Below are 140,190 nucleotides of genomic sequence, written 5' to 3' on the forward strand. Positions count from 1 at the left end.
TGCACATTTCATTAGTCTGGTCACGCTTTTACAGTGTTGACGGTTTATACAGTTCAATAGTTGTTTGACATTTCTTTTAATGTGACATTTTTGTGAGACACTATTAGGTGTTCTTTAAGATGGGAATCATAAGAGCAATTCTTATGAGTTAAAGTCTGAGAGGTTCAGGATAACAACCTCAGATGTTTTAAATCAGGTATACTGTTGTTGAAGAAAAGTGGAGTCAGATGTCATCCATCTAAAAACGAGTTGTTTTGCGGAACAAGAAACAGAAATACTATTTGTGTTGGTGTATGAGATCTACAGTTGAAAGGCTCAGAAACCAAAAATCCAAACACCACAAACCAATAATCTGAAGTAAATGAGTATAAGGGTCACGTAAAGGTTATAAACATTAACATTGACCTTTATCTGTTTGTGCTAAGAGATGTTTTGTAACCACAATATCATGACTCAGACTGTCTATCTTTCTAATTAAAGCTCTGACTCAACATGTAGAGAATACCTGTTATAAAATAATCATCACTTTTTAATGATTGACTAAAAATATGACAATGAATCAGCATCATACCATTACATTACAATCATAAAAAAAATGAATCCAGAATCTATGTCTAAAAATAAGTGTTTCCTGTAGAGGAAAGCATGCAGTGACTCATCTCAAACTGCTGGTTTATGGTGCTTGTTAACTTCATTTAGCTTGTTGTTTTTATGACTAGCAAATTCTGTTCTTCAGCAGGCAGCTGAAGAACTCAGTGAAAAAGCTCTGATAAACCCACTGTACACTATCTGCTCCACATCAAACAGCAGGTAGACACAGTTAGAGACTAGCTGGTAAACATTATTAGTAGTATATAGCAGTTAGAGACAGATATTCCTCAGGAGGTGATGGAGACCAAAAACAAAGCTGATAAATGGACTGTACTTATAAAGAGCTTTTCTAGTCCTTTCACCACTCAAAGTGCTTTTACACTACATGTCACATTCACCCATTCACACACATGCCTACACCACTGGTGCAAAGAATCAAATTATCATGAATTATATCATACTGCTAATAAGAAAACACAGATATAAAAGTCAATTGCACACAAATACACAAATAGAGCAACACACGGGGCGGCTGTTGATCAGGAGGTAGAGCGGTCGTCCACCAATTGGAAGATTGGCAGTTCAATTCCAGTCCATGGGTCCTTGGGTAAGACACTTAATCCCAAATTGCTCCCGTTGCTATGCCAACTGTGTATGAATGGTTAGTTTCCTCTTGATGAGCAGTCTGGTACCCTGTGTGGTAGCTCCTGTCATCCATGTATAAATGTGTGTGAATGAGTGAATGTGACATGTAGTGTAAAAGTGCTTTGAGTCGTCATAACGACTAGAAAAGTGCTATATAAGTACATTCTATTTACACTTGTAAATTGTGTTTTAATTTGGTAGTGTGACTAATTTAATTTTTTTGCATTATTGGGCTACCATTAGTGTGCTAGATTCCCCTGCTCCTCCTACCTCAGGTTTTCAGTAGAGAGACCTGAGATAAACCTACCGCTGCTCCTCTCTACGTCTCCTACTGCACCCACTACAACAAGGTTAATGATCCACACGGTGACATTATAAAAAGAAGAAGTGACGTGTAAATGAGCAATAGAAAACGTCATTTTTTTAAATTTTTTTTTTGGTGTGCGCGCCTCGTGCCGCCCCCGGCATGATACCCATATTTGCCCACACCTCTACTAATTAGTTCAGTTTGTACAGCTTTAGTTGAACAAGTTGGGAAAATGTGCTTGTTTGTGTTTCTGAACGTAAGATGAGAGAAACACCTATAACTTACCCAATAACTTTGGACAGGCCCTAATCAACATGGTTTACCTTGTTAGTTTAATCCATACACAAACAGAAATGTTACAAACAGCTTATCCATAAACCCAACACTGCAGCATCTCCAGCTATAGCACAGGTTTCCAGTTCCAGTCAGTGAGCACAGGGTCTGGTTGTGGTCTCTGTATAGACGTGGTGGTACCAAACCTGACAAGCTGATGACAAGACTTTGGAAAGCAGCACAGTCCCTGAACCTGGCTAGAAAAATAAGTCCATTATTTAACTTCCTTTAAAAAACACACATCATCGTTTTTAGAGATAAAACACATGACTGACATGTTAATTACAGGTTAGAGGTGTTAGCTGGTGTATTTTTGATCTTTATACAATGCTAGCTAAGCTAACAATATCTTTACCACAAGCCTTTATATACTCTTCCACCCTCTGACCTACATAGGTTTCCTTTACACTGCCTTATATGAACGTCACACTGTTCCCTGCATACACACTGTATGTTCCCAGTAAATGAAAATCTCTACTGCAAATGAATTATGTGTAAATGTACATTTATTTCTGGCTGGGGTCAGCAGCAGAACATATTAAAGACGTTCATGCTCTCTGATCTTTGTGCAAGAAAAACAAGAACTCCCCTCCGTCACGCTATGCTGGTGCTGACTGCTCCAAGAATGGATGTTATTTCAGTGGACACAGCTGACACAAACATGCCAAACAGTGTATGAGTAAGTGCTTTTAAATGCGGGAAAAAGGCTGACCTGAAGTTCTACATGAATCCGTGAAGTGAACTGATTCTTTGCATTTACTCATATCCAGCAACTTGGTATCACACTTGCATAAAGTTGTGGCACAGATTAAAATAAAGTTAAAATAAGGAATGGGCAAATTCAGTTGAATTTTATTTATATATTGATTTGTCTCTTATTTTATGTTTTAGCCTGTTTTACTACTTGGACTATTGTGTTTATTCTATTTTATTGTTTCTTCTTCATAACCCACCTTTTGTCTGTTTTACTTCATTACTTTTACTCTTTTACTCCTAACATTTCCACTTTTACCCACTTTATTCTATAGTGACTTTATTGTATTCTTTCCTTTTTATATATTCTGAATCTTTAATTAATCTTTTATTACCTTTTTATTTATTTTTACATTGTTATCCTACCTCTGGTGTTTCCTCATTGCAGATTCTTGAGGGTTATGATAGTTTCCTGAGTTCCTATTTTTAATGATTTTTTTCCTGTCTGTTTGTTCTGACTATGTAAAGCACTTTGTTTTACATCACGGTGTATGAAAAGTGCTATATAAATAAAGTTTGAGTGATTAATTGATTGAAAAAATCAAAGCAAAAGAGGCTGAGATATCCTAATTTTTAGCCTCTGGAATTTATTCAGCTCCGAAAATGCTGGATCCTACATTTCCCATAGTTCAATCAATAGCATATTGTCTTCAAAAGACAAAAAACTAGACTCAATGGGACTCATGCAAGAAGTCATTTTGACCCTTTCTTTGGCTTTCTCAGGACCTTTAATTCCACCACTAAATGGTAAATGGACTGTACTTATATAGCTCTTTTCTAGTCTTTCTGACCACTCAAAGCACTTTTACACTACATGTCACATTCACCCATTAACACACATTCATACACTGATGACAGGAGCTACCACACAGGGTGCCAACCTGCTCATCAGGAGGAAACTAACATTCATACACATTCATACATCATTGGAGCAGCCATTGGGAGCATTTTGGGGTTCAGTATCTTGCCCAAGGACACATCAACACATGGACTGGAGGAGCTGGGATCAAACCACCGGACTTCTGATTAGCTCGCTCTGCCTCCTGAGCCAAAGGCACCCTACATATTACTCAGTCACATGATACATCTTGCGGTGCAACCTGGACACATTGTCAGTGATGGACCCGGGGTCATCGGGTGTTTCGGGTCTTATCATCAGACATCCTCACCTGGGTGACCCAGTTGGGGTGGATCAGGCCCCGACTTGTGTCCAGGTAGTGATGACTTCATCACTCATCACCCCTCTTAATCCAGAGCCAGCAGTTTCCAAGATGTTCTTAGTGGCTCTTTGTCTCTGCAGCCCACAGATCCCTGAGAGTCCCAGGACCTGGTGTAGAGATAGCCCTGCAAAGCCCCTGCAGCCCACTTTGATACGTTCACATGTTCACACGTTCTCTACAACTGAGCCAAACGCCTGACCTTACATGGTATTTTGAGGGCGTCAATTATGCTAATTTACTATTCTCGGGACACTGTTTCCTGGCGATACAAGTGTTTGGTGAATCTGACGCGGCACACTCGTACAGGTCCACCTCGTGAAAAAAGTGAGAAAAATTTAAGATAAGAATATGAAAATGTTCTTGCATGAGGCCCACTGTCTTTAGTTTTTGTAGTTTTTGCATGCATTTGATCAAAAATACAAACCATGTTGCTGTAAAGATTTCTCTCTTATCTGCCTTCGACAGGTTTACAAAGTACAGCTGTAGTTTTAAGCCATCTGCTCTGATGGCATTCTTGACATCAGACAGCAGGTAGAGGTGGGGGGTGGGTGAGCTCTCAAGAGACAGAACGTAGTAGGAATTCTGATGTCAGGTGTTTAGGAAAGAAAGGCCTGTATCCCACTGTGTGTTCTTCCACCTGCTCTGATGGTTAAAGTAGAGATTCATCTCCCTTCAGCTGTTGCTCACCAGGAGTGAAGGCAAGGAAGCTCTATTGCAACACTTGACTGCTTAACCCCCACCACCACCTCTTTACCCTCTACCCCCCCCAGCAGCACTCCCCCTAGAGAGAGACACTTCAACTAGGTCAGACTTGTATACACACATGCTTCATTTGTGCTTTAAAACCACTGGAGATTTCCTCTGACAGAAAGTGCTATTTAGCATTTTACGCATGTTAACACTGTTAAATAATTGATGTTGGTACACAGATGAGACTCTTGAGGAATCCATCGCTGCTTGTGATTCTAAAAAAAAAAAAGAGACCACAAGTCCAATGATCACTGCTGCTTTGTGATATCTTCCTGGCATTTCCAAATGTATGTTCCCGACACGTTTATCCTTAACAAGGAGACTGTCAAGTTGGATGCTTAGTGCGTTTAAAGCATACTGAAACCTTTAGTGTAAAGCAGGGGACGGGGACACAGGGTTGATCATGTTGCCTTTCAGGTAATTACCTCTGGATAGCTAAATACAATACATTTGAATCTAAGAGTCATTGAATAAAGTCATTTGTAATTACAGGCAGCTTTTACTATGTTTAATGGTCAATGATGGTATATTTGTGTCCATGTGGTGTAGTAAAATTTAAAATGTGAAAATAAACGTATGAATAACTTGCACACATTCTTTTTTTGTGTGGACCTAGCATCAAATTACTGCTTTTAATCGATTTTGAGGGAATATATTATTATTATGTCTAAGTGGTGTAACCATAAAAACTTTGTACCAAATAATTCAACTTGCTTAAAAACAGTAAATTGTCAATAAAACACCATATCAACTAGTTTGGCATGATCTTACATTATAACTTTATATTAAATAAAGGTAATGGAATACAATTGTTCTAAATATTACATTTACTCTGGGGAAGCATGGAGATCAGGAATATCTTTTAAAATGAAGTCATTATTAGTATAAGTCCACTTAAATACACTGTAGGTGATAAAATATGTGATATCTATCATTCTTTTGTGGTTACACCATTTGACATTTCCATTTTTACTTTTGGTTAAAAATGGTGCAAATGTCATTTTAAATGATATAAAACCAACAAAAATACTAAATGTACATTTTAACAAACCTGATGCTGCTTTTAAAACTAGTTTTAACAGATTTTTGAATTGCTCATCTTGCCAACACTTAGTTTTAGTGAAGTAAAAGTGTGTATGCTGAACAAGTAATGTTTCAGAAACTTCAATCAATTAAAGTGAACTGAAGTGTTCATATTTCATACTTCAACCTCTTTCAATGCAGAGTTTCCATTAGACTACTGACATCTCTGCACACTCACAACAACATTTCTTGATATACTAAGTTATGTGACTAAAATCCAACCAAAACTTTTTGGGTCACCCTCGTTCCTTCACTCGACTTATTTCACTTGGATTTTGAAGTCTTGCCTCCTCAGCGAGCTTCATTCCACATTTCTTAGGCATGATGAGAGGTACTGTCATCACTTTGAAGATCTCAGGCTGTGTTGCCTGTGGGTAGCACAGCAGCCGTGGAGTGAATAGAGATCTGGATTTGGATAGTGGGATGCAATGGGGGGGGGGGCACACGAGGCAAAGAGACAAATCTCTCACATCTCAGGAAGATGGAGTGTTATAAGGAGGGGGAGAGTTCTAAACTGATGTTCAGCGGCAAAGTCAATCCAAAGTTTTATAAAGTTATTTTTTGCTTTGTGTATTGTACTTTCTGTGACCTGAGGCTATGTCTGATCTTTAAACCAATTTGGTATTTTCTGTTAGTACTGCACTCAAAGTCACTCAGTTTCTAGTATTGGCTTTGTCTTTTGCTTTTTTGGCATGTGTGAATGTGTGGATTCATCACAGGAGAGGTAGAAGAATGTTTGCAGGTTTTATATCCTACCGTGGTCCATGTGAAGTATTGTATTACAGTGTAAAAGCATATAGTTTAGTGTTCAGCATATCATAGAAAATGGCATAAAAGGCTCTGCTCTAAGGCCCCATGTATACCTGGCATTAACATGCGTCTCAGGGGATCGGTTCACAAGTGGACAACCAAGATACATTAGTGTCTATACCTGTCTTTATTATGCGCCTCAAGCTAAGAGCTAATAAAAATGTTTCAAGAATAAAATACGAGTGTAAAGTACGAGTTGTTCCAAGTGTTCAGATTACTCCAACCATGTACATCTGTGCAGCTGTTCATTCATTCAACCAAATTTACCAAAACACCACCATGACGTATTTCAATCAGGAGAGACAAGTGAATAGAAAAAGATTTATGGTAAATATGTAATGAACAAAATCTTAGTAATGACAAAGTCCTCCATGAGGAATCATCTCTGAACGGCTGCATATATATGTAGATCCCCCATGAAGTCCAGACACTGGTGGTGGTGATTGCTGATGAGACTGAAGAGGAGATGGAAGATGGGGATAGACTGTAGATCCTGTATAGAATGGCGGAGATGTGGAGGTGGTGGGGCGCAGGAACAGCTGTATGATAGGACTGAAGCAAAGGGAGAGAGGCACATTTAAACGGACCGCTACAGGATGATAGGCTAAGGCTGAAGTGTGGCGATTTGCTATTGGTTGCTGATATTGACAGGTGACTGGGAACAATTGAGATAACGCCCTAGACATAGAAATCTAGGTAATAGATGAGCATGCTTGAAGGAGGCAGAAGTTACCAGTTATGTCTGTATGTTTTAGAGTCTTCTGACTGAACTTTCACTAAGCTTCATTTCCCTGTCACGTCCTGGCTGGGGACACATTGGTGTTTACACTACAAAAGATATGTGGTCAAATGTGTCCCAGACCACCTCTGCAAATGGTTTGAGTGATGGGATCAGGATGGGTCTCAGAGGTCATTTAAAGTTGTATTTAGCACCCGAGACGCATGTTATTGCCAGGTGTAAACGGCCTAATAGACTCTGCACAGCAACAGAGAGACCACATGGAGCCCTAATGGACTGTATGAAAATGATGATTTAATGTGATAAAATGCCAAGCTTCCCAGTGTCATTATATGGATCCTGCATTATCTTTACAAAAGAATGAGGTCCAAATCAGCATGTTGTAGACTCAAAGGGGAATGTTTCCTGTAAGTTGCTGTGCTAAACGTTGTGTTGGGTCACTAATGACTACAGAGATCTACGTCTATTGTGTTTCTCAAAGCTGATATTAGCTTCAGGAACTAGCTGATACTGATGAGGAAAATAAGGCACTGATACAGAGACACCTTATATGAATAAATAACAATAAGAATGACATAAAATACACATCTGGGATGAGAAGAATGTTAAGAGATAGTCCCCTGTGCAACCCCCCCCCTCCTCCAGTTATACAGTCTCTACTCCCACCTTAACAAACACAAAATTGAACATGTAATTTCGTTAAGTATCACAAAGGCAGAGACATCAGAGTCAGATATCTCAATACTTGGACAAATTAAACCAAAACTATGTGCATAGATATCAGTAGTGTTACCTGTGAAAACATTGTTCTGTACTTTAACTGAACCAACTCACACATTTTCAGGGTTTTTTCTATTATCTTTTTGGTGAAGAGGAGTTTTTATCACTTTTATCATAGTAGGCTTAAGTTTTACTGACATCAAGCCAAAGATTCCTCAAACTTCCAGTCCATAACTGAGAGCAGTTTTGGTTTGCGGTTATCTAAACTCCTCTACCCTAATCCGATCTGATTATGGTCTGAAGGACGGTCAGTGGGTCTTTTATCACTTAAAACACATTCTGGTTTAAATCACAAACTATTTAAACCCGTAAACCAAAGGCAGCTGTGTTTATGTCCCTAAACTGGGATCTGTCTTCCCCACAGCAGTTAACTCCTGACATTATTACAGTTGGTCAGTGTGTAGTACTGGGACTGAGGCCAGGTTAAAGGTCAGGCTGTGGGTCTAAGGTCTGTGGTCAAAGAACATTTTTGGCTTTGTTGCTATGTAAAGTCTGATCAACAGTTTACATTTTATTACTAGGAACATTAACTCGCTCAGATCTTCATACTTAAAGGATGAATCTAGTGATATTATATATTTTTGTATTATTATTACTGTCATCAAACCTCATGTGTAGACCAAAACCAATGCTGAATTGACTACTGCTAGCAATTGTGTATGTATTCCACACACACACACACACACACACACACACACACACACACACACACACACACACACACACACACACACACACACACACACACACACACACACACAGAGAGAGAGAGAGAGAGATGGGATGAAACAGGAGGGTTGTGTTTTCTTTAAGTTTTTTTTTTAGCTAAAGGGAGATGGTCTGACCTTTTTTGGGAGAGCAGAGGAAGGTCTCTCATTTTTGTTTCCTGACTGATTTTAGTGTAGTGTGTCAATGTTGACAGATGCAAACTACACTCATATACAGTATTTATGGATAAGTAATTGAACTTAGTCTCTACCAACAGTCATTCTAACACAAAATATTCTATTCAAAATATTGACTAGACAAACAAATTACTAATTCAATTTTGAATATATATTGGCTAGATGTGAAAATCATTGTTCAGTTATGATTATGGTTTTTATTATGGTACTCATTTCATTATTATGCTGGAAAACATCCCCACAGCATGATGCTGCCACCACCATGCTTCACAGTGGGGATGGTGTGTTTGTGGTGATGTGTAGTGTTTGGTGTCTGCCAAACATAACATCTAGTCTGATGGCCAAAAAAACTCAATTTTGGTCTCATCAGACCAAAGAACCTCTCCCAAGAGTCTCTCCCATCTCAGCTGCTGAAGCTTTTAACTCTTTCAGAGTAGTCATAGGTGTGTTGGTGGCCTCCCTCACCAGTCTCCTTCTTGCATGGTCACTCAGTTTGTGAGGACGGCCTGCTCTCAGATTTACACATGTGCCATACTCCTTCCATTTCTTAATGATGGATTTAACTCAACTCCAGGTGATGTTCTGTGACTTGGAAATGTTTTTGTATCCATCCCCTCACTTCTACTTTTCAATAACCTTTTCTTGGAGTTTCTTAGAGGTTTGTTTTGTCTTCATGGTGTAATCATAGTAGTCAGAGTACTGATTAACCAGTGACTGGACCTTCCAGACACAGGTGTCTTTATACTACAATCACTTGAGACACATTCACTGCACTCAGGTGATCTCCATTTCACTCTTTGTGAGAATACTAGCAAGAATTGGCTGGAAATCTATTGAATTAGGTCAGTCATTTTAAAGGGGGTGAATATTTATGCAATCAGTTATTTTACATTATACATTTTTAATTAATTGACATTAATTTGTAGAAATCTGTTTTCACTTTGACATTAAAGAGTTGTTTTTTGTAAATTATCTTTTATAAAAGCCAAATTATATTAACCATGATTCACTTTATAAAAGCAATAAAAGGGAAAAACGTCCAAGGCATTGCATAAGGCACTGACATTTCTGGGTTAATCTTACTTAGAAAGCCATTCAACACAAGGGTTTCTTTTGACCCAGTTTTAGTGTTATTGATTTTTTCACTGTTGAGTTATTTACATGAACTAAAACTTGCTATAATCTACTCTTTTTAAACTTACATGTCATGGCTTGTTATTGATTGTTAATAAGTTATATATGCAGCACTGTGTACAAGAAACAAGACATATCTGACAGTCTCAAGCTTGTTGTGTGAACACTGGCTCAAAATAAGAGATTACAACTAGATACATTTAACCCAATACTGTATTGAAGCTATAGTGACCCAAATTGGGTAGAATTTGAATACAGTATTTTTTAGTGTGTACTGTGCCCTGCTGTTAAAAAAAAATTAAAAAAGAAAGAAAACTACATTACTTTCATACAATTTGTTAACAATGAGAAAATGATAGAATACTGCCAGCGTAACCTTTTTTCTTTACAGTTGATAATTTGCTGTCAGAGTCTCTATATTAAACAATATGCAGCATGTACTTTAGTTTGAGTCCATTTTGTCCAACATAAAGAGCTCTAACAGCTCTTTCTTTAGAGTGCTGTTATGTTGGTTTGTGTTTGGCTGCCAGTCAGAGCTCATCTGTCTAGAATAAAAGAACTATCCACTTCACAGAGCTGCACTGATATGTGTGGGCTGAAGCCAACAGCAGGGCCAAGGACACAGTGTGGTATACCATCTTCTTTCAAGCTGCCCTGATTCTGGATGTGGGATGACATCACCAAAAGCATATCGGTGTGTGCTCTTTGACACTTTCATCAAAGGATGTTGTTCATAGTAATAGAGATTGCGTTTTTTCTCAAATCGAAATTGAAGCTTCATTCACTAATCCAAAATCAGGCAAACCATATGTGATGTGATTCAGCCGCGCTATAAACCTTCCCCACTTAACCCAGAGCGTAAACACATTCTGTCCTTCTCCACAAAGCCACAGCCCAGTATTCACTTGCAACACTTCCACAGAAACTTTGTGTTTTTCGAGGCCACCCAGACTGTGCTGCACTCAACAAATGATGACACATCTGGAGCCACATGTATAAAGACTGTGTAGATTCATGACTCAAACTGTGTGTATACACTAAGCCCGAAATATACATACGTGTTCTGTTGGTCAGATTTGTGCATATATGGTTCTGTTTGATACATCTTACTTGTTCAAACAGGAAATAAGAAGTGCTGTTTCACCAATTGTGTTGCACGACAGCAGAACAGCTGTCATAACACACTACCATTACCATCTATATCATTCATTTATCATCTATAAACCTCTGTCAGCAGTGATATCTCAGAAATGTAATCAATGATTAGTTTGTAGTGCTCATATCTAAACTGACTTCACAATGTGTGGCTCTAAGGATAAAATAAGAATGTTAACAGCAAATTAAGACTCTTATGTAAATTAAAAGAATGATAAAAAATGAATTGCAAAAGTAATTTTTACAGCATTTCAGCAACAACCCAAGAAATCACCTTAAAGAATAAGTGAAGTGTTCACACTCTCATTGCACATTAAGTGTTTATGAATACCAGTTTATGTGTAGGAAATGGTGTAGGCATGTTTTTTGTGCGTACACATCATTTTTGCATGTGGCCTCTGATGTTTTCCAATCAGTGTGAACTAACAAACACTGCTTGAACTCAATGCTAGTAACAGTGTTCAGAGCACGGTGATATTCCACAGTGCAGGCACTGCAGGATGGATTGTGATTAAATGTTGTACAGTGATCAGTGAACACTGCACTAAAGGCATCATAGACAGTCCCGTACAATAAAGTGTAACATTCTTATTTATTTATTTACATTTGCAATATCTCCCAGTATCTCTCACTCCCACTAATGTATGTTTATTGTTTATTGTATATAGCATTTAGAGATTTTTTTTTTTTTTTAATATTATTATTTTTTTTTATCACTTAAGAATACTGTTGTGTCAATTTAGAATTTACCCCTAGGGGGATCAATAAAGTTCCTACCTACCTATACAAGTGCAATACAAGCAGCATTCCCCGTTCCAGCAGCATACATGAAATAACGTTCAATAATTACATATATAGATAAATATAAGAGTGTAACAGTAGTGCTATATACAGTATATTGTGCTTAGTCCCAGGGCGTATGTGTGTGTTAAATTAAATTTTTTTAAAGTCTCTTTCTATTTGAGCTCCACTCAAGCAGTGCAGCAGAAATGTCGTTGTATACCTGTACAATGACAGTAAACTGTTCTATTCACTGAGGCTAAACCCTTGTGATTTTTCCCCTAATGCCACCAGCAGGTTGACATTTTTGGATAAATTGCCATTAAATTTAACACGACGTTCATGTTCCCCTCAGGATGAACTGTAATAACTTTATTGATCTAGCACCATCATTAGGTCAAACACTAAAGACATTCTCATTGGCCTTGGCTGCATTTTTGGTTTAAGCTAATCTAAGCCATCACTATGCTAATGATTGGTGCATTTAAGAAACGTCTGAAAATTCAGCTCTTCTCTGAAAAGCTCAATACTTCAGCACTTTAAACATTTTAGCACTTTGTTGACTTTAGTACTTCTTTCTTGTTATCTACCGGATTTCTTTTGCACTCATCCACTTTCAGTTGCTTTTTAGTTTAAATAAATAAATACATTTAAACAATCTGACTTGCACTCTTTCTCATGACCTTATACTTGGTCAGTTACTTGGATTAAAGTGTCTGCTTAATGACAAAATGTAAATGTAAACTAAGATGGTGAATTTTACCTGTTAACCATCATGTTAGCATGACAACCACAACACCAGTCACTACCATGGTCTGGGTGAATAGTTGATTCTGATTGGCTACAGGATGTACATTGATTTCTGATCCAGCATGTCAAAGTGGGTCCCACATCAATCATGGCAACAGCGACGTAGTCAAAACTTCCATTTACACCTCGACAAATAGAAAAATGCACACAAGCTGCCCCTCTGAACTCACTGATACTTCAAAGCATCTCACATCCCATTCCCTGTTCTAGTCACCCACTTCAAACTGCAGACAACAGTACACACAGCCTATCATTTCCCTCACACACCTCTAGTGTCGATATAAATACTGTATGAAGGCTTGATATTTTTACCCTTGATACACTCTCAGTAGCACAGTACCTGAATAGATCCCCAGCGTGGCTTTACACCTTCTTTTAGAATTGAAGTGGCATCAGCTGAACACTTCAAAATAAATGTTTTAAAAAATCGCTGCCAGATATGTTTCATTTCCTGCCTCAGGAAACATAAAACCACAGAGGTTTAGTTCAGGTAAATTAATGATTTCTTTGGTGTTATTTTGACTTGAGTTAACAGGATGAGCTCACTTCCATCCTCATCCATTCTATAACAAAATATGATGTAATGAGTTCCCTGTTCTGCTCAGCTGCAGATAAGATGCATTTCTCTCTCATCCCTCTTTTTCTTGTACAACATAGTGAAAATACATTGTTGCTGCTGATAAAGTCAATTAAACATGATTTTGTCATTTCAGTAGCAGTAAACTAATTAGTGTTCATCTGATTACCTTGATAAGTCATAAAATGTTCAAAGACGGTTTTTCAAGGCTACTCAAGGCATTTGTTTCAACATGATGAAATCCTGCTCCTACTGGTGTATCTTCTTTTATTGTGTTGAGTTCCTCCTCCTCTGTCAATACTGAATATCTTTTGTGAAGGTATAATCTTACATTTCCATCCTCTCTTCCTCTCACATTTCTCATTTCTCACCGGTTGTGCCTTTGTATCCCCAGATTAATGTAAAGTGGTGATTATGATGGTGTCTGTGCTTGTCATGCCAGCTATAGTAATGAGTTTTAAGCTGAAGTTAAAATAAAAGCAAGTATGGAAACTTTTTAAAAGAATTATATGAACAGAAGACAGAGTTGTTATGAGTCAGCATTATGTCACCTTCATGTGTGAATAATGTGTTCATATGTGCAGCATGGATCAGCAGGTTGGTGTTTACAGCCTGAGGTGGAGGTCAGGTCAAAGTTTCATAAGGTGTAATGTGTGTCACTCCACTGTGCATGAGGCTCTTAACAATTAAGCTGTGTGTGTGTGTGTGTGTGTGTGTGTGTGTGTGTGTGTGTGTGTGTGTGTGTGTGTGTGTGTGTGTGTGTGTGTGTGTGTGTGTGTGTGTGTGTGTGTGTGTGTGAAAATGAAAGCAGGCTGAATAGGAGTCGGCTCATAATCCCGAGCATACGGTACCAGGGTGGGCCGGGACGGGTCGGATATCTTGAGAAGCAAACTGTGTCAGAAGACAATAAACATACTGTTGGAGAATGCAGAGCAGAGTGACCTTAATTCCTGAGCTTGTGTAATAAATATCCTCAGAATTGCTCCTCACAGGGTCTGGTGTTGCTCCATTTGGATGTAGGCAAATGGAACAACCATGACGTAAAACAGCAGCAGGAATTTCCCACAAGTACAGTATAGAAGAAAAAGTGTGTCTAGTTCTGACCCCTGTGTGCTCCTCGTACAAGAACTATGTGTTCATGAGGCGGCTGTGGCTCAGGAGGTAGAGCGGGTCGTCCACCAATTGGAAGATTGGCGGTTTGATTCCTGGCTCCTCCAGTCTACATGGTGATGTGTCATTGGGCAAGATACTTAACCCCAAATTGCTCCGGTTGCTGTGCCAGTGAATGTGTGTGAATGTTAGTCTCCTCCTGATGAGCAGGTTGGCACACTGTGTGGTAGCTCCTGTCATCAGTGTATGAATGTGTGTGAATGGGTGAATGTGACATGTAGTGTAAAAGTGCTTTGAGTGTTCATAATGACTAGAAAAGAGCTATATAAGTACAGTCTATTTACCATTCATGTCACCAGACTGTACAACACCACAGCTCCCAGAACCTCCCACTCCCACTAATGTTTTGTATGTTGTTTTTATTCTATGTTTTATTTTTATTTATTTATTTTTTTTATCACTTTTAAAGAATACTGTTGTGTCAGTTTTGAATTTCCCCCTAGGGGGAATCAATAAAGTGACCCTACCCTACCTACCCTAATACCTGTATTGAACTCATTTTTCAAAGGTGCATTCTAATAGTGGTACTACTAATATCGTGGTCTAATATTGACAGTCAGTAGCTGTTCTTATGATAAAATGAGTATCCCAATTGACCACTGCTACTCTTCCTGGGTTCCACAATTCACACAGAACAAACCCAATACAGTACAATACATAAATACAATACAACAAAAAAGATGAAAGAAAAAAGAATAGCAATATATGTTCAAATGATACAGGAAAAACACACTAGAAAGAGGAAAAAGAAATATAAAACCACACAAATTTAGACATGATTGTAAAAGAAAAGTAAAGAAAAGAAAAGAATGTCATCGGTGCTCACTCTGCTGTGCTAATCCAAGTCTGAGCATTTAATGAAGTTGCATAATCTGCTGTGTGCATTGGGAGTTTGGGGACAAACACAATACACAAAGGATTTGGGGGGTTGGGGGGTCAATTAAGATCCAACAACAAAAATTCTGCCCCTGAGCCCTAACACGTCCCTGTCCACTACCTCATCTCTAACTATTGGTCTGTCCCTCTCTCTCACACACACATACACACATTCAGTGTGTGGTGGTCCAACAAGCAACACAGTAATCACCATAGATTCTTGTGTCTGTTACCTCTGGGCACAGACAGTCAGCTCTGCTCACCAGATTATGTAATTGTTTGTCTTATAAGCTTCTGTGTGTACACAAACTCTCTCTTTCTCTCTCTCTCTCTCTCTCTCTCTTTCTCTGTCTCTCTCTCTCTCTCTATCTCTCTCTCTCTCTCTCTCTCTCTCTCTCTCTCTCTCTCTCTCTCTCTCTATCTCTCTCTCTCTCTCCCTCTCTCTCTATCTATCTCTGTCTCTCTCTGTGTCTCTCTCTCTCTCTCTCTCTCTATCTATCTCTCTCTCTCTCTCTGTCTCTCTCTATCTCTCTCGCTCTCTCTCTGTCTCTCTCTCTCTCTCTCTCTCTCTCTCTCTCTCTCTCTCTCTCTCTCTCTCTCTCTCTCTCTCTCTCTCTCTCACACACACACACACACACACACACACAAGTGATGCCTCCATCTCCCTAAAAGGCCACGGCTGCTGTTGTGACAGATTTGGCAGTGCCGGCTGCTGTCACTGGCCAAGCTGTTAGTGTCAAACACAAACACATGAGGGTGACTTTATAACCACAGATCAACTGAGTATACACACTTTAATATTAACAATTGGAGTATTAATCAGCTTGCATAAATGTATAGATACATTTTAGTATGCAGATATAATAGTAATGTTGATCATATGTTACAGCTTTGTGACAATCTACTATATAACTGGTGCATGTAGGATGAAAGGTTGCTGTGCTTGTTATCTTTTTAAAAACCTAGTCCAATAAATAATGCTGTAATTAAAAGAAATGAGGCCATGGTCTCACGCTGCTTATGCTATAAATCCCCTCTACTTTAGTAGGATTGGTGGATTCTAACCCCCAAACCAAGGTCACAGACATTAAACCTGCTTTAGGTTGTAGCCATGAAATGATGAGACTATGTTAACTAGTGAGAGAGAAAGAGGGCATAACACAATGAATGCATAACTAATAAAACTTAATTCTAGTGCACTTAGTGATGAGTGTACTACAGCCTTACTGGATTAAACTTTGCTAAAATAGGCCAACACAGTGTTATAAGCAAATATGTTACAAGAGTCAAAGTAAAATCCACCTGAAAAAAAAAGAATCCAATGGAGGACTAGATAGATGAGCAACCGGCTGAACTTGCCAGCATCAAAGGTATCATGTGAGAATCGCAGCAATGTTAGCAATACAATTAGTACAATGGCGTATTAGGGCCTACTCCTTCAAAATAAAAGCACCACATCGTTACTGTGTGAATGCCTAACCGGAAGAAACCTAAATTGATTCTAAGCCACCTGTTACAGGTTACACTTAGCCCAGAATCACCATATCATCCTCAGCATCTGGACTTTGAAAAGACATTGTAAGAAACTGAGCTTGTTTTGGAGGGGGAAAAAATGTAAGGAGTAGAACAGAAGTGAATGTATGTAGTACATTTTTCTTTAAAATGAACTATCTTACCGTGCAATGCATTACTGAAATATAATGAAGCTGTATTCAACTTATGTGCTTAGATGATTAATAAAGGAAGTGTCTCTTTTTATTTTACGCTAATGCTGTGGTGGAAATGAGTGAAGAGATTCTGGATGTGTTCAACAGATGTGTTTGTTGCTCACTAGTAATCATACATTACGTACAGCATGGGGTTTTAAAGTGTTACAAATAACACAGGTTTTTGGGAGACATATCCAATGTAGTCAGCCCACAGCTGGTAAACTACTGACAGTTACAAACAATTTAGTGACAATGAAATACACTAGATCAGCCTCACTTCAGTTTGTAAGCCTGTGTGTATTTGCATTCCCTCCAAAACACTTTTTAAAAAACCAAATAATCACCTAATTGATTTCATATTGGCTGAGCTACTCCACAAATTCAGTAAAATATCATATCTGTGAAGAAAGAACATTTACATCAAAGTGTGGAATTGTAAGACTAAATGTAAAATATTGATAAGTGACCATAAAATCTATGAACATATGCAAAACACACGCTATCTGTAGTAATTATGATGGTGTCACAAAAGTTTATGAAAAAAAAAATACAACAAAAAATATATAAATGAATGTTTTGTCTTATATTTGATAGTAATGTACAGTGGAGGCTGTTTGTATGCTGGTCACATGACTGTTTACTGTACATCAGTGTTTACAGAGCTAGAGGAGATCAAACATGTTATGTTATGAGGGTAGTGTGCTAAGCAGCTCATATCTCATCTCACTGTGGATGTTCCTGTGGTGGCAACTAAGACTTTGATCCGGGTCAGGTCTCCAGGGGACAACAGATTATGAGAGACCTGGCAGAGTGTCTGGCATGTGATCTGCACAACCTACGTCACTATTGTCCGTACTGCAGTGACTCACTTCCTGTTTGGCGGCGTTGCTTCTCCCTTGGCTGCCACTATGGACCCCACGTGGACTTATGCACTTCTACACAACTCTGACTCATGAGGAGAAGCCTTGACCTCTGACCCCTGGGAGGATGCCCACCTGATGGCCTCTGTCAGGACAGTGTAAACAACAGGCCTGGTGACGATGATTTTATCTTCAGGACAGGAGCTTTCTGCCCCCTCAGCAGCTGTGAGCTTTTATTCTTACCGCACATTCTTATCTTTATGAGACTTTTCACAATACAGCTCCCTGGTCTGCAATGTAGCTCTTATTTATGACACTATGCATGTGTGGGTGTGAATATATGAGTGTGTATAACACTATCCACTTGATATGACTAAGAAAGCTGAAGCCTCATATAAACTTCACACTTTTACCTACATTTTTACACAGAAGGAGGACTGTGGATTTTGTCCTCCATCACTTCCATTGTTAGTGCATTATGAAGAGATCTTCTAATGGTCAGTATGAACAGGAGGAATAATTACAGCAAGAAAAACAGAACAGGTTTATATATTCATTTGGTTTCCTTTATCCCTTACATACTGTTCATATTCTACACCCTTACAGTATGTTCCGGGTCAGTTTTTGTTGACCCCGTCTAAGAATCTCCTCATAAAAAGTGTCTATACCACATTTTGAACCAAAGATGTGTTTAGAAAGCATCAATAGTGGATCTGACTGATCAATAAATGTGTGATTAAATGATTCATGTTTCAGAGAGCAGAGAGAGAAGAAAAAACAGCTACTATCACACAATATCATCATGTCCTATTTGACCTAAGACATGAAAATATAACATAGCAATAATGATGTAAATGTATTTTATGTAAAGTGAAAATGACAAGAACTTTATGGAACTGTGGGGTTTATTGTATAACCATTAGAGCCATCAGTCTTCACTGCTACATCATAAAAAGAATGATTAAAACTATGAACTATTCATTTAACATAAACACATGTCAATAGATAGTACGGCTCAAATTTGACCCAGAACAGACTCAATGGACAAACATTTGTATCATCTTTACAAAAGTGTAATATTTTAAAATATTTTCATTTTCGGGCATTTTGGGCCACTTTAGGAAAAGTCATCACATTTCAGAGTAAAATACATTTGGGATGTTTTTACAGCTGTCACATGTCAAAACGGGTCAAATTTGACCTGAACAGTATGTAAGAGTAAAGATATGAGCTTTAATACAAATAAATAGACTAATAACTTAAAATACAAAAAATCTAAAGTTTAGCTTGTCTGAGAACTGTTGGGAACTATGTCCTGACACATATGTAGCTGTGAACATTCTTAGCTGTTTGTATTTTAATCTCTGTGTTTGCAGTATCGACTCCCCATGGAGGCCCCTGATTGCATATCCTTACTGTGTGTCACATTATATGGGTTTCTTTACAGTACAGAACATGTTTCTGGTTGACATGTGGCTCTCTTTTGAAAGCACGAGGACATTCTTTCACTGGATGGATTTGGTGCCTCAGAGGCACAGCAGTGCAGCACCCAACATTCATAGAGCCACAGATAGAATGTAATCTACCATGGCTCATAAAATCAGACATGGTGTGCGTGTGTGTGTGTGTGTGTGTGTGACTTTTCTTGCAGTTCCACCAATAGTTATTCTCTTGAACCATATTTTGGTCTATGCGTGAACATTTGAATGAAATTACTTAGATATTCTCAGCCTTACTTGCACATAAGATATTACATAATGCACTTAACTGACTGCCATGACATTGGCTGAGCACATTAAAGAAAGAATAAGCCTTTTGAAATTATCTGTTCATGATTTGCTCTTTAGCCTCAGGACCAACTTTACATTTATTGTCAAAGCTTTTAGAGATCCTCTCCAGGCATGTGTTAAGAATATAAAAATACACTGTTGTGATTTGTCATTTGTGTCTGAAATTTTCAAGTAGTTTTTTTTATATAGTTTTCTGATAGCCTTTTTACAAATAGAAGTTCAGCTAACTTGTTAAAATCCTTGAAATGTGACTTCTCCTGCGTCTCCCCCGATATTTGGTAACCTCTGTACACATCCAAAATATCCTCCCCATGCCTCTCTGTGAGGTTGTAGAACCATGTGGATTTTTTAGACTTTTTGGAAAATATTTTACCCTAGACCGGTGAAGAACTATATATGGTACTGTAACTTCATTGACCTTGATTTGGAACATAAAAATGAAACATTTGAAAAAAGTCACAAAAGCATAAAAAGTCATGTAATACCCCCCAATAACTCTCTAGGGTTTCAATTTTGACTTTCCAGGTATTTTAATGAGTACCCTATAAAGGGTTAAACTGAGACCCTCAGCAGATGAGTGTGTAGTATGAAACTGAACATACATCACAGTCAAGTTTAAACTTCCAAGTGAAGGAACAAGAAGAAAAACACATTTTTGAGTGGAGGGGGACTTACTGTAAAGAATGACAAAATTATAAGTACATTTCTATCCTGATCACTGATCTTCAAATCGTTTATAGAAGACTGCCCCTAGTGGCCTCTGTGAGGACCTACAACATATCATGGAAGCCTGCCCATAAATTAAAGCACACACAAATTCAACTTTCCAGTGGTGTGTACATAATCTACAATGTACATAATGTATGACTCTAGTTGTTATTTTCACCTTTGAAAATGCACTTATTCCCAGGATTAAAAAAAAGCATATCCAGAGCTTATTTCCAATAAAATTGAAGTTGCTTTTTAGTATGGCTTAATATGCAAATTAATTGCAATATTTTCATTTATGTAAGAATATACAAAGTGAATATTCATGTTTATACCATATGCACTATACTATACTGCACCACATCTGTGCATTATAAAACACATGAAAAATATATGTACTGCAGGCACATTGAAATACATTAGTTTGAAAGTTGTGGGTTACATAAGGATTATAGTGAATTACTTTTATAAATATGAACAGTGAATGAAAACAGCCTGCAAGTATGTTTTGGCATCACAAATGTATCTATAAAATTAAAGTGTATATATAAGCACACTTGTACATACATAACTATATTTTCCCCCTTTTATCTCATTCTTTGTTTTTCTTCACATTATTTCTTTATAATATGTTAAATAATAATGTTTCTGTATAAGCTACTTTTCATAACTTTACTAATGAAACACAAAAAGTCTGTGTGAGCCTGTATGTGTGACCCAGGAGGTTTGCAGGTTTGCAGCAGATAGTAAAGAATGCAAAGTTCAGAAGGATAATGAAACCCAGATCACAATAGATGAGGAGAAAAACAGCCTCACCCCTTCCACCCCTCCCTCTCTCTGCTCTGTGTACTACTTTTCGAGGGGGTTTGGCACTTTTTTTTTTCTCTACTCTTTCTGGAAGTCTATTTTTACCAGCCCTGCTACATGATCTATGTAACACTGTAACAGGGAAGGACTTAAGAAAAAAAACAACTGTTATGTGAGTTGTTGGAGTCCTACACTGGCACAGTGGAAGAGAGGAGTTTAAAATGGTTGGATGGAGCAAAGATTTTAAAATAAGCAGGAAAGAGCTGACAGAGAGAGAGGGTGAGAGATTGTGTAAGAGAAAGATGCAAGACTTTATCAATATATATACAATAGAGAAGACTCTGCATGGAAACTGCCGGCAGATCATACTGTGTAGACATAATAAGCTACATCTATATAGTACATTTGAGTAGAAAAACCCAGCAGCCAGCAGCTGACCATTAATCCACCTGAGACTACAATGGCCAACTGTTTAATTGATGGGAAGTTGGGACCTTGAGTATCATAGGTTGAACCAGCCGTGTCCCGATTTCAGGGGCTGGATCCTCCAAAGGAATCGCCTAGAAAGGTGTGTTCTTCAGAGGCCTTCAGGGCCAGGCTCAACTTACATCACAGTATGAAATAATAAAGATTCAAAGACACCAACATTGATGCTGTCCCTCAATAGTTCACAAAGTCAAATAATTTAATGTCCAAGAGGCAGAATAACAGAATGTCAATACAAAGTGGAACCTGGATTACATTTAACATAAACAACAACTGACAATGTACCAGCATAATGAAAAAAAACAAAAACAAAATGTAATTTGTCCAGGCCGCTGAAAAGAACAAACAGTGTAAGTCTGGCTTTAATTGTTTACATTCTACAGTGGCATTTTCATTTGTTAAGCACAAAAGTTATTGACTGTACCTCCAGGCTACCAAAGTGGTGGCTGACTGGACCAGTGGGTCTGTCACCCCAACACAATCCCTGTTAACCTCCTGAGACGCGACCTTTGTTTGGTATGCATTTTTAATTTCTCCTAGATATTTGGGATTAGTAGGACCTGATAAGTACAAAAACTAAGAATTGTCTTTGAACAGGACGAAAAAAGAAATCCTCATATGGGGACAATGGATTTATTTTACTATATAACAATTAATTCACCAGTGTATATACTATTTATTTCCTTACATTTACACCTTCCCTTTGAATGAATGATAATAAAGTCCCAATCCCACTTATTAATGTATTGTGCTTTTGCTACCACTAGGTGGCACAAAAAGGTATGTACGAATGAGTACAACAGGTCAAAGTTAATGGACTGTACTTATCTATCCTTCCAGCCACTCAAAGTGCTTTTACACTACATGTCACATTCACACACTGATCTGCAACATTGGGATTAAGTATCTTACCCAAGGACACATAGACAAGTTGGGAATTGAACTGCAGATCTTCTGATTACTGGACAACCCGCTCTACCTCCTGAGCCACCGCGACCAACACAACACTGTGGTTTAGGTCAAAGTATCTGTCTCATAAACAGAAGATTCTGAGCTCATTTCCCAACAGGACCTCTCTAATTCATCCTTGTACCATTTCTAAACAGAGAGAAATGCAACAACAAGCAAAATGCAAGAATGTAGCAACTGTAGTCATGAATCCTCAACGGAAGAACATCTATTCATATAAACAAGGGCAAATATCTATTCAATAGATAGACTATCTATACAACAGATACAAAGGAATACAACAGATTCTATTGTATTCCTTTGTATTGCAGGCTGAGATTTGACGGATGGGATGATTATCTCAGTGAATGGGAATCCGCTTAATGCTGGATGTCTTTAGAGCCAGCTTTGCCACAACAACTTACCAGTCAATAGGCAGCTTAGGCTTCTATTTCTGATTGGATTACAAGAAGTAATGTTGTTACCTAATGTTGTAACTTTACCACTTAATTTGATCCTAAAAGATTTATCTTGTACACATGAGGCACTGTAGCTTAGGTCAAAGCATCTTTCTTTTCCTTGATCCCTGTGCTAACGTGTTACAGTCCATTGAAATCCCAAGGCTGTTTTTTTAACCAACGCTATTGACATTGATAATAGATGATTCTGTCCATCCAAAGCCAACACTTTTCAAATAATAGCTTTCAACAGTATGAAATTGGCAAATACAATATGGTATCGTTAAATTATGATTGTAGTTATAGACGATAAATCTGCAACCCACAAAACCCCAACACCCACACCCTTACTGTCTGCCTCACCACATTTGGCACACTACTTCCTGCATAGAGAGTGAATTTTGGCAGTGGATATAAATCCCAGAATCACACAATGTGTATGTTATGTGAGGGATGCTAGGCTGCAAGATTGAGGGAGTTCTGCAAAACAGCTGTACTAACTTCTCCTCTTCATTCTGCAAAAACCCTGATTTACATCTGGATACCAGGGGATTGCAATGACCAGTCTGATAGCATAAAACCTGCAGTGCTGTTGCTTCTGAATACTGTAACACCAGTCAGCAATGTAGTTTCGTACAAATACTGATGCCTGGGTGAAATCTTGCTAAAAGGCTCTCTGAAGGCATAATTACTCAGCTTGCTCGCCGTTTATTTGTGATACCAAGAGATAAACAGCAAGTCCAGATTGCAAGAACAAACAGTAGAGTTTATGACTGGCTTCCATTATTTACATCCTGCAGAGACTTTTTTGTTTACGTAATTTCAATGTTGTATTTAGGCCATTTGTGACTGATGGCAACCTGAACTATACTGCCAAAAGTTAGAAGCATGATGGCGTTGTGGCTTAGATGGTTAAAGCGCCTGTCTAGTAAACAGGAGATCCTGGGTTCAAATCCCAGCAATGCCTGTCTGATAATCCTTGAACCATATGCATTAAATGCAGTGTGTTTTGTTTCTGAGAGGTGTCAACTCATATAAACAGGAACATATATTTTTACAGATTCCATATTGCATAGGAGACTGAGATTTAATGGGCAAAACAATAGCTGCCTCAGGGTATGAGGGCCTTTTTTTCTGTGTCCACCTCGTATAACACCATCTAGAACGAGTATAAGGAGGTCCACAGCAACTGGCTGTATCATTTCTTGTTGGATGACAGGACTGAAACAGAAATGCTGTTAGCTACCTTGATTCCAAAAAGTTTTTGAGATTCTATACTTTATACATAAACCACTGCCCATCCATCAGGTGCTGTAGCTTATTCGGTCAAAGCGCCTGTCTTGTAAACAGGAGATCCTGGGTTCAAATCCCAGCAGTACCTTCTTATGTTTCTGTTAATCTGTAGCTATAAAACACAAGCAAATCGAAGCCATTAGCTCAACAGACAAGGAAAAAAGCAGCAGTACTAACTCACTCTACAAAGTTTTATATCAAGAGACCGCGGGGATTGCCGTGAACGACCTAATAGTATTGTGATGACCTCTCTGCTTTACTTGTTGCTGCTGTTTTTTGTCTCCAGGGGCAAGTACCTGAGGGCAGACTAATTAGCAACATGGGACACACCTACTGTAGGCCTGCTGAGCCCTGTGTATGAACCTGGAGAAGCAGCCAGTTCAGGCTATCCTGAGTTTTTCATCATACACCTAACACACATACAGCATACACTCATTCATCCACTTCCTAGTTTACAGACTCACTCCCCAACAATTTGTTATTTTGTTTAGTTTTGAGTGTTTTAGTTTTAATGTACTTTATAATATGAATACATGTGTGACTTGTTTGCCAAAGTCTAAAGCTAGGCTGTGATAGTATGAGAAGCACTGTGTTAGCTTCTGGGAGAGGTGCTTCCAGTTTGGTAGAGTAATATTATCCAAGTAAAATCAGTTCTGTTGTGAAATCATTCAGTATTCTTAACTGTTAACTGAGATCTTGGTGCTTTGAGACCAACAGACCACCAACAGATATCTCCAAGTCGAATAGCCAAAAGATAGAATGTTAAGACCACTGAGAAACTGGGGTATGTTTCTCTATACAACAGTGCAGGTTGTGACATTTAACTTCACATATAATTTACCAGATAAACTGAAAATGAATAAATATATTTATACAACTTATACATGTTTACCTTAACTTTAACTGTATTTACTGGTCACCCATGGCCACAGCAACATTCAGTTTGTAACCAGGTATGTCTGATACAGCCATGTTTTGTTTAAAACCTGACAAGGACCACTTGAACACTTCATTATCATCTTCAATTCACTTAAACAAAAACCAGTCTGTAAATAGCTGATATGATTCAGTGTCCAAACATATTTAAAATGACCATAACACCTACGGCACTGTGGCTTAATTGGTCAAAGCACCTGTCTTGTAAACAGGAGATCCTGGTTGTGAATCCCAGCAGTGCCTGCCTTTGTGCTAATCTGCCATGGCTGTGTGAAACCTCTGTCAGCTCACCACATACATTAATGTGAACAAGACCAAGAATCTACACAGATAACATCCTTTCAAGTGGCCAGAGACATTATCATCCTTTGACTGAAGAATGAATTTGCCAAATCCTGTGTTCAGAGCCCTATAGTGTCTTGATAATGTTTCTGTGTTGACTTATACTATATTTGCAAAAACCACCAATAAACCAATTAGTCAATAGATCAGATTCTTTAGCTGCTTAGCTTCAACATACAGTACTAGCATAGCTCTGTAAATCACTGATACAACTAAGCTGTACCAATGGACCTTTGGTGTTTCTATTTGTACACTACCTGTACACAAGATATATCAAAATCTAATGGGCAGATTGTTATTAAATCCACCGGCATAATTGTTCTCCCGAGAGGACAAACCCTTATTATTTTATATAACTAAACAAGACTTATTTTGTTTTACAAACCTGGATCTAACCCCATTTCTGTGCCAGTGGGTTGATCAGATACAGTGAACACTATCGAGGGTATTTCTATCTATCAGAACCCTTAGTTTCATTGCCACCACATCAGGGAGCATGGATCAGAGCGGTAATCCAGCTTGCCACATTGCATGCTGGGAGCTCAGGTTCCTCCGAGGCTCCTACATTTCCATCAGTTGCCTTTTTTTTCGTCTTACCCCCAATGTGCCTCTGTTTCAGATGAAGTGCGCCGCTCCTTGGATAATAAATAACGCGCTCTGAATGAATTCACAGCACACATGCAGAATTTGATATGGCAGACATCAAAGATAGAGGTGGTGTTTGCACAGAGGAGACTAAGGGCATGATAAATGTATGGAAATCCCTGATGCTTATGTTACCATTTTAGACCTACTTGTAATGCCACTCACATAGAATTTTTTTCTTTCAACCTTCCTTGGAAACTGTCTCTTTCACCTGAACCTGAATAACAATCCTGTCAAACTTGAGTAGCACAGTGAAAGACCCTCTCATCTTGACAACTCACTGTGGATGGAAACACCACTCGGGCCTAGTTGGCACATTCCCTGGGACCAAAGCGCTTGATGGCCCTTAAAGGTTTTACCACAAAGTCATACAGTGCGTCATCTGACCGGGTCAAGAGGCAAACGTGTCTATCACGGGTAAAAACCCTGCTGTCATGGTGAGAGGGATGTGATCATCATAAAAAATGGAGATAATAAACGCTTACGGACTGTCTTTCCTCAAAGGCATTTACAGTGTTGCACTCAGTTACACAAGAAACGCAAAAGAAGTAGTTGTGTGAAGAAGGAAAAAGAGAAAGCTTCAAACCATACCTTCTTCTTAGGGCTCTCACTTTAAAAAAAAATGTTGAACAAAAAAAAAAAAAACTTTAATCACTCACTGCCTCATGATCTGTCCATGACTACAGTGCAAGTCCTCCTGGGGGAACTCCACCAATGTCACACATCAGCATATATTTCCAGGTGTTGGGGAGTCCCACTGCAAATATAACAAATGCAGTGTAATGGATTTTGTTTCTTGAGACAGTGCTGTGTGAAATCTGATAAAATACCTCAAGTGAGTTTGCGTTGGTTGGGGTTGAAGTCTACAGGTTTGAAAAGTAAATCTGGGATTGTGGGTTTAAAAAGAAATGAGGTTAGAAGATTTCAGTGGCCTGGCCTTTTTCTCAGCTGGAGGCTAGCAGTTCTCTATAGCAGCTACATATAGCCAGGGGCACCAACAGGGTTTTTTGGCCCCATGAAAAGATATCACATTGGGCCCCACCACCACACACAGATCCCTCCAACCATGCACAATTTCTGTAAGCGCACCTCTACCTGTGAAGTCTTGCAACTCTCTTGTAGTCCAATACTAACTGTACAATATTTACTGACATTGAGCTGTGAAAATCAATGCTTTAGTTTAATTGTAAATTAAATATTCTATTACTGTTGATTGATGATGATATGTTAATAAAAAAAAAGATGTAATATTCTAATATTTTTGTAGGGCCCCTGTCAGTTACAGGACCTTAGAATTGTTCTAACTTTTCACCCCCATATGCCGTCCCTACATTGAGCAGCTGCAGTGAAGTTTTCTGCTCTGAGTGTGGACCCCTTTAAGGCAGACACACAAAACTCTCTCTTCTGAAAAGCAGCAACACAGAGCCTGTCTGATCCAAGTTCAGCACCAGGTAAAGGGTGGTTATTGGGTGTCTTGAAACAGTGAAACTATAGATGGCGTGAGTGTTTATGTCTGTCATAGCAACAGTGGCGAGAGAGAGTTCAAGTGAGAACTTAACACTCGCAAGAACTACTGTTCTCACCATATTGCTACATTTGCTAGGGTTCCCACCCAGGTGGGCTACTGTAGACATTTGATATGTTATGGGGGAATCATATAGATTGTGTATACATGAACATAGTGTGACTTGACACTGTCGCACCATCTGCACTTGCAAGCAAAACTGTACAAAGTCACGAATCAAACCCATCAACTTCCGAAGAAACCAACTTCGGAACACCTTGGCATGTGCAGAGTGGTAACTGCACATGCCACGTAATGGCAGTGTCCCTGGTTTGATTCCAGCAAGGGACCTTTGTTGCTAGTCATTCACGTGTTTCCTGTTGGCCTCTATACCATGTACTGTCAAATAAAGGCAAAAATACCCAAATATACCCAAAGATACTAACTGCCCAGCATAGTCCTCCCTATAGTGGAAGGCAGCTTCTGTATGGCTTTACACTGAATTGGTTGATTTGTGAATCCAGAACATCCTAGATGCACCATGGCACAGGAGAGACTGTTGGAGCTGAACATCCTCAGTATTCAAAATAAACACATTTCTCTTGTGTTACATGAACAAAAACGTCTTGTGAGAAAAAATCAGGGACCAGCCATTATGAGTCAGACATTGTTATAGGAGTACAATGCTAAATTGTCACAGCAGTCGTGTAAGTTATGGTGAACTTGATAGCCAACAGTTCCGTATTTACACATCCAGCAGACACACAACAATGTCAGCATTGATTTGGACTCGTGTTTGTGTCCAATCTTTCTACTGGTCACTGCCAACTGCTACACATTAAAACAGCTGCTTTTAGAAGCCAAACTGATGAGGGGACTGAGACTAATCCAAAACAATAAAACTAAAACAATGAGCTGAAAGATATTAAAAAGCGTTGTAGAGCTGAGAGGAACTGCTAAGGCCAAACCAATCCACTGTTAGGGTGTACTCACACTAGGGAGTCCATATCATGCCCGAGCACGTTTGAGCCCTAAAATCCAGTTTGTTTGACTAGTGATCGGTCTGTACGGTTCAGTTGGACTCGGGAACAGTATGCATTTGAACACGGAGCTGGAACATGATGTTAATGACCAGACTGTCCCATTAAATCTATACGGCATGTGTGAGGGCTGTGTGTCATCGTGACCAAAGCAACTCCAAACCACAAAGTAAGTAAAATGATGCGCGCTCGGGCCCTGAACATTATATGCAATGTGAGCGCAGGGCAGCGGGGGAGTAATGGGAGGGGGGGCAATCCTGCTTGGGCACAATACAAGGCAACCAGGCCTAGTGTGAGTACACCCTTTGTCTCTGTAAGCCAAAATTGCTGCACTTACCTGCAAGGTCTGACTTTTGCTCTGTGATTCTTTGAATTATCAATAAACAAAACCACCTTTCAATTCTACTTCTATTTGCTGTTTCTCTTATTTATCATATCCCACTTTTCCACTATAGGAATCAACAATGAAGGTTCTGAAGCACATAAGCAATTGTTTTGGGTTTAAGCTGTTGAAGGCTGATATTTTTGACCATATTTGATATAAACATTATCACAATTTGCTACACATTTAGTAGTCATGTAGAATTATGGTAAATGGACTGTACTTATAAGAACTTTTCTAGTCTTTTGACCACTCAAAGCACTTTTACACCACATGCCACATTCACCCATTCACACACATTCATACACCACTGGCACAGTCATTGGGAGCATTTTGGGATTTAGTATCTTTCCCAAGGACACATCGATATGCGGACTGGAGGAGCCGGGAATTGAACTGCGGATCTTCCACTCTATCTCCTGAGACACAGCCGCTATTACTGCTACTACTATTTCTTTCACTTCACCTGTGTCAATACAGAGTATACTTCCAGACTCTCCCCTCCTACCTGATATCCTGTTGTGATATTTCACACATGTTCTCTATAAATCAGAGGGGCAACTGTGTGGTCGGCCTTTTTTTTTTTTTTAGAGGAGGATTTATGGGAAGAAGATTCAGGTAGAGGAGGGGAGGACATACCAAAGGAACAGCTAATCACTCCCACATGTCAGACTGGCAGAAAGCTGACTGATATGCGTTGCCAGTAAATAAGGCTTTGACGTCTGCTGGGAAAAAACAACACTTACTGTAGAGTGAGGTTCAAGGGTTGGAGAAGAAGTGTATACAGAGTCTGACCAGAGGGTTGATGGGTTGATCAGTGAGGTGTTTGGGTTGCTGAAGTGCACCTTAAGTTTGAAGAATGGAACTTATTGGGGAACTTTATCACTAAGAGCAAAACAAGGTAGTGGTTGTTAAAGCATGGTTTGATCTGTAGATCATTTCATTTTTAAATCTTCAAATACATTATCACATTTAGCTCAGACTAACAGAGATATCACATAATTCCACAAGAACACACATTATTGATTTACTGATTTACTTAATTATAACAGATAGATAGATAGATAGATTTGTAGGAAACATAATGCGGGCTGGATTAGAAAATGATTAGAATATGGTATCAGAATTATCATAAAAATGCTGTTTAACATATTTGGCAAGTCACAAAAATGTTGATGCTGAATGTATCAGTAAATGTTCAGTGACCAAGCCTTTAATTTATATTTCCCACCAAAATATCCGACCTTGCAGTATAATATCCTCTGGTAATAACTACAATAATATTAACCTTGTTATAATTATGTTTAGGCACTGGCAGCACATGGTTAGTGTTAGGGAAACATTGTATGCCTGGGATCATGGGATTCAGGATGGTCATTAATACAGGAAGCGAAAACAATAACCAAAGCCTCAATTTAACCATGAATATATAATACTGTAACTTTAACCAAATTATAGTAACCCCCTCAAAAAAAAACAAAAAAAACAAAAACACAGTATTAAAAACAGAAAAGTCTGAATGCATTTTGATGCTTAAATGCAAATCTATCATGATAGAGCAGTTGCTTTCATAAACCTTTCATAATACTGAAGATTGTACTTTCCAGGGGACACGTATAAATTCGGAGTTATGACAACATCAAAGTGGATTTTGTGCAGACATGCAACAAAAGAAAACAATCCTCAGATTTGTTTTTCTTCCTCTAGAGTGTCTGCTTCGCCTCTGGTTATGTGTGTGCAGCTCTCAGACCTCTGCAGACATTTCCTGTCCTCTGAAGTGGCTCCAGGGAGACCTCACCTGAGGTGAAACTGCCAGACAGTAGGGATAAACAAGGATCTCTCCATTCTGTAGAAGGAAGTTCCTTTTATTTTCTGGTAATGAAAAAGCCCAACGTTATGTTCCCTTTTCATTTTGCCACATAAAAGAAAAATGGAAGTGGACACAGTAAAGCAAACTGCGGCCTAAAGGATGCTCTGACTGCAGCAGAGCCTCGGGGCAGAGAGAATCCTCTTTGTGTGACCCAGCAGAATGAAAGCACTTAACTTAGAACTCAGCGGTGAAGACAAGGATTACAGCGGACGCATGGCTTCTTTTTACTTCTCACTGCTGAAAAACCACAATGAGCTTTTATTGCAATCTGAAAGAGAAGGATGGAGTGAACAATGCTTGCAGCACATCTGAGAGGCTGCCCATGTGGCTGGGTTATATATGAGCACAAGTCTGCATTTAACATGGCAGACATTGCTTAATGTTGCAATGTATAGGGGGCCTACCCCTCTTCTGTACACTGAATATACTTGATTTACAGTAATTCAATTCAATTCAAGGACACAGATTCTACAGCCTGAAGCTGCATATGTTGGGCCTGGCACCAGGCAGGACAGGGACAATTGATTTAATATGAACAGCAACATGTTGCTAAAAGTGCAGTGACATGTACAAAACAGAAGTAAGGAGTAAGCTAACAGTTTAATTACACCCACCATTCTTTGTGAAAAATTGTGTGACATACTGTCACCCTTTCTTTCCTTTCTTTGCCAGAATAATGGTATTAAAGGTGGAGCTGAAATCCACAAACAGGATCCTACGGGAAGGCTCCTGCAGAGACCAGGTGCTGGAGGATGATTCACAAACCTGTTGGCTCTGTAGGCGAACAACAGGGGGTCCAAGAGTGGGTCTGTGATAGATTTAAAGTGGGACAGTACAAGTCGCACAAAAGACTTCACTACCACAGAGGTCAGGGTGACCCATCTGTAGTTGTTGAGTCCTGTCGTCCTTGGTTTTTTGGGGACGGGGATGATTGTGGAGGTCTTCAAGCAAGCTGGTACCAGGTATGTCTCCAGTAAAGTGTTAAAATGTTTGTGAGCACCAGAGACAACTGATTGGCACAGTGCATCAGGGAGGAGGGAGAGACAGGGGAGAGGTTGAGAGTCTGATCCAGCTCTTTGCAGGGGTTCTATCTCTTGAACAGCCTGGTATCGTCCCCTTCACGAACTTCAAAAATACTACATACTGTGTTTTAGCTTCACATCAGCAAGTCCTCTGTAAGACTAGGATATTACCAGTATGAGCAGATCATCCCATTTTGTTTATGAGGATGTGGCCATCTAGTGGTGAAAAATGAGAACTGCTGGCAGCTTCATAAAACAATAGTCAAGACAGTTAAGACAGTCAGACAAGACTGTGTTAAAACAACAGTCAGCTGCCCAAATGAACATTGAAACGTTTTTCTCTTGCTGTAATCATTCCTCCTGTTCATACTGACCATTAGAAGATCTCTTCATAATGCACTTACAATGGAAGTGATGGAGGACAAAATCCACAGTCCTCCTTCTGTGTAAACATGTATTTAAAAGTTGATGTGAAGCTAATATGAAGCTTCAGCCGTCTGAATGAGTCAAATCTTCATCTTCTATGTTTCAGCGTTACAGTGTTTTTAGTGTCAAAGTCTTTTTGTTACTATACTTCCACCACAGCTCAACAGGGAAACACTAAGAGGGAATTTGATGCTAAAAAGACTGTAAATGTGTCAGATATCACTTGATATGACTAACTCACACTGATGAAGCTCAATAGAAGCTGATCATCTACTTTTAAATGACTGTGTGGACACACTGTGGATTTTGTCTTCTATCACTTTACATTGAAAGCACATGTGAAGCAGATCTTTTAATAGTCAGTATGAACAGGAGGAATGATTACAGAGAGGAAAAACTCTTTACTGTTCATATGAACACCTGACTGCTGGTTTAGGACACAGTTGGAAAATTGTATTCAGTTACTTAATTTTGCTTCATTTGAGCTTGGCCTTGTTCCAGTCTCTACCATTACAGACTCACAGATGCTTGACATGTGTCCTGGTTAAATCTCAAAGAACTCAGAGCCGTAAACTCAGGTCAAATGGCTGACCATTTAACCATTTTATCCAGTTTCCAAAAGTCTGCAGTTCAGCACTTCTGAATAACACACAACATATAGCATTGTGACAATGATAATTACCAGTGTTCTTTATCCTGCTGGTATCTTATTTCAACACCCTTTTAACTTGAAGTAAAATCTGCTTTTTCACCATCTAAAAGTAATAACCGAGATGCATGTTCCTTATTCCATGTCCCCACTGGAATCATTTTGTCACTGATATTCCATGTCAGAAGGTTTGGCTGTTGCCTCACAAATATCTCATCATCAATATAATGAAGGTGTCGTTTAATCTTATGTGCACATTCTACCCTTGGAAATATTTTCTGAAAAGATTTTAAAATGCTGTGGCCAGGGGTTTAATGAGTTTATTAATGTTAATGCTGATTTTGCTTTATTATTATTCTACATGTACTGTTTGGATTTTTAAGTGACAGTAGAAATAACGGGAAACAAGCACATCATCAATCTCATAATTATCTTAGTTAAGTTTCGTATCCATAAGTTACCAACAAAAAACACTATTCTTAGTTTTACATAAAGAATGTGAGCAGTACTTACAGACCATTTAATCTTGCACTGATAAGAAGGCTGTGAAAATGTTAATGTCTTTATTTTAATATTTCAAGATTCAGTTTATTGTCATTTCACTAAGTATTTAACCATGTGCAATATGCAATATGTAACTCACTTACCTCATTGAATACTGAAACCATGTCAACCCCTTATGTTATTGTGTTCACTGTTTACATTTTTAGTCCTGACACTATGTCTGTCATGTGTGTTGTTTATGTGCAGCTGTACTATTCGGCACTTTTAGCCCGAGACCTATTTCCTTTGTGACAATAAAGTTAATCATATTTTATTTTATTTTCATACACAGAATAAAATGAAATGTTTCTCACCAGATCCTGTTAGTGCATTAAAAAGAGATAGTCATACATAAGTACTAAACATTGTCATAGGGTGGATTAGGGTAGTGTGGGACACTTTTTGCAATTCTGACTTGTTCACCATATTTACATATGAATACAATACATTATATCAATACCTAATATCGTTATGAAATCCCTGAGATGTTTCCTTGTTTAATCAGAAGATAATTGTTAGATATTGTACTCAAAAGGAAAATGGCACATATATTATTATGTTCCTTATTATCCTTATCCTTCCTAGAAATACTTTAATTTACACAAAGCAGTCTTATCTGCCAAAACTTTCTGAAATGCGTGTACCCATATTTGGTCAATTAATTTAGTTGGCCTACATGTTTTTAGATAGGTTAAAAAACTAGTAGCCTGAATGTTCACATGTAATGTTAAACAATATAATTTACACAGTTTGCATACACTACTTAGCTTTAAAATAACTGAATAGAAAAATAAATAAATACACTGGAGCCTAGTTGTCCCACATTAGTCAATGTCCCACATTATCCTAATCAACCCATCAAACAGTTTAGCAGCAGTTCAGAGTTGAGAAAAAGGTCGGTTAGGGTTTTTTTTTTTTTTTGTGTTTTTTTACATATATATTTATTTTTTAATTTAACTTAATTTCTGTGGTTTATGTGTTGTTAGCTTTTATATATAGTCTATGGTTGTTAGTGAAACCCTGTGGCACAAACATGTTATTAAATTAAAGAGAGAGAAAAAATCCTCTTCCGGAACCAGTGGCCCCTCCCACTTCACCGGGGTGACGTATACGGAAACGTCACGGATCCGGAAGGGCAGTGTTTCAACGGCAGGAGGAAAAACATTACGTCTATGTGTTCCTTTTACAACTAGGCAAGTATTCCATTATTTTACATATCAATACTTTACCATTACTGACTATATATTATTATTTACACGTTGTTATGAGTACAGAACGCGCTTAGCTCAGTTGTTTTTTCCGTTACACTGAGGCTGATGAGTAAGCTAGAAAGCTAACAGCTGAGCCCAATTCTGTCCAACCTCCTGTTACTCTGCGTGGATAAACAGAGGAGGGTGAACAGCCATTTATAGCTTAATATGTGGTCCACAAATGTTGATACACTCCATGTTAACAAGACGTTCCTGTCATTAGTAAACACACATCACGTTACATTCTATTTGTTTCGACATTAGCAGGCTAACTTGTTAGCTGGCTAACAGTTATTCTGACTCTTTGGTCAATAAAACAATGAAACCTGAAGTGTTAACAGGTTAAAGTGACACGTAGATACAATGAATTAACTTGTATAACTAGTTTACAACAACTGTTTTTGTGTAACTTGTCATTGTTGTGCTCATCATTGTATCTGCCTGTTCCAGTCATATAGTGAACATGGCAGTTATCAAAGATCACTTTTGAGTGGGGTGTAAATAACTTTTCTCCCTGTTTGTCTACAGTCAAAGCTCATCTCAAGCCACCACAAAGCAGACATGTCGTACGGTAAATCAGAGAGTTACCACCCCGTCCCAAGGGACTTCACCTCCCTCATACAGTCATGCAGCGGCAACATCCAGAAGATCACACAGAACAGTAAGTGCTTCATCACTGTGTATCAGTACTTCCTGAGTGAGACTGAGTGTTACAACCTTTAAAATGTTAAGGAACAGAGAAGTAACAGCAGAGATAACCAGGGGAAGAAAAAAGTACCAAAACCAAGGATTTATTTAACAACTTGTCCGACCATGTCCCAATGTGGTTCCTCACTCAATCAGGGGTGCTGAGCCGAGGGACGGGGTGTGAGAGTGCTGTGTCAGCCTGCAGTTTGCCTCACTCTGCTACATCTACTCATTTATATAGGCAAAGAGTTTCATCTGCAGTGTAGGATTTTATTTTGGAGTATTGTATCTCTCTTAAAGGGTAACTACACACTAAATCATGTCCAATAATAAAGGTGTTGAATGTAAAAATTATATATACTTTGATTTAAAAATTGAGTTCAGCCATATATCATGACGTAATACATAAGTTTCTGCGGTCACATTTATGAGTATAAACAGTGCAATACTGGCTGATAAGAGACAGTAAACGGGTGACATCATGCCACTCATAAAAACCTCAATTATGCAAATAACCCAGATTTATTCCTTTTCATAGAAACTTTTACAAAGGCCCATGAATGTGTTTTATAATGAGTGTCAGAGCTCCAGCAGACTAACAGATACAGAGAGTCTGACAGCAGCTGCTCATGGCTGGTTACCAAAATCTCATATCCCGAAATGTTCATTTATATCTCGATAATGATAGCTTTCCCAATTAGAGCCCGACCGATATACTGCTCAGCCGATATAGACCTATCACAGATATATTGGTATCTGCGTTTATGTTGTCCGATATGTGCTGATATTTTTTTAAAGGCTGCATTTAATCTATATTTGATCCTTTTTCTTAATTCAAGTTTAATATATACGTAGATGTTTGGGTTTTTTTTTTGTAATATGTGTTTTTTGTTATTTTTTTAGTTATAGTTATTTATAATGATTAAATTCCCAGTGTAGTTTACTGTTTCAGTACTGATGTCATTTTATACAATGAAGTTTATTGTCAGATGGTAAAATATCACTGGCTTCATTTCATATCTTTGTGATAAGCCTTTTCAAGGGATCATGCAAAAAAAGTATGTTTATGTATTTTTTTAATATATAAAATTATCAGGTGATATATCTATATCGGAATTTATAAAATCCTTAGTATGGGTATCGACATCTGCCCCAGAAATCCACTATCGGTTGGTCCCCAATTCCGATATAGCACATTTTACTACAATGAATAAATAGTCGGTCCGTGCAGCTCCCTTGTGATGTCTGTGGATTTAATTACATCACTCTCCTTGGATTTTACTCCCCAGGCTTGTGATGCACTTGCAGTAAAGTAACGAAAATTGTCGTCAGCTTGAGTTGACTGTTCAGCCCCGCCTGGGAGGAGACGAGCAGTGTGAACTGAAATGACAGCAAAACTCAGCACACTGAGCTGAAATGAAACAAATGCACATACATTTGGTAAATAACATTAATAAAGACAGACTCTGCCGTGTTTTGCTGTCATTTATAGTTGTTGTCTCAGTAGATCAGCTGTTTAGATGAGCAGCAGTGCATGACGTACGCTCCAGACTTTTTTTGTTTTTTGCAAAGTGAGGGAAATACTCGATAAGCTTGCACGTCATTAGGTATCATGTAAACGCTATATATCACACACCTGTAATAGTTGCCCTCCACTCCACTTACATTCTTAAAATATGTGTGTGTAGTTACCCTAAAAGGTGACTGAACATCTGTAGTTCTTCGCACATATGTCAAAAATAACTTTGTTCAGCTACTTCTGCTTTCAGTCGCAGTTTCACTGTCCATGTGAGACCCAGTGAGGCTGAGCTTTGTGGTAGATTTTGTTCATCAGTATTACTGTGATTTTGATACCTTATATGCACATGTATCTGGTTAGTAATTCACTGCAATGCAAGGAAGCTGCCACAATCAGGTGCTGCAGCCGATCAAGATTTGCTGTATAGACTGAATCCAAATAGACACTGGGAGATGCAGACTCATGTGTAAGACACACTAATTGTTTAAATGTGAGGATAACAGCGCAGCGTCAGACAGGATCTACTGGAAGACAGTCAGAGTGTTGTAGCTACAGACAGTCACAGAAATTGACGACACAGCTCCACCAGTTCACAAGCATCGCTGTTGAAGCACTGTGGCTGTTTAAAAAGAGGAGACAGAGGAACAAGATGTAACAAAAGTCCTCATCTAGGATCCAACCGATAACACAGCACTGACTGTGTTTGGTATGGTGTGTCAACCACCAGCACGCCCCAAACTAAACCATGATCCTATCTGAAATCATTTGAGGTTAAGTTAATTGATAATGTGGTTTGATATTACACACATACAAAATATCCATCAGGCTTAGTTTAGCATTAGTTTGTTAGGCAGGAGAAGGTTGGGTTTTATCCAACTAAGAATCAAGTTGGAACACCTACAATATTGATGTACTTAAATTAAAATCCATGATTTAAATGACATTGAATTATGTGAAGCACTCAGCCTGAAACTGTGTAAATCCACTAGTTACTGTGTGGACTGTAACTGAAGTCATTTTAGTGCTGAGATCATCACAGTTTAACAGCCTGTGTGTTATATAGAACTGAACAGACCTGCACATATTCTGCATATAACATAGTTAGAATCAGTTTATGTAGAAACAGTTTGACAGGATGACACTGGAATAATAAACTGAGCTGATAAGCTGATGAGCTGATGACTGAAGTTCAGCCAGAAATCATCGACTGATCTGTGTGTGTTTCCACCCCTACATAATGATGATGTAGAAACATGTTGTGTCTATAGATAATACCAGCATGTTTGGTATTTTAGAAATGAGGAAACAGAAGAACATGTATTCATGTCTCAGAGGAAACAGGAAATCAGCAGTGTTAACATGGGCAGTGTTCTTATTACTGACATCTGGTTTTGATTTGGATTTTAATAGTATTTTGTCCTAAAATGAGTAAACATGTTAAATAGTGTGTGGTGACAGCATGTTAGAACAATCCCTTTTGTAAAGTTATTTCATCAAAGCTTATAAGCTGCAATAAGGATATGTTTAGCAATATTACCTGTGGCTGGTCTGGACAGGTGTTGTGTGTGTGTCTGTGTGTCTGTGTGTCTGTGTGTCTGTGTGTCTGTGTGTCTGTGTGTCTGTGTGTCTGTGTGTCTGTGTGTGTGTGTGTGTGTGTGTGTGTGTGTGTGTGGCATGCTTCAGACTCTCACTGTGTGCTCTCCTCCTCACAGCTGCTCAGATCAAGAGTATGGTGAACCAGCTGGGGACCACACAGGATAACAGTGCATTCCAGGATCGACTGTATGTATCAACCGTATTCACTCACTCACTTACTCACTCATTCACACACACTCTCTCTCACACACTCTTTCACACTCACTCACTCAGTCCCTCTCTCTCTCTCTCACACACACTCTCTCTCACACACATTCACACAATTTCACACACACACACTCTCTCACTCAAACACTCTCTCTCACACACATTTTCTCTCTCTCGCTCTCTTTCACACACACTCTCTCTCACTCAAACACTCTCTCTCACACACATTTTCTCTCTCTCGCTCTCTCTCACACACACTCTCACACACTCTCTCCCACTCAAACTGTCTCTCTCACACACTCTCTCACACAATTTCACAATCATAGTATGTCTCACACACACACACACACACACACACACACACACACACACACACACACACACACACACACACACACACACACACACACTCTCTCACACACTCACACACACTCTCTCTCTCTCTCTCTCTCTCTCACACACACACTCTCACACTCACACACACTCTCTTTCACACTCACTCACTCAGTCTCTCTCTCTCTCTCTCACACACTCTCTCTCACACACACTCACACAATTTCACACACACACACACACACACTCTCTCTCACTCAAACACTCTCTCTCACACCCATTTTCTCTCTCTCGCTCTCTCTCACACACACTCTCTCTCACTCAAACACTCTCTGTCACACACATTTTCTCTCTCTCGCTCTCTCTCACACACACTCTCACACACTCTCTCCCACTCAAACTGTCTCTCTCACACACTCTCTCACACAATTTCATAATCATAGTATGTCTCACACACACACACACACACACACACACACACACACACACACACACACACACACACACACACACACACACACACACACACACACACACACACTCTCTCATACACTCACACACTCTCTCTCTCTCTCTCTCTCTCTCTCTCATACACACTCACACACTCTCTCTCTCTCTCTCTCACATACATACACTCACACCCTCTCTCACTCTCAAACTCACACTTTAACACTCACGCTCTCTCTCTCACACACACACACACACACACACACACACACACACACACACACACACACACACACAACACACACACACACACACACACACACACACACACACACACACACTCTAAAGCACACTAACGTTTAGTCACCTTGTATTGCAACAGACAGGATTCATTTGAAGGATTTCCACACAGCTGACAGACAGATTTTAATCTTCTGACTGAAAATTTAGACATGGACCATCCCACATTTGTAAAGGCCTCTCACTGTGTCTCAATATAAGTGTTTGTGTTTCAGTGTCTTAGCAAATACAATACCAATAAGAGTCCAATCAGATATAAACATTTAAAGAACAGACTAATCTTCACCTTAATTTACAGCTCCTGTATCAAAGCTGTGTCTACTCACATGTGTTTGTCTGTAAACCAGCTCCATACATGCTGTCTCTTTAACCCTTAAGCCAGGTTTATAGTACTGCGTCTACTTGACGCTGGAGGTACACCGATGCCTCGATGCCGTCTTGAACCTTTTCCAAGTTCTACATCAGGGTTGATGCTGAATGACGCTGTGCAATTCACCACCAAAACGCTGGGGGTGTGAGGTTCCTGAAGGGCCTGAAGGGTCTATCGTGAAGAAGTGTATGTTTTAAATGATGCTGTTTGTTTGACCAGCAGTGATGTGTTGTTTCTACAGGCAGCAGATACAGCACTCCACCAATCAGCTCGCAAAAGAGACCAACAAGCACCTGAAAGAACTGGGCTCCATCCCTCTGCCCACGTCACCCTCAGAGCAAGTGAGTGTCACTTACTAAAGCCAGTATCACCAGTGTACACTGAGGGACTCCAGCCTCTGCAGTCAACACACACACTTGCCTCATTCACCACACTGTTAATGTTACACTACCACAAAATATTTTACTAAAGAGAACTCAGCAATATGCCCCAAAAAAACGTCTAATCTCTTTCTTTTCATAATGTTTATTCCACAAACACAAGGACACAAGATGTCTCCTACTTAACTGTAGAGTCCATTGTGAGTGTTTGGAGGCTTCATGTTTCCAAATCATACTTGTTTAAGCTAAATATTGAACTGTGATTGGCTCCAAACTAATTGTGATGTCACAAATCCTGCTCAAAGGCCTGCCCTTAAAAAAAATCAGACTCTCAGTGAGAACAGAGAAACTTTCCTCTTCCAGCAGATGTACATTAAAACCAACTGTGTACATACATCATCCTGCACAGTGGAGCTCAAACATCACACTGTAGGAACAATAAATAAGACACATCTTTAGGTAATCTATGAAGGGCAGTTTAAGAGGATAAGGGAGTCGCGGCTTCTCGGCTGTTGTAAAGTGAGGCCAGAAAATGAGTAAATGTCATTTGAATATCAGCTCAGAGCAAAGTCTCCTCTGTAGTCATGACCCACAATCAGAAAGCAGCAATTACAGTCAGTTTTGGCTCATCAGCAGTTCCACCTCATCACCTTTATTATGTGCTTCTCACATCATCTCTCTGTGTCTGAACACCAAGACTATACTGATCCCACTATTTGAGGCTTTTAAAAAATGTGATTATTTTTTAACGGAAAAGGTTTAGGTTATGTCTGACTTTCATCAAAACATTCATATTTCTCCTGTAATAAGCTCTTTATAGCAATTACAGATTATTTATTATTAGTTATAGACTAGTGACAAATGGTGTTACAGATGTGTTATTCAAGTTCATGTTTTTGTATATATATTAGCACAGGTGTGTTTCTCTCTTGTGTGTCTAATAAAGGCCATAATACTGAATCTATTTAGGATTACTACATAAGATACTGCTTAATGTAGTATATTAATCATTCAGAATACCAAAGACAGTTTTTATATCATTAAATTCAGGCACATTTAAAAAAATAAAGTCATTGTTTGCAATATAAATGCACAATTATGAGATTATGTTAATGATTTGTTCTCTTGGAGATATAGTCATTATTCAGTTCTTTGTTCTTTCTAGACACACACAGTTGTCTTACACTCATTACTTAAAATGAAAAACAGTCTTGTTAGAACAACATAAACCTCTTTAACCATAGTCATTATAACAGTTACTCCAGGTGGTGTCTTATCTAATATAACAAATGATTTTCCTCCAACATTCTCATTTAGATAGAAATGATGAACCTGACTGTAATTTGGCCTTCTTCATTGTTATCTGTATCTTATTTTTCCTTATGTTTCTAACTGGTCTGATAATTTTTGTGTCTCTTGTCGTCTCGGCGGTGTCCAGAGGCAGCAGAAGATCCAGAGGGACCGGCTCATGAATGATTTCTCAGCAGCTCTCAACAACTTCCAGGCAGTGCAGCGACGTGCAGCAGAGAAGGAGAAGGAGTCAGTAGCCAGAGCCAGAGCTGGATCCCGCCTATCAGTAAGCTTCAATAATTCACCTGATTACAGTAATGACTGAGGAGTCATTTATGTCAGTCATGTCTTCATAATCTCTATTTTGCAGGTTTGGTAACAGTCAGTAGAGCCGAGTGATATATTGTATTAATTCGATTGTTTTGCATGATGTTTAAAATGTCCAAATCTTAAAAATGGAGTTATTAGAACATGCATGAAAAGGTTACTTTAGGTCAAAATGTAACGGATAATAGCTGGATAAATTAGCTGTCTTAAGTCACTCATGCATGCTTGACTCATGCAAGCTTTTTCTTTTTTTTTTTTTTCTGTTGAACTAGTTTCTAGTGTAGGACAGTAGTGACAACATGAGATCATATAGTTAAAGCTACTCTTACGTTTCTTGCATTTCACACAGCACTTTGAAAAAACTTGAACAGCAACAACCCCTCCTCCCTCCTATGTCCCCCCCCGGCCCCCTCCGCGAATGCGAACGCGCACTAAAATAGTTTTCTTTTGTCGGTCATTGTCAGTCGCTCGTGTCTGTTTACGGCTATCTCCGTGTATTATCGGATTCGAATGATATGATTGGTCAGAGTTTTCACTGAATATTATGAGAATGGATTAATGATTAGTTTCTATGCCTGGTGGATCTCTCTAACATTTTAGAGTGCCATTACCTTATTAATAGCATTTTAACCTAAACAAAAAAATTTGTAAAAATGTAACAAAGGTAAGGGTAGCTTTAACAAAAGCCTTAAATTAAAATAGATTTCACATGTTAGATGGCTTCAGGTGTGATGACAGCTTTACACTCTCTTAGCCAGCTTCATGAGGTCATCGCCTGGAATGCTTTTCCAACACATACTGAGTACCGGCTGCTGTTAACTGGTGATTTCCCAGGCTGGTAAATCTAATGAACTTATCCTCTACAGCAGAGGTCACTATCAGCCCCTTTAACAAGGCACACCTGTTACCTGAAAACCAATCCAGGAGATGACCTCATGAAGCTGCTTAAGATACTGACACTAGTGTGTAAAGCTCTCATCAAAGCAAACAGTCTAAAACATGAAACATAGTGTGGTTTGTTTAACTATTTGGTTTACTACATAATTCTACATATTATTTCATAGTGTAGAACAGTTCAATCAATCAATCAATTCATCTTTATTCATATAGTGCCCAAATCACAACAAAAGTCATCTCAAGACACTTTACACATAAAGCAGGTCTAGGCCACATTCTTTAAATAATTGTCAGTCAAAGAAGGAAAGAAAGAAAGAAAGAAAGAAAGAAAGGGGCATGTCCAAACTTTACATACATAAAGATAGCTGTGATGGAGCTTAGGAGACCCTCTCTGTAGGATCAGTAATACTAACTGTGGATACATTCAGTAACAAGTGAAGACGTTATGTCATTTATACATATATAAGAATAATATATATAAGATATTTTCTATATATATATATATATATATATACATATATGTGTGTATATATATATATATATATATATATATATATATATATATATATATATATGTATATATATATATATCAGTAAAGAGTTATATCAAGAAGATTTTTTTGTGCTTTAGTAATTTACTACTGGTTGAACTATTGGTTGGAATGGTGATGACACAGCAAAAATGTTCAGCTCTGAAACAAAGAAAGCAGAAGTGATTATCTAAGTTCAACTAGTTCATTACTTATGAACATATAAAACACTGTTTCAGTAAATCTTTTTCTACATTGTGTTTCTTTAAATAACTAAACTAACTGTCTTTACTTATCAATAAAATAATTCCAGATTGTTATTTAGTTAGTTAAGTTAGTTATAGTTATTTATAATGATTACATTCCCAGTGTAGTTTACTGTTTAAGTGCACTGATGTCATTTTATACAATAAAGTTTATTATCAAATTGTAAAATATCATGCCTTTATTATATAAGTGTTTGATAACTACATTTAAGGGATCAATGCAAGAAATGTATGTTTATGTATATATTCTTTATATATAAAATTATCGGCTGACATATCGATATCAGAATTTTTTTATTCCTTAATATCAATATCAGACCCAAAAATCCAGTATCGGTCGGGCTCTTACATACATAAACACACATAGAGCACAGTTGTATGATAGATGTAACATTGCAGAGAGGTAATAACTGGGTTTCTCTTGTCTTTCAGGCTGAAGATGCCTCTCGGGACGAAAAGCTTGTTTCCTTTGAGAAGTAAGTGACTGTCATTCATTCAGAGTTTCCTTTCATCTGTCAAGTTGTGTTTAATATTCAATCAATAACAATACATTTTGAAATGAATAATTAAAGTAATACATACAAATAAGTATACAACCATGAAATAATACTCTCTAATACAACAGTTTTAATAGTGCAGCATGGTCAAAATCATATAATGCCTCAAAATATCAAACCATGAAGAATAATAATGACTCATGTATATGACTTATGTTTATTGACTACTTTCTATTGCAGTTCATTATTCCCTCTCCATTAGTGTCAGTCAGGTAGTCCTGTTGTTTCTACAAGCAAGACATACATGCCATTCATTAACACATAGATATAATCATGTACAGCAATAATACAGCCTGAACTTGTGACAGAGTTCTAGAATATAATATGGCATTTAGAAGAAGGTTACTTTGATGTTTTATTTTTATACAATATACTAGAGAGTGAAGAGTGAAAACAAGAACAACCGGAGCAGGGAGGAAGTTTGTATTTAATTTAATTGGCACAGTTTGGAGTCTTTAATAGTTGCAGAGTGTGTGTTCACACACGATTCCAAACCCTCACTCATGTTTTAAATGTTATCTGCTTTGTGTGAAGTCAAGACGACTGGGGTCAGATGACCATCCAGACAGAGGAGGCTGCCATCACAGAGGAGGATCTGGAGCTCATCAAGGACAGAGAAACCAACATCAGACAGCTGGAGGTCAGCCTCGCTTTACATACCAGTACCCCCCCCCCCCCCCCCCCCCCCCCCTCATATGGTGGGATCACAACTGATTCTAACCTCCTGTCTGTCTGTTTCAGTCGGACATCTTGGACGTCAACCAGATCTTCAAGGACCTGGCAGTGATGATCCATGATCAGGGAGAGATGATTGGTGAGTAGCACTACAGCTGTTTATCTGTACAGTACAGAACACATCAACACTGCTGCTCCTGTTATTTTCCATTCAAACAACAATAAATATCAATATAACAATGTGTACTGTAACATGATCAACATTTATTATCTGTCAGTGACTTAACTTTTTATTATGAAGATAATGGATTTACTACATGGTTATTTCATCCATCGCTTTCTCACTGTTACAGGAGATCTTATTTTATCTTAATGTTAACAGAGTCAAATAAAATATTGTCTTTCTTTTCAGCGGAGTGGAAGAAAGGGCCCACTGTTAGAGAGTGTGTGCTGTGTTTCCTACATGCAACCATGCAGAATAACAGAAATCATGTGTGTAAAGGGAAAAAAGTTGAGCTTCCAAAGGTCACTTTTTTCTTCCAACAGTTGTGAGCCTAGAAATTCATGTCATTCAAGTTTAAGTTCAAAACAAGTTAATTTCATTGCCTTCTAAAATGAAAACAACCATAACAAAAAGATTCATATGATCTTTGTCTGATCTGCCTTCACTATTGTTAATATGTATTTTTACATATGGCCTAGCAGTCATGTTTTGCTGGCTAAGGTGCCACACTGTCTAGAACACTGTCTGTAGAATTGCACATATCAGACCAGAATAGTTGGCAGAGCCCCAGAAGGATGTATCACATTATGCTTCAAATACTTCCTGGAAATATCTGACCTTTCAGTCTTGCACTTGGGTCAAATCTTGGTCAGTGTCTTATGAATGCAGACCTGGTCCAGGCTTGTAATAAAACATGTATTAAGAGAAAGAATTCCTGATTGAACTAATCTTTGCCGAAATCAAGAACATCACAGAAACATGCATCATCAACTACGCTTAACATTTAGTTGAAGCAACTAAAATGATCATGTTTATTGTTAACTATGAACAGATGCAGATCTCTGTCAGATACTTCATACACCTGCTATAATGTCCATTTGCACACATTCACATAAACTTAACAGGTTGCTTATCAGAAAATGTTAATGTTAAGTTCATAGAGAAGGGTAGGTAAGGTAACGTATTGATCCTCCTAGGAGGAAATTCAAAATTGACACAACTGTATTATTCAAAAGAGATAAAAAAATAAAAATAAAGTAAAATACTATACAATAAAAACGATCTCCAAATACTATACAATAAACAATAAATATACAGTACATTAGTGGTAATGCTTAATGATTAATGCTGATGTTTTCTTGTCTTGCTCTGTCTCTTTTTTTCTTTTAATCTTTTTTTCTAATCTTCTTTTTTTTTACTTAGTTTTTATTTTTTATTTTAGCTTTTATTAAACTTGATCTCTTTCATTTCATTTTACTCTTATGTCTTTTTAATCTATTTTAACCTAGTTTTTTTTAACTCTAACTTTTAATAAACCTTTTTTTTATTTTCTCTTGTTTATTTTACTCTACATTTTATAAACATGTGTATAATTCTTATTTTCTCTTTCATGCATTAGTCTTCTTCTTTTTCTTTGTGATATGTTCTTTGTTTTTGTTCCTTTTCTTTATGTTGTCCTTGGTCTACAAGTGTTCTGCTTTATTATCAGCTTGTCAATCAGCTGTGACGCACTTTGAAGCCTGTATGAAAGCTGCTGTATGAATAAAGTTTGATCTATTGATTTTTTCTGTTCATCACTAGCTGCAGTAGACATGTAAGAAAAAAAGGAAAAAAAGAGAGCACAAGTAAAGAGTGGAGCTCTTTATTTTAATCGTGAATACTCCACAACCTGAACCGTTTCCATGGCGACTTCATTAGTTTTCTGCTGACCTTGCTGTTTGTGCTGTTCTACAGACAGCATCGAGGCGAACGTGGAGAACGCCGAGGTTCACGTGGAACGAGGAACAGAGCAGCTGCAGAGAGCTGCCTACTACCAGGTGAGTGTGCAACTGGACTCTATTTTAGTGTCACTGGTTACTCACTGTGCGTCTCAGTGTGGGAGGAGAAGTGATGAAGATGTTGGTGATCATGCTGCAGTCCAGTGCAGGTCGAAAGCTCATCACACTCACTCGCGAACCCGTTAATACATGTTTCTCTCAGCTAGTTTTGATTTCACCTCATAGAGTTCAAAACAGTACCATACAGTCAGTGTATGAACTATATCATGGCTTTCAGAGATTGCTCACTTTTTTGAGGGGAGGTGGGTCTTGCACGTACCTCAAAACAGGCATGAAGTGGTATATATGATAATCAAACATTACTGTCTGATACAATACGGCCAACCAGAGCACAGCATGCAGTGATGTACTGTATTACAAATAAGAAACAGAGAGGTTGAGCTGGGGAGCATCTCCAGCATCCTCCCTTATGTGTGACTCATACATCCATAGTAGACTCATTTTACACATGATCCATGATAATGAAAATACAGGAAAATAGGAAAAATAGTATATTGACAATATTTTAGAGTTGTTGTGCTTCATATCACAGCTCTCATAAGTCACTCCTGACTTTGTCCTGAAGCTCTTTGACAAATTTACAACATAGCACAAAGTCAGGAGGTTATGACATGTGCATTCTCCTGCATGTGCAGCGGCATCTTCTATACAAGCTCAGTAGTCTTTGCAACCGTTTCTATATCAACTACATTAAGCATTGAGTATGAGGTGAAGGGACAGGCTACACTCTGCAACACTGTAACATGTTTTTAATAGTTTTGGACAATTACAGAGGTCTCCAACACCATGAGATGATACATTTGGACATAAATGCCCCAGCACTTTAAGTAAATACATCAGCACTACCTATCCTTTAATAGACCAATACATAATCTATAACTCACTGCACAAGTACACACATCAGCAGTTTACCTTACAAAAGCAGCTTTTTATGATTGTATGTTTATAAAGATGTTAAATATGTCTTTGTCTTCATGTGTCTGTTTTTAAGTGTGAACAAGACTGATCTATTGAACAGCATTTTGCTCCTATGTATGATGAGAAGGGCTGGGAGATATAGATCAAATCAAATATCACAATATTGTTGACCAAATACCTTGATATCGCTATAGAAACAATATTGTAGAGATAACTATCGGTGCTTTCACAAAATATTCACACAATGAGATTTTTGATAAATAATCATCAGTAATGTAGATATAATGACTAAGTGGGTAAAGGCAGATTATAGAACAGTCTGTTACATTTTTACTGTAATGCAGCCTTTAAAGCAGGAAAAGACATCACAATATTACCATATTCTATGAAATCTGTGAAATATCATGATATCGATATATTATCAGTTTATTGCCCGGTCCTGGTCTCATTTCACAATATCGATATAATCATGATATATTGCCCAGTCCTAATGTGTGTGTTTGGAAGTGACAATAAATCACACACACACAGATTTCCTTCACCTGATTTCTCAGTATAGACACACAGTACTTGTAAGTTGGAACCAAAATAGAGCACTCTGAGTTATGTCATTTAGTGAAGTCCCTGCCAATAATCCAATGGTCTCTGCTTTCTATTACAGCAAAAGTCCCGGAAGAAGATTTGCATCATCGCTATGGTCTGCTCCGTCGTGCTCGTCGTACTGGGCATCATTATCTGGCAGGCGTCTAAGTGAGTTCACTCCACATACACATGCGCTGTGCCACGACTACGTTTTACTCTGCCCCCCCCTCACACCTGCAACTACCTGCTTGGAATCACAAGAAGAGGCAAATAGACGCCGATCACTTCACCGAGGTCGACGGGAGTGGCTGAGGGATGCTCGGCGTGGGAAAAAAAACAAACACTCATCTGTACCGATCAAGTCTGGTTTTTGTAAAATAGCTGAAAAATATCCTATTTAAACAGAGATGAAGGAGAGAATGGAGGACTGGAGGTGGTGTAGGGGAGTGATTTAAGATCTAAGATTCCTTAATTTGCATCATTCTTCTTTTTTTTTTTCGTCTTATTTACTGCACTAACACTAGCCGTCACTGTATTTCAAAATATCAAAAAATATTATTGGGAATGATTTCAGAACAGGCAAAATGAAGAAAAAAGAAAAAAAAGGCTTGTTAAAAATGAAATAAATTTGTGATTTTTAAGGGGCTGTAAATTTATTTTTTTGTTACCTGTTCTATGTGGAACCCTTCAGATGTTAATAGTATGTGGAGTGCCACGGTTTGAAGTTGTAGCCGTGTTGCTCGGGCTTTATGTGTCGCACATCTGAGCTAAAACCACAGGGCTCCGCTGCAGCTCCGGGGCCTTCACAGTTAACTTCTACACGGGACCTGAATGACTCCTGGAGGTGATGGCGGACGCGATTGTTATATAAATGTTGTGAACTGAAAGCTCTGACAGAATAATATTATCAGTCAAATCCATGTCTGTAAATATTACAAAGTGCTGCGTTATATTCTGCAAAATAACATTATGGATCTCAAACAGAACATTTTTAATTGATTTCTATGGCTCCTGTCAGTATACATAATAAATGTCTTAAACACTTTTGATTTTCTGGAAGTTTGTCTCATGGAGGACCAACAAGCAGCACCACCAGAGGTTAAAGGTTGCAGTGTGTGGAATTTAGTAACATCTACAGGGTCCCTGCAGCTCCTTAAAAAGTCTTAAAATGTCTTCAATTTAGTTTTTGATATTCTAGGTGTAAAATGTGTTTACATGTGTGGAACTGTAGGAGTTAAGATGTTACATTAGATGTGAGCTGGTGCAGAGTGAATGAGTGTAATTATATTTGTTCAGTTTATGTTATTTATCATTAAGTTTATGTTATTTAACATCAAGTTTGTTATTGCACTGTCTATGTCTCGCCTTTTTCAATTTCAGTAATACTCATAACTGTGTATACATTAGTCTAATTTGTTATATTCTTTTGTGGCAGCAGTGGTTTTATTTTTTCCTTAAAGAGGTGAAAGGTTAAAAAGGTCTTAAAGGTCATTCAATTTGTACTTAAAAATGTGCAGATAGCCTGATCTAACAGAACAGACTTGGCAGATATAGACATAATATTCATGAGTATGTATAATTAGTGTATAATCCAATGAAAATAAGAAAAGTTGAGTCATCATTACCTTAGAATGAGCTGTTGCACTGCCATATGGACAAACACTGACTGTAGAGAGGAATTTTCGCATTTTTCGAGGCCACTGTAGGCTCTCCTACACACCTGGAATGGGAGAGTGAAGGGCATTTAATTGGTTGCAATCTGCAGCCTCACCGCTAGATGTCAGTAAATACTACATACTGGTCCTTTAAGTGAAACTGGAGGTTTAACTCTGGCTTTTCAGGGTTATGACAGTGGTTCACTTGTTACTGGGGTACATCGTCAAGGTAACTTATGCAAGACAGCCAGCCAACTCCATAGCAGTTAAACTTAAAAGGACTGTCAACACCCTGACCACTGACCAATCAGATCAATGAAAGAAGAGTCATCACTACAGGATCTTGTTATGGACACAAAGTCTACTTTTACGAAGGATAATATATTTTCAGTTTTTCTTGACATTGTCAGAATGGTCATAATTCTACTTAATGTTTGTGGAGTACTGGAGTGAATGATGTTCCTTATATTTTATCTCAACTAAATATAAATTAAATCTATGATGTGATATGAAACATTCTGTTATTAATGGCCATTACCTAAGTCAAACTCTATGTTGAAAGACAGGGCTGGTCACAGCAGCAATGAAGTCAGTGTGAAAACCACGAAGGGAAGCTGCAGCAGTTAAGTGGTACACCGCAGTGGGCTCGGTGCTGTTTCCTGATTGGCTGAAGAGAAATAGCTCCATCTTAACGTTCTAAAACTACACTTGGTGATTATATGAGGTAAGTCTTTAGAGCCCCCAGGCAATGACACAGGCAAAAACTTCAGCTCAACAACTAACCAGTTCACACCACTGTCACTTATCCCTGCAACATTCTGAAAGTTTCATCTTGTGAATCATTGATCTGAACCAACCTTTACACATATCCATCACACAGTTATTTATCTTTAACATCATTTCACCAAAAAACCCATGAACTACACTAGTGTCCCTCTCCATAAAAATGTGCATCACAGCTTCTCTCTCCTGAGTCTCCATTTCAGCTCAGGTTGGATGACACTCCTTTAAGTCCAACACATTAACCACTGGTGGATCCTGTCCTCGGTCCTCGAGCACAGTTTTGCAGTTCACAGGGCTCACCTGCTCAACAATGCGGTACAGATCAATTCACCATGAGGCAAATTTTTTTTTTTGAAAAGCCTTGGACAGAGGATGGGCTTTCATCCAGACCTCTGTCTTTCTCTTGGTATGTGACATGCTGTCTGTTTATGTTGTAGGGTTTTCTTTTTGCCCGTTTCAGGTTAGACTTTACAAGAACCTTTGACAGTTTTCAGGACACGGGCCACCTGCAAAGAGGTTCTATGGCTCTGGTAAAAGGTCCCTTTAGACCTTTTAAGCAGTAGCTCAGCTGTGTTAAAGGATGTGGCTTCACTGACCTCAGGGTTCAAGGTATGAAATGATTCCAACTCTCCCAACCCACTGACTATAATAGTCTACCAAAGCAAGTAATTTGATTCTTACCAGGAAACTATGAGACAGAGGACCCATAAAGTCCAAACCTAACATTTGCCATGGTTCTTTCACCTGGGTCTGTTGGAGTAAGCGTGCACGTTTCCTCGAATAAGGTTTGTATTTCTGACAAACAGTAAAAGATTTGACATATTCCACAACATCTGTTCATATTTCAGCTTAGCCCTTTAATGTATTCATCAAGAAAAAAGCAATGAAAAAATTGTCTTTGCATTTTTTTATTTACTTGGGTCAGTAATAACAACAATCTATTGTTTTTTTTCTTTAACAGACCACATAGTTATTAAGATATAGACCTCTACCAAAAAGTTGAAAAGTCCCTTCAAGGTAAAAGTATTAAATACATTTACAAATACCAAACACAATGAATTGAACTCTCATCTCTGATATTAATAACAGTGATTGTTCATGATTTTTTCTTTTTTTTAAATAAAAATTGTAAACATATTATCTTGGCATCACTACCCTTATCACTACAACTCAACTGTATGTTTTAAATAGTAAAACAAATCACACTTATACAATAATTTCAGCATATATATATAATGGACTATCACTAAATGTATCATTTTAACAACAATGAATGTATTTTATAGTAAAAAAAAAATCATTTGGGAGAGCACATTTATAGAAAATGATTATTAGACTTCTTTTTGTTGAATCAAGTTACATAATTCTGTTTATTGATAACTCTGAAACTATAATATGTTGAAAAAATGTCCTTATCTATGAAACTTCCACCAACCTCATGTCTGGAGCATAGACTGCTTATAGGTCTGGAGTCAATTTTCTCTTTCTCACTTCCTGTCTGGAGGCAAACTGGAAAGGCATGCTACTGAAAGACAGTGACATCTAGTGGATTTTTTTAGCATCACAAAACGAAACTGAGTGATAGACATGGCTCAATCAGGTAAGTTAAGTTCAACACATTTTTTAGTGAGATATAGTGACTCAAAATGTGCTTTACCAAACAGTTGAAAAGAACATTTAAGAGCTAGCTGAAGTAACTGTGGGATTAGTGAGAAAGTTACTAAAAGAAGGAAAGAGGTAAGAGTGCTCGAGGAGAAATAGTGTAACTTTAAATGTACAGTGGGTGATTATTTGCACTAATGAAGAACATACCGAATAGCATTAGTCTCTGTAGCATATAGCCTGCTACAGTTTGCTTTGGCAGGCTTTCAAAACTTGTTTTGTTGTGCATGTGTCCAAAACACAGTGTGTATAATTGGCACTGTGTCTTAATATTTCCTGTCATACTTCCTCCCTCACACATGCGCGCGCACACATACACACGGTGAAGGTATCTGAGCTGAAGAACCACAGTTCAGTCCCTCCAGAAGTTTTTGACATCATTGCAGCCAAAAATGTTTGATTTTGCAGCTGCTCTTTTAAAAAAATGTGATGCACTTTGTGATGTCTTATGTGCTATTTTTGCAGAATTGGAAAATCACAAGCAAAGGAAAATAATATGATTTTTTTTTTTTCAAACTACTACCAATGAAGTCATATGTGATCACTTCCTTTGATAAAAAGCATGTTGCATAGCACAGACACAACTATATTTCAGTCCTTTTTTTTTTTTTTTAAAGAGAGAACCGTGGGCTCAAAGTTATATAAAAAAGAAATTACTGTACTTGGGTTCCATGTTTAAGCCTTTATTAAACTATAAACTTTCACCTCAACATTAGCACCAAATAAAATCAGTTATTAATGCTATTAAAATAAATCCATGAGCATGTAAATATATTTTAATTTCCACAGTGCCCATTTTTATGTTTGTGGTAGATTATCTCCATCTGTGTTGTCTGAGGGGGGGAAAACCCTAAGAATAAGACAGCTAGGTGAAGTGGATCATCACAGCTTGCTATACGCAGATGATATAATTATCTTTGTTGGATCCTATTAAAGCTATCAAGATTAAAGTTTTACAAAAGCACCCACACCCAGACAATAAATAGTAGGTGCTAGACAGAAGAACATGTGAAAAATTGGAAAATTGTGTCTGCACACTAGATAATGGTCCCATGGACAATTCATGGTATAGTATACCACTACCTATCAGGTTACACAGTTAACTGGCAAAAAAGTGAATTGGTGTCATTATATAATAACCTCGATAAATGATTTCTTTAAAATATGTTTTTCAGCATCACAGACAGGATAAATGACATTGGTATCATAGTTTCTAAAAATTCTAAGCTGCTTTATGAATGGAATTACAAGAGCCCTGTTTCCACTGCAAGAACTTCAGGGTAATTTTACAGGGCCGTGTGTCTCCATAGCAGGAACTTCCACTGAAGGACAATCTCCCGGAACTCTTACGGGGGCTAAGCGAGTCCCCGCTTCGGGGTAGGTACTCCGTTGGGCCCCGAAAAACTCCTGGGTGGGGCTTGAGGTTTATTCGGTGCTGATTGGGTATACTCAAAGCGGGATGTGGCGTCAACAGAAAGCACCAAAAATAAGCAGCATTTTTTAAAACCCAGCAGAAGACGAACAGTAGTAGAAAGAGTCTACACTGCCGGAAAAAAGTTCAAAACGTCCACCGTCATGTACACACAAACCAGAAACGCGGCAACCACCTCAGCTCCTTCATGTTTACCTCCTCGTTGGCGTTATATTTGTTATGCTTTCAGCGCGTCAACTCTGTGACTTCACGGTCAGAGTCCGGTGGGTCCTATCTGGGTCCTACTCTGTTGGAGACACAACAGCTGAGAGGACCGAGTCAGAGGACGTTCCTGTAAAGGTCCTGCCTCCTAAATTTGACCAAGAACTTCCTTAGTGGAAACAGGGCTATGGTCTTGTTTGATGGGTTTAAAGGTAACAAAGTCTTGGAGAGCACTCCCTTCATCATTAGGAAGTCATGTGAATGCTGTCAAAATGTCCATCTTCCCCTGAATTGTTGTATATGAATCTTGAAATCTTCCAATTTTTTTAACTTAAAACTTTTGAGGTTGGCTCTACCAAGTTTTCAACATTACTGTTGGGCAGCTAGAACTCTGGATTACCAGCACAATGATTATCCCAAAAAGGTGTCCATACCCACCTCTGCATGTGTGGCTGTTGAGCAAGATATCCCTGTTTCTTCCATCCCTGTATTAGAGGCTTTGTTTTTTATTTGGCCTTTGTTTCAGATGGTCCATTGACAAAGCATCTCAAAGATGTTTTGGGGTTAATATTCTCATCTGATAAACTAAAGCCCTCAAGGTATTCAGTTGTGTTCTGTCAACTCAACACATGAATTAATTCATAGAAAGTGATTCATCGACTATCTCTAATGAAATCACATTCTATATATCCATCAGTGTCTTCTTTATGTGTAAGGTGCAGGACTTGTTAGGGGTCCCTAGATCAACAGCTTAGGGTTTGTCCCAAAACCAAAAACCTCTTGTCAAAAGTATACTGGTGCTACTCTGACATGTATGATATGGAATTCACACCAGATCCAGAAATTGAAAAAATGACATTCTCCATCTGACCTACCTATTGCAAAGACTGTAGCAATTCAGTAGTCATTCATTGTATTGCTACAGTTATTGTTACAGCTGTTGTTACACTTTAAATCCTGGTTGACTGAATTTAGTACTATTAAGTATGCTGTAGTCTACATGAAAAAATATATTGTTTTTCCATATGCTATTTTTTTTAGATACTATATGGAATCCATTTCTCACCTATTTGACTGGACAGCCTGGGAACACCACAGGAGACCTGACTAATATTAGTTAGTTGTGTTTAATTCTTGAAAATAACTTTCCATTCTGTATGTGTGTGGGTGTATATTGCATGTTTCATAGCAGATATGGTCATTGCTGTCTGAGTCCAGCTTCTACCTTTCTATGTAACACTATAGCAGTGTTAACCTAAAGACTTTTATTAGAATTATGTTATGCAGAGCCCTCTGCTGATAGCTCATACATATTACAGTGTGTGACAATGAACAATAAATATATGGAATAACTTGTCATTTAATCACTTATCATCTGACACTGCGTATGGATGTCAGGTTTTTGATATGACTGGAAAGGTCTAAATGAATTTTTTTTTTTTTAAAACAATCTGTTCAGGCACCAATTACAGGAAGTGAATACTTTCAGACGCTTATATAGCAGTTTCAGTCTCTGTCATGGGTATGGCTCATTAAACAGCACAAACCCCTTGTTATCAGACATAAAGGTAATTTGTATTCTGTGACAGTTTTGATAAATTTACAAGCTGATACAAACCTTTTTTTTCTACCCTCAGTGTGAACATATGCTGTAAAACTTCAACATTTTCAACCTGGTTTCATATTGGGATGTGGGAAAGAGCAAATAATAGTCTATCAGGCATTCACGGACAGCTGAACACTGTTTGGCAGAGTGTGTGCGTGTGTGCACACGCGCATATGTGCGTGTGTGTGTGTGTGTGTGAGGGGGCGGTGATGATTCAGAAGTCAGATTTCTCACAGGAACAGCCACTTCACCAGAAGCAGAAGCACATTACAGTTGGCCAGTACGGAAAGGGTTTTTACTTATTTTCTCTTTGGTAGGGATCTGAGTGGTCCACAGAGAAGCATACAGACGTTAACAGTGGATATTTTATTTTCTGACCTCCCTTTGAATCTGTCATTGTGAAAACTGTCACAATGTCCAGAGTTACCAATCTGCAAAAACTGCGGCAAGAGAGGATGAGAGAGATCAACCTGCGGGTGAGTTGGCATTATGTTCGTCATCAAGCTTAACATGATAGACAATGAGAATAACATCTGGTAATGGCATCTGACTGACTACAGTTACTGTCTACTACATAGTGTTTAAATAGGACAGGAAACATCACCACCATTTTTCTGTTAAATGATGTGACATTAATAATAACTTGTGCTGTGCAATTTTTACCCGTCTGTCTTAGTGTCACTTCCTTCTTTGTATGTCACTCCCTGCCTTTTGCACTCTCAGCCACAAACATTTCCTGATTGTGACACATGGCCTGCTCGTTTTGACAGGAACACAGGCCTTTTAGGCCATGGGCCCTAATATAGCTACACTAGTTGTACATCTCTTCTAATCCAGATATAGGGGAGAAATCTGTGTGTAGTTGTGAGTGTAGGTGGTGGTGTGTATATTTGCTTGTACACAGTGTGCTTGCTCACTGGATATTTGACTATAGCAACTGTTGCCATAGAAATGGCAGTGGGTGTGTGTGTGTGATATTACTGCTTGTCTTTGTGAATGTTGAAGGCCTCATAAATGTGTATTAACAATATACAGTATTAAAAAAAGCACTCACTTTTGCACCAGTTTTACAGACACAAATGTGAATCGTCCTCATTTGCAAGATCACACAATAATAGCAGAAGACATGTTAAGGTCACTTCTTTATACACACAAGTGCAATAACATGCATTAGGTGGTAGGTAAGGTGCACACTTCATATTTTGGTTCATATCTGTGCAGCAGCTCAACGTGCAGAAGGTGCTGAATGAAGATGAATATAGATCGGCAGGTTTGGTGTGTAATAAATACTGTCTCAGCCAATCACAGTTAGGCATGATAATGACAGCTCAACAAACCAAAATCAAAAACTTTTCTCCAGGACATGTACAGACAGCTCAGAGCGTCAGGACATGACATACATCACCACAAGACAGGTGGAGTAAGATTTTTCATCAGGTAGCCACTATACTTTCAATAGAAGATGGTGAAGCTGTTTTCTTATATGTATTATATCAGACTGACGCTATTTCAGCAGTAATTGTAATGTGTCTCACCTCATACGTATAACTTTTCATACAGTATAAAGCAGCAGTGGACAGCCGATACTGTAAGAATCACCGACATTCATTAACAGATCAATGAAGAATGATTTACTGACTTGTTGCATTGATCAATTGTTGCAACATGTCTGCAGCAAGTATTTAGTTTGATCTCGTTGATAAAATCACTAAATCAGCAGCAGATTGGCGTTGCACCACAAACAGATGTGATTCTGAGACGTCTGTTCTTAGTGCGACATTTAGGACCAAATGTCAACCAAACTACAACAACTGGTTTTGTGTTGCTTCATTTAAATAAACCTCCCACATGTCTACACCTCTCCTCCCACCTTGTGCACCGTGTGCTCCGTGCCGGTCTCGAAAATACCACTCGGACTTTGAGTTTCAAGGTCAGGAAACTATCAAACAGTCAGAGCTCTGCTTGCGCTGGTCATTGCACCCTAAGACATGTTGATAATGTCATCTGCTGGATTTACTGAGGCTACGCAATTGCACTTACCAAGGAGAAAAAGACTGAGGGGCATTTATGAAAACTGACCTGACCGGAGAACGTGCAAACCAGTACAGAAACCTGGACCCTGGTGCATTTTGGATACAGAGGAAATTGGTGAATAGAAGCCAGATTTGACATATTTCTTTTAACTTGTTGGTCAATGATGGTCTGTATCTAGCAACCATAGCACAATCTGATGGTCTTTTTGTGCATTACATACCTCATACAAGAGGTAAAGATTGCCCAAAAAGTTAAATGGGTTAAATAGATGATGTTTTTGAGCAGATATCATGACACAAACGGTTGAGCAGACCTACAAACATTTTGACCTGACAAGGATCTGACTTGGGTCAAAACTTTGTCTCCTTGAAGAAAAGTTGTGGCTTTGAAGTAAGAGTGCAGGCTTTTATCAATACAAGCCAACCCAAATCTTAAAGGGAACATATGATGTTTTTTGTGACTTCCTGTCATTTACATACTTTAATGACGTTGGATGTTCATGAAAACATGGTAAAGGTTCCCAAACGTCCCGTCAGCGTGTGTAAAAATGCTCCTTGTGTAATAAAATCACTTAATTTGCAATGTTTTTTGTACTTTTCTAATGAGATGACGTCTGCTTGTCTGACACGTCCATAAACAGCCATCTGTTCAATATTCTATGTTGCTGATGTTGTTCACGTTGTCGACTCTCGTGTTCTAAATCTGATTCAGGCTCAAACATGAATAGATCAGACCAGTTGGCGAAAAGAAATGATTCAAACAGGCTGAACTGAGAGGCAACAGTATAGTTTTTTTGAACTGTAATCATGCAAAGACGTATAGACCTGAAAATATGCAGAATATGTCCCCTTCAACCAATTACATCTGTGTTTTATTATTACATTTCAATATTTAGTGCAAGGTATTAGCTTACCATCACGTCTTTAACCCTTCAATTCCGGCAAGGGACCTTTGCTGCAGGTCATTGCGCTCTCTCTCTCTCTCTCTCTCTCTCTCTCTCTCTCTCTCTCTCTCTCGCTCTCTCTCTCTCTCTCTCTCTCCCTCTCCCTCTCTCTCTCCATGTTTCCTGTTGGCCACTATGCCAAGTACTTTCAAATAAAGGAAATAAAACAACCCAAAAATAAATCTAAAAAAGAACAAACAATTCATGAATATTCAGATTTCTTTTAATCAACACCATAGAAATCCAAGATGACATCATAATCTCATCATCTCTATGGAACTGGTGAACTGAGCACTTATATTTTTATTTGAGTACGAACATACTGTTCATATTCTGACTTATAATTAGTCTCTACATCAACTCATGTTCATAAATTATATTAATTAATGAATAAATGTCTGATTAATCCTTCTGTTTGATTCATCAAATGGAAAATAGACTAATATTATAATCACTATTTGTATGTTACAGGAGAACATTTAATAGAATATGAAGAATACAACATGTTTTTTTTTTTACAGGTCAAAAATAACAATACAGGTCAAATTTTTACATTTGCTTACATCAAAATGTGTATCAAATGTACCCCCCCCCCCCCCCCCCCCCCGTCAGCTGTCAGCCTCTCTCTCCAATTTTCCTTTTTTTTTAACGTTTTTTTTTCTTCATTTATTTTGTATTGTCACATTTCACTCATCCTAACAACGTTAATACCTGTCTACTCTTCTACACACAGAACTGAACCACACCTACATATAATTACATATAATATTCAACTTACACATATGTTTGCTTATTATTGTCAATGTTGTTTTCTAACGATATAAATGTATCCGTCAGTGTATCTATGTGTAGGCAGTTCTATTGACTATTTAAACCTGTCTTTTTAATCACCTGCTATATTAAACTTCACAACACAGAGAAAAAAAAGGTATAATATACAATTTATGTAATAAAACAGGTTTAGTAAATATCCCTCATAGTATTTTCATTTTGAACAGTGAAATCTGAAAAACTCTCAAGTTTCTTTTTTTAATGCAGTATTTCTCCTGTAAGGTCTTCATCAGGATAACATCCATGTGAACTTTTTGTTTGTTTGTCTGTCACAGTATGGTCTCACCCCACCAGGGTTAGGAAGGTTACTTTGGAAATGTAATAGATTACAGATTACTACTTACTCTATTTAACATGTAATAAGTAATGTAACTATTTCAATGACTTCATCAAAGTAATGTAACTTATTACATTTGATGACTTTTCTAATGGTCTATCCAATGTTATCAGCTGTTAGGGTAAATGTTCCCATTAAGCACCAAAATCTAAGTCCAGCTGTTTTTCATGGATACTGACATGATTTATAAGAGAGATCATTTCTTATAAAGAAGATTTATCTCTCATGTATTCATTAGTTCATGTAGATTTTGGAATATAAAATAAAGATATTTGATGAAAAAGTCAAAAGTCTTTCATGAGCTTAATTGGTACTGTGACACCATTTAAGTCCATGTGTGCTCTAAATAAACCTGCATCATGATTTATTTACTAAATATTGTTTACGACAAACTAAAAACAGCTATATATGTATTTAGTAACAAGTTAACATGTTATCAACATTTTCATCAGTAACTGTCATTTAATGACACATTGTTTCTCAGTAACTGGAACAGATTACACTTATATTTATTTTCTATTTAAATTACGTAACGCCATTACTAGTTACTCCCCAGCACTGCACCCCTCCCCCTCCTCCCAACCACGAAACATTACACCCATACTGCTTATCCACTTATTACTTAGAGCTGATTTTCATGTCATGTTTTTCATTTATATCCCACACGTTCTTATGCTTTTCCTTTATGAATCTCTTCTCAGTGTCTGTACTGCTGTATGTGTGTGTGTGTGTGTGACATTGACAGTAATATGTTGGTCAGGGAGGCTAAACTTAAACTTCTCAAGCCCCTTAAGACTCAATCTGGGTTACTGGACCACTTCAATCCTCGCAGGGGCTTACAGCTGTCCTCAAAGTGGAACACCTAACACGTGACACATGACATATTACAAAAAAAACCCCCAAAAAATCCTCAAACTTTTGGAGAGAGAGTCTTTGAAGATAAGTTCAGAGAGAAAGGGGAAAAAAACATTCAACCACACCAAGCCTGGTGTTTGGTTCTGGAGGGAACAGAGGCTGTGAGACAGAAAGGAGGATGTTTTAGGACAGTAGGTGCTGGAGTGAGAAGTTTATGGAAGTAAGCAGAAGTAAGTATGGGTGTGGTGAGACTTTAATTCACCTAAGGTTATAAGTGTAAGGGAAGCAGAGCACAGAGGAGCGGTCTATCCTGTGCTATGTTGTCATGTCCCTCTTTTGTTTTTTTAACGAAATCCAGACTGAAATCATTCAAACAGATCATCATCAAAACCACTGCAGTACTTTTGACAGAAAAGAAAGATTAGAGATACAGTATCAAGAAGTTATCAAGAATGTCTGGAAGCCAAGTTTCTAAGGATAGCAGCAGTAGTTTGAGTAGATGCTGGACCAAAAAAAGGGTCTGAATTCATCAAGTATCCCAGAATAGGACATGAGTGATGCAACAGTGATGATTCTGCCAGAAGAAGCCACTTTAGCAGACATTGATCGGAATGTGATGACGACCCCTTAATAAGAACGGACTGACGCTTATTTCAACACAATCATTGTCTGTGGCTGAATGTCAGAAACCATCTCTAAACTTAACTAAAGGTCTTTAATTTAGTTTGTTTCATCGTTTTTTCAAATACTAATGTAGTAATATATAGCTTCATGTAATTATAATGATTATACCTGACCTATACTCAGCCTCACATCTTTTATAAAGATTGTGAGACAGTGTGATATTTTTATATGTTAGGCTTTGCAGAGTGCTGCATTGACTGCATCCTACATTTGTACATGAGGGCAGAACCAGAGCCTGAGGTGGTTCCCTGACATCTGTAAGAAACTGCAGTGAACGTCCTTCAAGGATGGCGAAAGATTAAATATAGACATATGGAGGGAATCAGCTATCAGATAGACTATGTGGATCTTGAAATGAAAATGCTGTTGTGTCTCATCAGATACAATCTGATGTGAACTCATTTAATCTAATTAGTGGTGCATTAATTGATAAATGAATACACATGTGTGGTGATGTATGTTCACATCGTGGCACTCTGCATTTTGAAGGCAGTAATATGAAGAAATGTCTTTCTATTTATTCATGTGTTGTCATACATCACTGACTCAGCACCTATAGAGGTATAAGCAGGGGACAATTCTAAGGGCCTGTGACTGACAGGGGCCCTATAAAATATTAGAACAGTAGTTTGATTTGAATTAACGTAGACATTAATAGAATATTTCATTTATAATTAAACATTAAAATAAAGCTTTATTTGTATGCAGAATGTTGCCTGCATGTCTACACAGTGTTATATTATCACAGCTCAATGTCAGTAAATATTATATAGTTAGTATTGGACTACAAGAGAGTTGCAAGCCTTCACAGGTAGAGGTGTGGTTACACAGATTGTGCATGGTTGGAGGGACCTGTGTGTGGTGGTGGGGCCCAATGTGATATCTTTTCACATTGGGTCCCAATACTTTTTCAGCGAAAAACAAATACTTTTGCTGAGAAAGTATTTGTTATTCCCCACATCCTAAGATCTATATTCCACTTCACCCATGCTGCACATGCAAGAACTAAAACAGCAGGTGTACCTGGTGACACCAGGTCTGCCCAAGACCTACTGCTACGCTTGTCATTGCACCTGCAAGATTAAAATAGCTGTTGCCATATTTTATATATGTACAGTAACCATAGTCACAGGTGTTGTGGTCTCCTATCGTGAAATTAGTGGAAAAGGGACTTTGTACTGGTCTATACCAGATATTAATACTGTATAATAGACTTATTGTCCTCTGTAAGAAGAGTTTTTAGCCTGAAACAGCATGGGCAGCATGATGCTACAGTTTTAATTAAGGAAGCTTACAGTGTACCATTCCACAGACGCATACAGGTGTTGAATGAGACTGCATTAACCCTTACATACTCTTTATATTCTACTACACCATCACAGTACGTTCTCGGTCAATTCTCATGAAAAGTGTCTATACCAAATGTTGAACCACAGATGTGTTTAGAAAGCATCAATAGTGGATCTGACTGATCAATAAATGTGATTAAATGATTCATGTTTCAGAGAGCAGAGAGAGAAGAAAAAACAGCTACTATCACACAATATCATCATGTCCTATTTGACCTAAGACATGAAAATATAACATAGCAATAATGATGTAAATGTATTTTATGTAAAGTGAAAATGACAAGAACTTTATGGAAGTGTGGGGTTTATTGTATAACCATTAGAGCCATCAGTCTTCACTGCTACATCATAAAAAGAATGATTAAAACTATTAACTATTCATTTAACATAAACACATGTCAATAGATAGTACGGCTCAAATTTGACCAAGAATAGACTCAATGGACAAACATTTGTAGCATCAATACAAAAGTATAATATTTTAAGATATTTTCATTTTTGTGCATTTTTGGGCCACTATAGTTAAAGTCGTCAAATTTCAGAATAAAAGAATAATATTTGGGGTGTTTCTGCAGCTGTCAAATGTCAAATTGGGTCAAATTTTACCCGAACAGTGTTTAGTTTAGTTTAGTGTGTAATTGTCTTTCTTTCTTTGTTGTTTTTCATTTATTGACAAAATGGTTATTGCCTCTATGTTGTGTAATGTTTACTGTGCACTGTGTCACATTGTGACAGAGGTCATTGTACTCATGTTGTGCATAACTTCTGCTTTCCCTTAAAAAACCTCAACTTCATCTGATTGACTTTGTGACAGTCACATAAAGGCTATACAGTGAGTCATTTTCACATTTTGTTTCTGTTCCTTTTCTAGAATAAAGAGAGAGAGCGCATGAGGGAGCGAGAGAAGGCGGCGAGGGAGAGGGAGGCGCGTTACAGCAACGGTCACCTGTTCACCTCACTGACGGTGTCAGGAACCACGCTCTGTTCAGCATGTAACAAGAGCATCACTGCCAAGGAGGCACTCAGCTGCCCTAGTAAGTCACACAGTTATACACTCCTGCATCTACACATACAGTCAGAGGTGGTAAAAAAATCTAAATCAAAAAAGTACTCAAGTGGAAGTAAAAGTTCAGGCAGTTCTTAACTCAGTGAGAGTTTGAATGTATCTATTGAAAAACTGACATGAGTAGTGAGTAATTTAATTGGAGTGTATCTTACTTTGTTAGACACATCACATGAGTCAGCATGCACATAATCACAGTGTTTGTGTATACAAGAATGGCTGTACTATAACCAGCCATCATAGAGAAAAAACTATGTGAAGATTGGTTGAGGTTTGACCAATCAGCTCTCAGTTTAAAATTTCACACTGAGCAGGATCAGAGTTTGAGTTGATTTGTCATATTCTACATGCATTCACTTCTTACCTCAGAAAGTATGATGAAACAACCTCAGTCATATTTATTTACCATATTCAGAGGTTAAGAACACTTTTCGGTACTTCTTTGCTTATACAGGAATTTCAAAGTAAAAATGGCTCTGTTTGACATATATTGTATTCCATTATCGGCCAGTCAAGGACCTATCAAGGGGCGGCCAAGGAGCCATCACGGAAACAGGGGAAATTTGTAGTGGCTTCATCTGTAGCTATCAAGATAAGATAAGAAATATGTAACAGACTGGTACATCTGACAGTCCAAGCCTCCAGACTGTCATGAGGGAGCACAGATGACACATCCATGTTTTTAAAGAGCTGTAGCATTTATTATCTGACAAACTGTAGCTCAAACTGAACATTCACTGTAGTACTTAATGCTAACCTGGCTCTGCTCACACAGCATCTCGCTACCTGTCTCTCCTGCACACTAACACTAACCTCCCTGACTCTGCTATTCTGCCATTTACGACTGTATTTCCATTCAGCTTGGTTTCGTCCTGTATTGTGTTCAATGAAGCCAAATTGTGCTCATATAACTGACCCAACCAGTGCTTCATTTGTAAATCAGGAGGTCCTAAAACACAGAGAGGGTGCTGTACCAGCTGGTCAGGGGGAGAGAAAGTAATAGCAGTCCATTTCATGCTCAAAGCCATACACTGGCCTATGGCGCTCAGCCTTCTAATAAGCTGTAATGAAATCCCTTGCAGTTGTTTACAGTCGATTTGATTGGTTATTGATAACTGTATTAGTGAAATATCTTGCATGTTGTTTGCACTTGATTGGATTGATTACTGTATAATGAATGTGTTCTCCTTTGTCCAATATATGTGATGCTGGTATATGTGCTTTAGTCATCCCAAGCTTAAAACCCTTTTTCCATGAGGCCTTTGTTGTTTTTATGTCTGTCACAGAAGATTGAACTGAGTATCAATCCCTCATCAGATTGTTTAGACAGTTTCATTTCTGGACCCACTGAATGGACTTTTTTTTACAGATGGCACAGCACAGACTGTGGCACGGCTGTGGCCATGGAGGTGGAGCGGGTTGTCCACTAATCGGAAGATTAGTACAATTCCCACATGTCAAAATGTCCATGTCAAGACACTGAACCCTTAATTGCTCTTGTAGGCTGTGCCAATCAGTGTATGAATAATTAGATCCTCCTGATGAGCAGGCACCTTGCATGGCAGCCTGCCATCAACGTATGAATGGGTGAATAGTGTGTGTAAGGGTAGTATAGGTAGTGTAAAAAAGAACCTTGAGTATTTGGAAGACTAGAAAGGCATTATACAAATGCAGTCCATTTAACATTTAACGTAAAAACTGGTTTAAGACGCACCGGTGTATAAAACCCAGTCTATTTTGGGGGGTGTCATGCTGAGAAAATGCTTTTCTATTAAAGGCTGGTTTATTTGAAGACACCAGTAGTTATTTAGTTTCAATTAAACCTTTTAAAAGAACACGGTAACTTTACATATTTAATACAGTGTGTACCTGTGTGTTTAGTCGAGTCCCAAAAACGTTTCATCAGAGCTGTCGCTGTACGCTGTCCTCAGACTCTGTGTCAGTCCCAGAGTCAAACAAATCATCATCCTCTGATCCATCCAGTGGAAAAACAACAAAGTTAGTGAATCATTTATTCTTCAGATCTTTGCTCATACCGTGTGTCGCTGCCACACCTCAATAAAGGCTGCTCATGTGCGCTTTTGCATATCGCGCTTCAACATCTGCTGATGTCCCGAACTAGTGTCTGAAATACTTCTGATCATCACACTGAATCAGCACCTGCCAGTGAACCCGCCTGCTTTTATTTTTTTAATGTTCTGTACAGCATACAGCTGTAACGGGTCATCAATAGCTGCAGACACAACGTGCAGCACGTGCCTGACACCGCTGTTTACAGGACGTTATGTAGTGTGGACGCTCACATCATTATCTTTAAAGTTAGAGTTATTGTTCTTTTACATAACTATGATCATATCCTGATCCAATCTCATACTCCACCAGTGTATAAGACGCACCCCACTTTTAATTGAGAAATAAATTGCGTTAAAGGTGCATTTTGTCCACCGTTGTTTACGGTACTTGTCTTCTCCTTTGTTAATCAGAGATTATAGCCTTTCTTGGCTTTGAATTGAGCGTATGTCCACATTTTCCCATTTCTTCTTATCTACCATCCTCTCACTGATTCCAAGTTCTCCTCGTTATCTTCCTCTTCTCATACTGGTCATGTCTACTAGCAATGCTTTTGCTACTTTTTCTACCTCTCAGATTTAAATCAGCCATTCAAGTGTAATACCAACCGTTTCCCAGTTGGGGTCGCCATTATACCTGCATGAAATGCTTTGAAACAGTAAACCATTTTCAATGCGATTGCTTCAAATTGATTTTGTGCTTCAGAAAGCTTTGTTTCCCTGATAGAACTTCCTGTTACTGACCTTTAGAGAAGAAGAACAACCCCTCAACACCTAGCCCAACCTTCTTATAGACCCTCCCACTGAGGAATTAGGGTGGACTTAACTATCAGCAAAATGGGTTTACTATACGCATACACATACTTTTTGGTCAAGCAAACATAAAATACAGTTCTCACTATAACTCCATAAACAATTACATTATGTGGCTTCCAGAAACATTTTTATAGTCTACATCCATAATCCCCCCCCCCCCCTCTGTTACTCACATATGGTACAACCAGGAAATATAAATAGCCTTCTTTATCCTTCCTTAGTTCCACTATAACAATAGACAGCCGGCATGCCTGCCTGTGGTGCTGACCCCACTGCTGATTTATGTTTCATGCTTTGTGTAGGACTGACTTTCCTAGCTTCCAAGAACTGCAGACCAGCGAAATCCTCCCATGTTACACAAGCACAAACATTAATACACATAGCATAATTTTCAATAATATGAGATGAAGGAGTACCATAACACCCATGATCCTCAGTGTGAACCAGCTGACCTGTTCCTTTAACTGCGCTGACAGAATGTTCTCTATTACTGTGTGATAGAAGAGAAGCAGGATATTTGACTCACATTGAGCACTGAAAAGAGTGATACAATTTAATGCTAAATGGGTTGACATTCAGCTGCTGCTGCATGATGGTGCTGAACTGAAACGAAAGTAGAGCTGTCTACAAAGAGCAGTCTGGCGAACGCTCTGTGGTTATCTTAGGGCGTTGTCACACCTATAGCTCCATTGTTTAGTCCTCATGCAGGCAATACATTGTTACAATTACAGACTTTGGTACAGTTCAGTTTCATATATGCATATTTCTTAACGAACCATAATACATAATGCTTGAGCTGACAACTCCTCATAGGTCATATAGGACTATTTTCTTTGTTTTCCTCTTGTTAACAACCTGCACTGAAAAAACAATCACTGGACACAGTCTAGTTTTGCTGCAAGCCAAATTTCAGACAGAATATATAAATATATAATGTATATAATATAAATATTAGGGCTGACAGCGTTAAGGCGTTCATTTTTTAATCTCCCCTCACTGATTCACTAACTGTCACAGATCACTGTTATAATGGACCTCTATAAACTGTGCACAGTGCACAGTATGTGTTCATATGTCAGTAGTGTCACTGCTGCTGTCATATTCCTGCTCTGTCTGCACATTGTTGGACTTTCCTTCCAGCAGCAAATTTTAATAGGAGCAGTCACCCAGGGCGGCATCTTACAGGGGGGCGGCACGGAGCACACACACCAAAAGAAAAACAAAAGATTGGTTTTCTATCACATATTTGCACGTCATGTCTTCTATTTATAAAGTCACAGAGGTTGAAACATGTAATGAGCCTGTTTTGACAATGTAAAGAATAGAAAGTACAGATACTTGGGTTCAAATGTAGCGAGTAAAAGTAAAAAGTGGACAGAAAAATAAATACTCAAGTAAAGTACAGATACCTGGACAATCAACTTAAGTACAGTAACGAAGTACTTTGTTATTTCTAACCTCTGGTCATTTTTGGCAAATGATACCACCTCTTTTTAGTGGTCTCGAACCGATTAATTTGGTGCAGACCTGAGTGTGATTGTTGCATTCTGCCCGACGCAAACAAACCAAAACAAGGAGTCGAACGAGCTAAGGTTCGATTTAAACGCACTAAATGGTGTTGGTGTGAAAACACCCTTAATGTTTGCCAGCAGTGTAACATTATTGTGATTGGCTATGGTGCAAATGTTTTTTCTTGAACCCTTGACCCCCCCATCCCAAACACAAGTGCACACTCATGTGCATACATGCACGGACACACACAACCACTCCAAAGCAGACAAGTGCTAGGTCACCATGGAGAGGCTCACCAAACAACTCCCATTTATCAAAGCTGATGTAATAGCCTGTGCTGGACTCAAACCACCACAGCATGATTTCTTGATCTATCAAACATTGGAAATAGCTTTGGCCAGCATACACCAAAAAATTAGTACAATGTCCATAAGCATATAACAAATAGCCACCAAGAAAATCACTGCAATTCATCATAGGCCTACACACTATGAATGAATGGATGATGGCACCTGATCACACAATCACTTAGAATGCATCACCCATCAATTATTATCAATGGCACAGCAGCCTTCTCCAACATATGAGAGGTAACAATTGCATTCCTATAGATTAAAATGCCTCATTCCACTCCATAACAGAGAAGAGAAAGGGAAACCTGCATTCACCCATTAGAAGCTCATCTTGTAGGCCTTGCGTTCAACAAAATTATTAACAAGATTGCTCAAGTCCAAACTTCTGACTCTGCTGTTCTGTATTGAGATGAGTCTGTCTTGTCCTATGCTGCTCCTCAAATGTGACTTTATCTCCTGGAGCTTAGAGAGTGAGCACTCTGCAGTCGCAACAGTGACAGGTACGGTGAGGTATAACTGCGATGCTGTGCAAACATCACTAAATGATGCTGCCATTGAGCTGTGGTCGATAATGAGCATCTTGGCCAGATCCTTCACAGTAGGCTATTTCAGACTTAAAGCAAACTTTGAATGCAAAGGAGTTGATTATGGAAAGTTGGGGATAAATCTCTGCTGTATTGGTCCATGAGGCACTGTGCATCATCCTGTGCACTGTTTAGTGTGTCAGGATGCATAGCCTTAAAAGGGTAATTAGTTTCACGCATAGAAGTGAAAGGTGTGTAAGCTGGCTGATAATGATGTCCAGGAAGGTATTGAAGACATTAATTCTAAAATGGCCATCACTAAGCCTTTCATCTTCACAGAGTTAATCACAGTGGCGTTACACTCACTCTGTGCTCCCCCATCTTTCTGCAAGTTGTACACTTGACCTAGTCGAAGTCATATCAGTATGCAGATAGTTTTGGAAGAAAGCAACTGCTTTTTGGAGAAACATCTTTGGCACTGCATTAACATTTTCCTTTTTTTTGTTGTTGTTGTGTAACTAGAACATAGTAGATTTATTTGTCTAGGGCTATAGCTTCATCCTGTTCCTCCCTTTTTTTGCTGAGAAAGTTGATTCTAGTTAGAGCTTTCATGACATATACATGCTGGTATCTAAGGGCAGCAAAGGCATCACACCTTGAGGACCACCTGGCGGGGCAGAGACATTTCAGGTTAATGTTACCATGCTCTTAGAGTTCAGATGAAATAACACTGGAAAGGAGTGACCCTCTTTTAGTACTTTGGTCTGAAAAAAGTATACAGCCTCAACAGTATCATAAAATTGGTGCATCTCTGCTACATATTTAATAGAGTCATCCATTGTCAAATTTAGGTTGTGCACAGCCTGCTCACCTGAATTGACCCCACTCATGTTCTATCCCTTCCCTGTCCTGGATTTTTTTCACATACATATACACTTGTCTCAGCTGGTCTCTTGGGTGGTGTCAATTGTTATAATAATATGATGAAGATCTTTACTTTAGATTTAAGTTTCAAATGTTAGCTTTTCATTTAAAATCTTGTCTTTCAAATCGTCAAAACATTGTGTTGAGAGTACACACACACACATGCACGCACGCACACACACAGACAAACATACACACACACACAAACAGATTCCTTCACCTGATTTCTCAGTATAGTAGGTTGCTGCAATGCTGAAATATATGCAAGATTATGTGATATATTTGTGTTCATTATGTTTTGCTCTTATATCATATCTTTATTTTTTCCCAGCATGTAACGTCACCATCCACAACCGCTGTCGAGACACTTTGCCGAACTGTGCCAAAGTAAAACAGAGGGTAAGACAACACCACAAATTACTACACCTCTAATTACTCAAACACGTGAACATGTGAATGCATGATTGACAAAATGCTATATTATTTACCAGACCCTGTGAAGCAGAAAATACTAAAAATCAATGTTAAATGTTATTTAGATAGATAGCTCAGATAAGACATGAAACATGATTGCTGTCATTCAGATTGCTGTCAATCAATTTCAATCAAATGTGTAATTTCAAGCACCATGGGAAATAGAGTAGAAGAATGCTATTGTACATGGTAGATACTGATTACTGTTATTTATTAACACAGCAGCAGAAGATGGCCCTAATGCGGAATAACTCATCCCTGCAGAATGTCACACTACGCACAAAAAGTGAGAACTTTACTTAAACACCAAGTGTTTGAATATAAACTGTCTCCTCCTTTTGCCTTTCACATTTTTCTTCCCTCCTCTTCTGGTTATTTCCCTCTTGCTCAACATTTTCTTCTCCTTCATTATCAAACTGCTCCTCACCTATCTCCTACCTCATACTCACATGTTTTACCTTCCTCCTAAACATGCTGCTTTGACTATTATATTCCTCTTCACCCTTCCACATCTTATTCTTGCCACTCTCTCTCTCTCTCTCTATCTCTCTCTCTCTCTCTCTCTCTCTCTCTCTCTCTCTCTCTCTCTCTCTCTCTCTCTCTCTCTCTCTCTCTCTCTCTCTCTCTCTCTCTCTCTCTCTCCTTGTCTTGTTCTCCTTCCTCTAAGTATGGACCTATTGCTTCCGTAGGTACAGGAATGCGCGAGCGTCCGAGTTCAGCCATCTACCCTTCTGACAGCCTCAGACAGTCTCTGCTAGGATCCCGCCGCGGTCGCTCCAGCCTATCACTGTCCAAGAGTGTCTCCAGCAACAACATTGCAGGGTGAGCCTCATTTTCATTGGCCAGAAGCTGCAATACAATGTAAGACAGACTTCCTAAACTAAACCTATGGGTGTTTTCAAACTTATGGTTTCTTTTCTTTGTTTCAAATCAGTGAATGAGCTTCTTTTTTTTCCCTGGTTTGGTTTCTTTTCACACAGAAAAAAATTAAATTGGACCAATATGCATCATTAAAGGTTATATAAGAACACCCTCTCCTCTCATTAGTTAGATGTGCCTGGAGTGGGACTGAAAAATGTTAAACACAGGAAGACAGTTCTGTGGATGGATAGCACCCCTAGCATTTGCCTAAACTGCCTATGCCACTGGCTACTTGCACAAGCCGAGCACATGACACACTGATGAAAACTGCTGACACCACAAGACAGTGTACAACTTTGAAAATTCAAAGTCAGTACGTTGTAGACTGCCATGTTAAAATTATGATATTCATAAATGCATATACAACTGCAGTAATATGTTTGTCATCAGGGGGAAAACCATCCTGAGGAAAATATTAAGATCCGATGTAACCCCCTTAGTAAAAATTAAATTATATTCAGCATTTATTTATTATCATTTATAGTATTTAGTGTTCAGCTATTGATTACTAAATTTTGAAATTGAATCACTATTGAATACATGTACCAATCCCAAACATTTTGTGTGTTGCACTCTGTGGGTTGCTTTGTACTGTATGAGCTACATGTTTGTGTTGAAAGTCATTGAGAAGAAATGAGTGCAGGTTTGGGTCCAGAAGTCAGCATTGGGATTGCTTGAAAACTGTTATGGTCAGTTTACTGATGGTGAGGATATTTATATATCTTAGAAAGGACGTTTCTTATGTATAGTTTTCCAGACGTATTTCGTGTCTTTCTTTTGCAGACTGTAAGCTTGATTTTGCAAACATTGACTCATTAAAGTCCTTTAAATCTACCTGTCCTGCCTTGGTGTCTGCACTTGGATCCTCTTCCTGTTCTCATATTCATGACCCTGATAGTACGAACCAGCCAGTATGAACCCTTGGCAGGATTTTGGGGTGTCCAAAGACATTTTCTATAATGAAGATCCATGCTTCTTGAAGCTCTTCACTCATAGGTGAACATTCTTCATGTGGGAATTTGATTCAAACCCTTCTCCTGATCTAAGCAATGTAGGGCTTCCTCCTCAGACCAGCAATGGGAGGCTTAACCCATCATTGCAGCCTTTCATGAACACCTTAGCAGCTCACCAACAAGTTCCAAGCATGTTTCTCCAGTGGTTAACCTCTGGCTTGGTTGTATCAAACTTGCTATCAACCAGCCTGCTAGTCTTTGGCCTGTTATTCACTCTGCTAGTTTTGGGGCTGCCAGCCACCAGCCTGTATTCCAGCCAGTCAGCTAGACCTAGGCCTAGCTTGAGCAGACCAGCTTTCTTGCCTTTACCTGAGTCAGCTAGCTCCCTGCTTCCTATTACCCCTTACCTGGTAAGCCCCCTGCCAGGTTACACTGGTCCTTTATCTCTTGCACCCTTCAGTGGACCAGTTTAGGAGCCACACTGATGTCCAGTTGGAGCTCACCATGCCATTTTCCAGTGGTCCATGGCTGCCAAACGTTTTCTCTGCCACCTAGTTCCTTGGCTTCTCCACTGCCCAGAGCCACATCTGGCCATCCCCATTGACTTCCAGCCAGATCATCAGGTATCTGCAAACATCCACTGTAGTCATCAGTAGTTGGCTGTCCAGCCAGCTCAGCAGTCACCAGCTGATGTCTCTGCTGTTCAGTGGTGTGTCACAGCCATTGGCCACCACTGGTCTTCACCTGGCCACTACTGCATTGTCTATCTGTCCTCTGTCACTGCTGGTGGCTTCCATCGAGGACCTCCATTCAGCCACCATTTAAGACTCTCCTACACTAACTGCATCAACCTTTTTCCCCGACCAGTCACCTGCACGTCACCCCAGCAGCACTTTGCCTGCCCAATTTTTCAGCCCACTGCTTGCCCAGCTTCCTCTGAAGATATCCCTGGTCTTCACCTCTGTCTGTTTGGCACCCCAGCTGCACCACTCCTGAACATCAGTAGCTGATCGCCTGTACGGACCTCCAGCCAGTCATCTGTCAAGCAACCCGGCCCTACTATCTCTCTCCTGCTTGCTTACCTTTGCTTAAAGACACTCCTGACTCCCTGCATTGCATTTCTGGAAATTGCATTGCATCAGACCACGTTACACATTACCTCTGTGACTTGATGCCTGAATTATAATTCCTAATTTGACAGTTTTATGTGTCATTGGTTTTGCTAATGTAATGTATGTACTAATATCTCTATGTATGTGTTGCAGAACCCTGAATGATGACTCTCCCCTGGGGTTGCGCAGGATCCTGTCTCAGTCCACAGACTCTCTCAACTTCAGAAACAGAGCTATATCAATGGAATCTCTCAATGATGACGGTAGCAGAACATTCAAAAAACAATTCACAATAAAATGTCTTTCATAACATGATGGTTGATTTGCCCAGAACAAAAGAAATTTCTCAGGGTTAAGGTACAGAAAAGTGTTGCCTTATGTTTAAAGTGTTGTGCAAAGGTTGGTCAGACTTGACCCGTGGTACATGGATTAGATAGGTAGTAATATGTATAACAGGAGTAAAGTGAGATTGGGGGTGCATAGCTGGTAAGGTGTGATTTGGTATAGAAATACCATAGTCTAAAAGGTTCAGTTAAAGTAGTATCATTAAAAGAAGCATGAGCAAACTGTACTTATCAAATCATTCTTTATACATGCAAAATTGCTCATATCAAATGCACAAGATAAAAATCAAGATTCTCACTTTCAGGGCTTTTATGCTGATGGTTTTCTCTCTTGTTTAGGAGATAGCTACTACACTTCCGTGATGGAGGAGATGGAGTTCGAGGGCCAGGACTTTAAGGCTGACTCTTGGAGCATGGCCGTGGAAAGCAGTTACCTGCAGTCACACAGCAAAAACATAATCAAGAGGCAGGATGTCATCTATGGTAACTATTGCTGATTATTACATCAGATCAGTACATACATTAAAATATACAATACATTGGAATACTACATAGATACTATTTACTGTAGCAGGACATACTGTAATTCTTTTTTTTTAACGTGTCAGATGTTCAGTTTAGGCTATTCCTCTCTTGCATGTACGGTATGGCTGCTACAGTCAATAATATGATGACGATGTGTGTGTGATGTGTGACCTGTGTATGTGTCCTTCTCAGAGCTGATACAGACAGAGGTGCATCACATGCGAACACTGCGCATAATGGAACGGGTATTCCAGCAGGGCATGCTGGATGAGCTCCAGCTGGACCCTGGCATTGTGCATAATATGTTCCCCTGCCTGGACCAGCTGCTCAGCATACATTCCCATTTCCTGACACAACTTCTCCTGCGACGCAACATCAGCCTGGAGCCTGACTCCAGTCGCAACTTCACCATTCACCAACTGGGGGACATACTTATCGAGCAGGTGAGGATGCATTCTCACATATAGAAAAAATATACCAGCGGACCAAGAGTTACCCCATTCAGAGTGGCACAGTGACACAGAACTGGAAATAAAATATCAAGTCAAGTCAAGTCAATTTTATTTGTATAGTCCAATAACACAAACTTTAAAATCTGTACAGCAATGCAACATCCTCAATCTTTAAACCCTCAGATAAGGAAAAACTCATTTAATTATCATATAGCAAATATTAGATATTGTGTCAACCCACATCTGGATAAGAGATACCAGGTCTGAACAGTGCCTCAGTTTCTACGGACAAAGTCGTTCCTCTACATTTAAGTCTGAGTTATTTTTCACTTACGCTCAAAAACAGCCGTAATAACCTGTGTGTGTGTTCTGTCAGTTCTCAGGTCAGTGCGCAGATGACATGCGGAAGACCTATGCTGAGTTCTGTAGCCGTCACTTAAAGGCTGTCAAATTGTACAAGGAGCTACTGGCCAGAGACAAAAGGTTCCAGTGCTTCATACGGGTGAGACAGACATGTGCTGCATTGTAAATGAAAGGGAAGTGATGATTATAATAATATGTATAATAATGTGGGCCCCACATGGGCTAAATGTGGGCTACGTGGTTACTGAGTGGACATGGGCTTAACCCTCCTGTTGTCCTTGAGTCAAGGAAGGAAGGAAGGAAGAAGGAAGGAAAGGAGGAAGGGAGTGAGGAAGGAAGGGAAGAAGGAAGGAAAGGAGTAAGGAAGGAAGGAATGGAGCAAGAAGGAAGGATGGATGGAAGGGATGAAGAAGGAAGGGAGGAAGAATGAAGGAAAGGAGCGAGGAAGGAAGGAAAGGAGGGAGGGAAGAAGGAAGGAAGGGAGGAAGAAGGAAGGAAAGGAGGGAGGGAAGAAGGAAGGAAGGAAGGGAGGAAGAAGGAAGGAAAGGAGGGAGGGAGGAAGGAAGGAAGGAAGGAAGGGAGGAAAGGAAAGGAAAGAAGGAAGGGAGGACGGAGGAAAGAAGGATGGAAGGAAGGAAGGGAGGATGGTGAAAGGAAAAGAGGAAGGGAAGAAGGACAGAGGAAAGAAGGAAGGGAGGAAGGTAGGGGGGAGGAAAGAAAGAGAGACGGAGGGAGGGAGGAAAGAAGGAAGGGAGGAAGGAAAGGAATGAAGGAAGGAAGGTAGGGGGGAAAGAAGGAACAGTCAAAACAGACGGGGTCAATTTGACCCGGGAGGACGACATGAGGGTTAAACAGCGCAGATTTTGTGGGTCCCACATGGTTTCAGTAACATGGGCTGGCTAAATGGGCCCCATTTAAGATCCATTCTGATCACACTTAGATCCCATATGGGCAAACATATCATGGGTTTCGTGTAACTTACCCAGTTGGGCCCCAACTGAAACCCTGTCAGAACCAATTTGAAGCCCATATGGGCAAACACAGGTGGAAACTGCAAACAAACCTAGTTGGGACCCATATTTGCAGCCCAGATTTAACCCTTAAGGGGCCCACATGGATATGACTGCTGTAGTATGGTTTATTAGAAGTGTTACAGTATGATGCATTTTCTGTCCAGAGCCATCAATCTCACGTCACAGAAACTCTAAACATCATCAAACAACATGTCAAACTGATCACAGAGGAATTAATTACTGCCTGAAAATCTGATCACTACAGCACTGATCACAGAGTCTGATCATAGTTTTTTTTTACCCTAAAATAAGCTGCTTCAGCATAAAATCGTCCACCACCTCCATAAAATCCAGGACTCCAGATCGTTGAACGAACAACTAACTCTGCATTCTGAACTAACTGGGAGTTTGTGGAGTTTAAATCACAAAAACAACATCACAGTTTGATCTTCTCATAAACTCTCATTCTGGTTTGTTTTCTACCCCCTCCATGTGCAAGTATGTCATTGAAGACATTGCTGTTCTACAGTCTGATGGCTGATGGTATGAAACTGTAGATTCTTTGCAGTGTTGGGGAGTATGTTACTTTTTAAATGATATTTCCCAGTAATGTCTGCTACACTGAACTGCAACATTGTATTCTGTCTTGAAGAATAGAAAAGATAAGACATGGTATGACATTACACTGTATGCAGCAGTCAGATGTGTATAAGATTTTTAAATGTCAACTTTTTGTCTTCTGATTCAGGAAAGAATCGACTGTTGTTATTGTTAATAATTTAACCAAACTGATTTTTAAAAGTCATCATATTTATTTTAGTGCCACTTGTTCCATTGTTGTTGTTGTTCTGACCCACCCACCCTCACTCGATACACTCACAGACCAAACAGGATATAAAAATGACCCTGGTGTTGCCTTTTCAGTGGGGAAGCTCAAGGTTACGGTTCGTTATGAAGGAAGCTAAAGGGCGGGAACAAATTAGTGGCTTGCAAAATGATGAGATAATGTATGCATGTAAAATAAAGAACAAGTGGTATCCATGACACCATGCACAAAAACCCACAAAGACACCTATATCTCTCTTTGCTTCTGGTTTTTCCATTTGTCATTCTCACTATATGAGTCAGAACTATTTGACTCATATCGGGTTTCAGTATATTCTTTATGACTCACTTTTTATTTTTATATGTATTATAGTACACCACAATTGCTTTCCTCTTGACCTGACCTGGTTTAAAAAAGTCTCTCCAAGCTGCATTTCAAACACAGAGATAAAGAAATGACAGTCAGGATCTTGTATTTTGGATCTAGCATTTTGTCAGTAGGTGTTTCTCTCTGTTTTTGGGCAGAGGGTGAGCAGAGGACCCTGGCTACGGTGCCATGGTGTTCAGGAATGTATCTTATTGGTGACTCAGCGGATCTCCAAGTATCCTGTCCTTGTCCAGCGCATTCTGGATAACGCCACCGGTGAGTCACCACAGTGAGAAACGCTTTATTATGAGTATAAAACATCCTCACAGGTCTATTTTAACATAGAAAGTAAAACCAGGCAACAATAAGCCTACAGTACTTACAGAAAACATAACAGCATTTTCAGTATAAACGCAAATGTGTTTTCCACATCTTTTGGCAGCACATGTGTGGAGTATTCAAATCTTTGCACTTTGCACCATCCAGACTATTCTTAACCTTCGTGTCGTCCTCCCGGGTCAAATTGACCCCGTCTGTTTTGACTGTTCCTTCCTTCCCTCCTTCCCTCCCTTCTTTCCTTCCATCCGTCCTTCCTCCCTCCCTCCTTCTCTCTTTCTTTCCTTCCTCTCTCTTTCCTCCCTTCCTTCTTTCCTTCCTCCATCCCCCTTTCTTCCTTCCTTCTGTCCTTCCTTCCTCCCTCCTTCTCTCTTTCTTTCTTCCCTTCCTCTTTTCCTTTCTCTCTCCCTCCCTCCTTCCTTCTTTTCTCCCTCCTACCTTCCTTCCTTTCCTTTCCTTTCCTTCCTCCCTTCTTTCTTTTCTTTCCGTCCTTCCTTCCTTCCTTCCTTCCTTTCCTTCATTCCTCCACCCCTCCCTAACTTCCTTCCTTCCTCCCTCCTTTCCTTCCTTCTTCCTCCCTTCCATCCTTCCTTCCTCCCTCCCATCCTTCATTCCTCCTTCCTTCCTTCCTCCCTTCTATCCTTCCTTCCTCCCTCCCATCCTTCCTTCTTCCTCCCTTCCATCCTTCCTCCCTCCCTCCCATCCTTCCTTCCTTGACTCAGGGACAACAGGAGGGTTGAATAAAGAAGCCATTTTTCTCTTGCACCACTGTGATTTGCACAATGATCATTATATCTTTATTTACTATTTCCCTTTCCAAATCTTTTTTAACACGGTGCTGTTAGGCCTATGAATGGTCAGTGAGATCTGTCCGTTTGAATGGAGCCAGACATTCCAGTCAGTGAAGCTCAAAATGAAGTGTCAAAGTAGAACTGTCATCATTGACACTTTAAAAACTCATATAACTATACAATTGTACTGCAGTTAGTTTTGCTATTATTTACTACTATTTATGTATGAGCCACTGTCACCAACACAAATAGTTCTAAAATGAGAATCAGGATCAGGAGAAGAATCTTTGATCTATAGAAGATAGATTAATGATGACTAAAATGATAAATAACAGTGTTTAAATAATCCTATGTCATTGTTTTTGCTGCCTTAGTTTCTTGCTTGGTGGTAAACTTAGAAAGTAAGATTCCTGTCAGAAATAATAACTTTAAAACTGAAATGTAAAAGGCTGAAGACTGCTCAAAGTGTAAACTAAAGTTTTAAAACTGAAAAATAGGATTCAAATATTTTTAAATAAGATTTTAATATCTGAAATGATTATTTCACTTTCATAATGTCCACACCATATTATTTTCAATGTTACAACAATTGCATTTTAAAACTTGCTCTCCAGACATTCAGTACATATATTTATTTGGGTTTTTATATATATATATATATATTCTAAAAAACATCCAAAACACTAGACAAACGACTGGCTAACCTGGACATGAACTCTCAGGGGCTCAGCCAATGGAATCCATTAGATTGTAAGCCAGCCAAGATGGGTCCATCTTAATGTATTTTCATTGGTCATACTGGCTGTCAGTCAATACAACATAGGTGTGAAGTGTACTTCATTTGCAGGGCCACAGCTGCCCAGTCTGCTTCTGTGACTCAATTCAAGTGAACTTAACTTTATCATGTTTGCTTTGTATACAGCACTGAAGCACTGAAGATATCAATTAAACACTTTTGTTGTCTGCAGGATTTCCTAATGTTCACATCACATACATCCCAATAGTGAAGCTAGTTTACTGTTGTAACTTGCAATTAGCAAATGAATGCAATGTATTAGTACTGCGACAGTAGTGAAAGACTGTGCTGTAAAAGGTTAATTTTGACTAAATGAATAACTAAATAGGTGTTTCAACATCAGACATCCTCACCCATCAGACCCCAGCCTGTGTTCAAGTAGCACTTACACTCCATAGCTCACACTGTGTTGGCTGGAGCCAATGTCCCCGGCTATTTTCAGCTTTTTGGTCATGGTGATAATGTTAGCGCCCTCCTCACAGGGCTTTAGTGCAGCAGCTGAGGATGTGCTCTACATCCCTCTGCTTTGGCACAGTAGGCAAGCAGGTATTTTGACTTTGTTCTAGGTGAAGAGGTTGGAAGAGCTTGGTAGCACATCGTAGCCGAATTATGCAGAATGTATAATTTTATAATAAATGTAATTTATTACAGCACAGTTTCATCCTTCTTACTTTAACTTGACAGTGCCTAGTGACTCACTACTTAGTGCAGCTAACAATGCACACCTGTCACTAATACACATAAAGCAGATGATCAGCCCAACCTTCACAAAACTCTCAGAAAGAAAAACAGGACTAAAGTTTCAACAAAATATAACATTGTGAGACACAAAATACCTACCTGAAACCTTTATTACGTTTGTGCAACATGATAAATGAACAGAACCATTAGACTGAAATGACTGATTTAAGAGTTACCATGGCGATCTAATCTCATACATACTTCCACATAATCAACAATAATAATGTTATTTTCTCTCCTTTCCAGATGATGAAGAAGAAGCCTCTTCTTTGGCCCAGGCTCATCAGATGGTCAGAAAACTTCTTAGTTCAATAGACCAACAGGTACCAACCTACCTTCATACCTTCTTTATTAAACTGAATTATAAAGATGGCTGAGGTTATCAGATTACCTGACTGTCTGTCTGACTGTAAAGACTACGACACATTGGAGACATGTGATCCATGTGATTCTTCATTCTTTGCCAGATCAACTAATTCAACTAGTTTTTTTAGGATAAGAGATTAGATTTGATCCTCAAGATGAAATTCATGTGTTAGAACAGCACAGAGAGAAAGAGTGAGAAAAACTGATCACAATCTCTAAGAGATAAAGAAATTAGAGACTGTATATGTGTAATAATAATAATAATAATAATAATAATAATAATAACAATAATACAGATAATATGTATATGGGGCACAGTTCAGGTGTATTGATACAATGTGCAACATTATGCCAAATGCTGGTCTACTGATGGTGTTGTCCATATATAACAGTCACAATCATGTCCATAACTCTAGAGATTGGAGCAAGTGAAGGTTGGGTGTTAAATCTTTCTACCCATAGATGAATAGGTTCATTAGCCCCTGAATCGACTCGCATGTTATCAGTGGAATCATTGTACACAGAGTCATGTAGGGTGACATCATCACAGGCTGTAAACTTTTACACAGTTATATCTGAATATTACCTAAATACTAGGTCTGGGTATCGGTACCTGATACCTTTTAAGGTATCGACCCAAATAAATAAATAACCAAGTAGTGTCAAAAAGTCTCCCGTCAAAAGATACCTGCAAAGGATCTTTTTTGCACCCAGATCTAGAAAATAGGACTATTTGTATGGACTTGCTCACAGCCAATCAACACAAGTGTTATTTGATTTAATGAGACATGTGATTGTCTGAAAGTCTTAATAATTTGAAGACTTTCAAAATGCATTTATGTAAAAATCAAATCATTTAGATGTGGAGGAGTGGTGGTATTTAATGTAATTTAATGTTTCTGTTCACATGATGGGTATCAAATGAAGGACTCAGTTGGTATCAGTATCACTTTAAGGGTACTTGGATTGGTACTGGTATCATCATTTTTTAAACGATACCCAGTCCTACTTAATACAGTTATAGAAACACAGAGAAAAAGGTAAGCTCCAAATGGGAGATAACTTTTATACTGTGGGCAGATGGAGGAAATGGAGAATACACAACGGCTGCAGGAGATCCAGGCAAAGCTGGATCCACGGGCTGAGGCCAGAGTAAGAGACGGTCGACTTTTCAGGCAAGGAGAATTGCTGCGTCGGAGCCTCGTCCATGAAGGGATGCTGTTCTGGAAAAACCCAGGATCCCGACTCAAAGGTACAGGTCATTTGCTGCTCTTATAAACATTGTTGTCATGGAAACAGTTTCACCTACCCAAAATCAACTGGAAGAAAACTTTCAAAAGATTAAGACACCTAAAACTCCATATGAAGGATTACATTCTTTAATAAGGTTTTTCTATTAGCCCAAGTTGGTCCACTTTAGTCATGCTGCTTTAGCCAATCAATGATGCCCGCAGCCAATCATGTTGCTGCGGTCCTGCTTGCTGGCAGGGCTGACCATGACCACTCTGTGATGATCCTCATTCTTCCCCTCATATAAGTGATGTATTGCGAGGCTCGTGTCCATGCCGGAGAGCAGAAAAAAGTTGTTTTTAAAAGTTTCTCTGGGTTCAGCTCGCAGTTATTGTGTAGCTTCTAATTGAACTTTTGTGGTGTGAACTTTAGTTTCCCTCCAGCATCCATTTGTACTTTCAGACATTTTCTTTATTTAACTGTTTCCTGATCACTTTCAGCTGTATCAGAGCTGTGTTACTGCTAATGAAAACCCAACATTAGCTGCTTATGCTGCTTCCTTTTAAAAACGTTTACATGACAAAATGACAGGAGACTTTTATGGTAAAGAATTTATAAGAATTGAAATGTCTTTATCAACCAACTCAGCAATATCTGGAGATATTTGGAGATATTTGTTCAGTGCATAATTTAGAAATAATGTTAGGAGGGTTGATTCAAGTAGAAACAGCTACAGAGCTGCTGACAACAGGCTCTTTCTGCATTTTCTACGACCAGCACACCTCCAACAGGGAAACTTATTATACTCTGCTGTGCTGTGTGATGGAAAAACATTCACAGCATGCCAGTTCACCTCAATAGCTCCCGGCATGACTCAGCACGACTACAACGTACACAATGGGTCTCTATTGTTCAGTGACAGGTGGATGAAAACTAAAAAGTGGGATTCTTGTCATTTTTTTCCTGCAAACCAAAGGTTTTATTTTTTCTATTATCCACATCTCCAACCTCACACATGTACACAAAACGACAAGATTACATCCAGGATGTAAATGTAGTTGTTCTAGCTGTTTCAGGCCACTTGTTAATTTACTTTCAGTGTAAGTCAGAGACAAACATTTGAAATTATTCATGTAAAAATGTATTTATAAGTCGTTTTACCCCATTTCCTGAAATTCTACAACCACACTGCAAAGTTAACATGACACATAAAGCCACAATGGAAACATTTAGGGGGACATCTGATAAATGTATTAATTGTGATAAATAAAAAATGAAATAAAACAGAAAACCCATTAAATAAAAAGACCCTAAGACCCAGCTTCCATTAAAAACCGGCTATGTACTGTTTCATTTGAACCACTGGACACCAAAACACCTCATGGACAAGCAAAGTTAATTTCAACATAAGATACAGATCTGATGAAAAATTGACTTTTAATTTCTTGTAATGAATTTTTATATGAACAATTTGGACTAATAAGCATTACACTGACTTGCTTTGTCATTATTATCTTCATGTGTGTGTGTGTGTGTGTGTGTGTGTGTGTATGTGTGTGTGTGTGTGTGTGTGTGTGTGTGTGTGTGTGTGTGTGTGTGTGTGTGTGTGTGTGTGTGTGTGTGTGTGTGTGTGTGTGTGTGTGTGTGTGTGTGTAGATGTACATGTCCTACTGATGACAGACATCCTGGTATTACTGCAGGAGAAAGACCAGAGGTACATCTTTCCTAGTATGGTAAGAAAATGTACACACACACACACACAAGCACACACACACACAAATGACAATGCATCATTTGCTGCACAGATGACCAGAAAGAGAACTCTTAATACTGTCATCTTTTATTTCACCATCACTGTCATCATTTCTGTTGTCTAGGACAAATCTCCAGTGCTGTCCCTTCAGAACCTAATAGTGAGGGATATAGCCAATCAGGAGCGAGGCATGTTCCTCATCAGTGACTCCACCCCTCCTGAGATGTATGAGTTCCACGCTGCCACCAAAGAGGACAAGAACGTCTGGATACGACACATCCAGCGCACTGTCAGCAAGTGAGAAAACACACCAACACAAAACACATGATTTCACATACTGCATTATAAATGTATAAACTGATACATAGCCTTTATCAATAAATGGTTATTGTAGACAATAGGGAGCAATACAAGTGGGAGCAATTGTTATATTATTGAAGGACTCATAGAGATCATATTTACTGAAAGGCACCAGCTACAGCAACGGAATCAGTGCAATAATTGTCCATCTATTGGCACAGTACCATTAAGGTACCAGTAAGATTCCATACCAGTAGTCTACAGGCTGGACTGGTTTTTGTGTGTGAATTGTATTTTGTTCTATTGTTACATGAACATAATTCTACCAGGAGGGGGACAAACACAGGACCTCTTTACTGGACATTCTTTGCTGTCATGTTAGGTATTTTTGTGCCATAAAATGTTCTTACTGTCACATTGGACATTTTTTTTATTATGTTGGAATGCTTTACTAAATGTCTCCTGCTCTAATTAAACAAACGGTAAAACTGAAACAGAATCACAGAGAGGAAAACGTTACATAAATACATTAAAATGACTTAAAGGTGTTTGCTCCTATTGAATATTAATATTTCCCCCTTTGCTTCTGTCACTTGAATGTAAATATATTTTCTTTTTGACTGGCATTAACAACTGATTCATCTTTTTTTCATCATGTTGTCAGGATGAGATAAGTAGAAGCAAGAAGAGGATGGGCGTCATAAAACTGTCTTATTTTATGTTGCATCTCGTAGTGTCTGATATGTGTCAGTACATTTTCATACCCAAACCCAGCCAGCATGTCCTTGTGGGCCCATTAAGGGTTACATTTGGTCTGTAAGTATGGGTCCCAAGTGGGTTTGTTCGCAGTTTCCATGGTGGCCCCACCCTGTTTATGCCCATGCCCGCTTAGCCCACTTACATCCCTTATGGGACTCATACAGTCAGCTCACGTGGGTTTCACATGTGGGGGCCATGTTACTGAAACCATGGGGGACCTGAAAAATTTGCCCAGTTCAAGCTTTTTGTGCTTTTTGTGGTCAGGTGCCCATCAAGACAGGAGTTCCCGCTCATAGAGACTGAACACAAGGCCCACCTGAGAAGACTCAAAGGTCAGAAGAATATACCTCACACCACAACTAATGTTCCTTTTTGTGCTTTAATACTATTTGAACCAAAGAAAGCACTCATTTCTTATAGAAAACCTTGAGTAGTGCTTGTAACATTTACTTTTCAGGGTACAGTATCACCCTCTGTAGGCACAGAGGGAGGGCATTATTACTTATGTGTATTAGAGGTGTGTGTTACATGCACATGAATGTGTTCATAGAAGTGTGTACAGTGTCTATGTCAGGTGGCAGTATATGTGTTGTTCATTAGATGTGACAGTACATCGAGGGCCTGATTTACTAAGATCCCAAATAGTGTGTACTAAATAGCGTGCACAGTGCAATAGATTGCGTGTTTCATTTGCGTGCGTTTTGCAGGTGATCTACTAAGAATAATAAGAATAATTGTGTAAATGAAAACAGGTGCAACAGGGTGGAGACAGCAGTATTTAAATGAGGGTTTTGTGTCTTTATGGAGAGTTTGGACGAGCAGAAAGCTGCAAGAACAAAATGAAATGTGATCAGGTTCTAGTGGAAGAGGTTAACTAATATATTGAGTTATAACAAAAACTAATATTACCAGAAAAACCCACATATAGAGAGTATTAGTGATGAAGTCAATGCTGTTAGTAAAACCTAAAATATTCCAAAAATATTAACACAGGTGGAAAAACTCCGTCCTGTGTGTATTCTGTCATTGTGCCTCCGTCTCCTCGTCTCCATAGTAACAGAAGTCATCTGTGAGCAGCAGGTTAATACCTGTCCTTCAAAGGTATTATTTATAGACGCAGTTAGCGTCAGAAATAATACCTTCAGGTTTGGTAAATCACAATGCGTGTGATAAATAACATATTAACATTTTCTCCTCCCTGTATTTTGCACACTGGGGTTGAAACGTCTCATATTACATTCATTACGGTAAACTACTAATATTACATTCATTATGATAAACGTACTAAATGGACAGCGCGTATTATCTTACACAGTTGAAAGACACAAACCTCAGTGCGCTGTGTTAGTAGATCAGCTTGCACATTTTTTGCGGGTGATGTCAAGTTTGCACACGTTTCTACACACGCAAACCTTTAGTAAATCAGGCCCTAAGAGTAGGCAGGATGTTTAATGTGATTTGTATTAGGTGGTTGATTGTTTATTTCTCACTCACAGCTGAGCTCCAGCAGAAGGACAGAGAGATGTTGGAGCTTCTGCAGGAGAGGGTGACTGTGTTCTGTGAGCTGGCAGAGGTGACAAGTGGTGAGGAAGGCCTACAGCCTCCTATCATGCGTTACTTGTTCAGGGCAGACACACCCCAAGCTACACGTGCAGAGAAACTCCTACTGGATGCCACATCTGAAGGTAAGTAACATCCTGACTGTCACCTTGTTTTTCTGTCTTCACCTCATTTTTTTTTTTTTTTGTCATTTCAGTTGTTTATTCATTTTGAAGATGCATTTTCTTACATACACAGGCTTCACACCAATGTACACTGATTCACGCATCTCACATCCACAAAGAAAACAAAACAGAGAAATAAAACAAAAACAGAATCCAAAAGGCAACCCATGAACCCCTGCAGCACCCCATCCCCAATATACATGCTTACCTACAGTTTTATTTACACTCCTCTCCAGTATTCACTTATGTTCTGTATGCTTTCTAAAAGCTTGTATCCATGCTGTAGTTAAAATATAGCCACGCTTGGCTGGTTTTACTTGAATTACCCTGCACCCTTCCTATCATGAGTTCAAAAGAGCTTGAGCCACTCTGCAACGTCTATACTGTGTGGACTCTTCCACTTTCGTAAAATAATTCTGGCACCATTAAGCCTGTTATCATCACTCCAGTTTCTGCTTTAGCCAAGTCTGGTTGCAATTGAGATCTGTCCCCTAATAGGCATGATCGTGAGGATTCTGGCAAGGGCTGCCTGAGCAAGCTTTCAAACTTTTGCAACACCGCCTTCCAAAAAGGCAATACTAAAGGACAATCCCATAGGACATGTAGAAATGTGCCCACTTCTTTGTTACACTTCCAACATTTGTTATCTTTGGTTAAACCCATTTTAAACAACTTATTAGGAGTAAAATAATACCTATGAAGAATGTTATAGTGTATACATTTATTTCTAACATCCTGCCAAATGTCCTCATCAATATTCTCTAAGATCTTTCTACCATATTATTCTTAAGCCATCACACAGCTTGGTCTCCATGCTTGATATCTTCTTATAAAACACTGTCTTTGGCCAACCACGATTGCCATAAGAATACCTTTTTTCCCAATACAGACTGAGGGGTTATTCCATATTGAGGAATAGCTTTGTTTGTATTGTGAAATTCCCAGCAGTTTGTGAGCTCTTGCCCATGCCCACTGAGAGTGGCGTAGGATTAAGTTTCTTTCTGCTATTTCTGCATTTTTTTTGTGATATTAAATCCATAACATGAAATGTGTATGCCAGTCCCTCTTCTATCTTAACCTACCCAGGATTAAATGTAGGCCTATATCACCTCATCATTTCACCCATGACACAAACAGTGTTGCCAAATAAGATATATATTGAAGTACTGTACCATAGGTTTATGATTATTGTATTTTGAGGGAAATGATCATATGTGAATCGTAACCAAGGTAACAAATAGGTGTAAATGTGTAAATGTCAGAAAACATGGTCTGCTGCCACTGGCTGCAACATCACAAATATGACTCAAAAACATTTCTAAATCACTCCCACTAATGTATATTTGTTGTTTATTATATATAGTATTTAGAGATTATTTTATTATATATAGTATTTTCTTTTCTTTTCTTTTTTCTTTTTATCACTTAAGATTTAGAATTTCCCTCTGTAGGGATCAATAAAGTTTCCTACATACCCACGCACACACACACACACACACACACACACACACACACACACACACACACACACACACACACACACACACACACACACACACACACACACACACACACACATACCCAGTACAAATCCAAATGCAGTCTGTCTGTATCTTTTGTAGTAAGTTTTCCTTGCCTTGTCATCACGTATATCTCATTTCACACAAAAAATATAGACCAATACAATTTAAACACACACTTTTAATTTATACTGTCAAAAACCTCTGATTCAAATGAGATGATTAAGTGTGTGAGTTACAGGTGTTTGAGGTTGTGTGTGTTGTGTGTGTTGTGTGTTCCCACAGTGGACCGGTTGAGTGAGCTCCTCCTGGGCTGCAGTGTGGACATCCCTCTTGTGTGCCATCACAACCATGTCGACGGTGTAGAAACCAGTGAGTCACTGAACACTCAAAGCTCTTATATGATAAGATTGTACTGGGCTCATCACTGCAACACAAAAGTAGAACAATCAACCATTTAGAACAGTAGATCTCAGTGGGAGGGTACCACCCCTGTTGAGTAAGGCTAATTTAGAAGAACATATAAGATGCATTAAACAGATCCACATTGAGTGTGTTATACAATACCATAATTATCATTGCCAAAGTAACATTTACACACTTAAATATGTTTTTATTTCATCTTTATTTAAGTCATTAAAAACAAATTCTTATTCAAACTGAGGGATTCATTACCATGGGAGCACAGGTCAAATATAAAGGGTATGGGTTGGGGGTGTGGAGCAGGAGGAGGTTGACATGGTATTGATCCAGGTACAGGTATAGGTATAGGTACAGGTACAGGTACAGGTATAGGTATAGATATAGGTATAGGTACAGGTACAGGTACAGGTACAGGTACAGGTACAGGTATAGGTACAGGTATAGGTACAGGTATAGGTACAGGTACAGGTACAGGTACAGGTATAGATATAGGTACAGGTATAGGTACAGGTACAGGTATAGGTACAGGTATAGGTACAGGTATAGGTATAGATATAGGTATAGGTACAGGTGCAGGTACATGTACAGGTATAGGTATAGGTACAGGTACAGGTATAGGTATAGGTACAGGTACAGGTACATGTACAGGTATAGGTACAGGTACAGGTATAGGTATAGATATAGGTACAGGTATAGGTACAGGTATAGGTACAGGTACAGGTACATGTACAGGTATAGGTATAGATATAGGTACAGGTATAGGTATAGGTACAGGTACAGGTACAGGTACAGGTACATGTACAGGTATAGGTATAGGTACAGGTACAGGTATAGGTACAGGTACAGGTATAGGTATAGGTACAGGTACAGGTATAGGTACAGGTACAGGTATAGGTATAGGTACAGGTATAGGTATAGGTACAGGTACAGGTATAGGTACAGGTACATGTACAGGTATAGGTATAGGTACAGGTACATGTACAGGTATAGGTATAGGTACAGGTACAGGTACAGGTATAGGTACAGCCAAAAACACTGTAAATACAGTCCAGACAGTAAGTATTTGGGCAGTTACACATTTTTGTTCTTCAGGCTCTGTGCCCCAGAATTTGAAACACTATATCATTTGAAATAAAGTGATGGATACTACATTAAATGACTAATTCTCAGTTTCCATCAATAAAGAAATAACTTGGTGGGAGATAAAGCCCTTTTAATGAACAGTGCCCAAAGTTCAGAGCTTCAAAAGTAATTGGACAATTTGATACCAAATGTGTGTCATTTTGTTAAGTGAAATTCAAAGAACTCACACATGACTCAGAGTTTATGAAGAGCTGCCATTTAGATTGAAATGGAGTTAAAGATAGTTATTCTGACAAAATCTATATAAAAAGTCCTTTATGACTGTACGGTGAGTCAAGAATGCTGCAGATGTTACCAGTAACACAGAAATACAGACAAACACAGAGCCTGATGAAAAAAAAAGTGTAACTGTCCAAATACTTAGTGTCTGGACTGTATCTGACTGAGTTCAAATTCAAGTTTAATGAAGCCTAAGCCACAGCTCCATTTCCTCTTTATTTGCTTTATTTTATTCATTACTATTTTGTGTTTTTTGGACTAGCAGCGGGTGACTGCTGTGTTTGTCTCTGCTCAGGCGATCAGGATCTGTTGGTCAATGGAAGCCATGATGTCCCTGCTGCAAAGGTAAGTTGGGGGTCAAGATTGGAAGTGTGGTAGGTGGGTCTGAGGTTTTTCAACATTATTAAATCCATTTTAAATATCCAGCCATGCACAGCAGGACTAGACTAGTGTTCCAATGATGCAAAGTCATTTACACTGCATGCCACATACACACACTGATAGCAGAGGCTGCTCATCAGGAGTTCTAATGCTCATTCTGACACACTCACTTATCAGTGACACGGCCTTCAGGAGGATTGTGGGGTTCAGTGCTTTTCCCAAGAATACTTTGACATGCAGACTGGAAGAGCCAGGGATAGAACCACCGATCTACCGATTAGTGGACCTCCTGAGCCACGGCTGCCTCAACGAACAAATCGCACAAAAATGCTAGAAATCCCAGGCTCCTAGGTTTTCCAGGGGAAAACAACATTTCAAGAAAACACTGTGATCTCAATTCCCAGTTTTATTTAGTAAAACCTGATCCTAACTCTCCACTTTATCACAAAACAGTTTTTAATGGGGATGAAAGGCGCAAACATCACCTGCCAATTTTATCACCAGCTTTAACCATTAACTCATATTTCCTCTTAGGAATGTACATTTGCTAATGTACTATCTAATGACTGTATTGTGTTCAAATTCATCATAATTCCCTTCTCAAAATAGTTGTACTCTCCTGTTTGTGTAATTTTTTTATTTACCTTTTAAAGGATTGCTCGAGAAGTGAAGACAAACCATCATCTGCAGTAAGTAAGGAGGTTAAGGTTTCTTAAATACCAGTGTGTGTTATAGATATAGATATAGATATATTAACATAAAAATATCACACACAAGTAGTACCTTTGTGTGTTCACATGTGCATGTAGTACTGCTACTTGAGATAAGGCGCATGATCACTATGGGGACCGGGGGGGTCACCCCACCCCCAAACAAATGGATGGATGTACAGGTGTGCACATTCTCCTGTTTTTTTTTTTTTTTTAATTTCAACTTTTTAGTAGCACTACTGCAGACCCCAGAGCACCAATCAGAGCTCAGCACTAGAAAGGCTTGCTTTCAGATTAGTGTGTGTGTGTGTGTGTGTGTGTGTGTGTGTGTGTGTGTGTGTGTGTGTGCGTGTGTGTGCGTGCGTGCGTGCGTGTGTGCGTGCGTGCGTGTGTGTGTAAGAATCCCTAGTAATGAATATGCTGTCTGTGTTTGACAGGAGATCTGTCAGAGGCTGATGAATCTCAGTGTTTATCTCCACGCACTCCAGGTGAGCAGATTTCCGATCTTTAACACTCTTAGTCATACACAACATACAATCCTCACAGATAACCATCACAGAACTATTACGAAAGCTCCCACTGCTAGATAAGATAAGGACATCATTCACGAAGGGGAGGGAGAGGTATGAGGCTGTATCTCCTGCAGGATAAAGATCCAGATGCAAAACCTCAACAGCTAGGGAAGCAGAGCAGTTTCAGGACAGCCGACGGTCCAGAAAAAAGAGACCTGAGAGAAAAGAGAGGAGGAGAGACAGAGGGAGAAAAGAGAGAAAGGAGAATAGCGTACAGCTTGTTACAACATACAAACAGAAGGTTAGAGAGACACAATGTTCATCAGAACAGCTGCAATATTGATCATCTAATCAGCTGGACAGACATTATATTTATCAAGGGAATAAATCCATTCAGATCCAGCTGTCAAACAGATAATGGTGACAGGTAAAAGATCATGAAGTTATCAAATAATAAGCAAATAACTGAAAATTAAGGCAAAAAGATGACTAACCACAACTTGACTGTGATGAGAACTATTCAGGAAAAGCAGTAAATGAACATAATCAACAACATGAAGAGTGAAGCTGGATTCTTCATCATCTCCTGCAGGGTGCTGTCATCAAACAAGACTCCATCTTGGAGCTGCTGCTGCAGCCACAGGATTCTTCAGCAGCAGCTACGCGCCCTCTCTGGAGAGACGGTGGAAATCGGGACGCCAGTGTGGGCTCAACCATTTCAGAGTTAGCTCTTTTGCAAAGACAACACAGCCTGCTGCAGGATGAGCTGCTGAGGCTGCGGGACACCGAGAGTCGCTTCAAAGACAGTGAGAAGGCCCGGGTCAAGCTGGAGAAGCAGGTCCGACACATGAAGGTCTGCGGCGGGGCTTCATCTGTCTCCCAGCAGCCAGGAGAGCAGGATCAAGTAAGGACGATGCACTGTAATGACATAAAGTTAGAACGCTTGAGTAACAGATTTTAACCTTTGTGTCGTCCTCCCGGGTCAAATTGACCCCGTCTGTTTTGACTGTTCCTTCTTTCCTCCCTTCCTTCCTTCCGTCTGTCCTTCCTCCCTCCCTCCCTCCTTCTCTCTTTCTTTCCTTGCTCTCTCTTTCCTCCCTTCCTTCTTTCCTTCCTCATCCCCCTTTCTTCCTTCCTTCTGTCCTTCCTCCCTCCCTCCTTATCTCTTTATTTCCTTCCTCTCTCTTTCCTCCCTTCCTTCTTTCCTTCCTCCCTCCTTCTTTCCTTCCTCCCTTCCTCCTTCTCTCTTTCTTTCCTCCCCCCTACCTTCCTCCCTTCCTTCTTTCCTCTGTCCTTCTTTCCTTCCTTCCTCCCTTCGTCTTTTCCTTTCTCCCTTCCTCCTTCCTTCCTTATTTCCTCTGTCCTTCCTTCCTTCCTTTCATTCCTTCCTTCCTTACCTCCTTCCTCCCTCCCTCCCTCCTTGCCTTCCTTCTTCCTCCTTTCCGTCCTACTTTCCTTCCTTCTTCCTCCTTTCCTTCCTACTTTCCTTCCTTCTTCCTCCCTTCCTTCCTACCTTAACTCAAGGACAACAGGAGGGTTAAAGGATCATCTAAATCAAATGGTGAAGGCTGAGGTATGTTAGTGTAGTATCAGTTCAGCTCCAAAAATACTGGATCCTACACATCCTACTACATGCAGCTCCAGCAGCATCTCTTCATCAGAGTTATTCTCTCACAAGATATTATACAACCATGAAGAGTTAACTGACTTTGATGTGTAAAACAGATTGAGTTCTTCTTTTAGATAAGGTAGAATACAGTCATCAGCAGGTCTACAGTATGCTATATGATCCTCCGTCTCTTCTCTTCTGTTCTTCCTGCATTTCCGCAGTCGGGAACAGAAGTCTCACCCGGAGCTGACGGCCCCTGGAGCAGCAAAGAGCCTGTCAACCAAACCGATGGCCCCCAAGACAACAGTGATTTGGAAGTAGACATGGTTTCAGAGGATGACGATGATGATGATGACGATGGTGACGATGACGATGATGATGATGATGGGACGGCATCTGAAAGCTCCAAAGGTCAGATAACAGACATAACACACACTGACTGTGAGTATCACATGTATCATTTTGGTTTAAAACTGTACCTGAGGTGTTCCTCTGTTAACTGGAGAACACACTGGAGGAAAACAGATGTTCTTTGTCCAGTGTTCTACATCACTTTTCTTTTTTTGCTTCAATTTACTTCTCTAATCTCAGTACATGTCACCATTTAGTAAAGAGATTGGGGGATTTGGTGGTGCTTGGTGATGCTTCAGTCACTGAGCAACTGAACATTAGCTGATAATCTTGTTTTTGCTGACCTCCAGTGGCCTAACATCTCACCATGCTGCCAGTGTTCAGATATTGACTGAGTCTCAAATAAAAGTATAAGACATATTTTTTAAAAAGTCTGGATAAAAACATGACAGGTGCTGGAATAATCTGCTAACATGGTATGGTACATTTCAAATGTCACACTTGGCCACTGCCAACATCCATCTTCTTTTATCAGCCACAAAAAAATCATTCTGACTAAACTTCCTGCAGATGTGTCACATTAAAATAAGAACGACAACAGGAGCAGCATGAGTTATATCACTGAGAGGCTTTTAATGTGAAACATCAGTACAGGACATGATCAGTTTCACTGACCGTAACCAGAAGACACTTTGACAACTCTTTGAAGAGCTAAACTAAAGAAACAGCACACCACTGAAATACCAGTCTCTTGTAGTTATAGGACTGATCTTTGTTTTGTTCTCTTTTTCAGATCTTCAAGATATTCCAGAGGAGGCATGTTTTTAACTGGGACACAAAGTGATTGACTCCAACAATAAGCCACTATACCAGAAAGCACAACAATGCGCATGTCTCTCTTTTTCTGCAAGTCTTAATATTATTTAGCTGCTTTGCTTTTTGAGTACATGTCTGGTGACACTTTGTTTTATTTTTCAGTTTGGATTTCTATGATTTACTTCTGTCAATGGACCAAAGGGATATAAAAAAACTGATGGACATTTCAAATACTGCTACTGTTTTTTAAGTATCCCACACAAAAATCAAGGAATTTATTAGTGTTAAATTTATTGAAAAATATCACCAATAATGATAATACATATTGCACTATACTGGTTGCTTTTAATCACTTTTGACAGTGTCTAGTTCTTTTGCTGTAAAATGAGTTGTTGAACACTTTCAGTTTCAATTGTGCTGCTCTTTTTGTGAAACGCGTGTATTTATCAATGGCAGTTTTTAACAACTAAAAAATGACGAGCCATACGAACAAACCGCATCACGAGAGGAAAAGAAGAAGCATGTGTTTCTATTCATTTCCAGAGAGATCACAAATATAACAACCTTTACTGAAACAGCAGGAAAAGATAAGATAAGCAGCACAATCTAAAGCAATCCGATACAACTGCCATGCAATAAATCCTGCTTTACAATGCTTATAGTACATGTTATAATCCAACTAATATTGTCAAAAATGCAGTATTATTCTCATCAGTTTCATCCAGAAGAATATACTTTTGATATGAAGTGATAACCATCTGTGAAGGTTTTGCCCTAACTTCATAAACTGCAACTGTTGAAAATGTTTACAGGTGTACTAACAACTAGTATGAGTGTTTTAGTAGACCATGGTGAATTATGGGATATGATTGACTCTGAATAGCGCTTTAACCCTTACATACTGTTCATATTCTACATCCTCACAGTATGTTCCAAGTCAATTTTGACCCGACCTGAGAATCTCCTCATAAAAAGTATCTATACCACATTTTGAACCACAGATGTGTTTAGAAAGCATCAATAGTGGATCTGACTGATCAATAAATGTGTGATTAAATGATTCATGTTTCAGAGAGCAGAGAGAGAAGAAAAAACAGCTACTATCACACAATATCATCATGTCCTATTTGACCTAAGACATGAAAATATAACATAGCAATAATGATGTAAATGTATTTTATGTAAAGTGAAAATGACAAGAACTTTATGGAAGTGTGGGGTTTATTGTATAACCATTAGAGCCATCAGTCTTCACTGCTACATCATAAAAAGAATGATTAAAACTATTAACTATTCATTTAACATAAACACATGTCAATAGATAGTACGGCTCAAATTTGACCCAGAACAGACTCAATGGACAAACATTTGTAGCATCAATACAAAAGTATAACATTTTAAAATATTTTCATTTTTGTGCATTCTGGGCCACATTAGGAAAAGTTATCAAATTTCTGGGTATAAGATATTTGGGGTGTTTTTACAGCTGTCAAATAGGTCAAATTTGACCCAAACAGTATGTAAGGGTTAAAGTAGCAATAGCAGCGATGTGTATGTGAGTGTGCAGGTTACATGGACTGAGTGCTGATATAATTCTGATATGGGCCACACTTGCCTGCTACTGTACCTGTCCACACATTAACACAAATGTATGTGTTAAGTGTTGGTATCGGGACCCAAAATCACACTGCTTCCTGTTTGTTCCTGACAGAATATTCATCCATGCAGCCACTAGAGGTCATATTTGGTGTGTGAAATGACAGATACTTTGTTTTTTCTTATGAGGTCAACCTGCTCCCTTACAGCTGAAATAGATCAAGCACAGACATGATGCTACACCTGCTACACTGCCTACGTCAGCTTCACTGCACACATAGTTTTTTGCCAAGAGACATCAGTTGGTGGTGCAGGGTTTGGAAGCGTAGGCTACCGTATATTATTAACTGCTACTGAATGAATTAACTAGATAGTTTCTACCACATCATTTTAAAGAAACCCATCTTGTTAATCTTGCACCATCATAGCATGCAGCCAAAAGTGCTTCACATAGCAGGATTAAAATAACACAGACAATAAATGAATAAATTAGTGAACAAAAGCAAAATTGACAACAAAAAGACTAAAAACTACAACAACAGTGTTGAAATAGATCAAATCAAATAAACACTAGGGGATAAAAACAATATACAAAACAATGATTAAAACTTAAGCTAAAGCTAAAACATTACTATAATTAATATTAAAAGCCAGGTGACACACCATGTCCGTGCTTGGTGTATTTTGAGCCATATGAGCCAAATTGCAGGTGCTAAAAATCCACACTCATCTCTTGAAGAAGGAATGTTGTTAATATGATAATGATGTGCCATTAATGTAGAAATGGGTCTTGGTCGCTGTGACAATTCCTACTCTCCACACTGACCCTGAAGGTATTCTCTCAGGACAGGACTACCCTGAAATAAATGAGGGCCAGAATCCACAGATCTAATCATTCTGTGTAAATATGCCTTCCAGCTTTCAGCTGATACCAATATGGTGCCTCAGCAACCTCAGTGAGCTAGATCAAGTCATATCTTCTAAAGCTACAGTCTGTTTAGTGTGAAATTTCCTCTACTCATGAGAGTTCCAGGCTTGGTTGTCTTGCATGTTTTTAAATCTGTTTTACCTGCATTCCAGATCTGGCAACTTACCCTTTCTCTTTATTAACAACTGCAATACAAATAAGCTTTTAGCTTTATTGTGTTTTTATCCTGAACAACTCTCTGTGTCTCTCTCTATAAATATCTATATATCTATGACTGCATACTCAATGTAGATTTGCATATTCTGTAATACTAATTTTCACAGTTATATTAAACTGCTCCGCCTGTTCATCAACTTTTCTGAAATGAATGTATTTCATTTTTTATCTCCAAAATATTTGACTAAAGCTGTTATCAGATTAGTAAAAATCTGTCATGGCAGATTGTGTTCATAGCCACCATAATAATGAGATTGTATAAGATACTGTAAGCAGAATTAAGTATTAATAATATTCAGCAGATTCTGTATTTGTCAGTCTAAGGCCTAACCTGAAACAAAGAGTGTACTTGCTTTTGCAAATACTTTTGTCCTCCATGTGAATTGTATTACATTAAAAAAGTGTAATACAAAATGTATTCTTGCCATTCTTGCGTAAGCACACTTTGACCTGAAGTATTGAGGGTAACAACCTGAACCTCAGCAGCACAAGCTAATTCAATCAGTTTTAAAGTTATGGATGTCAAAACAATGCAACTGGTTTTATAGTAACAAAATAATAGAAATAAAAGACTTAGCCCTTTAAACCGGGACAAATTGGCCTTAGTTGTGTCAAAGGATTATGATTTGTTTAGTTCAGATGAAGCTGTGATCTGTCAGAGTGCTTGTACAGTACCAGTACTATGATCCTTCTGTGAGGCAGACTGTAAGGACAGATGTTCCAGCGGTTGTGTGCTGTAGATTCTGTAGATGGGATCAGGATCCCCACCTGGGGCAATCCAGGGATTGCTGGATTTTCTTCACTGGATCTCCACATTGGTTCTCACTCAAACATGCTTCATAGTACCTGCTCTGTTTTTGTGCTGTACAACATCACACTATAGCAGAACAACACCAAACTATGTATTAGCCATGCAGTACTTTTTTAAACCCTACTGTTTAATTTCAAAATGTTCAAAATGCATATTAAAATCATTCAATTCTAACAATAATATCCATCCATCCATCCATTATCTGCCGCTTGTCCGGGGCCGGGTCGTGTTGGCATTAGGCTGAGCAATGAAACCCCCAGCAACACTCCCAAGGCGTTCCCAGGCCATGAGAGATATGTAATCCCTCCAGCGTGTTCTGGGTCTCCCCCCCAGTCGGACGTCCCTGGAACACCTCTAAAGGGAGGCGTCCGGGAGGCATCCTGACCAGGTGCCCAAACCACCTCAGCTGGCTCCTTTCCATGTGAAGGAGCAGCAGCTGACCTTATCTCTAAGGCTAAGCCCAGACACTCTCCACAGGAAACTCATTTCGGCTGCTTGTATCAACGATCTCATTCTTTCAGTCACTACCGAAAGCTTGTGACCATAGGTGAGGGTTGGGACATAGATTGACTGGTAAACTGGGAGCTTCGCCTAACAACAATATGCATAACTTATATCATAGGGCTAAACAATACATATCAAATGCGTAAACAGAAGACTTCAACTTAGTATTTGAATTAGGAGCAACTGAATATTGTGAACTACTGAATTCTTGATATAACAAATGTAAACAGCACTGAGTTTACAGCAGTCTTTTACTTTCAAGGTTTAATAGAATTTAGTGACTTTCCATATATAATATTCAATCAGCCTACAAAGGGAAGAGAAGTGCATTCAGTGGTGAAAGTGTAGCGCAAACCATCAAGGATCAGCCAGGACTGAAAGGACTTTTCTTCAAAGTCCTGACTTTGTAAAGATCGGACAGGTCGCTCAGGGTTCTACCCTCGACCCTGTTTCTGAGGCTAATGCACCCATACCTGCAGACAAGTGAGAAAGTGAGCACTGATTCAATAAAAGAAGTATTATCCACATTAAAACCTGAAGCTCACTGTAATAATCCATATGCTTTCTTACACACAGCATCTACTTGGGGTTCAATGGTCAGCTTGTCAACAATTAAAGTGTCAAGATACTTATACTGTTTCACAACCTCACCATCCTGATCATCAATGACTTCAGGGGAGATGACTGTAGGATTCTTCTTAGTATATATTATCATCCTTGGTTTTTGGATACATTGATGTTCAGGAATGATGACCTGCACCAGTCTGTAAACTCTGTCACCACAGGTCCATGGTCAGGATCATCATCACTAGATAAGAGACACAAGAACAGAGTCATCAGCAACAGAATGATGTGATGCCTTGCATATTGGCTCTGACATGCATTTGTGTATAAATCCAGTGGATAATAAAAGAACATCTGATAAATAACCACTGAACTTCACTTGATGTGACCTAACAGTTAAAAAAAAATAGCCTTTCTGCTAAAATATGAGGCTGGATCATACAGTCTATGGGCTGGATACAGTTAAAAGCAGAAGAAAAAAAGAATAAATACGTAATCACACTACGACGTTGCACCTTCCAAGTGTGTGAGAATCATATTTAATAAAGTGCCAATGGCATCACGAGCATAAGCAAATTGGAGTGGATCAAAATCGGCATGAACTACATACAGAAGCGCATCCTTCACAATTTCCTTCATAACAAGAAGGGTAAGCACCACAGGCCTGTAATGTACTTCGAGACCCAGAAACAGCAGGTCATTAGTATACTACATTAGTGTGCGGTTTCAGGTTACATTACAAAAGGTGCCGTTCACAAATAGCATTTCCAGTATGTAGTATTTCATCGATCCATCAATCACAATCAGGGCTGCAAACACCTGTTTTCAGGCTCTCATGCTCTCCTGCTGCCCACACACATCTCAAGTCAAATCATGGAAAGCTAAAAAGTTTCTGGATGAAACAGGTATAAAGGTTATATATATAGCATCTCTACATCATGACATCGCCCTCAGATCGGCCTGGAAAAACATGTTTGCACTGGTCTAAAGAATCTGTCACATTCTTACTGCACCTTCTGTTTTCACAAGTATCAGAAATGTCGTACAAATGTGTCCCCAGGTCATGATGAAACCAGGGAGAACACTCAATTGTGTATTTGTAAAAGTGGCATACTATTATCCTGTCCATGCCAAACATCATCAGTCTCTTGAGGAACAAGAGGTGCTGGTTCATGGTCTTCATCATTGCTTCAGGCTTCTGACTTTCCCTGCAGACACCCGCCTGGATCTAGATGGAGGTGTTTCCTGTACCATCCTGAAATCCATCTTCATCTCCTTGGTCCTGCAGACATTGAGATGGAAGTTGTTCTTCAGATATGTCAGGGCTCTCACTTCCTCTGTAGGCTGACCTTTTACTCCCACTGGTTTGGCCAGTGATGGTGGTTTCATCAGCAAATGAATGACGATGTTGGAGCTGTGTGATGCCACACAGTCACACCCCTGGGGGACTCCAGTCTTACCTCATATGTCACGATTATGAGAGGTGCAGGAGGTATTATGAGTAGGCAGGTAGAGAATTTCACTGAACTGAATTTTCAGGTCTAAGCAGACAGAAATAAGCTAATTTTGAACTGAATAAGTAGTTTTTACACACAATATGTATATTGTTAAAATCATCTGTATTAACATCATATGCCAACATAAACCCATATCATCATGTGTAGTGTAAAAAACTATTAAGTGTGTTGTTACTCTTTACTTCTAGACTGGAGCCCTGTTACCATATACAGTATATACTATATATATACAGGATTTATATATATATGACACCATCAGGCCACACTAGTCAGTCAATATGAGCGCACTCATACCCCACAATAGAAAAAGTGTCACTGTCCAACACAGCAACCAACAGAGGGGGAAACTGATATCCATCATCTCATCTGATTGTTGGTTTGATATGTAAACAAAAGCATTTTATTAGCTTTTATTGAAGAATGTCATGAGTTCAGGTAGTCATACTAACAAAATCCGCAGTAATAGTATTCTTTCTGTTTTGTCAGGTTCATTCCTGCCTGTGTGTTTGTGTGTAAAGCTGCAGACACAGCCCCTTATTCTAATCCCCGAGACAATGTCAGCCAAAAGATGTTTATTAATAACCCAACCGGGGCCTAGCGAGGGGAATAACTGACATAGTCACTCCCCCCCTAGCCCCCTAAATGTGATTCTCGTTGCCCCGTACCCTATCCCAGGAGAAATCCAATTATAGGCATCACAGACCAGGTGATGGAGTAGAGTTACAGGACAGACATTCTTTCCCAGTGTCAGTTTGTATTGTGTTTATTTTACCTCACATCCTCTCATCCCATTACCAAGACAGTTCATTTAAATGAATTAATTACTAAAAGCGTAAAGTATCATCCTGGCAGTCATTACAAACAATGCTCTTAAGCGAAGATGTATGGTTTCAGTTATGAATGTAACAAGATTTTACATTTAAAGACAATAGCAACATTTAGTGAACAGAACCATTCCATGCACTCTATATCACCCCTGAAACAATGAACCTTGGAAAACTCTTTCATACCATCAGCCATCAGACTGTAGAACAGCACAGCTCCCAGTAACTCCCACTAATAAGACTGATGCTGTCCTTACTGTTTAATCCCAGGAACATTGCACACTTGTTTATAGTATCATGAATTGATGTATATTGTAGATTTATATCATTACAGATTATTTTAGAGATTGTTTATTGTATATAGTATTTTATTTTTATTTTATTTTTTATCACACCATTACAAGGCTACTGTTATGTCAATGTTGAATTTCAATATTGTCAATCAATAAAGTTTACTTTACCTTAAAATTGTTCACATTGAATAAAGGTGTTTGGGTTTTTTTAATTTAATTGTACAGATGATAGAATATCAGTATTATAGCTGCACTGGTTAATATGCTTATTTAACCATTTGATCAAATGTGTATGTGTAATATGCCTCTACAGTTTCTCTCAGCTCTAAGGAGGTTTTAAGTGTCTTTTAACTCATTGTTTGGTACTGTTTGTTTCAGTCTTACTGCTCTCATCAACCTGGTTTCCAGCAGCAGCAGCAGGCAGCTGTTTTTTAGTGAAAAAAGCTCTAATGGACCCACTGTATAATACCTACCCAGCACCAAACAGCAGGCAGACAGAGAGACCAGAGGGATATGTTTCTCAGGAGTTGGTGGATAAATATATTGGAGATGAGAAATGATAGTTAAAAGCAAGAGTTAATAGTACATTTACATTCGCCAAGTTGCCAGAAACATGATTCCAAATGAGATAATGTTGCTCTGTGTGTGTTGGTGAGTAATCAGGTAGATGTTCAGTCCTGAGTTGTCACCACTTCCTGTATAACAAACACTCAACAGTTCACTCAGTAGTGGGCAGTGAGTTCAGATTTCAGACACTCAGTAATCATCATCATCTGCGTCATCACTGGCAGGTGTCGAGTCGCACAATGGTAATTTATGCATCTATAAAATGGACCCATTGCATCATGGGAATGTTAGTAGAAAGTTATGTACAACATGCAATGGACACTCCTGGTTTGTACAGTATTTACACTTCGAATTCTTTTTTTAATTATTAATTTGTTAGCAAAAAAAAAACAACTGTTGCTTTCATTGATGATATCCATCACTGTTTCCAGTGTAATCTCTCTAACTTTTTTAACAATAATCTCTAATGTTTAAAAATCATAATCACCATTTAGCCCACCCTGCCCTGCTGGTGTTACAGCCATGTCTGAACTAGCATTCATCCGTTAAGCTGCTGCTAACTTTAGGCCACAAAGCTTTCACACTGGTGGGAAACTGTGTTTAATCGAGGCCAGTTAAACTGATATATTATCTTTCACTGTAAACCCAAATAGTGTCAAACATATCTAAAATGATCACTGTGCTATTCTCACATAGTAGTAGCGAGAGCGTGACCCTGAGACGATTGAAGATAGCACATCAACTGAACTACTCAGGCAATTAAAGCAACAACTGACAGGTTATTTTATTCCTATGACTAACATGGTCTGTAATTTGAGCAGTGTGTCAGACAGAAAAAGACACTAGAGTTTTCCTTTGTAGTGTTTTTCAATTAGCATTTATGCTCCTGTCAACCTTCCTTTATTTCAGATTAGATTAGATAACACTATGTTGATCCCACACCGGGAAATTCAAATGATGTTTCTAGTCTTCCCTGTTCTTCATTTTAGAACCAACAGCACAAGCAAAAGGCTACACTTGCAACAAACCAAACAGATGAATTCTGATGTAGTGTAGTTCTGAAGATGTCGCTCTACAAATGAAAACACAGCAGAGACTATCAGTGAGTGTGGTGGTGAGAGGAGGGTGCAGAAGTGTGGGTAGGTTGGGGGGCTTAGAAGTGGGAGTGTCATCTCCTCTGTCATATAAATGGTCTCCCTCTGTCTTTGTCAGAGTTTGGTGTCTCCACCGGTTTGCCAGGCACACGGGTCATCTGTCCTGCTCCCATCTGTCTTCCCTTCTCTCTTTGCTTTCTGTGCTCGTAGGCGAAAAGCCCCACTAAACCTCAGCCAAAATGGAGGCCATCAAAAAGAAGATGCTCATGCTGAAGTTGGACAAGGAGAATGCGTTGGACCAGGCTGAACAAGCTGAAGCAGACAAGAAAGCAGCAGAGGACAGAAGCAAGCAGGTGGGTTTTGAAGACTTGGATTAAATCATATGTCAAAAGACCAGAAGAATCAAACTGATACTTAGAAACAGTCTTCAAACAGGTGTGAGACAGGTGATTCAATATAAGTAGGAAACAGATTTATACCTATAATACCTTTCATTGGGTTTCCTGGCTTTTTCTGAAACTGTCTCATCAAGCTTGCATAATCTTTCATTTCTCATGTGGTCTGAAACGTTGATCATAGCAATTTGAGGTAGTATGTAGCTATGGTGCCAATGGATGTTGCTGTATCTCTGGATTGTATCTTCAAATCATTTCACAGTATATGTTTGAATGATGACAATCTGATCAGTCTGACGAGCCTAAAAGAGAGGTACAGTACTAATAACATGAACTGAACTTGAACTTGAACTTGAAACTGATTAAATGAAAATTGATAACTGACCTAACCTGAACCCAACCAGAGCTCAAAGCTTTACGCAACAAAACGGCGTCAACGTGACATGAAACCTGATACTTTGCTAGGTTCAGGTCAGGTAGCTCAACTCTACTGTCATAGATGAATCAGGTTGGAACCCAACAACCTCTTATACCAAGTTATAAATCAACGACCAAAACAAGTTAAAAACAGATAGAAATCAGAATGTTTCTACCAGCCTCTGTTGTAGATGTAAGTAGTGTATGACAGAGGACTGCTTTGACTTATCCTTACACAAATCTGAAACATGCTGTGTTTCTGCCTATATTCTGCATGTAATGAGTACTGGTTTGAACACCTAATTGGACCGTCTGCACTGTTTGTTGCAGCCGTAAATCATTGGAGACGTTAAATGTTAATATTGCTAAATTCTAAGAAAATGATCATTGTTTTATTAACGCGCTACGGTACTATGGTACTGTTGTAGACACCCTCCCGTTTCTTGCGATAATTCGCTTACAATACGGACAGGAAACCCCAGATCCCCCAGTTTCAGTTTTTGATTTAGCTTTGAATGCAGACCGAGTATCACGTTTCAACATTTCACAGTTAAAAACATATTGTAGAATGTGCACTAATAGAACGTAAGATTGGAAAGTCGACCTGTGCCCCTTGTTAAATGTAACATGGACATGGAGTTTTAGCAAAATTGTTATTTATTGCCAACATAAATCACTATCGTGAATGTTAGTTGTCTATAAAGAATACTTGCATAATGAGAGGTCTTCATCTCATCTAAAATGAAAGCCAGACATGGTCCAAATAGACCCAACAATAATCAGACCCAATTCAAAAATGTGGTCAAACTGAAAAGAGCCAAACAGAGAAAGAACACCACACTCTTTCTCTTGTCACGTCGATGATGATGATGATGATGATGATGATGCACCATGTGATCCCAGCTGATGGATGCTAGTATCACATGGTAGCTTCAACACCAACACCTACCCAGTTAGTGATACTCAGCATTCTCAATACCTTGATTTTGCCTGTGTTCCTCGCTCCACAAAAGGAAGCTTTCACCCTACTTCAAATGTGGCATTTAAGAACAATTACAAAACCCCTTCCTTTAGCTCGGACAGCAATTTATATGAACTAGTTTTAAGTGTACAACGGTCTTATGTATTATCTTGCGATCATACCTGAGGCTGAGGGGCTCGGTATTGCTGTTAGCCGTTGGATCTTTAGATGCTGCCTGTGGGAGTCGCCAAAGTCCAAATTTTCAATTTGAATAATCTGTGCTAAACTGTTTTCATGCGTTGTATCTCAAAATTCAATTAAAAGTAACCGGAATAAACAGACAATATACAGATGATATCATATTCCAGAGCATTACATTCATTGCTTTAAAAGAGGACACCACCGATTAAGCGTTGCACTCCTATAGCCCTGTTGGACTGTCGAGAATGTACAGTTTTTAAAAAGATATCATCCATCTTCCTACATTACCCACAAAGCAACTCACCTCAATTCGTCTGATTGTACAAATTCGCATGAGTTATGCTAGTAGCGGCTAATGTAGCCTGGAACTATTAGCCACAAATTGCTAAACCCCAGAGATAAGACCCGGGCCACAGAGGTCTGCTAACATCACTTCTTTCATACATCATACCACCAGATTGTGATGCGTGAACTTGATGGAGTTCCCCTTTAAGCATGGAAGCACATTCTTTGATGGATACATTTTGAACGTCCTAACTCTGTGTTTTTATCTCCCACACCATCAGCATGAAGACGAAATCCTGCAGATGCAAAAGAAGCTGAAGGGGACAGAGGACGAGCTCGACAAATACTCTGAGGCCCTGAAGGATGCTCAGGAGAAGCTTGAGGTGGCCGACAAGAAGGCTGCTGATGTGAGTTACACACTTCCAAAATTGCAATACACAATGTTTGTCATAAATTCACCTTTATGTGGCATTATACTGTTTACACCTGTAATACCAGACAATACAAATACACTTCCTCTGTAACATAAGCCCAGATCTACTGAGAACGATAGATAGATAGATAGATAGATAGATAGATAGATAGATAGATAGATAGATACATAGATAGATAGATAGATAGATAGATAGATAGATAGATAGATAGATAGATAGATAGATAGATAGATAGATAGATAGATAGATAGATAGAACCATACTGTAGATAGATAGATAGATAGATAGATAGATAGATAGATAGATAGATAGATAGATAGATAGATAGATAGATAGATAGATAGATAGATAGATAGATAGATAGATAGATAGATAGAACCATACTGTAGATAGATAGATAGATAGATAGATAGATAGATAGATAGATAGATAGATAGATAGATAGATAGATAGATAGATAGATAGATAGATAGATAGATAGAACCATACTGTAGATAGATAGATAGATAGATAGATAGATAGATAGATAGATAGGTAGATAGATAGATAGATAGATAGATAGATAGATAGATAGATAGATAGATAGATAGATAGATAGATAGATAGATAGATAGATAGATAGATAGAACCATACTGTAGATAGATAGATAGATAGATAGATAGATAGATAGATAGATAGATAGATAGATAGATAGATAGATAGATAGATAGATAGATAGATTAGTCAGGTGGTATAGGACTATTCATGGATTTCAGGAGACTCAATAATTGGTTGTCTATTTTCTTTTATTGTTTTTACTCAACTAGGTAAAGGAAAAAATAACTGTCAGACACAGTAAACCTCTAAATATCACAGACTCTCTTCACTCTCACTCTGGCATTCAGTCTGAGCCCCCGTACTGACGCTGTGATAAAAGTTGTGATGCTGCCAGTGTAAGCCAAGCCTGGCTGATTCCCTGCTTCTCCCCTGCATTCCATTCTCCTCATGCCCCGCATGGACTCCTCACAGCTGTCGAGGGGATTCAGAACCCTATTTTGGCCATGATATCAGCCACTCAACCTTGACTGCTAGCTTAACAATGGTCCCAGTCCATTTTAGGTACATCATCCATTCCTCATGGGTCACAGTATCGGGCGACCCCTTTCAGCAAATCATGAAAGGAGAATAAATAAATCATTCTTTTTATTCGACTTTTACTACGTTACAGCAGTAAACTGTTGTCTCACATTGTTAGATAGTAAAACAGTTAGTTCAACTATAACCACTAATAAAACATTGAACTTTGCAACACTACATAGAAGCTATTACAGCACAAACAACACAAACAGTGATATTCTATGATAATGAACTGCAAACCATTTTGATCAGAAACCATAAAAAAAAAAGATAAATCATTTCAGTCTCAATTCTTCTGCCTCTTCATTCTCTAGCATTGAGTTCATCCACAGTCATTGCTCAAGAATTTATTTCAGTCTACATATAGACAGTACAGCTGTCAGCACAGGCTATTGTTCTTCCTACAAAGAATGTATAAAACTAAAGGCCAATAAAGTATAAGGGTGTGGACAGAGAGCTCCCATCTCCAGTTTATCACCTACATTCATAGACAGAGCTCCATGTATTCATGTGTAAAAACCAAACTAGCAATGAACTCAACCTTCTTACAAGTACTGTGTGTGTCTCATATCCTGATATATCATGTTCCTCTCTGCTCTTTTGATGATGTTGGTGTGGTGATAGCTTGGGTTGCTGATTTTTTTTCCAGTGAAGCTCTGTAAGCAGAACCATGATCCCACACATGCACAGTAATGTCTGCTGTAAAGGAAATCCTCTGAGAGAAATGAAAATGTGATCGCTGTGATTACTGTTTGGAGATGAGTCTGAACAAGCTACCAGCTACTAGAGAAGGAGGAACACAGTGTGACTCCTTGGCATCATTTTAATCGTTTTTGGATGATAATGGAGGATAATGGAGCTTTAAAGAGCAGAGGAATAATATATATCAGGCTTTTGATACACATGTACTACTTATATAGGCTGAGCTCATTGTTTGTTTGACAAGAAAATATTAAAAATTACCTGTTTTTTTTTTTTTTGCAGCTCTTGGCTCTTGTATAAAGTAAATATTTTACTTTACATTTTCAACCTTCTTGCAGTGTAATTTTAAAGCTTAAAGCTTATTTTTTCAGTCTGAAGTACCACAGTAGTTTGAAAGAATATTCTAGCTCATAAATAAGCAGTTTGTTAGTTGCACGTGGGAATTGTTATCAACTTTTTAATTCAGTTCCTGCTTTATGACTGAGTAATAACATTGCTGTAGCCCATAATTACCCAACAGTTAAAAAAAAATACTCTTAAATACTAAATTCTTATCTCCTTATTCTCTAGCCACTGATCTTCCTCCCAAGCATACATGCATATAGATTCATAATATACAGTACATAAACCAATGAAGACCTTATTGCTACCTTCTATGTACAATATAATTACATTATGCACAGTGGAAACACAGGCCTGTATATTTTACTCATTTCTTTTGATTCACTGAAAAATAACATTAGATTTATAACACTGTGTCACAAATATTATGTTTCACCTTAGTAAGTAACTTATTTAACCCTCAATTTCACTTCTGGTCAGTTTATTACAGTTTGAACACCATGAGTGTCTAAAATAATAAACATGGTTTTAATACCTCCTATGGGGCCAGTATTAGATCCACGATCCTTGTATTTATTTTATTATCTACAGTAGATCTGTGAAACATATTTGTCCTGATGGCAGATCAGCACCTGTGCAGCTGTATGCAGAACATCAAATCACACCGTACCATGTTTATTTGTCCTCAGGCTGAGGCAGAAGTGGCTTCCCTGAACAGACGTATCCAGCTGGTGGAGGAGGAGTTGGATAGAGCTCAGGAGAGACTGGCTACAGCTCTGCAGAAGCTGGAGGAAGCTGAGAAGGCTGCTGATGAGAGCGAGAGGTCTCTTCTTTTCTCTGACTATGTGTTATCAATATCACTTCATTGTCCAGGGCCAACCATACTTTTTTTTTAAGTATGGTATTTTTAGTGGCACAGATGCACAAAACAGCTGCACTGTGTGTGTGTTTGACCAATTAGCGACGGCCATCCCTGCAAACCACAGCACAAGATTCACTTTTTAAACACAATAAGTAATACAGACAAGCAGAACTGATGGCTCCCACTCTACCAGATGTAATATAAGGGTGTTTAGAAAAGAATTGATCCTATGTTTTCAATTTTGACTGCTCTATCTCTGCTATCTAGCCCAAAACTTCTCAGAAACTACCAGATCAATCCAAAACAGCTGATTACTGATTATTTTGACTTCTTAACAACAGCTGATATTGTTGACTATTTTATCATTTTTGTCATGTCATTTGTTTTTCTAGCTTTAAAGAAGAGAAGATTTGTGTTGTTAAATAGCACTGTTTTGTGTGTGCAGAGGTATGAAAGTGATTGAGAACAGAGCTCAGAAGGATGAGGAGAAGATGGAGCTTCAGGAGATCCAGCTCAAGGAGGCCAAACACATTGCAGAGGAGGCCGACCGCAAGTACGAGGAGGTGAGTTATCTCTTGGACCTGCAGCGTCACACTGTGTCCATGTGAGGACTGAGAAGCTCTAATGACGCAGCTCTTTCAGACATTGCGAGGATCAATATCTGAAAGAAGATTTGAAGACAATGTACAATTCCTAACTACTGACTATACTGTATATACGCTGCTTTCGTCCAGGTGGCTCGTAAGCTGGTGATCGTAGAAGCAGAGCTGGAGCGTACAGAGGAGAGGGCAGAGGTGTCTGAGGCGTGAGTGTCTACATGGCTTCCACTTTGTTGTCAGTGGTGGTTTTGGGTTTGTTTTGCTAGACTTCAGACTGTTACATTATGAAAGTTAATGCTTCCCTCTGTCTCTTTCCTTCTTTACCCTGAAATCAAAACTAAACAAGTAAATGTGCTGAGCTGGAGGAGGAGCTGAAGAACGTCACCAATAACCTGAAGTCTCTGGAGGCCCAGGCTGAGAAGGTAGGGACAGTCTATAGCAGAGGTTCCCCCGAATAACTATATTTGGTAACTTCCGTAATCATCCAAAATATCCTCCCCATGCCTCTCTGTGAGGTTGTAGAACCATGTGGATTTTTTATATATAGACTTTTTGGAAAATATTTGACCCTAGACATGGTAACTTCATTTAACTTGATTTGCAATGGAAAATTAAACATTTTGAAAAAAGTCAAAAAAATTCATTTCAAACTGTTATTTAACTATTAATCATATATAATTTTTATACAATGTACAACTGTTATGTTTAGTTTGGTTTTGTCAAGTTTGCTTTCATACAACAATCACATGGATATGCAAAATCTGGACATTCCAACCATTTATTCATTACTCTCAGCTATTTCATCCACTAGTTTTTACACAGTTTTAATAACAATAACACATGAATTAAATGTGATAGCTGACTCAATATGTGGATGCATTTTTTAATCAAGTCATATATTCAATTTTTTCAAATTGGTCGTTCTACACCACAGTCTCTCTACGTATCACCTGGCAACAGCAGAAGTAGCCCTGATTGGGAATCTATCTCGTCTATTGTACTTGAATCAGCATTGTTATTGGTGACAGATTAAAGGACAGGTTCACCTTTTAAAGTGTCTGAAAACAAAAGTCAGGTTCTCAAATGAACATTAAACCTGTTTTTCTTGTTGTAATCATTCCTCCTGATCATACTGACCATTAGAAGATCTCTTCATAATGCACTTACAATGGAAGTGATGGAGACTAAATCCACAGTCCTCCTTCTGTGTAAACATGTATTTAAAAGTTGATGTGAAGCTAATATGAAGCTTCAGCCGACTGTCCCTCCATAACTCTTCCTATACTAAGGCTGCCATGTGCAGATATCATACAATAAAATATTTACAAGTAATGTTTATTAATGTAAAACTTAAATGCAGCTTTTTTATCATAATCCAAAGTGTTTCAGTATCGGCCAACATCAATGTGAACGTACTGTACATGTGAATGTAAATGTGTGTTTAATGCCATCTTTCTTTAAGAAGTTAACATGCACAGATCTGTGTCTGAATGAATGTCATTTGTCTCCACAGTACTCTCAAAAGGAGGACAAGTATGAGGAGGAGATCAAGATCCTGACAGACAAGCTGAAAGAGGTGACAATGACCTGTGAATACTGTGAACGTTCACTCACTATATGTTTTTGACATTTAAATCCCTCATACCACCTTAAAGATTTCATCAGGATGTGTTGACACATACAGTGTCCAATACTTTGGATGTTCTCTTAATTGTAATATATGAATGTGATATGTTACCTGCTTTAATCTCAGGCTGAGACCAGAGCTGAGTTTGCTGAGAGGTCTGTGGCCAAGCTGGAGAAGACTATTGATGATCTGGAAGGTACAAATATTGATTCTACTGTTTTCTCTTTCCTCTCTGAATACCCTTTAAACATCATTGAAATACACAATGAGTGAATACTCATTGTTCAGAGTATTGTAATCAGTACTTTTAGCTCAATTTACATGAGTTATTGTTCCAACTCAATAACATCAGATACTTGAATCATACAGTAAAAGAAGAAGTTATTAGTTTAATTCAATTACATTTTTACAAAATGTAAAGTTAATTGACTAAACTTCATACATAGTTAGGTAAGATACTGAACGTTAGGGGTTCAGTATCTTACCCAAGAACAGTGCAACATGTGGACTGGAGGAGCTGAGGATCAAACCATCGACCTTCTGATTGGTGGATGACCTGCTCAATCTCCTGAGCCACAGCCATCCCAGTATAAACTGTGCCATGATGATGATAATGATGATTATAATTTTTTTTTAAATTGTTGCTGCTGTTATTGTTTAATTAAATAATATCAATGTATAGAAATCTAATGCAAGTATTTTAGTTTATGCCACTAAATGGGAGAAGGACTGGTGACTGTAGTGGGGCTGAACTGGTTATACTGGTGGTGAGTTTGATTACTGGAGAACACAGACAGACTGTTTATACTATTATTATTATTATTTATTGTGATAACTAAATTCATTTCCTTTCATTCACTGATCAAGGAACTGTCTTTGTATCATTCATTTAAAAAAAAACAGTGGTTGAACTTTAACATTAGAGATAGTCAGCTGTAGTTGTTTATGATAGAGATTAGATTATATCAATATATTTACCCATATATATATAGCAATATATAGTTTCACCTCCAGTATCTCTGTTGTATTATATGACATGGACATATGTCTTTATTAACATATGTGCTTCCTTTTCCACATGACTCATTTCAGCCACTCTGTTATATTTTCTTCTCTTTTCCTTTGCTACACACCTTCCCTCGTGTGTGTGTGCGTGTGTGCGTGTGTGTGTGTGTGTGTGTGCGTGTGCGGACACACAGATGAGCTTTATGCACAGAAACTCAAGTACAAAGCCATCAGTGAGGAACTGGACCACGCCCTCAATGACATGACATCTATGTACGTATGATTTCTAAGTGAGAAGCATGCCACTGTAACATTCCTTTAACAACATCTATAGAACTTCATTTTATTTTTCAAAAACAATCTTCCTACATTATTCCTCAGTTTAACAAAGATAAAACAGCATACAGCACTTTAGGTATTAACAGTGTGATATATGGAAAAGAAAATGCAGTATAAAGTGAAACTAAAACGTATGCCAGTAGTATTACTATGATCCCATGTGGGACAGTAATAATAACTTTATTGACTTAATGTGATGAACATTATCTTATATCAGAGCACTCTGCTCCTTCTTCTTCTTCTTTGTTTTATTGATGCTGTTAACATCACAATTTTAATAAGAATACACATCACATTAAAAAAAAATGTGTTGACACTTAAAGAGTAACTTAACATCAGAATGAGTAGCAGTGTTTACTGCTCTGTCAGGATGAACGTTTGGAGTCTGTTTCACCTCTGACTGGAGGAGGTCACAATTAAGCTCTTTTGCACTTATCACCAGTGATACTGACACACACACTGGATTACATTTCTACATCACTGAAGCAAGATGAGAAGTGACACAAGTGACCACATTATTATAAATAGTACACGGTGCAGGTCATTACTGTGGCACATCAGACACATCCTCCTCAGCAGCTTGGCGGGTAATGTTACAGGGATACAAGAAGGAATCTGTTTCTAAACAAACTGTAACTTTAGGAGATACTGACTCAGTTGAGCTCGCTGAGACTGCTGAAGCATCATATGAGTGTCTGAACCTGAACTTATTCTATAACACAATGAAAACAAAGTCAAAGATAGAGGGGTCAGGAATGTATTCAAATGTATCATCATCTCATAATAATAAGGAATGACTACTGAAAGAAAACATACACAGCTCTTTCTCTACCTGCCATGAACAAATGACTTCCTCAGTCTCTCAGAACTCAGAATATCACTATGTTAACAATCACATAAAGGGAGGATTACAATCTATCGTTACTGTCCCACCTCAGTTGACCAGTGAGGTGACATTACAGCCTGTTAACTTGTTGGATTATAGTGTTTCACATAAAGGTTTGAGACAGTGTATAAGCTTTTCATGACTTCTACCCGGTAACTAAAACTATTATTGACAAATGCCGCTAAGCATTACTTAACATCTGTGGCCTGTTTCACCAAATGTACAGTATACAAGCTGCACTGTGCAACAGATGATCATAGCTTTTGTGAAATGAGTCTCTGGTTGGTTGATGGCAGAGGACTGAGAAGTTCAGTTATTACAAACTATACATTTATGAGAAACTTATTGAAGGGGTCTTCCACTCATAGCTGAGGTATAGTTCATGTTAATTAAAGACATTGTGTTCTTGTGTTCTCAGCTGAACATCTGGAAGCTCCACCATCCTGTCCTGGTTGTGTGTTATCAAGACTGCTGAACATCGTCTCATCGGCTCAATCTTTCCTCACCCCCCCCCCACCCCTTCTCACCCCCCCCTCACTCTTCGTCTCCTCTTTACTCTGTCTCGTCAGTCTCTATACTCTCCATTCCTCAGCTGTTGAACTGTTGAAATCTGCGTGTGCCTGTTATACTTTGTTGTCGGCACTTTCTCATTTCATCTGCTGAGCCTGCTCTGCAGAACCTGCCTCCTCGATCTGTCTCTAGTAAACTAAAAAAAGCCATTGTTCAGTGTATGTTTTGTGTTTAAAGGATGTCTGTTTTCACTCTTCATTGTTCTTCTGTATTCTATTCTGTACTGTTAAACACGGGAGGGAAGAACTTCTTGAGTTGATTCATCTGTGTCTGCGGTTCAGTTTTATTATTTCCTTTTTACATTACATAGTGTACCAAATGGCTGGATTTGCAGCAGCTTTTTAAATATTTGTATAAAATCAGAGAACTTGCAAACTGAAAGAAATCTCCATGTGTAATAAACTCCAATGATAGGAAGAATTCATTTAAGGATCTCAGGAACAACCTGTTCAATGGAGTTCAGACAGCTTGAGCCCTGCATGAAAAACCCCATAGCCTGCTCATTCAGAGGAATGAAGCAGTGAGCAACACCTGTAGATAATGTGAACAGCGTGCTTCTGCTGTTCTCATCACAAGTAAGTATCTGCATGTGGTAAAATACTTTTGTGTGTATTGCAAACTGTTGTACAGTGTTTAGGTGTCTGATAACCCTTCAAACTCATTAATACATTACTACATGCCTCCTCAAACTGCTGTAATACCCACATGATTGCAAACAATATAAACAGATCAGCCATTACTGATTCTTCCCCATTTAACATTAAACTCTGGAATGCTGAATGCAGCTTTATTGGTTGAATTCTTTGAAGTACCTGTAAAGATCTTAGTAATCCTCTTTGGCAATCAAAAATGTCAATGTGTTTTTTTCATGTATTGTTAGTTTTTTGTTATTTAAAGGAAGAAAAAAAGACATTCAGACTGAAAACAGCTCTGTGTTAACACACCTGAGGTGATGTGTGTGTGAGGTCATGTTGCCTCATATATCAGCGAGTTGGAGTATCAGACACCAGAACACTGCACAGACCACTCTAGAGAGTTATCGTATTATTTCTCTCTTTTGCCATGACGATGACGAGGTACAGAGTAAAAATACGACGTTCATGTTACAAAGTAATCCATCAGGAATGTGTTAATGCATGATTGGCCAACACAGTGCCTTGCCTGACATCATGGTGCTTTGCAGCAGAAGTTGAGCCGGAATGGTTCCACATTGTTGAGAGGGCTGTGTTTATTCATGCGGAGCTGACACAGCTTTACTCTACACAGCCTGCACCTTTACATGTGGATCCATATATAGGAAATGCTTTTTTTTTTTTTTTTTTTTAAGATTTATTTTTGGGCATCTTTGCCTTTATTTGAAAGTACTTGGCAGAGACCGAAAGGAAACATGGAGAGAGAGAGAGAGAGAGAGAGAGAGAGAGAGAGAGAGAGAGAGAGAGAGAGAGAGAGAGAGAGAGAGGAATGATCTGCAGCAAAGGTCCCTTGCTGCCATTATGTGGCATGTTCAGTAACCAGTCTACTACCAAGGCTCTCCAGGAAAAGCATTTCAACCTTCCATAAACATACATGCCTGTAGTTCCTTTTTAAGAGGAAGGAGAGAAAGCAGGTCAGGTCAGATGTCAACATACTCATGGCTGGATCCACCATATGGGCAAATCTGGCTATCTGCCCACGGGCCCCGGGAGAAAAAAATGTTTGTGCTTTTTTTTTTTTCTACATAAATAAGACACAAGGCTTGACCCATTCTCTTAATGTTGATCATTGCAGTCACTGTCGGAAATCAAGTATGTCCAAAATATGGAGTTGCAAGGTTTCCACCCTACAGCAGCATCATCTATCACAATAAAACACAAGATGTTTGGAGGAGCTGAACTTCAGTGCCCAGAGGCCCCAGCCTTAACCATACTGCTGTGTGGGTGATGGGAGGCAACAGCAAAAAAAAATTCATTTTCATGTCATTTTGATATTATTGAAAAACATCATTTATTGTAACCACTTCAGTTCTCTGCAGATTATTTCAGTTGCAATAACTTGAATTTACCGCACTGAAGCTTTGTCAAATGAATCAAATGAGTGAGACGTTAAGATTAAAGAATTAGCAGACAAATACATAACAAACACACACCATGCACACAATCTTTACATTGGAAGAAGAAAAGAGACAAAGTGATGACTTTTGCAGCATTTCAAAAAATACTTAAAGGTCTTACTGTTATGACTGTTCAAGTCTTAAGATGAAGCCAGATGAACAATAAAGGTTATATTAGGTACAGGTAGTGAGCATTATTTACACATCTACAGTATGTCGAGCTGTTAAAACTGATAAATTATGAGACAAATAATATAATACATGTGAATATAAAATACAGATACATTGTTAGAGGTAACATGTACTGATTGATATATTGTAGCTTCTGCAGTATGACATATTCTAACTTAAACAGACTCTTATTGATAGTGTCATAGCGCCACCAAAACCCCAAAATTTGTCATTGACAGTAATGTAGGATTCAGGCGTGAAGATGGGGGGCCACAACAAAATCACACACTTATTACACAAGACACAAGGTAACTAAATAGTAACTTCAGAGTTCGGCATCGCTGCAGTGATGTAGAAGTTGAGCCCAGACTGTCAGTAGATTGTGACATCACTATCAACAGAGAGCAACTTCTGAGGGGAACCACACTTGAAACTTACAAGCAGAGGGGGCCGGAGAAACACTGCATCCAGCCAGGTTACTCTTTGTGGTTACTGGAGTATATCACAGCTTAGCATTTATTTTCATAGCTCTGGCCATCAATTCTATCAGTTATAACTCACCAAATGAGTTCATGAGATCTGAGAATGCTGAAATATCGTTAAAGAATTATAAAAATCATTTTGCAGGATAACAAACACTGGTAGTCTGACAATCAGACAACAGAAACAAACCTGAAAGTTGAGCTACATCAGACACCAGTTACTGCAACTGTGAGCACCCACCCCAACCATGATGAGTACAGTAGGTAACAGCTGAAGCAGGAGGTGGGGCTGTGATAGATGTTGGTGATGACAGGTTGCAAAAAAAGGCCAAGTGCTAATGCACATTATCTACAGCACTTTATATAAAGGTCAGAGTAAAAGTGAATGACAGAATAACAGCTGTTGTGTATGGATGTTAATAAAAGGTCATTTTCACTTCCTGCCTTGCTTCCAAATAAATGTCACTAACCTTGAGGTTTGTTTCAAGCCTAGCTTATTGTCTGATCTCATCTGTTGCCAGACCTCAGTTATTCACATTAACAATGTTATAATAGATTTAAATAATGGCCACAGTTATGAAAAGTCCTCCTGCACTCTCCATTGTTACAGTTTTCTAAGTTTCTACATTATTTACAAGTATTAGCCATCATAATATATATATATATATCTATATATATATATAGATATATATATATTTATTTGCATTTGGCAGTGGATTTAAATGAGAACATTATCATCAATGTAAAACTCATGGAAGACTTGGACAGGAAAAATAGTTCTACCCAAACCTTTTCTATGCACCTTGTATTATCAAAAAGTTTACCCAAAACTGGACCAATCAAAATACATTCCACCCTTCAACACAAGCTTCATAAAAAGCATACATCCGCAGTGACAATGAGCTGACCTTTAAAAGAGAGCAGCACCAGTTTATCATCTGAAGGTCTTTCAGACGAGGCTGTGCTTGTTTTCACACTCCTTCACAGAGTTCTTCTGAGACAGTTTGTGACACTTTACAATATTCATAGTCGTCCACTTCACTTGAACAATATAACAGATAATATTTCCCTATGAGTGACACCCCCCCCCCCCACCCCCATCCTCTCCACCCCCTTTGGACCGGTCTGCTGTGCTGAGCATCTTGCACTCTGCCGCCCCCCTCTGGTCACATCTATGAACTGCTACTGAGTCTCCTCCGAAGCAGTGAGGCAGGCTTGCTTTCTGTGTCCTCTGAATCGCTTTCACATTGTCTCTGCAGAAAAGGATCATTACAGTTAGATTTTAGGATGAACACTTTTAGAACACATATATTTTTCACAACTGTATCATTTTAAGCTTACAGTGTGGATTTGAATGACATCATACAGTATCAACTCAATTGATCAGACATGTTCATTACTTTAAACCTGCATCAAATGATTGTTCTAGCACTAGTGAATATAACATGACATATCATCAGCTTTTATGTTGATCAGTTGCTTATTTCAACATCCAACAGTCAAGGAGTAACATTATCTTTCATTTACAGTTGTGTTTCTGTCCACCTGCTAAATGTAAGACCAGTGTTCATTCTCTTTTAGCTCTGTTTGTACTCTCTTAACATTAAATAGGTAATCTATGTTTTAGTTTGTGCTTGTTACAAAAATGTGCTACATGTTTAAATAAAAATCAATGTTACAAAGGTCAGAACCTCTTTTTAATTTTAATAATAATATATACAATAAGGGCTGGGTATTGTTTTAAATATTACTATACTATATGATTGGCTGTGAGCAAGTATATAGAAATATTCATATTTTCTAGCTCTGGGTGCAAAAAGGATCGATTGCAGGTATCGTTGGATGCGAGACGTTTTGATACTACTTGGTATCAATTTATTTTGGTCGTACCTTAAAAGGTATTGAGTACTGATACCCAGCCCTATATACAATGGTCATTTTTTAAACAATAGTGAATTAACAACATTGTGTTAATCTGAATAGTTTTTTTGGATGTTGGCTTAATACATTATTAGACTGATATAGTATATGGTAAACATCTAGTAATGATATGAGGAGTGTATACTGTACACCAGGGGTTCCCAATACATCCATCACTATTGACAAGTTGATTGTAAAGGTCATACTGGTAGATCTCATGCCATTTAAAACTAAACATCTTTTAATGATGTTTTTCAGATTTTTCATCCGTCCTTCCTCTGGCAGCCAGTTTGATGCTGTTGAGAACTTTCTTACATCCGGTTACCATAACAACTAACTTATTAAGGTCTCTTAGAGTTTAGCACGATACAGAGCTGCGGAGAGAAACACAGCTACAGAGGACTGTTGGCTACACACACACACACACACACACACACACACACACACACACACACACACACACACACACACACACACACACACACACACACACACACACACACACACACACACACACACACACACACACACACACACGAAATGAAAACTGATATCCAAACGCATCTCTTTCCATCTCCATCTCCATCCATATTCCATATATCCATATTCTCTGGTAGCAACTACAACCCACTAACAGTGAAGTGCTGCTGAGTACTCGTCCAAAGTTTTTTGATTGGATGAACTTTTGTGAACACCCCTGAGAGCAGGATGAGTCATCAAATATTTGAAACCATTTTACAGGAAGAGAAAAGACAGCGATATGAATGTAAAAACACGTTGATACTGATTGTTTGACGTATATTTAACAAGAGAAATATACAATTAACACAGAGACGCAAGATTAAAACTGTATGTATTTTTCTTCTCATGGAGCCTTTAAACATAACAAGTCTTTTCAAGTTGGACAAATGGTGAGAGGCCTTTGGTTGAAGCAGCAGACTCTTTGTTTCTGGATTTGAAAACCAAGCTTGAAATAGTATCTGCTATCAAAGACATTCAAGTTATCCAGAAGCCAAGTTACACACACTGTGAAGTGATGACTGATGATGTGATGCAGCGACTGTGATAGTGACTGTGAGTGTTTCTCACTGCAGCTCGACCAGGTGACAGACTTCAATCACCACTGATGGTGGGTCTGTGACAGGGTTATTATAGTTTCGAAATTTTCATTAGTTTTTATTTTTATTTAGTTTTTCAGTTAGTTTTTTAAAAATTTCGGTTTAGTTTTTTGTTAGTTTAACAAATGATTAAGTCATTTTAGTTTAGTTTTTCAGGTATTTATAAGTAGAAGCTTAAGCTTGATTATCTGAAAAGGATGATAAGGATAAAATAATGCTGACACTGAGGTAAGGTTTGCTGTGTTTCTGACTGTGAGCTTACGTTAAATGTCTCCTGCTTCTCTGTGAGAACTTTGAAGGTGGACTTTCACATTACTGGGATTTTTCCCTTTTAGCTGAATCCCACAAATGTTCCCATCACTCTTCACCACCACATTTTTTAATCTATTACGGGGCCTGAGTCTAAATATTCCCATATTGGGCTGTGACGTTTTCTGCCTCGAACTTCTTCTTCTTTGTAGAAAATCAGAAACTACGTGTCAAGCATCTTCTTCTTGTGCGTTATGCGGCAGCCGCTCTGCTGCCACCTACTGGAAGCAGCCCGGTATCTCAAGAAGTCAAACTGAAAAGGACACAGTAAAAATCAAAGCTGCAAATAGTTAAGTTTTAGTTAGTTTTGCATGGTTCATTTTAATTTTGTTCATTTTAATTTGAGTTCATTTTTTTAATTTGTATTTCAGTTAGCTGAATTATTTTTTCACTGCTAGTTTTAGTTTTAGTCTTAGTGTTCGTTACTATAATAACCCTGGTCTGTGATGGGGGGCATTAAAATGGATTCATTGCCAAATGCAAAGCGGAGGATGCATTTCCCAACTTCCTTCCTTTCCCACTATCACCCTTCATGACATCTACGATGACACATGCAGGAAGAAAGCCTTCTGCATTGTGAGGACCTGTCACCATCCAGCTCATGGACTGTTTGACTTTCTGTCTTCTGGCAAGAGATATGGCTCCATTAAAGCAAACACAGCCAGAATGTGTAACAGTTTCCTCCCACAGGCCATAAGAATTATAAATATGAATTAATCACTCTTAAATCATTTTGTAACATTTTTAGCTTGCACTGATTGCACATATATATGTGGAATGACAATAAATAAACTTGAACTATCACTGCATAACACACCAACAAGCACTGTGTGTGAAAATGCTGAACATGAATGAGGTCACGGGTGTGTCAAAGAGAATTGCCAAACACAACAGTTTCGTGTGATTCTGGAGACTGACTCCACCCACACTGACAGGCGGCTGTGTAAGGGCAAATTCTTTCAGAGGTTTCAACAGCTTCAGGGGATAAGAGAGTTGCTTCTTGGAACTAAACATGCACAATACAAAGAACTTGATGTCAGTCAGTGGCATTCTGAACAGATCTGACCAACATGTTGGAAGGAGATTAGTTTAGAGTTGCGGGGAAAAGACAAAGCTTTCAAACTACATCTGCTGTCCTCAAAGCTGCAGCACCACGATTTGGGAAACTTCTAAAACATCAGATATAAACTGGAGAAGCAAGGAGAAGAACACATGCAATGTGACTGTTTGCACAAGACAGAACAGATTGAAAATGTCCAGTCACACTTTACTCGAGCCGATCCTCATGTGTTTTCCATTTGGAGAAGACACTCCCTGTACACACTTCCATGCCTAAAAAATCACAACACTATTTAACTGGTCTGCACTGGAGGATGAGATCTTATCATTTGAACTGTATCCAAACATGAAAAATATCCAAACATGAGTAAATTGACTCATTTAAGAGAGTCGGCCTATACCCACATGATTATTAATCATAAATACTGTTCCACCATGACTGATGATTATCTGGAGGCCTGTTTGAGACTTGCTGCCAACAGCTACTGTCTGCATTATGAATCCCAGGCTGGCTACATCCAGTGCAATTCATCAGAATAAGGTAGGGACCCTAAATCTACTGAAATATATTGTGCTATCGAGAGTCCGTGCAGGAATGCAAGGTCCATTTTCTGCAAGTTTTTTTTTTTTTTTTTTTTTGGTAGATGATGTTGAGGTGCTACTCCTGCATGTGGAATTACAATCTAAGACTCCTATAATGAATACAGTGTAGTAAACTGTATTAAATGTTGACACAGTGTAGAGAGCAGACATTAATAACTGGCTCACTTTCATTATTAAAGTGCGTTTCTTACTTTCATTTATTTTTTTTTGAACTCATGTTGTGTTAATCTTTACTATGCTGTGTGCTGAGTTGGTCTCACCTGTAGTGAATCTGGATCTGAGCTGGCTTTACACAGCAGCTGCAAATGGACCAGCCGGTTACACACCCACACCATGTTATAGGACATCTAGAGGTGAGCAGGGGGGTGAAGAAAGACTCTGTTATAGTGTTCAGTAAAGCTTCAAGTCACTAGTGCAACCAACTGAGAAAATACTTTACTGTTTTTAAAGGACAGGTTCACCATTTTTAAAGTGTGGGTAAAAACAACAGTTAGGTGAAGAGGTTTTCCTCTCTGTAATCATTCCTCCTTTTCATACTGACTATTAAAAGATCTCCTTCACATGTGCTTTCAATTGAATGATGGTGAAAATTTCTATATTTGATGCTTTTATTATTTACTTATTAAAATGTTAGTTTGGTATAAACATCCAGACTCACCTTCCATTTCCTTCGAGCGTTGAACTTCTTAAAGTTCTTCATATTAATTGAGGATCGATTCCTATTGGCCTCCTGTTTGCGTGTGATGGGCTGAAACAGATGATGACATTTGATGACTCATTAAAAACAACACACAGCAACATTTAGCAGCATGACGTATGAACGAGTGAAACGGGAGCCTTAAAATAGTTAAAAGATTGTATTAACCTTGATCCATGGATGAAGCAGACAATCCTCCGCTGCCATTCTCTCACTGCAACACAGAGCAGAACAGTTAGGTTATAACTAACAAGTCACAGTGACATTCTGATGCAAGTATGTGTGCATGTGCTCATGAAAAAGAAGAACTACTGTCTTGTGGTTGTATGCCTAAACCACGTGTGCCACCAACCAGTGAAGTTGCAGTTTACATGTCCGTCCAGACTGATACTTGTAGTGGAGACCTTTGAGGAATTTAATAAAAAGTAAAAAGTGTATTTTCCTTGTATGCTTAGACAATAAAGCTGATTCTGATAGACAGAAAGTTGTTGCCATGAAAGTAGACAATGCTTCAGACATGGATGTTGCTGCAAAGAAGCTAAAAATGACTATGATGACATAATGAAGTTGACCCTTGACCTTTTAGATATAGAATGCCATCACTTCATCATTTTATTCCATTAGACATGTGTGGATCTTTAGCATCAGGCTGTTAAATTCCCAGTAATCCCCCCCCCCCCCCCCCACCCACACACACACTATCACATTGGACTGTTCCATGAACTGTACAAGTTTAAAATCTACTGCTTTGCAATGTATTATTTCCCCTAGTTATTTTACTTCCCCTGTTTTATTATTTTTAATATACAGCACTTGTTGAAGTTTTTGAACTGTTTTTGAGCAATTGCAAGAGAATCTCGTTCTGATGTGCACTGTATGGTGTATAGTCTGAATGACAAATACAGTCTATCTATCTATCTATCTATCTATCTATAAACATGTTTTGTGAGGTCACAGTGACCTTTGACCTTTGAGCACCAACTTCTAATCAGTTCATCCTTGAGTGCAAAAGGTCATTTGTGCTCATTTTGAAGAAATTCCCTTAAGGTGTTCCTGAGATATCACATTCATGAGAATGGGACAGATAGAGGAATGGACAGCCAAACAGAATGCCTCTGGCCACAGCTGTCTCTGGCACAGTGGCATAAAAACCCATGAGAATAATATACATACATAATGCGTCTGGCTATCATGACATGAAAGCAAACAATGGATCAGTAGCTACACTGATATCAGATCAGCCATGTGTTGTAGCAAGATCTCTCTCATTTTCTGTCTCAAAATGGGCCTCATGCACAAATGTTTTCTTATTTTTCTCTTATAATTGTTCTTGCACAAAGCTATTAGAGGAAAATAAGAAAACCCTACATGGGATTTAACAAAGCATGAAGGAAACCCTACAGTGGTGATGACACTCAAGAAAAACACAAAAAACCCTCTCTAGAGTCAGTGTCTAGTTTGTCCGTTCTGGGCTACTGTAGAAACATGGCGGTGCAACTGGAATTCTACACATCGGTCCTTTAAATAATCAAATTACTCAATTGATGGATCAACAGCTATTCAACAGCAGTAGAACAGCAGCTTAATTCAAACCCAAGCTTACTTGTCTTGTTCAGACATGAGGGGGAAAGAACAGCATTCTCTTCAGGTTAGATATGAGCTAGCTGTCTGTGCTTAGAGAGAAATATTCTGAATTCTTCATTCTGAATATGAGCTTAAGACAACAGTTCAGAGTTCCAAACTACTGGAAAATCCAATATATGGTCACAGAACACTTTTCAGATGGTGTTCACTAGCATGTGCAATACTTCAGTTGTTGGCTGTATGTGGAACGTGCAATATCCTGCAACAGTGTGCAATACTGGTGCAATATTATTTTAACTGTAGTGGTTTGTATCACTGTCATTGGTCTTATTGTGTTTTCCTGTCTGAATGATGTAAGGTAGGTATTATGGCCCAACCGGTATACGAGTTTTTGGGTCCATAACAATATTAGGGGGTGAAAAAAATTCTGATATTGATAAATCGGCAGATATATCGTTTATATACAGAATATTAACGCACACTTTTTTTGCAATGATCCCTTAAATGTGGTTATCAAATATTTGAGATAAAGTTATGGAATGATGTTATGGAAGCCGTGATATTTTACAGTTCAACAAATAACTTGTTTGTATAAAATGAGGTCAGAGCAAACTTTACTGGGAATTCAATCATTATAAACTATAAATAAATAACACATAGATTAAAAAAACATCTATGTATATTTTAAACATGAATTAAGACTCACCATATAACTTTAAAAGAAAAATATATATATGTACTGTATATATATTGGTGCATATTGGACAATGACGGCCGATAATATTGACTGACTGATATATCAGTCGGGTTTTAGTAGATATGTATGTATGCAAGTATGTTTGGGAGATAAATGTTGTGATGTGATGCAGGAACTAATAATAACTTCCCTAAGTGGACAATAAAATAAATATTGTTTTAATGAAAGAAATGCGTCCAATTTCACTTAGCAGGTACATCAAGGTGCTATCACTGTCACAGTCACACTTAAGTCAAGTCAATTTTATTTATATAATGCCAAATCACCATAGAAGTTACCTGAGGGCACTTTGCACATCGAGCAGGTCTAGACTGTACTATTCAATTCAGTTACTCCAACAATTTTGCTATGAGGCATTTCATTATTCCTAATAAGCTGATACATATTATGTTCAACTACTCATGACAATTATTGTTGTGAGTAAGCCTGCCAAGCCTTAACAAGCAGTTTAACAATCACTGACATCATCTCAGTCAGTGTCCATGCACAGCAGAGGCAGAACAAGCTATTTTTATACTTCCTTGGTGTTGTTATGCAGCATTTATAGTTGCTACCTTGTGTTAGTTTTATAAATGTGCTACAGCTGTGGTATCTCTTTATTACATAGAGTGTTATATTTTATTTAGATTGAAAGAGCTACAGTAAATAGCTTCATTACTTTGAAAGAAGAAAGTTCAGTTATTCATATATATATATATATAGTTATTTTCTTTTTTGTAAACCACACACACACACACACACACACACACACACACACACACACACACACACACACACACACACACACACACACACACACACACACACACACACACACACACACACACACACACACACACACACACACACACACACACACACACACACACACACACACACTTATTCAACACTGTCTCCAATAAACTCTCTGAACTGTGGATATTCTGTGGTGTCCTGATTCTTTAACTGAAATTATCTCCACATCTGCCAACTCACACCACTTAACCTTCCAAAGACCAGGCCTTTATTACAACTGGACCTTTTATTACATACCTGGGATCCTTCACCAACAGTTTCTCAATGAAATCTTTGGCCATGGAGCTGGTCTCACTGAAATTCTGAGCTTCGAACTCATACTTCAGGGCGATGATGTTCATCAGAGTCTCTTGATCAGTGTCACCCTGGAATGGTGACAAACCGCTCAATCTGAGGAGAGTTCACAGTAAGCATGAGACTACAGTATGTCCACATCTCAACTCATGCATACAGATCATTCTTAGTGTGAGTCCACCATAGTCTCCCATCAATCCATAAAATTAACCTTATATCTGTTTCAAATAGTACCAAATAGTGTCCATACAAGCCTTCTGATCATTGATCAATGTATGGCACGACACATTGAGAGTCTACTGTACTCACATGTGGGGTTTGGTACCAATCCAAGTACCCTTAAAGTGATACTGATACCAACTGAGTACTTCATTTGATACCCATCATGTAAGTAGAAGCATTAAATTACATTAAATGCCACCACTCCTCCAAATCTAAATGATTTGATTTTTACATAAATGATTTTGAAAGTCTTCAAATTATTAAGACTTTCAGACAATCACATCTCTCATTAAATCAAATAACACTTGTGTTGATTGGCTGTGAGCAAGTCCATACAAATAGTCCTATTTTCTAGCTCTGGGTGCAAAAAGGATCCATTACAGGTATCTTTTGGACGGGAGACTTTTCCATACTACTTGGTATTGATTTATTTCAGTTGATATCTTTAAGGTATCGAATACTGATACCCAGCCCTACTCACATGCCACAAATACTTCCAACTTACAGTATGTAGGTAATTACTCCGATGCTCCTGGGGGGAAAAGAAACACAAAGACGTGTTGTGGTTTAAGCTTTTTCACAACTGTATGACAAACATAAGAGACTCACAACAGGCCCTAACATGCCGCTACCAGAAGAATGTACTCCTCCATATGTGGAGAGAGAGCAGTGAAGACATCAGCGAGACATGCTTTGGAAATCTGTGTTTGCAATGATGAATTATAAGTATCGGTTGTAAATATGAAAATGTGCAATCCACTGCAGTTAATACACAGTCAGAAAAAGAATGCTCACCACATATCTGCTGCTGTGCTCAGAGGTTCACTGTTGATCACCTCAGGGGCTGTGAGAGAGAGAGAGAGAGAGAGAGATGACTCAGTCTGATCTGACACACACAACCTCATAGGAGTGTACCTTACTCTTTCGAGGACAACAACATGCATATTTTGTGGAGGAGGCAATCTATGTTTAAGTACAGACACCATCCCTCTGCAGAAGAGGAGGTCTACAACACCACTACATACATTCCACCTACACTGCTGTCCTTCCATCCCTTGCCAGGAGACTTAACACTTGGCCTCAGGTGACTCCACCTGGGACTCACCACCAGTCTGGAAGTGTCAGACCAGAGGAGTTGGAAGGAGATTGTGCATAGTTTGGATTAATGCACTGTTTAGTGTTACGCTGGTTAAAATAGATTTTGGAACAGAATAGTTGACTTTGACACAGGACTACAGACTAAGCTTGGTAATGGTAGGTCGATTGGGGGTAGATGGTAAGATTGTTGGCCGACAGCATTTATAGGTCCAGTAGTGATACTCTTATGCCACTTTTTATTAGGAGGTAGGAGGTAGATGTGGATAGCATGGAGTCGGGCGAGTGATAGAGGATACGAATTGGAACAGGAAGGAAAGGGTGACAGGTGTCAGGAGGCTAGTGTGTGGACAGCTTGGAAGGGACAGAGAGTTAAGGGAAGGGAGGGTGAAGGTATATGATCTAATACAGGTTCCTTTAATGTTGTGGTGAGGTTTGAGGGAGAAGGTGGTGTAAAAAAAAATTGCCCCCTCTAAAACTCACCAAAATAATCAGAGCACAAGTGTGTGAGGTTAAGTTTGTAAGAGTGCTAGGAGTATTGTCCCCTAGCGCTTTGTAATTGGGTGTAGTCCCAATTAGAAAAGAGAAGAGCAGAGAACCAATAGATGCAAAAGAAAAGGAGACAGAAATGTTGCTGGTTGAATTTGAAGCCAAAGATATTCCTGACAAACTTTTCTTTGGATTTCTCAGATATAATGTGAGAGAGTTTGTTTATAATGTGAGGGTGTTTCAAGGGCCAGGAGTTTGGGCTCAGGGCTATGGTATGCAAGGGTAAGAGAAGATGTGATGGGTGTGGTGGGGATCAAGAGCATGGGATGCGTGGAGCATGTTGCAACTGTAGAGAACGCAGTGTTGCGTACTGGGGGATGTGAAGCAATGAAGCCAGAGGCTGCAGTACAGTAGATAAGAGCAAAAGAGAAAGTGACAAAGTTTGGTACAAGAGTCTGAGAAGAAGAAGCTGGTAGAACAAAGGAGACTTGTGATGGTCATAACAGGGCTGATAAATGTGACTGCAGAAGTCAAGTTGAAAACAGAAGAATTCAAATTATAGTCAAGGCAGCAATCCACCAGTTGATTGCTGATGGGCAGTAGTTCAAACAGTTAATCTACAGTCAGAAGGAATCATGGTTAAAACCACAGCTAGATTTCATTATGAAACAGACTGTACTGTGTGCTTACTGAAGTGTGGGCAGAAGGGAAGAACTTGGTTGTTATTAATTTTTACAATCCTTGCAGAAAATTAGAGCTTAGTGGACTTGAGGAAGTAGAGGGAATAAATAGAGGATGCACTGTGTGGAACTGATTACAATGGTCAAACAGTGGAGAGTTGATGGACAGGAAACAACTTGTTAATATTAATGACGGCAGAAACACAAGGATAGATGTGAGCAGAGGCAAAGAGCCTGTGCTTCATCTGACATCAGTAAACAGTACATTAACACCATTGTGTGTGACTGGCATGTACATCAGAATACATCACTATCCATTATACAGTAAAAGAGTGTCGTGGAAACACTTAACACAAAGATGAAATAATTTAAAAAAAAAAAAAAAAAAAAAAAAAGTGACATCAGCTCATCTCAACAAGCAAAGAACAAACCAAACCTATTATAGTCTCTGAAGGAACAAAGAAATAATCTATGATTGGTCAAACATGTCAACCTAAATGAATACAGCCAATGGCAAATAGCCACAAAGAAATACATTTGTGTATATGCATACTTATTACCCAAAAGTCATGTCACACATTGATTAAACAGGCAGTTAAGAGGATGAACAAAGCAGCTAAACTGGTCAAAAGATCCCCTAAGTTTCAGCATCTGGTTAGGGAACACTACTCAGATACAAGTCTGGGGAATGATAATGATGAAGACAATGAGAGGAGGTATGAGTCAGTGGAATTACCCTGTTCTGAAAACTAGAAGTGAGATGTCATTAACCAATAAAGAAAAGACTGAGTTTATTGTAAATACTTTTGTACTTTTTTGAATGAGCGCACCAGTCAAACACAGAATATGTTACATAATGGTTAAACATCTAAGTGAAAGGGGATTGACTAAATTGTTGATGCTATTTAACAAAGTTTGGAAGGAAAGGCCTGAGCTGGACGGAAGAAATTATAATTCCGATCAGAAACTCTGGGAAAGATCCTGGTAAGCCAGAAAACTTCAGCCCCATTGCTCTAATGTATCACGTATATAAGTTAATGGAATGGATGGTTAATGAGAGGCTCGTGCACTTTTTAGAAAAGAAGGATTTGATGGCTGTCTACCAAAGAGAGGCAGGAATGGACCTGGTTCTTTGTTAAGAGGATGAGGTCAGAAAAGTTAAAGTTAATAAAGAGCTTCATCGAATGGGAATTAAGAGAATCACCTTTACTTGGATTATGGATTTTCTAAGTGGAAGGACTATTCAGGTTCAGATAGAGTATACAGAGTATATGAAAAAACATAGTATAGAAGGGTAGTGTTATAAGTCCAATTTAGGAAATATACCCTGAGGCATGGGGAGGTCTCTACTTGCAGGTGATGAGGCTTTGTGGAAGAGAGGTGGGAATCTTGAACATATAAGGGATACATTGAAGGAAACTGTGAAAGGTGGAAAAATGGGGAATGGAATGAGGTTTTTAAATTCTATGTGTAAAAAACTACTAAGTTATGTTCTTCACAAGTAAGAAAATCAGGGATGTAATGAATCTGAAACTATATTTAAATAATCAAGATAAAGCAGGAAGCTTTTGTTTCTTGGGAGTACATATGAACCCCAGATTAACATGGAGGGAGCATATAAGAAGTTTAATGAAAAAAAGTATGAAAGTCATTAATGTCATGGGGTGTCTTGCAGGGCTGGAATGAGAGGCTAATATATCATCATTAAAGCATTTATAAGAAGCATGATTATGGTCAAGAATAGACTGGTGAATGGTAGAGTGGTGTATGGCTCAGCAGTCGAGACTGTGTTGGCAGACCTGGATGTAATTTAGGCTCGGGCTCCGAAGGATTTGCCTAGGGGCAGTGAAAACGGTATCAGTGTGTGCTCTAAAAGTTGAGGCAGGAGAAATGCCACTGTAGATCTGTAGCAAGCAGATAGTGGCTAACTAATGTATTAATCTAAGAGGACATAAAGAGAATCATCCCACTAATAGAGTTTTGGAGTCTCGCTGGGAGATGGGAAAGGGACATCAAACAAGTTTTGGGTGGGTGGGTAAAGAGATAGAGATAGCAAGACACGCGAAAGTCCACGAAGCCACGAAATGATGTCCAGCTGTGCTGTGACTATAAGACCATACTGGATGTTGCAAATTGCTTGTGGAGGCAAACCAGCAGACCTAGTTCAGGAGCTTTACATATGGGTCAATGACAGGGTTTTTTGTGTCAATGCGGTTTAGTCAAATTTAAAGTGGTTAAAATGTGAAAATAAATGTATAAATAACTTGCACATATTAAACACCATATCAACTAGTTTGGCATGATCTTACATTATAATTTTTATATTAAATAAAGGTAATGGAATACAATTGTTATAAATATTACATTTACTCTGGTAACCATGGAGATCAGGAATATCTTTTTAAATGAAGTCATTATTAGTATAAGTCCACTTAAATACACTGTAGGTGATAAAATATGTAATATTTATCATTCTTTTGTGGTTACACCATTTGACATTTTCAGGAGCATTCGGTCTTACTTTTGGTAAAAAATGGTGTAAATGTCATTTCAAATGATATAAAACCAACAAAAATACTAAATGTACATTTTAACAAACATGATTCTGCTTTTAAAAGTATTTTTTAAGATTTTTTTGAATTGCTCATCTTGCCAACCCTCATTTGTCACTGACCCATATATAGAGATAGAAGGTACGGTGATTATGTATATTATGTTCAGCTTTTTACAGATGGGTCAAAGGATCCATTGCCAGAAGCAAAAAGAAGCAGCTGTGGTGATTCCCAGTTACCAAAGAGAACATCAGATTGAGTCCCTACATGGTTGAGCTAATCGCAATTCTTTTAGCATTGGAGAGGGTGGAAGAAGTGGGGGCAAACAACATTCTCCTCTATAGCGATTTGGTATCAGTTCTGTCAAGCATCAAAACAGGAGCAGGTAATAATCATCAAGATTTAATCTATGAATTGTTGTCTTATTTATGGTTAGCCAATCATTTAGGGATTCTGGGAAATGAAAAGTAAAGGAGGCGGCCGAGAGAGAATTAGTTGATATTAATGGTAAACTGTCTGAATCGGAGGGGGGAAAGCATAATGTGGAGGGGAAATCATTAAGCAGTGGCAACACTATTGGGATAGTGCAGGAAATGAAGACACTTACATGGAATACAGAATAAAGCAGGAGTGGAATGAAACAGTGGGAGTCACAGAACAAGCAAAGAACAAGTCAATGCTAGCAGGTTAAGGATTGGTCATAGCAATCTGAACAGCACACTATTCATTATTGGAAAACATTCTGCTGTGATCAATGTAGAGCGAGGGAGGCACGTTATGATTTAATGCAGGAAATATGAAGAGGAGAAAGAAGAGTGATGACAGGTCTACAGAGGCTGAGGAGATAGGAGAGAGGAGATGAGGATTAAGGATTTGATTGAATGTGTGGACACGGTGAATGGTAGGAGGTTGGTGTTTGGTTTCTATAGAGAAACTGGATTAATTAGGAGACTTTAATGACATTTGACTACAGTGACGCATAAACCCAGTAGGAGCCAGCAATGCAACTCAGAGGATGCCAACTGCTGTAAAACCCCAAAGAAGGAAAAGAAAACAGCCAGAACTGTGTCTTGGATGAGAGGCCAAACGTCTATACAATGAATTTCTTAGTGCAACTGAAATTAAATGGCATTTTTGTCTCCTATAGGACTTGTCCTCTGTTCTCCTTAGAGAAAAAGAAAAAAACAATAGAACGCAAAAGACACAAAAATGTATGTTTTTTTGCTTTTCTGATGTCACTCCTGACTTTTGCATTTATATGGTGGAATACTGTACAAAGATGGAGACTTTCTTTCTATGCAGTCAATCAAATCAGTGCATAACTTATAGTGTGGTGTTCTATCATAGGCAGAGCAGAAGGTCCCACTGAGCCTGATAGCATCCTGCTAAACGATACAAGAGCCGCATTCCCTGCTAATATAACTTATAAACATACTTATACTTACAAATGAAATACAGATGTTGAATGTATCTAAAAAAACAAGAGATTATGTGTGAAATCCTCACCGATGTATTGTGGGGTGCCGCTTGTGCTTCTGAATTCCTCCCCCTGATGAAATCGGTGGGCCAAGCCAAAGTCGATGAGTTTGATGTTGGGGTTTGGAGACAGTTTGTCTGATAACATGATGTTCTCTGGCTGAATAGAGAGTTCAGACTTTATTATGGTGGAAGCAATTAGTTTTCTGTAATTGAAGTTCACACTTCAGTTAGAAGAGATGAGGTTAGAGTACTGTTACCTTGAGGTCGAAGTGGGCAATGTTCTTGCTGTGCAGGAATCCCAATCCCTCCAGGATCTGCTTCATGAACTCAATGGCTTCACTCTCCAACAGGTTCTCCTTCTCGGCGATGAAGTCAAACAGCTCCCCTCCAGTGACACTGAAATGTCAAACAGAAGTGTGTGAGATGCTTCTCTTATTGTGTCAGCTGCCTGTACATGGACAAGGTAGCAAAACACACGTCAAGATAATACAACAGTAGTCAGGGATTTGTGGCACAGTGTTTAAACTAGCCCGACCGATATATCAGTCAACAGATATCATCAGCTGATATTGGCCTATCACAGATATATCGGTATCGGCGTATATGTTGTCCGATATGTACCAATATTTTTTTAAGTTACATAAGTTACATAGGGAGCATTTAATGTATATTTTATCATTTTTCGGCCCCAAAAATCCAGTATCAGTCAGGCCCTAGTTTAAACAGTGAGAACTCTGACCCTGTAGCATTTTGGCCCAGATGTTCATGTACAGATGTACACCCATGACACAGAAGTCAAAGCAGTGTGTATAGTGTGTGTTTATATCTTATTGAGCTACTGGAAATCATTTGTTTCTACATTCTGTGTGAAGCTTTTACGGAGCATCACCTAACTGTAATGCTTACTAATAGCCTGCGTATGAGGCGTTTAAGCAACAATGGCAAATTGTAGCATCTATTAATAGTCTGCATTAGAGGCGCTGTTCTCTCTAGGTATATAGTCATCGGGCACATTTTAAACAGGCACTGCACTAGTATTTGTTAAACGGGACATTATTGCCATAAATTTGTCAATTGTTACTTTCACTTCTGATGTGAGCTGTACTTTATAGAAAATAATGTTCTATTGAGTTATTAAACCTTTAAGTCGGGTACATAATCTTAGACTCTTTCACTAATGTTCAAAGCAGTTGCACCAGTTGGGGAGACTGAGGAGGGTCTTGCCTTTTTTTGTGACATTGGTCACATGAACCGGACTGACTGGACATTAACTGGCTTACAGTGCTCCTCGTCAACTCACATCTCCAGAATGAGTACCAACTCAGCTCGGCTCTCAAAAACATCTTTGAGAGCCACAATGTTTGGGTGTTGTACAGTCTGGAGGACCTCCACCTCCCGCTCCACGCTGCTCCTCTCCAGGCCCAGACGGCTGCACGAGTTCTTCCGGATTTTCAGGAACTTGCCCGCCCAAAACGTCCCAGTAGCCAACTCACGAACCTTTCGAACTTGACCAAAATGCCCACTGGATGGAGAGAGAGACAGTAAACACCAAGCTTGAGATACAGCATGAATGTGTTGTTTTGCTATTCAATTCAATTTTTTTTTTAAAAAGACTGTAGTGGATCTGAGCAGATCCACTACAGTCTTTTACACATCTTTACATCAGACATTCCCACAAATGCAACGGTGTTTCCAAGACGATATTTAAACAAAAGAAATAATGACACTAACATTTAAAAAAGGATCTTTGGGTGCATCACCAACACAACATAAATGACAATTCTGTCTTATATTTTCAGGTACAGCAGCCTTTAGGATCTGACATGCTACCTTTCAGCTTTAGTGTTTAACTGTGTTCACTTCACTATTGGTGAAAAGTCTTTCAAATTTGTCCATCGATTTTTGGTAAATGCTTTCACATGTGGGGTCCGAAATAGATTTATGCACAAACGTCATGCATGCACTATTTCCCCTATCTAAAACGGTTGAAGTGTTAACTTTTATAAATACATTTGTGAATGTGTGATGAGACCACAGTTTAAGTCTAAGGGCTCCATTTTAAGGATCTATAGCGCATGGCGTGAAGAGCGCGGCGCAAGTGCCTTTGGGGCGAGTCCAAATTCACTTTTGCTATTTTAACGGCGGAAAAATGGTCACTGTGCCAGGCGCATGGTCCGAAAGGGTCGGAAAGTCCCCTCATTAATCATAGGCGTGTTTTGGGCGTAACACACGGTAAACCAATCAGAGTGTCATCTCCCATTCCCTTTAATATCCAGGAGCGCTGTCACCTTGGCGGATTGTAAATTTGATGACGGCTTTACCAGGATTGGTCACATGACTACATTGACAGTTTCATTGATCATTACTGCCATTGACTGATTCTGATACATAGTGGCACGTCATTGTGACTTTTTGTCGTACATCATAATAGGAATTCACATTGTGGTCCTTTTATTTGTAATGTTTTGCATGTTTGTGTGCACAGTGTCTGTGTGCAGCACACCCGCCTATCTAGGAGCATATTGGACTCTTGATGATGCGCCCCTTAAATAACAGTGAAATATGCACCAGTGACTTTAGACCTGGATAAGTACATGAGTGTTTCTTAATGATTAATTCAGAATTCAAGTCACTTTTGTTTTATGAATAAATATAAAAAGCTGCTGTTGGTGCTTATATTCCTGTTCTACAGGTAGTTTTCCTGATCTGCCTTATTACAACAACAACCCTACTGTAATGGGTCAGTGACAAATAAGTGTTGGCAAGATGAGCAATTCAATCTAAAGAAATAGTTTTAAAAGCAGCATCAGGTTTGTTAAAATGTACATTTAATATTTTTGTTGGTTTTATATCATTTGAAATGACATTTGCACCATTTTTTTACCAAAAGTAAGACTGAATGCTCCTGAAAATGTCAAATGGTGTAACCACAAAAGAATGAAAAATATTACATATTTTATCCACTTACAGTGTATTTAAGTGTACGTATAAAAAATAATTACTTCATTTTGAAACAAATTTAAAAAAAATTTTTTGGAGTATTTCTACTTTTAAATGTTAAAGCATTTAGTCAATATTGAGCAGGACCTAAAGACAAACATCTCTTCTAAATAAGTTGTGACAAATGATGTAAAATTTGATACAAAACATACTGTTGTGTTGTAAAAGTGGATTATATTTATTACACATTTTAGTTCACATTTATTTTCCTGTATATAATTTTTATGCTTACACCAACTGGACACTGGGTTGCATCATGCCATTGACCCAAATATATCTTATCTTCTTATACTATATTATACTATTTTCACTATTTTTCACGTAGTTGGTATAAACACTACATATCATAATTTAAACACCCACATAATAAGTCTTGATGCATCTCCACTGAAGGTTTTTCCCATTAAAGTTTAATAACTATGTTTTATACCATACACCACATATGACCCACTAGGGGCTTGTTGGGATTTAAAAACACCATCAAACTAAAGCTGAAAATCAACATTTGACCTTTATAGTCATTTCATTTTTTTCATTTCAGATCCAATGTGCTGGTATACAGAAGAATAAATAAATAAATAGAAATAATAAAATCTGCAGTAGATATTAAAACAATCAGTCATATCTGTACCTTCCCAGAACATCTCCGATCTCATAGAAATCTTCCACGTTTTCAGGTTTGAATACTGCCATGTTGATAAGCTTCACTGTGATTCCTCCGGTCTTTATCCACTCCTGGCTATTTTGCAGTCGACTCAAAGTGGCTCATGATCCTCCAAACTCGACCCCAGCTAGACCTGAGTATGAGAGACACATGTCAGAAATGATGTATTACCACAGAACAGGGTGTACGAGTAACACATCAGACACGACATAATACCACAGAATAGGGTGTGTGTTAACAATAGAGAAGAATAAACACTATGTGCCCCTGACTTCATTGTCACTTGCTAGTCAACAGGAAAAGAGCAAGAAAACAAACCCACTGACCTGCCCAGAGTCTAACATTGGCCTAATTACATCACAGGTGTTACAACTATAAGCGTTCCAGCTGTGTTTTTCTCTCTCTCTTTCCCTGTGACACTGATCTAGTCCTTTATTTATTTATTAAACATTACACACATTTTAATACTCATTTTGAGTACAGACAGTTAACATTAACTTTTTAACTCACCTGCCAAGAGGACAAATAAATAATAAAACCACCAACCAAGCATATTTTTTACTGGCCAAAATAATAAACTGCCTTTTTGTGTCACTGATACTCGCTCTATTTAAATGTCACCACATTAAAGTTATTTAATTATAATAGCTAGTAGTACACTGCCAGCAAGTCACTGTTTAACACAGAGCTGAACTGAGTACTGATGTCCTGAACTGTCTGGAGCATTCCTACAGTTTCACAGCACTGTTTAGATGCATGTAACACACACACACACACACACCATGTTTCCATCACTTCAGGGGACATTACATTGACTTACATTCATTTACTGGACACTTATCCTAACCGTAACCATAACCACTACATGCCTAATCTTAACCCTTATCCTAAACTTAACATAACCCTAAACTTATATTAACTTTAAATCAAGTCATCACCCTAAAATAAATCATTTACCTTAAGGGGACTTGCTTTTTGTCCCCATAAGACAGGCGAGTCCCCATAACATAACTGTGTGAACAGATTTAAGTCCCCACAACATTAGGAATACCTAGTACACACACACACATACACACATACACACATACACACATACACACATACACACATACACACATACACACATACACACACACACACACACACACACACACACACACACACACACACACACACACACACACACACAATATAAAGATAAAACGTGGATCTAATTTAGTACAGATGTAGAACATGAAATATTAAAAGGTATGGTTTTACTCTTTTATAAATATATATATGGGTCAATGACATGATGCTACTTTTTTTGTGTCCATGTGGTTTAGTCAAATATAAAAGGGTTAAAACATGAAAATAAACATATGAATAACTTGCACACATTCTTTTTTTGTGGACCCAGCATCAAATTTCTGCTTTTAAACCATTTTGAGAGAATATATTAGAGGATTATGGCAAAAATGACCCATGTATAACCCGAGGGTTACATCAAGATACAGCTGATAAACTGTTTGTATCCACACTGTGAACTCTGTGGTGCTGTGTGGACTATTATTTACACCAACCATTCCCTCCAGGCGCTGTTTATTTTCATGTTATTTGGAGTGAAGATGTGGAAAGTTGTGATTTATTTATTTTTGTCACTATGAACCGTAACATTATGTGGACTGTGACTCATTCCTGCTGTGGGGCCTTTTGTTTGCTCTGGACTTGTGTCTGCTCAGTGTTCTGTTTTATATTAATACAGATATGATATCTACTGCTATCTGACTTTAAAACCACTGAGACCTTATATGATCTGAAGGTTACTCCTAACATTCTTCTGTTTACACCACCGAGAGTTACCTTAAGCCTCAGCTATTGTTGTGTTTCAGATAAATACAGCATTTTATTCACTTTACTTTAAATGTACTGGGGGTCTTATATAACTAGAAGTTTCAGGTGCATTCTTCTAAATGGAGCAAAGTCTCTAGGATGTTTTGGACTGTAGACACACAGGTATGGAGCTCCTGCATGGTTACACTTACTTGGATAAATATAGTTGAACTGAATTAGTGGAAGAGGCTTGCTGACACTCTTTTGTAGTTAATGTGCTATATATTTATCACACTGTCTGTTTTTTAAAGTAGTATTTTATTGGTCAGTCACTGTCACACATCCACACTGTACATAAATGTTGAGCTTTTTATTAGAAGTCTTTATGTGTGGTTCAGCCTGGTTCTATCAGCAGTATTTGAGGAGATTATCAGTTACAGAGGCTTCAATCATCACAGTAAACAGAGTGAAGCACCAGAGAGCTCAACAGGCTTATGTCACAATATCACGAGGTGAAAGCTGAAGAAGCAGATGAAGTGGAGGTGTAAGGAAAGAAGGGGCTCAGCACACTGTACAGAGTGGAACGCTCTTCCAGCTAAATTTGTAATTGTGATTTTGGGTTGAAATTGTGATTAGTCGTCACTTGAAATTGACAACTAATTTTAAAAAAATGACTGCGAGGCTGTAGCCAATCTGCTGCAGAAGTCAATGCAATGTACTTGATCTAATGTAGAGCTGAACCATTTTAGAAAAAGATCTAATAGTAATTATTTTTGACTGATATTGCAACTGTGATATGACTTGCAATATTACAGGAAATTATAATGTTTACGTTATTATTCTCATTCTTATTGAAAAACATATTGAAATGATTATGGTGTGATTTGTGCAGGTCAGGACATCTCTGCACCACAATATTTCATTTCAAACACTACTTAACAAATACTGTGCCTCCTGCAGTTTGAAAATGAAAGCAGTAATTTCACTACAATATCAATGAATTGTTCAATCTGTAACCCCAAGTGGAAATAATGAGTTGGTCTTAAATCTGTACCTCATATTAATATATAAGCATCCAATTTGGACAAATTCTTTTTTGACATATCAGTTTGTTGTCAGCCTTTCAGGTAAGACCAGATCTTCATAAGTCCACCACACTTACTCATATAGACTATTTATTGGTGGACAACAGCATTGTTTGTTCTGTAGCATCCTGCTTATACAGACCAGTTGTTATCTGACCGTGCAGCTGTCACAGAGGACGACACCACAAGGCCACAATGACAGTTTGATACTTTTTGCCAAAATGAATGAACTAAACATGTCATCGCTTCTATCTGACCGTGTCCCTTCACATTTCAAGGAGTAATCTCTGTACGCATGCAGACAGAAGTTAGTCAGTTACTGGCACACCACTTAAGACAAGCTCATCTCATCAAAATCCCTATAATTCATCAGCTGATCATGATGCAGATACTTTAGAATTAGATTTGAAAGCCATTCCATTACTCTAATCGATAAAGGTATACTATGCAGGATTTTCCTAAAATAAAATAATAAAATAAAAATAATTCCTCAATCATCACTTTTGACCCACAACAAGTGTGTAGCTCCCAGCCAATATGTGCTTGATTTTTCTCCTTTCTCACTCAGCCCGCCCCCCTGGCCCCTTTTTAGCAAGGTTTGGAACAATCGCCCATCGTTCCCCATTTTTGACTTTTTCGACACTACCGGCCCTGTCGTTTTTTTCAATTTTTGCCCGGTTTGGAAAATCCTTCACAATTTTCACACAAGGCCCCAACTCTGCTTGATCTTTCCCGTTTTTCACTTAGCCCGCCCCCCTGGCCCCTTTTAGCAAGTTTTGGGAAATTTCCAATTTTTGACTTTTTCTACACTACCGGCCCTGTCGTTTTTTTCAATTTTTGCCCACTTTGGAAAATCCTGCACAATTTTCACAAAACGCCCCAACTGTGCTTGATTTTGCTCCTTTCTCACTCAGCCCGCCCCCCTGTCCCCTTTTAGCAAGGTTTGGGACAATCGCCCACCCCTCCCCATTTTTGACTTTTTCGACACTACTTGCCCTGTCGTTTTTTTAAAATGTTTGCCCACTTTGGAAAATCCTTCACATTACACATCAACTATGCTTGATTTTGCTCCTTTTTCACTCAGCCCA

The 140,190-nt window shown here is 38.7% G+C and overlaps 5 protein-coding genes and 3 non-coding genes across 10 annotated transcripts in view; 6 read left to right on the forward strand and 2 right to left on the reverse strand.

The window, feature by feature from the left end:
• The first annotated feature begins 24,077 nt into the window (after positions 1-24,077).
• trnat-agu (transfer RNA threonine (anticodon AGU)) lies at positions 24,078-24,151 on the forward strand. The gene has a single exon. It is a non-coding gene; the product is annotated as a tRNA-Thr (tRNA).
• Positions 24,152-24,491: 340 nt separating this feature from the next.
• Positions 24,492-24,565, forward strand: trnat-ugu (transfer RNA threonine (anticodon UGU)). Its single transcript has one exon. It is a non-coding gene; the product is annotated as a tRNA-Thr (tRNA).
• A 1,017-nt stretch (positions 24,566-25,582) lies between these two features.
• On the forward strand, positions 25,583-25,656 carry trnat-ugu (transfer RNA threonine (anticodon UGU)). Its single transcript has one exon. It is a non-coding gene; the product is annotated as a tRNA-Thr (tRNA).
• A 9,291-nt stretch (positions 25,657-34,947) lies between these two features.
• Positions 34,948-50,072, forward strand: LOC133996047 (syntaxin-12-like). The gene is made up of 10 exons (XM_062435588.1): positions 34,948-35,029; positions 35,615-35,747; positions 39,005-39,074; positions 40,787-40,886; positions 42,364-42,501; positions 44,668-44,711; positions 45,327-45,432; positions 45,534-45,606; positions 47,425-47,507; positions 49,108-50,072. Exons 2-10 carry the CDS (start codon positions 35,648-35,650, stop codon positions 49,198-49,200), a joined length of 807 nt encoding a protein of 268 aa, XP_062291572.1. The 5' UTR covers positions 34,948-35,029; positions 35,615-35,647; the 3' UTR covers positions 49,201-50,072.
• A 6,543-nt stretch (positions 50,073-56,615) lies between these two features.
• On the forward strand, positions 56,616-97,584 carry arhgef1a (Rho guanine nucleotide exchange factor (GEF) 1a). Of its 3 annotated transcripts, none has more exons than XM_062435585.1 (23): positions 56,616-56,843; positions 64,272-64,434; positions 70,993-71,060; positions 71,358-71,421; positions 71,825-71,957; positions 74,275-74,384; positions 74,805-74,948; positions 75,183-75,433; positions 75,819-75,944; positions 78,169-78,286; positions 80,921-80,997; positions 82,121-82,292; positions 83,927-84,003; positions 84,148-84,320; positions 85,347-85,414; positions 86,579-86,767; positions 88,612-88,698; positions 90,374-90,456; positions 91,146-91,181; positions 91,640-91,690; positions 92,307-92,618; positions 93,545-93,734; positions 94,468-97,584. In XM_062435585.1, exons 1-23 carry the CDS (start codon positions 56,781-56,783, stop codon positions 94,500-94,502), a joined length of 2,790 nt encoding a protein of 929 aa, XP_062291569.1. In that variant the 5' UTR covers positions 56,616-56,780; the 3' UTR covers positions 94,503-97,584. The 3 variants fall into 3 exon arrangements, with proteins under 3 accessions (XP_062291569.1, XP_062291570.1, XP_062291571.1); XM_062435586.1 differs by having other exon boundaries at positions 90,377-90,456; XM_062435587.1 differs by lacking the exon at positions 71,358-71,421 and having other exon boundaries at positions 71,803-71,957.
• Positions 97,585-103,536: 5,952 nt separating this feature from the next.
• Positions 103,537-113,998, forward strand: LOC133995969 (tropomyosin alpha-3 chain-like). Its single transcript, XM_062435476.1, has 10 exons — positions 103,537-103,757; positions 105,945-106,070; positions 108,948-109,081; positions 109,566-109,683; positions 109,855-109,925; positions 110,066-110,141; positions 111,233-111,295; positions 111,473-111,542; positions 112,546-112,624; positions 113,995-113,998. The coding sequence occupies exons 1-10, from the start codon at positions 103,644-103,646 to the stop codon at positions 113,996-113,998; spliced, it is 855 nt and encodes a 284-aa protein (XP_062291460.1). The 5' UTR covers positions 103,537-103,643.
• Positions 113,999-118,004: 4,006 nt separating this feature from the next.
• Positions 118,005-136,246, reverse strand: si:dkey-240h12.4 (death-associated protein kinase 2). The gene is made up of 11 exons (XM_062435336.1): positions 136,173-136,246; positions 133,842-134,063; positions 132,799-132,937; positions 132,569-132,698; positions 127,042-127,090; positions 126,752-126,778; positions 125,968-126,120; positions 122,763-122,808; positions 122,556-122,645; positions 122,158-122,244; positions 118,005-118,141 (listed from the first exon to the last, which is right to left on the reverse strand). The coding sequence occupies exons 1-11, from the start codon at positions 136,232-136,234 to the stop codon at positions 118,061-118,063; spliced, it is 1,086 nt and encodes a 361-aa protein (XP_062291320.1). The 5' UTR covers positions 136,235-136,246; the 3' UTR covers positions 118,005-118,060.
• A 60-nt stretch (positions 136,247-136,306) lies between these two features.
• LOC133995970 (death-associated protein kinase 3-like) overlaps positions 136,307-140,190 on the reverse strand; it is a 34,306-nt gene continuing 30,422 nt past the window's right edge. Inside the window, exon 6 of the mRNA XM_062435477.1 lies at positions 136,307-136,338. Coding sequence (XP_062291461.1) covers positions 136,307-136,338 — 32 coding nt within the window. The remainder of the gene's footprint in view (positions 136,339-140,190) is intronic.

Source organism: Scomber scombrus, chromosome 16 (genome assembly GCF_963691925.1).
Source record: "Scomber scombrus chromosome 16, fScoSco1.1, whole genome shotgun sequence".
Classification (NCBI taxonomy): domain Eukaryota; kingdom Metazoa; phylum Chordata; class Actinopteri; order Scombriformes; family Scombridae; genus Scomber; species Scomber scombrus.

What these genes read in the sequence shown, in the direction of transcription:
- arhgef1a (XM_062435585.1), top strand. Translation starts at nt 56,781, where the DNA reads ATGTCCAGAGTTACCAATCTGCAAAAACTGCGGCAAGAGAGGATGAGA. An exon ending in CATTCTGGATAACGCCACCG is followed by an intron (nt 78,287 to 80,920) that starts GTGAGTCACCAC and finishes TCTCCTTTCCAG; the next exon opens with ATGATGAAGAAGAAGCCTCT. An exon ending in GGCATCTGAAAGCTCCAAAG is followed by an intron (nt 93,735 to 94,467) that starts GTCAGATAACAG and finishes TCTCTTTTTCAG; the next exon opens with ATCTTCAAGATATTCCAGAG.
- si:dkey-240h12.4 (XM_062435336.1), bottom strand. Translation starts at nt 136,234, where the DNA reads ATGGCAGTATTCAAACCTGAAAACGTGGAAGATTTCTATGAGATCGGA. An exon ending in TTGGTACTCATTCTGGAGAT is followed by an intron (nt 132,938 to 133,841) that starts GTGAGTTGACGA and finishes TTGACATTTCAG; the next exon opens with TGTCACTGGAGGGGAGCTGT. An exon ending in ACGCTCGAAGGAAATGGAAG is followed by an intron (nt 122,245 to 122,555) that starts GTGAGTCTGGAT and finishes GCTCACCTCTAG; the next exon opens with ATGTCCTATAACATGGTGTG.
- LOC133996047 (XM_062435588.1), top strand. Translation starts at nt 35,648, where the DNA reads ATGTCGTACGGTAAATCAGAGAGTTACCACCCCGTCCCAAGGGACTTC. An exon ending in CCAACATCAGACAGCTGGAG is followed by an intron (nt 45,433 to 45,533) that starts GTCAGCCTCGCT and finishes TGTCTGTTTCAG; the next exon opens with TCGGACATCTTGGACGTCAA. An exon ending in TGATCAGGGAGAGATGATTG is followed by an intron (nt 45,607 to 47,424) that starts GTGAGTAGCACT and finishes GCTGTTCTACAG; the next exon opens with ACAGCATCGAGGCGAACGTG.
- LOC133995969 (XM_062435476.1), top strand. Translation starts at nt 103,644, where the DNA reads ATGGAGGCCATCAAAAAGAAGATGCTCATGCTGAAGTTGGACAAGGAG. An exon ending in GCTGCTGATGAGAGCGAGAG is followed by an intron (nt 109,082 to 109,565) that starts GTCTCTTCTTTT and finishes TTGTGTGTGCAG; the next exon opens with AGGTATGAAAGTGATTGAGA. An exon ending in CCGACCGCAAGTACGAGGAG is followed by an intron (nt 109,684 to 109,854) that starts GTGAGTTATCTC and finishes GCTTTCGTCCAG; the next exon opens with GTGGCTCGTAAGCTGGTGAT.